Source organism: Cornus florida, unplaced genomic scaffold (assembly GCF_030987335.1).
Source record: "Cornus florida cultivar Cherokee Brave unplaced genomic scaffold, ASM3098733v1 CherokeeBrave_3.0.0_Hap2_Chr02, whole genome shotgun sequence".
NCBI lineage: Eukaryota > Viridiplantae > Streptophyta > Magnoliopsida > Cornales > Cornaceae > Cornus > Cornus florida.
In genome coordinates this window covers 9,552,853-9,697,031 of record NW_026775572.1, presented here as the reverse complement: position 1 = coordinate 9,697,031, position 144,179 = coordinate 9,552,853, and the positions used below count along the sequence as shown (strand labels likewise).

Below are 144,179 nucleotides of genomic sequence, written 5' to 3'. Positions count from 1 at the left end.
AGAGGTACCATCCTGTGGTCCTGCACGCCCCTTCCCTGGAACCATTCCCAGTCAAACTCTGCTCTTTGCCAACCAGCATGCGTGACTTCCATCCTCCAAGCGTCTTAGGAATCACTTCGTGACATTAAGCTGTAGCTTCTTTTTCAAAAAATTTCTTTAAAGAATCTTCAACACAAGAATTTTTCAAATCATCTTTCAAAACTTTGTTCAAATCATTTTCCATTACTTTTTCAACAAAGGGGTTATGCACATGCAATGAAGCAGGAATAGGATGTGAAACGGGACGGGTGTCAACTTTTGGTTGCACCGTTTCACTCTCTTCATTGGACATACTCACTTGGTTGTCCACAATCCTCCCACTTTTCAAGGTTGTCACCGCATTGACATGTTTGATTGTGTGACCTTCCGATGAGGAATGAGTCTCCACAACACATTGTTACTTTAGTGGTGCATCAAAGGCATCTTCCATTTCTCTCTAGCATTCAAAGTACTGGCTATTTGCTCGACTTGGGTTTCTAGCTTAGCAATGGATTGGGAATGAGAATGAAGCAATTGAGTGTTCGCCTCTAGAGTACCTAGAGCGGTCAACACTTTCTCCTCAAAAGTAGGACTCCTAGAATTTCCTTGGGAATACAATGATTGGTTAGGGAAATGAGAATTAAAGAATTGATTTCCATGTGATGGTTAAAAAGAAGATCTAAAACCTTGGGAACCTTGGCCTTGCATTGGAGGTGGAACATACTTGTTTTGAAAACCACCTTGGGGAGGGTTTGAGCCTTCCCCTTGGCTTTTCTAAGAGAAGTTTGGATGGTTCCTCCAACTTGAATTGTAATAAGTGCCATAGGGATTATTCCCTTGGTTGACAAATGCAGCATTGACTTGCTCATGGGTTTCACTTGGCACATGTCCATGGGGACAATTGGAAGTAGAATGTAAAACATTTGAACAAGTCATGCAAGATTCATAAGATGCATAATGAGAATGGTTAGGGGAGGAAGACATTTGGTTCGCCGAAGTTTAGTTAATCAAAAATTGATCAAGCCTTTGAAATAAGGATTTCATCTCGGCGGCTATGTCATTGGAATTGTTAACTTGATATAAGTCAACATTCTTCCTTCCACCTAGATTTCTACCATTTTAGAGGACAAAGATCTATGCATTGAATTCTCACTCATACTTTCATACAATTGCCACACATCATCCTCATGCTTATCAAGGTAAGACCCACTCATAGATGCATCAACCACACCCTTGTGACTATTCGGTAAACTTTCAAAGAAATATTGAACTAGTTGCCACTTAGGTATTTTATGATGTGGGCACTTCCTAAACAAATCATTAAACATTTCCCATGCCTCATGAAATATTTCCCTATCCCCTTGAGAAAATTCATGAATAGAAGTTCTCATGGCATTGGTCTTTGAAACCGGATAGTACTTCTTCAAGAACTCTTGTTGCATTTCTGCCCAAGAAGTTATTGAAAAAGGCCTAAGATTGTTGAACCAATATTTTGCCTTGTCCATAAGGGTAAAAGGAAAAAATTTGAGTCTTAACACTTCTTCGGGCATATCCGTGTATTTCACGATGGAACACACTTCAAGAAACTCATCCAAATGCTTATAAGGTTCTTCACTTGGAAGTTCATGATAGTTGGGAAGCATTTGAATGGTTTGTGGTTTAATTTCATATTGATGTGCTCTAAATGGGGGCAATTGAATGCAAGTAGGTGCATTAGATTCATTAGGCACATAATGGTCTCTTAAAGTAATGGGAGGATTCACAACCAGCGGTGCCACTCGAACACCTTGATTGCCTTGCATAATGAGAGGTTGTGGAGTAAAAATTGGCCGAGGCATTCCCAATGGAATTTGGCCTTGTTATTGTGATGGGATGAATGGTCTAGGCATGCCTAATGGTACTTGAATATTTTTATGATACACATTAGGGTGGAGGATGCCTTGTTGGTTTATGTGACTAAGGTCCTCCATATGGTCGTCATTCAATTCCTCCATTGGTAAAATGGAGTGATGAGAACTATCTCTTCCCCTAGGATTACGAACAACCGATTCAAGATGCAAATTAGGAGGGACGAGAGTAGGATTTAATGACCTACGACCATGCATGCACTAGCAAAACAAATATCAAGCAAATAACAATCATTTCACCCCACAACAAATTAATCAACAAAAATTCTCCACATAATTGATCCCATACTCCCATGTTTGAACAATATGCAAAGTAAAAGTAAATTGCCTCCACGCGGGCTCACGATTTATCTATGAAATGAAAAACTTGCCACCACGCGGTCCGACAATTTAACTAGAGATTGAGTTAGAAAGATCTCACAAAAGATCCTTAGGCAACTTCAATTAAACTTTCAAGTTTCAAGCCTTGCTATGCTTTGCAAATTTTAGATTTTAGCTCCTTTTTATGCTTTTGCTTAGCTTCACTTAGCAGTCTTGCTTCCTTTGCTCTTTAATTCCCTTTGTTTGATTCTCTTAGCTCAATGCACCTAGCCAATCAAGAACAAACACAATAAGTAACAAAAAAGAAAATAAAGTAAAGACATGATCAAAAGAGTACTAATTCCTATTTGTTTCCAAAACACGGCATTACCAACTCAAATCCCCGGCAACGGCGCCAAAAACTTGGTGTTCGTCAAGCACTGAAGCCTAAAAATGTGCACTAAGAGTGTCAGTGTGCAATGTGGCCAAGTTTTAAATTTATAAAAGCCACTACTACCTCTAACTAAAAATATAGGTAGGGTGAGTTGGGATCGTCCCAAGGGATTACAGGCGTACTTGCAATGGAAACAATGTATATGGTTAGTAGGTCGAGTGATCAAAAGATGGTGTGTTTGGTTGATTAGATTACAAACTAAACTAAACAAGTTCAATGTAAAATAAACAATTTAAATGAAATCTAGAGAAAACAAGAGAATGGGGTCTTGGGGTCTAGAGGTCACCACTAAACATCACCATACTAGACATTCAATGTATAATTAATGAGGGGAAACATATGTTGCAATTTGAGAGTGTTTGATTGATTGTTTCAATAAACATAAATGACCAATTAAGCATATATTGTCTAAGCAACCTAGTGAATAGCACAATACATCAAACTAAGCCATTAATCCTTCCTTTAAGCTCACAATCCAAACACAGCACATGATTAGAAAATAATACTACTTGCATTCACAAGCATGGAACATCAAACAACAAGCATGGATTGTCCTCCCATCTAACAACTAAGGCAACTACACTACAACTAAGCTAAGGGCATGAAAATTAAACTAAATAAACTAAGGGGGAGGCACAATCCATCAAGACATGAGTATGAACCATCAAATAAATCATAATAATATTCTATTAAGCACTATGCCTTGACAATCTCTAGATTCATAGCATCAACACACATAGACATGCATCAATAACACAAAAACTACAGATAAACACATGACATCTATTCTAGCATATATAGACATATGGATAAAATGAAATGATCAATTGGAAGTATTAAACCACACAAATCATTGAATAAACAAGATTCATATATAGTCACGACAAGATTACAACACAAATCCCCTCAAAATACAAAGCATTAGAGTCTAGAAGGAATGTTTAGGGCTAACTCTAGCCCCAAGAAGATGTTTAACCACTCATTAAAGTAGTCATCCAACCCTCAAGGGCTATCTCCATGATAGGAATGACCTCCTTCTTAATGGAAACCCTAGAAGAATGGAAGAACTCCCAAGAATGTGTCTCTAGCCTCTCCTCCTCTCTTTTTCTTTCTCTCTAAGAATGTTTCTAAGTATGTCTGTATTGAAGATCTTCCAAAGCTCTCTGCAAAAATGGCTCAAAATCCTTATATAGGAGGCTCAAGTGTTACACCCAATGGTCTAGATTTGTGCACTAGGGTCCTTGCAATGATTGCACCATGAGATAACTTTTAATGAGCTGGAATTTGATTTAATTCGTACTTGAGAGAGTTCGAGCGATCGAACTATGTTGAGATCGATCGAATTGAGGTGAGATCCATCGAAAACTGCAGAGATCGATCCATCCTTGGTGGCGTCTTTTTGAATAAAGACAAATCTCTGAGATATTTTAGGATATTTTGGGAAAGAGACAAGAGTGGTAGGTGGGGTGGTAGGTATGGATAAGATCGAATATTTTCGATCGATCGAAGAATGGTTGGATCAATCGAGCATGCTGATAACTTTTGGATAAGGCCAATTGCTTGGATCCATCTTGAAGTGTCCAAATCGATGTTGCTCTGATCGATCGAAGGAATGTTGAGATCGATCGAACATGCTGACTTTCACACTTTGCTTCATTTTACTTCCACTTTGTTCCTTTCTTCTATTCAGCTTGGGATTGCTTCTTTTAAGCTCCTATTTGGCTAAATTAACTTACTTTTGGGATAAGTACCTAAAAAGGGTAATAACATGAAATTAGTCTAAAACAGGAAAGTAAGATAAATAAAGGTCCTAAAATACCTAAACTTAAGGGATTTAATTACGCATTTTTCAGCACTAATCAACAAACTTAAGGGAACTCGCCAAATCGATCAAAGCTAGAAAAAACTCATTAAATTTGAAACAAAGAGAATATATTAAAAATTAAAATCAATTATGAATTGGTTTATCTTTATCTTTTTGTGCAAAATTATGGATGTCATAGATTTTGGATAAAACCGATTCAGTGAGTATTTTAATTCTTACTCATCAAATAGAGTAGTGTTCAAATTTCTTTTGATTTTGTTATATTGCATTCGTGGAAGGTCTTGGAACATGGACAAATTTAAGGGAACTCACCATCAAAATAAATCGAAACGAGAAGCCACCAGGCGTGCGTACATCAAAATAAATAAATACTACTCTTATTAGAGAAATTTGAAACAAACAAAAAGAATAAAAGCAATTGTGATTAGTTATATTCAAGATTATCGATGTCAAAGATTTAGTTCTATCCATCGCGCAAACTGATGAGGAAAGTTGGGCTATGTTTTCAGTATCTCCTTACCAAATACCTTGGATCTAATAGCCACTTTTCACATGCAATGAGAAAATGAAATATAACTCTAAAAACATAAACAGATTGCAATTATGAAGGAAAAATGCAGAAGAAAAAAAGAGTCTGTAAAGTTGATTAAATTTATATTTTGGTCACTTTATTATTTATTTTTTGAAGTCTTTCAACTTTTTAACCAGAAAAAAAAACACCGGTCATGCAATCAAATAGGACCCTCATTAATATGAATTATTTGTGGGCAAAGGAAAGGAATTAGAAAATAAAAAACTAAAAAGATCAAAAATCAAGATCAAATGCATGTTAGTTTATTTTAATAATCAATTATATATATGTTTTATGTCAGCGACAAAGTAAGGGTACTAAATTAGTACTTGATGGTACATGATAATTCTTTGCCAATCAAGTCGTACTTTGAGTATAAAACAAACAAGATTATAATATTACCCACCTACAAATTAATGCACTGTTCTCTTGTTCATTTTAAGGCTCTTAATTTTTCCGCACTCTTCAAATTTTGGTTTATGTGATGAAAGAGCTTAAATCGATTCCAATTACAAAGATTCCACACAACGTTTCCAAATCCATGAGTTTGAAAACTATCTACCTCAAATATTTTCGTGTTGGCTACAAGTGACTTCTGCTCTTATTTATTTTGAAAAATGATTCTTGTACCAAATAAGTGTATTGAATTGTTAGACCTGCTCTTTTAATTGGTCAATTATGCAACAAATAATAATTGAAACCCTCCACTTAGTTGTATTTGGTATAACTAATTAAAAATTATTCAGTTAAGCAATTCACTACAAGTGTTCGGTGTGAGTATCACAACTCATTTATTTCATTCTTATTCTCAAACCGTGTAAGTTATTTCACTCTCATTCTCAAACCGTGTTAGTTACAAATGACATCTGCACTTTTTTATAGGCACAGTCACTCCTTCTGAATTTTTCATAAATTCGATACTCTTTTAAAATATTCTTTGCAAGAAAATGTCAAAAATTTTAGAATCTATCATAACATCAATGCAAAAAAATAAATAAATACTACTTTTGTGCTCGTTTAATTTGGGTTCATCTCACGTTTAATTTGAAAAGTCACTCAATGATTTTCATTGACACTTGTTTAGTGTATTACATTTTTGGGATTGGTTTGTGCTCACTTTAACTAAAAGTTCACCCTTTATATAAGCATCAGCCTCCTTAATGGACGGATATGAAGCATTACAATCAACGACTATAATTTACGCTCTAGAATATTCTTTTTATTCTCTCCATTGTGTTCTCGAATCTCCATCCCTCTCTTTAAGACTTGACAATAATGAGACCGAAATCACTCCCACCATCTGGAACAATCTAATCTAAATAAGGGGGAAAAAAAGAAGCAGCTAAAACAGAGCAATTATTACCATGTATTGCTGAAATCCATCAATAAAATAATTTGCATTATAACTCCCACATTTTGATTGATTCAAAATGAATTAGATACCAAAAATGTTGAATACCGTGAACCAAGAAGAAATTTAAAATGATACGCGACCATTCGAAAACGTCCAATCCAGGCATCTGATATGTAACCAAGAACAATCACCAGAATTGTCGATAAACCAAAATTTTGTAGCGCTGAGATTGCATTGTCATGCATGGCCATGGCCTTAAAATTTTGGTACACATTTATTGATCACCAAAGATAGAGCACGGAGAGGTGGATTTGTTAGAGAAAAAATGTTAATGGTAAGTGTTGAGGCTGAAATTCGCGCAATCCGATACGATACCGTTTTCCTGCAAAGAAGAGAGGAAAAGATCGATGAACCTTGAAGGCACCGGTGTGGTGCCTGTCAAAAGCTCTCCGACGATCAAATTAGTCACGGAGGTCTAAAAAGAAGGCAGGAATTAATAATAGTTTTTACGTCGTACCTTCTTTAATAGCTTGATACCCTATTTATGGCTATCGATTGAAATCAAAATCGTTCCGCTGATATCGATGGTTGACCTTATCTTCCGCTTGTGCGAAATCATAGGAGATTTATTACCAGATTTGTCGGGATATGATTTAATCCTTTTGACCTCCTCTAGTTATAGTAGGATTGTTCTTACTTGTTAAACCACGTCAGATTTGATTTCATTATCCTTAATAATGAAATCTAATCAATCTTATCGAGGGTAGGGTAGGTTTATATTTTTCCTTATCAGTTGCCCCCCATTCCCAAGCTTGCATGTCTAGCTTTGGGAATGTAATAAATAATAATAATACTTTTTCTTTTTCTTTTTCTTTTTCTCTTTTTTTTTTTTTTTTTCAACCCCGGTGAACAGTTCCTGCGGGTACTATTCACATAAATAGTAACTTAGGGAAATTCTTTTTTTTTTTTTTTTTAAATACCCCTGTGAACAGTACCCGCGGGTACTATTCCCGCTGGCACTATTCATGTGAATAGTAACTCAGGGTTTTTTTTTTTTTTTTTTGCACCCGAGTGAACAGTACCCTCGGGGTACTGTTCCTGAATAGGTTTTTTTTTTTTTTTTTTTTGCACCCGAGGGAACAGTACCCTCGCGTAATGTGCATGAACGGTACCCGCGGTACTGTTCATGAATAGTAATAATAATAATTTTTAAAAAAAAAAAAAACCCCGGTGAACAGTACCCGCAGGTACTATTCCCGCGGGCACTATTCATGTGAATAGTAACTGAGGGTTTTTTTTTTCACCCGAGGGAACAGTACTCTTCCTTTTTTATAAGGGAATAAATTATATGAATTGCGTCCCTTTAGTAAGGGAATTGAACTTTACGAGTTTTACTCAGCTCACCTCTTTAATAAAGAATTTTTATTTACTATCCCTTATTGTAAGGAGATATTAATTATGGGATTCATCCAACCCAGGTCCTTGTAGTACAGGACATTCATTTATTATCCTTATATTACAGGGATATGGATTATGGGATTCATTCAACCCGAGTCCTGATAATACAAGATACTTATCCCATATAGTCCAGGGATATGGATGACGGGATTCATTCAACCCGAGTCCTTATAATACAAGATACTTATCCCCTATAGTCCAGGGATATGGATGACGGGATTCATTCAACCCGGGTCCTTATAATACAGGACACTCATTTACTATTCCCTTATAGTACGAGGATACAGATTACGGAACTCATTCAGCCCGGGTCCTTGTAATACAGGACACTCATTTACTATTTCCTTTTAGTACGGGGATACGGATTACAGGATTCATTCAGTCTGGGTCCTTATAATACAGGACACTCATTTACTATCCCCTTATAGTACGGGGATACGGATTACGGGATTCATTCAGCCCGGGTCCTTGTAATACAGGACACTTATTTACTATCCCTTATAGTACGGGGATACTACACGTATAAACTAAAAGGAATTTTATTAAAAACCATCATTATTAAAAACAAAATAACACGTGATGGAGCTACCCTCCATTTAAAATGATTAACTAAGATGCCCCCAGTCTTTATTGTAAATGACTTGATAAGGCTAATTCTAGCCGCGAGACAATTTCTAGTCGGTATACTCATCTGAGTCATTCTCATGATATGTGCTGTCACTCTGGCTGAAGAATGATTTCTTATATTTGGTATTATTTTCATCCCTAGCGAGAGGGGCTGGCCTCTTCTTGTCCTCTCTTTCCTTCCGTGCACTCATGGTGTCTTCAGCGTTGATGTGTTTTTGCGCTCTGACTAGCAACTCTATCATGCTGGTGGGAGGTTCTTTTGATAAGGAGAACAAGAATCTGGAGGTTTGGAGTCCTCCTATGAAAGCGGTCAAAGCTACCTTGTCGTCCGCCTCTTCTACCTGCAACATCTCTGCGTTGAATCGGGTGATGTATTCCCGAATCGACTCTTCCTTTTGTTGTTCCACGGTAAACAGGTAGGTAGCCGGCCTTCTATGCCTCTGACCTGCAATGAAGTGGCTCACAAACTGCTTACTCAATTCTTCGAAGGTGTTGATGGTTCCTGGCTTCAACTTGTTGAACCAAACTCTCGCTGATCCCTTAAGTGTAGTGGGAAGAGCTCGGCACATGATTTCATCTGGCACAACGTGTAAATGCATAAGAGCTTGAAAAGTTTCTAGGTGATCGAGGGAATCTTTGGTCCCATCGAAGCTTTCGAACAAGGGCATCCTGAACTTGCTAGGTAGTGGACATTTCATAACGGCGGGGCTGAAAGGCAAGTTGGTCCTTTATACCAGGTCATCTACGGCGGCAGGACCTTTCCCTTTCATAGCCTGCATTACACCTTCCATTTTCCCCTTGAGATCCTTAATCTGCAAGTCGAGATGGGTAACTTTCTTTGTCTTTTCCTTAAGACAGAAGGCTATGCTTTCAGGAGGTCGGGAACTCCGTAGGAGAGATAGGTGAACCACCTCTCTATGTCGAGTTCCCACCTGGCTTTGTTCCACTTCAGTCTCATTTTGGGGGGAATGATTATCCCTCTCTTCAAGATTTTCATTACCTCCGTTTGGACTTGAGAGATCTTGTCCTGGAAAGTTTTGTTGAGCCGATGGAACAAGGTGTTGCAAAAGCGTTGCATTTTGCTAGATCAACTGGTTCATACCCTGACTCAGAGTTTGAACCTGTAGTTCCAACGCTGCAAGCTGTGCCTAGTCGTTTGGGACGTCCAGGTTTTCACCCGACTCTACCCTTCGACCAGATCCCTGCGACGGTGTTCCTTCGGTAACCATATCGGACTGCAAACGTATATACCCAACGAATAATTAATTGATTCAAGGGAATCGTGATTCCCACAGACGGTGCCAACTGTTGAGGCTAAAATTCGCGCAGTCCGATACGATACCGTTTTCCTACAAAGAAGAGAGGAGAAGATCGATGAACCTTGACGGCACCGGTGTGGTGCCTACCAAGAGCTCTCCGACGATCAAATTAGTCACGGAGGTCTAAAAAGAAGGCAGGGATTAATAATAGTTTTTACGTCGTACCTTCTTTAATGGCTTCATGCCCTATTTATGGCTGTCGATTGGAATCAAAATCGTTCCGCTGATATCGATGGTTGACCTTATCTTCCGCTTGTGCGAAATCATAGGAGATTTATTACCAGATTTGTCGGGATATGATTTAATCCTTTTGACCTCCTCTAGTTATAGTAGGATTATTCTTACTTGTTAAACCACGTCAGAATTGATTTCATTATCCTTGATAATGAAATCTAATCAATCTTATCGAGGGTAAGGTAGGTTTATATTTTTCCCTATCAGTAAGCGTTTAATCTATCTTTATACTTTAAGTGGAATGGATGTTTATTACTTAAAACATATCTAATCGGATAAAGGCAATTCTATTAATGTTTTAAACTTTACTCATCAAATTTAAATTTCTTTTGATTTTGTTGTATTGCATTAGCGGCAGGTCTTAGAACTTGGACAAACTTAAGGGAACTCACTATCAAAATCGATCGAAGTGAAAAGCAACTCACTAAGTACACCAAAAAGATAAATAAATAAAAATAATGGAAGAATAGGAGGATTGTATTTATTTTGGGAAAAAGAAAAATAATTAAATAAATAAAAACCCAACCCTTAAATTTTGATCAGTTAACTAAACGTGTCGTGTTCGTGTTTGACCCTCTAAACACGATTATGGCGTGATTAACTAAACGTGTCAGATAAATATATCGTGTTTGTGCCAAGAATGACCCATTTAGCTAAACGTATAAAATAAATATGTCGTGTTCGTGTCAACAATGACTTAAATGTGTCTTTTCGTATCGTGTCAAGTCTTGACCAATTTATTAAACAGGTTTATTGAAAGATTGGCAATAAATAAAAAACAATTTAGTTTGCAGGTTTTGTACACACAAATTTTGTAATCTACAATAAAAACAAAATTGGGAGCAAATAGAATATTTTATTAATTTATAAAGATGGAGTACAATCATCTGTAATAATATTCCAAAGAATAAGGTCATCTGATTCGATCTCCTTTTTGGTTGGTTAGATCCAAGGGCTACACAACTTTGATCTTGAATCACCGTGGAATTTGGATGAAGAACGGCACGCCTTTGGCTGTGCTTGTTGTTGATTATTGTGGAATTTGGATGAAGAACAGCACGTCTTTGATTGTGCTTGTTGTTGATCACCGTGGAATTTGGATGAAGAACAGCACGATTTGAGTGCTTATTGTTCTTCGTTTTCAGAGAGGATTTGTTGAATTTGGTGAAGAACAGCATGCCTTTGGATGTACTTGGTATTCTTCGCCTTCAGGTTTGCCCTCTGGATTTCTGATTCCCTCAATTTCTAGACCTTCTGGATTTCTGAATATCTGGATTTCTGGACTCTGAATTTCTGTGTCTTGGGTTTCTAGATTCTGAATTTGTCTACCCTCTTTCTTCCTCAAGGCCTCTACTTATAGGTTTCTTGGGTTGATAGGATGATGACACCTGTCATCTCCAGATAAAGATAAATTTATAACTGGGCCGGGCCGGTTATATTATGATAATTATCCTTAAAAACAATTATTCCAAATATATTTTATTAGGAATAATTATCTGTTTATTTAACCATCTGGCCTGGGCTAATTAAATAATTTAAGTAGACCAAGCTTGGACCAATTAAATAACTTAATTAAACATCAGGCCCATATTGAACGGGTCCATTTGTCAAAACCAAAGCCCACTAAAATTTTAGTGTTTACAAATTGCCTCCACTTCGAGTCCTAAGTTTGACAAGACTTGTTTCTTTTTTCAAATGGGACTTGAAGTATCCAACTTTCCTTTTTTTTTCTTTTTTTCTTTTTTTGGTTCCCTTTCCTATCCAACTTTGGATTGTAAGATTTCCTCTTTTGCTTTTCTAACCAACTTTGGATTAGAATTTTACTTTCCTATTTGAACTGAATTATACAAATCCCAGTACAAACAGGAGATATTTTGTTGTCTATATATACCACTAATGTTATAGGTTTTGCCATCAATTCTAAAGTCTTTGAAGACTTGTTAGATTGCGGTCTCTGCTTGAATAATCGGTTCCTTTTTCTCTTCTTTTTTTCATGCAAATTTTCTCTCTTTTTTTTTCACGCAATTTTTTTTCTTCTCTCTCTCTTTTTTTTTTCCTTTCCTTTTTCTCTTTTTTTCTTCACGCAAAATTTTTCGTCTCTGTTTTTTTCTTCTTTCCTTTTTCTCTCTTTCTTTTCAGGCAATTTTTTCCTCTTTTTTTTTTTCTTTCCTTTTTTCCACGTTTTTTTCCCGACTTTTTTTTCCTCTTTTTTCTCTCTTTTTTTTTTCACCCATTTTTTCCATGTTCCTCTAACCTTTTTTCTTTTTTTTTTTCTTTTTTTTTTTTTTTGAAGAGCTTGATTGGGTATAGCAACTTGATTTTGCCAGCCGTAGCAGAAATTGAAATCGTCCTTCTCAACAACACCAATAGCTTCAAATTTGTTTGTTGTTCCATCGTAGTGGTATTCAAGTGTTTTATGAAGCAAAAGATGACTATTTTAGAAAGCAAAAATAGTCGAAGAAGCCAAGGAACCACATTAAGCGTATCCGACTCACTTCTCGATCGCAATGCCATTCATATGTCTGATCCTAACAATGAACATTATTCTTCTTATTGGATACGCATTCAAATGCCTGATCCCGACAATGAACATTGTTCTTCTCATTGGACACGCATTCAATTACCTAATCCTGACAATGAACATTGTTCTTCTCATTGGACACGCATTCAAATGCCTGATCCTGACAATGAATATTGTTCTTCTCATTGGACACGCAAGGCTATAGGCAACCTCACTAACTTTGGTCTTGATCAGATTAATGAATAATCCATTGGACTTGATATTAAATTATCGACTTCATTGGACATACAAAGCCACTTGCGACTTCACCAACTTTGGTCTTGATCAGATTAATGAAGAATCTATTGTCTTGGAAGCCTTGATACTAAATTCTTCACTTCATGAGAGAGTTATTGAGGAAAACCAGTTTTCACTCTTGGATCTCAATGTTCAGGCGAATAAAGTATCATAGAGTATTCCCTGTATACTTTCTGCTGAATTGCCATACACCGAACTATATTAGGAGTGGTTAGAAGATGTCTTGCTGCGTTACCATGACTTTCTATCAAAACAACAACTATATGGTGCTATATTCGCCTCTCTATTTTCATATGATCACCATGAAGATGTATTCAAAGCATTACTCGAATGTTGGTGCCCAGCCACTAATATTCTTCACGATTTTATTGTTTACAGCTACACTTTAGCAATGGGCCTAATTTTTTTCTTCAACAACACCTCAGTAGAAAGCCAAATTTCTCTTTCAGCAATACCTCGGCGATAAGCAGAAATTTTCTAGGCAGCTACAATCTGGCGACGAACCAATTTATTTCTTCGCAGCTACACTTTGTAGGATCAAAATTTCTTTTATAGCTACAACTATGACGACAGACCAAAATTCTTCTTTGTAGCTACACTTTGGTGGCGGGCTAAATTTCTTCCTTGCAGTTATACTTTGGTGGCATGCCAAGTTGACGGGTGCAAGTACTTTTTGATATCGCATGATGAGTGACTTAGACATTTTACAACTTTGAGAAGGTTTTTTTTTCTTTTTTTGATGGTGGATTGAACTTGGAACAGGCCTCTAAGATGCTTACGTACCCTGAACAGCGATCAAGTCATCACGTAGTTCAATTTTTTTTCTTTTTCCAGACAGTTTATAATCGTATCAAAGAGTTCTTGGTTTTTTTTTTTTTTTCTTCAGGCGGACAATTTATACTCGTGCCAAGGAGTTTTGTTTTTTTTTTTTTCTTCAGGTAGACAGTTTAAACTCGTGTCAATAAGTGTCATTTTTTTTTCTTTTGGGAGATAGTTTAAACTCGTATCAAGGAATTCTTGATTTTTTTGCAAGTAGAGAATTTAAACTCGTGTTAAGAAGTGTCATTTTTTTTATTTTTTTTTAGAGACAGTTTAAACTCGTATCAAGGAGTTCTTGATTTTTTCTTTTAGGTAGGCGGTTTAAACTCGTGTCAAGGAGTGTCATTTTTTGTTTGGGAGACAATTTAAACTCGTATCAAGGAGTTCTTGATTTTTTTTTTTTCTAGGTAAACATTTTAAACTCGTGTCAAGGAGTGTCATCGACAGTTTAGGCTCGTATCTGGGAGCACTTCAACTTTAATTATTCTTCAACTTTGCAAGAATTAGACGGCAATCCAAACTTATGCTAAAGGGCACGGACTATCTTGTCGTCACTTTGAGGATTTTCTTTTTGGTTTCCTTGACTTAATGCCCCCTATGATTTTGCACTTTCGGTTGAAGTCATTGTTGTAACATGGTGCGTTTCTTGATGCAAGGCTTTCAAAATGATGCTTACAATGAAAGATAAAGCTATTTCGTCATCCAAGTTAGGAAGTATATTGTCTTCTTCTTCGGATTCACTTCTCTCATCTTCTTGAAGGTTGTCGGATATATCAGAAATATCTTCTCTAGCACCATGATTTTCCATACTAAGCTTCATGTCGTGGGCTCGAGTAACGAGCTCTTCAAACGTGCGAGGTTTAATCCCTTATAGGATGTAAAAAAGCTCCCAGCGCATGCTTTGCATACATGTTTCAACTGTAGAAATTTCAAACAAACGATCCTTGTAGTCAAGACTTAGAACTCGCCAACAATTGATGTAGTTAACCACGGGTTCACTCTTTATTTATTTTGTATTTGTAAGCTCCAGCATACTAACAGTATGACGAGTGCTATAGAAACTGTTGAGAAATTCTCATTCCATCTTTTCCCAACTGTCAATACCTCCAGCTTTGAGGTCCATGTACCAATCAAATGCATTCCCTTTAAAGGAACGAACGAATTGCTTGATAAGGAGATCTCCATTTGTACCAGCATTGCCGTAAGTTTCTATAAAGTGTGCGACATGTTGCTTGGGATTGCCTTTTCCGTCAAATTATTGCTTTGGAGGTTGCTACCCAACCGACATTTTTAAGATGCCAATTCTTTATGTGTAAGGCTTTGAGTACATGTGAGCACTTTGAGGAACGCCACTGTATTGTTCTCTTATGCAATTCACTATCATGTCTTGAAATTGTTGGACGGAAAGTGAGGTGATGGAAGCAGCATCAATTGTTGGATTGGCGGACACGTCATTTTGATCATCAATTGGAGTGCTCTTTGGCATGGAGTTAGAATAAGGAATTCAGCCTTTGCTTGACTCAGCATTATCGTTACACAATTTTAACTTTTCTGTCAGCGAGGCAATTTTCATATCTTGCTCCTTAAGAGAGTGTTGTAATCTTTCAATTGCACGGGCCATAGTTGCCAATTACTCTTCGTACGAGATAGTACTTGTCATCATGACTGGCATAATGATAGAGTCAAAAAAGGTCTTTGGCCTTGGGTGGACTAGCCTTGAACTTGTGACTGGAGCAACCTTTGAGGTTGTAGAAACCTTCCTCCTTGCCCCCAGCGAGGTGGAACTTGAACTTGTGACTGAAACAACCTTTGAGGTTATAGAAACCTTCTTTCTTACCCCCAGTGAGGTGAAGGCGGTATGAGTTTGAGTTGTTACTTTGATAGATTTGGCAGAATTGACTATCATCGCATCGTGTTGTCTTTTGGCAGGAACAGATGATTTGACCATGCTCCACATCATTGAACTTGCAGAGGTATTTGTGCCACTTGACGAAGTTGCAACCTTTTTATCACCTTTTGTGGTGGTATTGATGTTGTCCATCATGACTGCGATATCTTTGGTGGTATTCTTGTTCTTCGTTTGAATCTTGTTGGAAGTCATAGAATTTGACGATGAATTTGTTGAAGATTTGATGTAGGAAAAGGAGATGAGAGGCAGAGGATGTCCCACCGGGTGTGCCAGAAATTTGTACACACAAATTTTATAATCTACAATAAAAAAAAAAAAATTGGGAGCAAGTAGAATATTTTATTAATTTATAAAGATGGAGTACAATCCTCTGTAATAATATGCCAAAGAATAAGGTCCTCTGATTCGATCTCATTTTTGGTTTGTTGGATCCAAGGGCTGTACAAGTTTGATCTTGAATCACCATGGAATTTGGATGAAGAACGGCTTGTCTTTGGCTATGCTTGTTGTTGATCACCGTGGAATTCGGATAAAGAACGGCACATCTTTGGCTGTGCTTATTATTGATCACCGTGAAACTTAGATGAAGAACGGCACGATTTGATGTGCTTGTTATTCTTTGTCTTCAGAGATGATTTGTTGAATTTGGTGAAGAACAGCACGACTTTAGATATGCTTGGTGTTCTTCACCTTTAGGTTTGCCCTCTGGATTTCTCATTTCCTCAAGTTCTGGACCTTCTGGATTTCTGAGTCTCTGGATTTCTGGACTCTGAATTTTTGCATCCTGGATTTCTGGATTCTGAATTTGTCTTCTCTCTTTCTTCCTCCAGGCCTCTATTTATAGGTTTTTTGGGTTAATAGGATGATGACACGTGTCATCTCTTGATAAGGATAAATTTATAACTAGGCTGGGCCGATTATATTATGATAATTATCCTTAAAAATAATTATTCCAAATATATTTTATTAAGAATAATTATCTGTTTATTTAACCATTTGGGCTGGGCTAACTAAATAATTTAAGTGGACCAAGCTTGGGCCAATTAAATAACTTAATTAAACATCAGGCCCATATTGAATGGGTTCATTTGTCAAAACCAAAGCCCACTAAAATTTTAGTGTCTACAGGTTTCGATCTAAGAAAAAAAATATTTTGGTTAGCATATTCACATCAAAACTTGAGTTTGTACATTTATTTTAAGTTGTAGCTTAGTTTAGAAATTGTTCAAAAGTTAGTTAGTGTTGGTTACCTCCCTAGGTTGAGGATGGAATTTATGTTATAGCCAAAGGAATTTTGGCAATCTTGTATGCAAGGGTAAATAGGTAAATGACACGCTGATGTACTCAACAATTAGGGTTCATGCATTCCATATCTAGGGTTAGTTTAATCTTATTTTGATGCCCTAAACTGCAGCTTAGTCAGTGGAGGTCACCTGGAAATGGTATATCTCCAATTTAGATGCTGAAAATCATTGGCTAAAATTGTTTGCAAATTACAATCTTCAATTTGGGTATGTATGGATGCCACTTAATGGGAATGGCTTGAATAGTTACTGGAAAGTTTTGTAATTCTCCCTCTCTCTCTTGGAGGTTGTTATTGTTAAGATCTTCAGATAGAGTTGGTTAATTTTTGATTAATTAATCTTTTTGGGCATGAACCTCCAACTTTTGAGACACAATTTTCATTCTATATATTACTTGGCTTTATGGCCCATTTTTTAGAGGCACGCATATTTTGGAATTGGGGCCAGATCTTCTGTGAGCCTTGCAATGTCTGATATAGCTCTTTGCATTTGTGTGAACCTTTAAATTTAAGAGCGCTTTTGAATCTGTCCAAAATGGTTTTGGTAACTTGAGGAATACTAAAAGAAAGGAATTTGTACGTATGTCATATTTGTCCTCATTGTTGTGCATATGTATTGCAAAAACATTGTTGGGAGAGATAACAATAAACAAATACTGCGGAATAACTCTTCTCACTATATGCAAGCAAATATAGTGTATCTCTACTTTTATATGTGCTGAAAATAATAAAGAAATAAACAATCACACCAAGTGTCACAGGGCTAAATTACACCACGAATTTTTGCCTCTGCGATGGCACTTGGGGCCACCAAGTCTTAGCCAACACAACAACACAATACACACAGTATAGAAATATAAAGAAGGCACACACAGTTTACAGGGACAAGCCCCAACCTTTGCTCATATTAAACATATTACAAAGGAACATGAGTTCGTACAAGGAACAACCAAGGCTCACACCCTCTTCTCTGTTCCCTCTACAAAGCCCACCTTAGCATTATATAGGCCACTCTCAAAACCACCCATAACTGCCCACTAAGATGATGGATGACACTCCCATCCACCTAGGGTCGTGCTGGCACCCTCTAAATGAGCCAGCACTATAATGCAGTTGACAAGCCCAACTGCTAGACTTGTTGGCATGTTCTGCTCATGCCACATAACCACAAGAAGTTAGATTCTGCATAGTGGAGGAAACCACCCTTAACCGCCTGTGTGTTGGTCCTCTCAGAATTGTGCCACATGTGTGGGAGGTTACTCAGCACTCCCCCACTTCTCATGATGAGTGGGAAGTGCTAGTAACTTCCCCCAACCAATCCAGCCCACTAAGCCACCACCTCTTGTAACTGCAAGCCATGACTTTGTGTTATACATGCTCTAGCCACATCTGAGTCAACCTTGTGAACCTAGCCCAAGTCCACCAATCTGCACCCACATACATATGTCTCTGAGTGCACGGCGTGCCAAGCCCTGCACTCCCGTGCGCACGCTCGGATGTACACCAAAGTGCACGCCGAGCTAAACGCTCGCGCACACTAGGTTGGACGCCTACCTGCGTGCCCACCTGCACGCCCGCACGCTCGCCGCTGCACCCCAGCGCGCGTGTCGGTGCACACTTGTTTGCCCTTCAATATCTTGGATGCTCCCCACTTGTGCAACCATCTTGGAGTGGTGCAACACATGCCCATGCACGTTGGCGAAGCCCTCTAAGCAAGCCATGCCATAGCCCAACCGATGCGCTCAACAGACCCCCCCTAATATAGTCTTAAGGAAATCCAGCACTCTGACAGGAGTAAACATCACCCATGCTTGAGGAGTCATAATGGCCTTTCAGACCTTTCCCGACATCCAAATTGAGTGCCGTCTGCGCCAACCAGCTTCTATGGACTCAAGGTATCTCCCATAAAGATCCTGAGTCAAAACTCCAAGTTTCACTTTTCGCCATATTTACGAAAGTGCCACTGGGCACCCCCAGTGCACGCCGAGCATCCTTTTAAGCATCTTGTGTGCACGCTGAGCATCTTGTGCACGCTGATAACCCACTGAGCACCCTCATGGCTGTCTAATCAAAGCCAAAGTATTCCTAAGACATGGCATGGCCTTGAAATGCCCATGTCTTCCCTTGGACAACCGTCAAGGGGCTAACAAACCACCCCCACCAGAAGAAGTCAACGCCCTCGTCGACTTGTCCAAGTACTCATTTACCTGTTTCTCAAACTGCCATAATGTCACATCTCTTTCCCAACTAGCCTCTGCTTCGCTGCATCCTTTCCATTGCACCAAGTAATCAGTTCTGTGATTTTTCTTACTCTGACCCTGGGTCCGGTGAGACAAAATCTTCTCCACCTCCTTGTTAAACTGCAACCGAATAACAGATGGGGCTCTCTTAGCCTACTGTCTTGATGTATCTGCAGTGTCCTCATGAAAAGGCTTGAGGAAACTCACATGAAAAGTAGGATGGACCTTCAGTCTCTCAGGTAACTGTAATCTGTAAGCAACATTCCCAACTTTCTTCACAACTTCAAATGGACCATCATACTTCTGAATCAGCCCTCTGTGAATAGTCTTACTGCTTATCTTCTTCCAAATCTGTGGAGTCAACTTCAACAGAACCTTGTCTCCCACTTGGAAGTCTAATGGCCTTCTCCCTTTATCTGCATACTTTTTCATCCTTCTCGCAGCCTTGGCAAGGCTGTCCTGTGCCCCCTCCACCATCTCTTGCATGGAACGGGCATATCGGTATGCTGCAGGGCATCTTTCACCTGTCCTCTGCACTGCCACCTCCTGTGGTGTGCGAGGTTGTTGCCCTGTTGCCAACTCAAAGAGACTCATTCCAGTTGCTGAAGACCTGTGCAAATTATAAGAGAATTGTGTAGTGTCTAGCAACTCCAGCCAATTTTTCTGACTTGCAGTGACATAGTGCCTCAGATATTCTTCCAATAACTGGTTCATCCTCTCAGTCTATCCGTCAGTCTGAGGATGGTTTGCTGTGGAGAACTTCAGTTCAGAACCCATCAAGCCAAATAGCACTGTCCAGAACCTTCCCGTAAATCTGGTGTCACGATCACTAACAATATCTTCGGGCAAGCCAAAATATTTCACCACAAACTTATGAAATAAACCAGCAGCAACTTCCGCTGGGCATGCATGTGGTGCAGCAATAAAAATTGCATACTTAGAGAATCTATCTACAACCACAAAAATAGATCTCATACCTTCCACCTTGGGAAAACCAGAAATGAAGTCCATTGAAACTGACTGCCATGGACGCTCTGGTATAGGCAAAGGTTGCAGTAGCCCTGCCTCCTTCTTCCTTTCATGCTTGTCTTTCTGACAGACCAAGCAAGTCTTGACATATAACTCTATGTCATCCTCCATCTTGGGCCAGTAATATGATCTGGATATCAACGCCAGCATTCTATCCACCCCTGGATGTCCAGCCCACTGAGGATCATACATTTCCCGCATTAGTTCCCGTCTCAAACCTCCAACAGGAACATATAATCTACCTCCTCTGGCATAGAGTAGATTATCTTAAATCTAGTACTTTCTGACTTCACCATCAGTAACCTGTTGCTTTAGTTTCTGATAGGCATTGTCGGACTGAGATTGCTCTTTGATTCTGTCAAGGAAATCAGTATACACCGTTGTCAACGACGCCACATACTCCTGCACTTCTTTCCTACTCAAGGCATCAGCAACCTGATTCTGCTTTCCAGGTCTGTGAACCCACACAAAATTGAACTCCCCAAGAAACTCTTGCCAACGAGCTTGCTTTGGAGTAAGCTTTTTTTGTGTCTTGAAGTAGGTATTGGCCACATAATCAGTCACCACTGTAAACTTAGTACCCAACAGATAGTGCTTCCATGCGTCAAGACAATGTATCACTGCAGTCATCTCCTTCTCGTGAGTTGTATACCTCTGTTCAGCATCCTTAAGCTTCCTGCTTTCAAAGGCACATGGGTGTCCTTCTTGGACTAGAACCCCACCAATTGCTCTATCAGAGGCATCAGTATGCACTTCAAATGGCAAACCAAAGTCAGGCAGTCTCAAGACCGGTTCTGTAGACACTGCCTGCTTAAGCATCTCAAAAGCATTCTGGCACTCCTCAGACCAAACCCACTGTTTGTCCTTCTTCAGTAAGTCCGTTAAAGGACTAACCTTCTTGGAATACCCCTTTATAAACTTTCTGTAGTAATTTGCCAACCCTAGAAAAGATCTCAACTCTGTCACTTTGGTAGGTGCAGACCAATCAAGGATGGCTTTCACCTTTCTCTCATCCATTCTGACATGGCCCTTACTGATCCAATGCCCCAAAAACATCACTTCTTGGCGACAAAACTCACACTTCTCCTTTTTGACAAATAACTGAAACTCCTTCAGTTTTGAGAAAACCAATCTCAAGTGTTTTAAGTGATCTTTCAATGACTCACTATAGACTACAATGTCATCCAAATAAACAACAACAAAGCGATCGATGTAGTCATAAAACACATTATTCATTAAGTTGCAAAAGGTTGCCGGGGCATTAGTTAGCCCAAACGACATTACAAGAAATTCATAAGACCCATAACGAGTTACACATGCAGTTTTGGGTTTATCTCCTTCTGCTATACGCACCTGCCAGTAGCCTGCACGTAAATCCAGCTTAGTAAAATAGGATGCCCTTGACAACCTGTCAAATAAGTCTGCGGCATTGGGCACTGGGTACTTGTTCTTCACAGTCACCTTATTCAGAGCCCTATAATCCACACACATCCGCATTGAGCCATCCTGCTTCTTCTGGAACAACACTGGCGCGCCATATGGTGCCTTGGATGGTTGAATATAGCCAGACTCCAGCAACTCATCCAACTGTCTACGCAGTTCATCCAGTTCTGAAGGCGCCATCCGGTATGGGGCCTGAGCAGGAGCCCTTGCACCCGACTCCAACTCTATCTTGTGATCAACAGCACGTCGAGGGGGCAATTGCTTGGGTATTTCTGGTGGCATCACTTCTGCAAATTCCTCTAGAATTTTAGCAACAGAATCTGGAACTTCAACAAGCTGGTCCAGTTTGATCTCTATCATAGCTGCAAGAAAGGTAGAGTCTCCCCTCTTCAAACCTGTTTTCACTTGCAATGCAGAGATTATTTCGATGCAACCATATTTACGATCTTCCTTCTTTTGGTGCCCATAAAGAGCCACTGATGGAATAAAACATGGACAACTCTTGTCCCAAATAAAAACTCCTCCCAAATATGGCACAACTACCACTCTGGCTTTCGTAAGGAACTCAATTCCAAGAATTAGATCAAAATCATCTAAGGGAACAGCCATAAGACTAACTACGCCCTCCCAACAACCAACTTTCATAGAAGTGGTGGCCATGCCTAAAACAGGCTTGGCTTCAGAATTCACAGCTTTCATCTTATTAGCATGTGGAATTAACTTTAAATTAAAGTTACTTACTTCCCTCTGCGCAATGAAGTTATGAGTGGCCCCCGTGTCCACCATTGCCAAAACTTCCTTGCCGTTCAGTGTCACCTGAATGAACATGAGCCCTTTCAACTCCATGGACTGTTCTTCAGTAAGAGCATTCAGCATTTACAGAGGATTAACTCGGGTTGGACCAGATTCCGAGTCTGAGTCTCCTTTTGAATCAGCGACAATAGCACTCAGCTTCTCCCTCTTAGGACAGTCCCTAACACGATGGGGACCATTGCAGATGAAACAACCGTAGTTGGGCTTAGTCCCACTACTACTCCCTTTGTTGTTGTAATCTGCCTTGGCCTTGACAAAGCCACCGCCTTTATCCTTCTTTTGATTCTTGTCCTTCTTTTTGTCCTTGAACCTAAAGGACTGGCCTTTGTCTTTCTTCCCCTCCTTGGACTTCTTCTTGTCTTGTGTAGTAGACCCAGTCATCTTGAAATCTACAAGACAATCTGCCGCTGTCATGGCAGTAGGAAAGTCCCTCACACCTTGCCTACGGAGTTCTGCCTGAGCCCATGGTTGCAATCCGGACATAAAATTGAACAGCTTGTCCTCCTCTGACATATTTCGAATGTCCAGCATCAAGGAACTAAAGTCCTTCACATAGTCACGAATGGTACCTGTGTGCTTCAATTTCTTCAGAGATTCCCTTGCAATCCATACAGTGTTCTGAGGCAAGAACTGGTCCTTCAATTCCTTCTTGAGGGTCTCCCAAACTTCAATCCGAGGCCTACCCGCAGAAGCATTGTCCTCTGTCCGTGTGCGCCACCATAGCTTTGCATCACCAGACAGATACATGCTTGTAATGGTCACCTTCTCGCCATCAGGGATCCGAGCAGCCTTGAAGTACTGCTCCATGTCCCATAGGAAATTCTCCAACTCTTTGGCATTTCGGGTACCACTGAAAGACTTGGGATCCGGCACCTTGATCTTCTGCGAAAGAGGATCACCACCGCCTCTGGAACTCCCATGAATGGCCCTCTTCACCAATGACACTTCATCTTTAAGGTCTTTCAGGTTCTTCTTGAAGACGTCAGTCAGTGACTCAACATCTTCAGAGATACGGGACAATTGCTCTTTGGTGGCTTGCATGAAGTCACCAAACCCATCAGGATCAGTCTTCAAGATCTCCAATTCAGAAGCTAAGTTTTCAATTCGAACAACAAGGCTCTCTGCACCATCTTGTACCTCTGTTTCTGTAGGAAAACCCACGAACTCTTCCAAATGGGAAACTCTTTCACGAGTATTACCTCCAGCCATCGTAGAACGGGGCTCTGATACCAATTGTCATAGGGCTAAATTACACCACGAATTTTTGCCTCTGCGATGGCACTTGGGGCCACCAAGTCTCAGCCAACACAACAACACAATACACATAGTATAGAAATATAAAGAAGGCACACACAGTTTACAGGGACAAGCCCCAACCTTTGCTCATATTAAACATATTACAAAGGAACATGAGTTCGTACAAGGAACAACCAAGGCTCACACCCTCTTCTCTGTTCCCTCTACAAAGCCCACCTTAGCATTATATAGGCCACTCTCAAAACCGCCCATAACTGCCCACTAAGATGATGGATGACACTCCCATCCACCTAGGGTCGTGCTGGCACCCTCGAAATGAGCCAGCACTATAATGCAGTTGACAAGCCCAACTGCTAGACTTGTTGGCATGTTCTGCTCATGCCACATAACCACAAGAAGTTAGATTCTGCATAGTGGAGGAAACCACCCTTAACCGCCTGTGTGTTGGTCCTCTCAGAATTGTGCCACATGTGTGGTAGGTTACTCAGCACTCCCCCACTTCCCATGATGAGTGGGAAGTGCTAGTAACTTCCCCCAACCAATCCAGCCCACTAAGCCACCACCTCTTGTAACCGCAAGCCATGACTTTGTGTTATACATGCTCTAGCCACATCTGAGTCAACCTTGTGAACCTAGCCCAAGTCCACCAATCTGCACCCACATACATATGTCTCTGAGTGCACGGCGTGCCAAGCCATGCACGCCCGTGCGCACGCTCGGATGCACACCAAAGTGCACGCCGAGTTAGACGCTCGCGCACACTAGGTTGGACGCCTACCCGCGCGCCCACCTGCACGCCCGCACGCTCGCCGCTGCACCCCAGCACGCGTGTCGGTGCACACTTGTTTGCCCTTCAATATCTTGGATGCTCCCCACTTGTGCAACCATCTTGGAGTGGTGCAACACGTGCCATGCACGTTGGCTAAGCCCTCTAAGCAAGCCATGCCATAGCCCAACCGATGCGCTCAACAGACCCCCCCTAATATAGTCTTAAGGAAATTCAGCACTCTGACAGGAGTAAACATCACCCATGCTTGAGGAGTCATAATGGCCTTTCAGACCTTTCCCGACATCCAAATTGAGTGCCGTCTACGCCAACCAGCTTCTATGGACTCAAGGTATCTCCCATAAAGATCCCGAGTCAAAACTCCAAGTTTCACTTTTCGCCATATTTACGAAAGTGCCACTGGGCACCCCCAGTGCACGCCGAGCATCCTTTTAAGCATCTTGTGTGCACGCTGAGCATCTTGTGCACGCTGACAACCCACTGAGCACCCTCATGGCTGTCTAATCAAAGCCAAAGTATTCCTAAGACATGGCATGGCCTTGAAATGCCCATGTCTTCCCTTGGACAACCGTCAAGGGGCTAACACCAAGCCACAAGAACATAAGCAATTTTTTACGTAGAAAATTTCCCTAGTGAGGAAGAAAAATCACGGGACCTAGTCCAGTTGAAATCTCTATTATCAACCAAATAATGGGTACACAAAATCTTCTCTAATCGCAATTACAGGCTACAATACATCTCATCAAGATATCACCAATCTTGGCAAAAACAAAGAGAATTGAAAAGAATATACTAAAAACTCGGTTATTGTTCACGGGCGCGAACCCCAACTTCCGAGCTTAAAATCCGATCTCTACCATTCAGATTGTAGCTCATTTAGTTGTGACCCACTCCTTCAAATTTTAGCTTGATCAGACCACGGACGAAGCGGGATCGGAGTTTTGATGAAATCTGGGCAGTATGAGGAAAAACTGCGTTTTTCTCTCTTTCTTGGGAAAACTACGGCTGATCTCACATCCTTTATTTTTCTTGACTTCCTTAAGGTTATTCACCTTGAAGGGCTGGGCTTTGGGCTTTAATAAAACCCACTTGGGCTTTCCTCCATATAGAAGGAAATAAACCCAACAAATCTCCCCCTTTCCGACTATGTGGAGGGAATCGTCATCCCGGCGATCGAACAACAAACTTCAAGCTTCTCTCTTGGTAGGGTCTTTGTCAACATATCAGAACCATTATCATCAGTGTGAGCCTTCTCAAGTTCAAGTAACTTATTGTTCAACGCATCTCTTGTGACGGCCCTGGTTTTTCAAGCCAATGCGTCATGTGATGAACCAAAGATTGACCCGATAATGGATCCGAATGCGAAAGTGAAAATAGAAAACAAGACTCTAAGAAGTCAAAGTGACCTTCCATGAGATCGTGGAACTTAATAAGAACTGATGTGAAAGTAAAAAATCAAAAAATATGACAAATAAGCCCCCCAGGGGCAAAATGGTAATTTTTTATAAAATAAACTCGGGTGCCACTGAGTACACTGCTGGGAAGACAACAAAAAATTAATCAAGATAGACTCAAGAATCGCATGATTCAGAGTCCGGACGAAGGAGAAATGGCATGACGAAGAAAAACAAGCACTTAAGGCAAAATGGGTAAACTGGTAATTATTGAGAAAAATCCAGGAGCAACCAAGTACACTGTTGGAAAGACAGCAAAAAATTAGTCAAGTTTAAAAAAAAGTTCACTCGATTTGGAGTCCAGACGAAGGCGAATGAGCGAAAACAAGAATCAACGTCACGATATCGAGACAAGCACCATGACATGCTAGGAAAGAAAACAATTTAGCCAGAACTGAGAGCCGAAACGAGGTCCGAAATGAATTTTTCTAGAAAAACACAAAGAAGAAACCCCCTCCCCTCCCCCCCCCCCCCCCCCAAAAAAAAAATCAAGTTTTATACCCGACAACATGGAAGAAAACGAAAAAAACTCACTGCAAAATCCCCAAAATGCCCCTAGATCAGAACTGGACAAAAGGGCAAAAAGCTGCTACAGTGACTGTCCACATCTGAGATCAAAAATGAGCTACCAAACGAATTTTTCTGGAAAAACACGACAAATAAACCCCTCCCAAAATCAAATTTTCTACTCGAAACCGTGGGAAAAAAAAAAAAAAAAAAAAACTCGTTGTAAAATGGCCAAAATGCCCCTCCAAGAAATCAGATCAAGAGGGCTAAAAAGCTGCTAAAATGCAAAACTGAAAGCTGAAATTCACGAGGGATTTCTGGTACCAAGATGACATTTTCTTGGAAAACGCGAAGAATAAACCCCCCCTAAAATCACGTTTTCTAAGTGACCATGTGAAGACCGAAATTCATTTCAAGAAGGAAAACCCCAAAATACCCTAAAGTCATATTATGCAATAAAAATGTAAAATGAGTCCATAGGAGGCTCAAATCACCAAGGATAAGGTTTTTCTTGAAAACAATCATGCACGTAAACATAACTTGCCCATTAGGACAAGCTACAATGGCCTACGGCTTAAAAATATCGCCGATGCAAAATTTGACCCCCCCCCCCCGACTAAAAAGGCAAAAATGAATTAGAAATGAGAAATTTAAAAACTAAAATTAACAAATGATTTCAAATTACCATTTGGCCCTTGGCCACACTTCATGCATATTAAATAGGTCTTAATGAATGTGCTCGTGCACACTTTACATCACCCGATTTGGAAATGAACCCTTAATGGCTCAGATTTTACTATTTTAGCTAAAAATGCAAAGTATGAAACTAAAATGTAAAAATGAAAACAAAATGGTGATTGGCCCTTGGCCATACCTCATACATATTAAATGAATGCTAGATAATTAATTTCATACCCGATGCACACTCCGGTGCAAAAATGTCATACTAAAACCCTAATTTCTCATATATTCTCATTAAATGCAAGATTTCAACATTTATGAATATACATGAATTTTAAATATGGTTTGGCCCTTAGCCTCATATCATATACATAAAATGAGAATCAAAAAGTTTGATTAGGAACACATTACAAGTTTAGAATCAAATATACACATTTGACAAATAAGGCTACAAATGGCTTTTCAAGCCAACCTTTACAAGAATGGAACCTTCAAGTTCACAACTCATCCAAGCATAACGAGAATCTCAACCTTGATTCCTGTACCTGAAAAATATCCCCACTACGTGGGTGAGTAACACAAAACTACTCATAGAAAATGAGCATGCATCGACCTAACGTTTTACAAAGTTATTACATGATAAGCACCGAATACTGTATATTCAAGCGCCCTAAATTACATTAACAAAGTCCATTAATTGATTATTTTATGTAGATTATCTCCATTTGCATGTTTTTGTACATTTTCAGGTTAAATTGCAAAAAGGAAGCAAAAATGATGCCTTGTGGAATTTTGAACAAAAAGGGTGCCAATTCTGAAATTCTGGCACCAGTAGAACGTGACTTTTGTTGCCATTTTCGACCTAGAAAACTCAAGAACTGGACTTCCATGATAACATGAAAGATTTAGAGCTCTGAATTCTCTTTTCAAATCTTCAAGCGGTTTGTCATTCGGAATTCGGAGCAGAGAGTTATGATCTTCTTACCAGAGGTACGCAGAACTGCCTGGCAGCACTAAAGTGCTGCCTTTCTCCCCATTTTCGACCAACCAGACTTGAGAATTGGGTCTTCATCAAAACATTAAGTCTTTAAAGCTCTGAATCAGCTCTCCAAATCTTCAAACAGATCATCATTTAGAGTTCGGAGCACAAAGTTATGGTCATTCTTCCACAGTGGGTCAGTGATGGGCAAGAATTGCATGTTACACATTACACTAATTTCGAGTGCTCGAGGCCACCCTTCGAGTGCTCGAAATTTGGCCAGATTGCAGCTCGGAAATGAACCCCTCTTCAGCCCACTTGTGCATTGGTTTCCACATTTCCACCCTCCTTCTTTATGGAGTGGTTGGGAATGTTTTTGGAGGAGAGAGAGGACTTTGTTGAAGGATATTAGGCAACCAAAGGCCACACATATGCTATCTTTCATTCTACAAGATTAGAGGAGAGAGAAGAGAGCAAAAAAGGTGTTCTTGAAGCCTAAAGAAGGGAGCTCAAAAATGGCTTGTCCATCCATGCTTCTTCCTTCTTCTAGCTCACTCATGGGTAACTAAACTTCATCTAGGGAGGTGATGAAGCCTCCCCTTTTGTTCATGTTCTAGATTAGGTTCTATTTTGGGGATTATAATGTATAATCTTTGGCCTTTTTATAGTTTAAGAGCTTATTACTTCTTGTAATGAATATTCATGTTTAAATGATTGATGTGAGTTATTTAGCTTGTCTTGATGATTCTTACATTAGTCTTATTGCTTTTATTTTCATAATGACAATGAAGATATTAACTATGAATGGTTTTCAAGGCATGTTGATTTTGAAACTTGATATTCCATTGCTTAGGTACCTCCTTTGATGGACTATGCTTGATTCTTACCTTCATGTGCTTCATCATTTGATTGAATGCTTGATGGTCTTTTGCTTAAGTTAATGTATTTGATACTACACCCTAGTCTAGGTAGTTCAAATGTGTTGTCTTTTGATAGACCATTCTTGTTTTAATTTCATGAACTTTTTATTGGTTATGAAGCAACTATGTGTTGCTACATAATTCTTGATCATTACTTATATAGTGTTTATCCCCAATTTAGTCTTGATTTAGCATGCATTTAGGGCGTAGGTGGATTCACTTCCCTAGTTTCCCCTTTTATTATCTCTAACTCTCATTTACTAGCATTCTTGTTTTATGCACACTTCAATTACTAGCTTAGTGACAAACCAATCAACAACGCCTTATTACACCTTATCATTCTAAAATGACTCTAGATACTTAGGTTGCCTTAAGACTAGCGCAGTCCCAGTGGTTCGACTTACCCGTCCAATAACCCGATTTTACAATGATTCATGCTATTGCGAAGAGGGTTGATTTATAATTGATTTCGACCGCCGATCAATTTTTGGCGCCGTTGCCGGGGACTGCAAACGGTTTAGCAACCAAAGTTTAGGGTTAAATTTAGTTTGATTGTGCATATTGTGTTTTGTGCATATTTTTCGTGTGGATTAACCATTTTCGTGTTGTAAGATTCTAGGGACTCGAATCTCGCCGTGGGAACGCTAGTAAAGCGTAAGTCTAGAGGACCCCAGGTAAGTTTCTTGACCTTTTAGTTTCACATTGTAAGATATCGTGCATGTGTTAAGCTTAGAAGTAGTTAATTTATTTGCAAGCCCTTGTTGAGGCTATATTATTGTTTTAATTCTGTGTATAAGCATCGGTCCTTGTCATGGCCATTTATTTTCTGTCTTGATAATTGAGGAAAAAGGGAACATCGTATGTGGAGTTGTGGATAATGAATTGCTTTGTTGATTATATGCTGTGCTGTTGATGTTCGGTCGTAGGTCACTCTCTCTACCCACAATCGATTCACCCATTGATATCAATTCTCTTGAAAGAACTCTTAGAAGAAACCTTAGGGAATCTACTCTTACAAGGGATCTTGAAACTGAATTTAATACAATGGGAGATAATATAGGAAATCCGGGGAATGAAAGGGCTGAAATTCCTAATATCGAGCCAATGACTCTTAGAGATCATTTCATCCCTACCACCTATGCTTCTCCTTCTTGCATAGTAATGCCAAACATCGATGCAGCTCAATATGAGATCAAATCAAGCACCATCCAAATGCTTCCATCATTTCATGGCTTTGATAATGAAGATCCATATAAGCATCTTGATGAGTTCCTTGAAATCTGTTCGACCATCCGGTTGAGAGGTTTTCCGAACAATGCACTCCATCTCCATCTTTTCCCATTCTCCCTAAAGGATAGGGCAAAATATTAGTTGAACTCTCTCGCTCCCAATTCCATTACTTCTTGGGCTCAATTGCAACAAGAATTCCTTAAGAAGTATTATCCGGTGAGTAAAACCAACCAAATAAGGCGTTCCATTCTAAGTTTTTCTCAAGTTGATGGAGAACAACTCCATGAGACTTGGGAAAGGCTACAAGATCTTCTTCGGAAATGTCCTCATCATTTAATCCCAAAATGGCAATAAGTGCAAGCTTTCTATGCCGGCTTGACCGAAACCCATAGATTCATGGTTGATTCTTCTTGTGGTGGGATGTTTATGTCCAAGAATGCGGATGAGGCTTAGACCCTACTTGAGAATTTAAGCGAAAATTCACTTCAACATAATTCTCGTAGGGCTCCGACCTCAACCATTGCAAAGAACACCAACCCTTGTCAACCAAAATCAATAAGGGAAGAATCATCTCAAGTGGATGCCATCACTCATAAATTCTACCAATTGATGGCACCACATCTTCCTCCTTCATTGTCTCAAAATTCAGCAAGTTCAGTTTGTGCTTCATGTACTAGTCCATTCCATCTCTCGGAAGATTGCCCCACACCGGAGCAATTTCCCAATCCCAACCAAGAGCAAGCTAATGCCATGTTCTCACGGCCCGGGAATAATCCATATTGCAACACCTACAATCCGGGTTGGCGAGATCATCCGAATTTCTCGTGGCGGCAACAAGCCCCACAAAATTCCCAATTCCAAAACCAAGGGCAGCAAAATCAGCCCTCTTCTCAATATCAAGGTAGACCATTTCAAGCCTCTTCAAGCTACCGTCCTCCTTACAATCCAAATGTTTCCAATCAACCTCCTGTGTGTCCAACTGACGAGATAGTAGCTGCAAACAAGCAAATGATGGAATCATTGAACAAGCAAATCATGGATTCCAATAAGCAACTCTTGACATCTTTGCAGCTTACTCTCCAAATGGTTCACTCTCATACTCAATCCATAGCTAATCTCGAAAATCAAGTGGGCCAAATAGCTAACTCGGTGAATCAATTGCTTCAAAAGGACAAGGGCAAGCTTCCCTCTCAACCTTTTGAAAATCCTAGAGGAATGCATATGATTGATGAAACCCCTCCTCCGAGTGGGCCGACTCATGAACAAGTTCAACCTATCACCACCCTTCGAAGTGGTAGAGTGGTTGACAACAAGGTCAATGGAGATAAAAGTGAGGAAGTTTCTCCTTTGAAAAATCCAAATCCAAGCTCTTCTAATCCAAATCCAAGCTCTTCCAATCCACATTCTTGTCCAAATACCATTCACAGAAATCCCACACATGTCACCCCAAATGCTACTTATGAGCCAAAAGCTCCGTTTCCTCAACGTCTTCAAGAGTCGACACATTTTGGGAACAAGAATTGTAAAATTCAAGACATGTGGGAAGTTTTCAAGCAAATGAAGATTAACTTGCCCCTCTTGGATGCTATCAAGCAAATCCCTCCCTATGCAAAATTTCTCAAAGATTTGTGCACTCAAAAGCGCACTTCTAAAAATCATTTGCCAAAAAAGGTGAGGTTGACTGAAAATGTTAGTGCTATCATTTAGCACAGCACTCCTCCAAAGTATAAGGATCCGGGTGCCCCCACAATCTCTCTCGTCATTGGTGACAGAAAAATCGAGAGGGCCCTCCTTGACTTAGGAGCTAGTGTGAATTTAATTCCATATTCAGTCTACCTACAACTTGGTTTGGGAGATCTTAAGCCGACTTCCGTGGTTTTGCAACTTGCCGATAGATCGGTCAAGCATCCACGAGGCATTCTTGAGGATGTTATCATCAAAGTGGACAAATTCTACTTCCCAGTAGACTTTGTGGTTCTTGATACAGAACCGGTCCATGACCCAAAAAAGCACATTCCCGTGATCCTTGGTAGGCTATTTTTAGCCACGGCTAATGCATCAATTAATTGCCGAACCGGGGTGATGGACATTGCTTTTGGAAACATGCAAGTCAAACTCCACATCTTTTATGCAACTCAACATCCCTCTAATGAGGATGATTGTTTTCTTGTGGATGTCATTGATGAAGTGGTTGAAGAATCTCTCCCCTTCATTCTAAGCAAAGATCCTCTTGAAACTTGCATGTCCCATTTTGACTTCTCAAACTTTGATGTTGATCAAGCCATTCAAGAAGTCAATTCCTTGCTTAATATTAATGCTATCACGGATGTACCTCCTTGGAAAATTCCAAAAGAACCACTTCCCCAACTTTCCACTACTCCTCCGGTCCCATTATTGCTATCTCCGCCACAACTTGAGCTTAAGCCGCTCCCGGCCCATCTCAAGTATGTGTTCCTTGGTCCAAAGCAAACCCTTCCTGTCATTATTGCCTTGGACCTTCAAAAAGACCAAGAGAGCAACCTTTTAGCGGTGCTCCAAGAGCATAAAGAAGCTATTGGTTGGACAGTGGCGGATTTGAAAGAAATTGACCCCTCCATTTGTATGCACCGCATTCATATGGAGGATGACGCAAAGCCTACTAGAGAGGTCCAGCGCCGGTTAAATCCAAATATGAAGGAAGTGGTCATGAAAGAGGTGATCAAATTGCTAGATGCGGGAATCATCTACCATATCTCTGATAGCAAGTGGGTGAGCCCCACACAAGTTGTGCCCAAGAAATCCGGTCTCACCGTTGTTAAAAATTCAGCGGGTGAGCTCATGCCACAACGAACTACCACCGGGTGGCATGTGTGCATTGACTACCGGAAACTCAATTCGTCAACTAGGAAAGATCATTTCCCACTCCCATTTATTGATCAAATCCTAGAAATGCTAGCCGGCCAAAGCTTCTATTGTTTTCTTGATGGTTATTCCGGCTATAACCAAGTGGCAATCGCCCCCCAAGATCAAAAGAAAACAACATTCACATGTCCCTTTGGTACGTTTGCCTATCGACGCATGCCTTTTGGGCTTTGCAATGCACCGGCGATGTTCCAAAGGTGCATAATGTCCATATTCTCGGATATGGTTGAAAAGTTCTTGGAAGTTTTCATGGACAATTTTTTCGTATTTGGCTCTTCCTTTGACTCGTGTCTCAAAAATCTGTCTCTTGTCCTCCAAAGATGCAAAGAGACGAATCTCATTCTAAGTTGGGAGAAAAGCCACTTCATGGTCCAAGAAGGCATTGTTTTAGGACATGTCATTTCTAAGCGGGGAATCGAGGTAGACAAGGCAAAAGTTGAGTTAATCTCTAATCTTCCTCCTCCGAATTCCGTCCGTCAAATTCGTTCTTTTCTTGGCCATGCCGGATTCTATCGTCGCTTCATCAAAGATTTTAGCAAAATCTCCCGGCCCTTGTGTAATCTCTTAGCCAAGGATATTCCGTTCAATTTTGATGACGCTTGCATGGAAGCTTTCATTAAACTTCGCACTCTTCTCTCATCCGCCCCAATCATGAAACCGCCTAATTGGTCTCTTCCCTTTGAGATCATGTGTGATGCATCCGACTATGCATTAGGGGCGGTTTTGGGCCAACGTGTGGATAAACTTCTGCATGTCATTTATTATGCCAGCAAGACTCTCTGCGATGCCCAATTGAACTACACCACCACTGAAAAAGAATTGCTAGCTATGGTGTACGCCTTGGATAAATTTCGTTCCTATCTCCTAGGTTCCAAGGTCATCGTCTTCTCGGATCATTCCGCTCTTAGGCACTTGTTAACGAAAAAAGAGACAAAACCCCGTTTAATTCGATGGATCCTCTTACTTCAAGAGTTTGACATTGAAATCCGGGACAAAAAAGGGACCGACAATGTTGTCGTCGATCATCTCTCTCGCTTGCTTATTGAAAAATCTTCCGAATTCGCAGCCATCCGTGATTCCTTTCCGGATGAGCAACTTCTTTAAGTTTCACATTCCAATCTTCCATGGTTTGTGGATATTGTCAACTATCTTGCGGTTGGCAAAATTCCAACTCATTGGTCCAAACAAGAGAATGACCGGTTTTTCTCCCAAGTCAAGCACTTCTTTTAGGATGATCCGGAATTATTCAAGTATTGCCCAGACCAAATCATCCGGCGATGCATTCCTGAAACCGAGACCACAAGCATTCTAAATTTTTATCATACTCTCGCTTGTGGAGGCCATTTCAGTGCTAGAAAGACCGCTAATAAAATTCTTTAAAGTGGATTCTTTTGGCCTACCTTGTTTCGGGATGCATACAATTTTTGCAAATCGTGTGAACGATGTCAAAAACTTAGATCCATGTCCCGAAGAGACATGATACCCCTTACCAACATTTTAATTGTTGAAATTTTTGATGTGTGGGGGATTGACTTCATGGGACCATTTCCATCTTCTTATGGCTATGAGTACATCCTTGTAGCGGTGGATTATGTGTCTAAATGGGTTGAAGCCGAGGCTACCAAAACCGATGATCATAAAGTCGTGATCCAATTCATTCAGTCTCACATCTTTAATCATTTTGGTACGCCCTGAGCAATCATTAGTGATGGCGGATCTCATTTCCGAAATCGTTATCTCAAATCCGTCCTTGTTAAGTATTCCGTCATTCACAAGGTTGCTACACCATACCATCCTCAAACGAGTGGTCAAGTAGAGATTTCTAACCGGGAAATTAAGCACATTTTGGAAAAAAACGGTTAGACCAGACCGCAAAGATTGGTCATTAAGGCTAAACGATGCGCTTTGGGCTTACCGGACAGCTTATAAGACACCCATTGCCATGTCGCCATATTGACTTGTCTTTGGCAAATCATGTCATCTCCTGGTAAAATTAGAGCACCGTGCTTATTAGGCCATAAAAATGTTCAATTTTGATCTCAAACAAGCCGGCTCTAATCGTGCGTTGCAATTAAATGAACTTGAGGAATGGCGTAATGACACGTATGAAAGTGCAAAAATCTACAAGGCAAAAACTAAAGCTTTTTATGACAAACACATCGTCAAGAAGTCTTTTGCCCCGGGACAAAAGGTTTGGGTTTTCAATTCCCGCTTGAAACTCTTTCCAGGTAAACTCCGGTCAAGATGGGATAGTCTATACATTGTCACTACTGTCTTTCCTCATGGAGCAATCGAACTTCATGATCCTGCAAGTTGATCACTCTTCAAGGTTAATGGCCAACGGCTTAAGCCTTGCATTGATGGCACAATCCCAACCCGAAAAGTTGAGGAAGTCCTCTTGACGGACCCAATTTATGAAGATTAGTGCCAACTCTAACTTCGTCTAGCTATCGACATTAAATTTAGCAAAGCAAGGGAAGCAATTCTTTCAATTTCCAAGCTTCTTTCTCTTTGAAATTGCTCGTGCCTTGCAAAATTTTCTGGGAAACGGTTTAGAAAAGCCAAAAATTTGATTTTTCTTAGACCTTCTTAACTCTACTTTTCATTCCCGGAAGTCTCCATCGCTTTCTAGCAATTTCATTAGATTTTTCAAATGCGACTCATGTGCATATTTTCTCATTTTTAATGAAAAGTTTGAAAATTTTCTCAAAATTCTTCATGCATTTGAGATGATTAAAAAGTTGAAAAGTTGCAAGGTTTCAAAACAAAACTTTCAAAATTTCCCATGCATTGGAATGGAATGAATTTGCAAGTTTAAAATTTTCTCCAGAAATTTCATTCATGCATTGTGTGATGTTGCAAAGGTTTGAAAATTTTCTTACATCCACCCATGCTTTGTGTGATGTTCTGAAAGTTGGCAATTTTTCCATGCATTAGAAATTGCAAAGTTTGAAAAAAAAAAAAAAAAAAAAAAAAAAAAAAAAAAAAAGTTCTTTTCAAATTTTCCATCCATTTGAATGAGAGGATGTTGCAACGTTTAAATTTTTCCCATACATTGTCTTGAATCCATCAACATTGCATGCATAGGAATTTCATGCTCCTCAAAAATTTTATCATAATCCGCAAAGTTCCTTGCTTGCATGCATTTCTATATTTCATGCATGGTTGCATGCATTTCTCTGATACATGCATTCCTTCCTATCCGAGCCCACTGCTCAAATTCTTTATGCTTCCATGTATTAATGATCTCATTCCTTGAACCATCCATGCAAGCTCATGCATGGCCATGCAACAACATTCAAGCTCCATGCCCAGTGCTTTAGTTTTCAAGCTTCACTTTAATTTGGCTACAATTTGGCTGCAATTTTTGAGCAATCCCATTTCCCATTTGAGTGCTCGCAGCTTTCAAAGCATCAATCCTAGCTCACTGCCTCAATTTAGAGGAATCCAATTTCCATGTGGAGTGCTCGAAATTCCTTGCAGCTACAATCAAGGTTCAACACCAAAATCACGAGCCTACTGCCTTCATTTAGAGCACTCTAGCTCCCATTTGGAGTGCTCTAAATTTTCAGCCCAACATCTCGTAGCTACTGCCATGATTTCGAGCACTCGAAGACTGGATTTCGAGTGCTCAAAGCTGAAACCCAAAGCTGCTTAGTGCTCGCAACTACCACTCCTCGGCACACCATGAACCTACTCACCTCCAACCTTTCTCTCTCTCCAGTAACCTAAACCTTACACCTTTCTCTCGACATCTCCTCACCAACAAACCCATCTCACAACCCTCCCTCATCTTCTTCATCCCTCCATCAACCCACTCTCAATGCAACCCACAACCTTGCAACCCATAAACCCATAAACCCATGCACATCCATGCAACCACAACCTCATGCATCTCTCACATCTTGACATCCATCCTAAACCCACTAACACCATCACCACCCCCATTTCCACTCAACTCAACCCCATCAACCAAACTAACCCACAACCAACATCACCACTCTTAACCCCCTCACCATCTCTCTCTCGGCAACATAACTAACACAACTCAGAACCTTCACCTCAATACAATCACCCCTCCCCACCAACTTAACCACAACACCAACCCACTCCCTCTCGGTATCTTGCCTTCACCACCAACAAGCCCCATGTAAACCACACCCCATGCAACCTCCATGCATGCACTCAACCCACCTCACTCTCCCATGCCACCCTTTCGGCACCATCCCAACAACCACCTTACTCCCCTTGCATGATCCCATCCCCATGACCTGCATGCATGCATGAAAGCCCTATGCATGCATGCACCTCCATCTTCCCTCATCTCCCATCATCCACCCTCACCATCTCTCGGTTTCTCACATCCCACATCTCCCCATCTCTCAGTTTCTCACATCCCAACACCCACAATGCATGAACCACCCCATGCATGCCCCTCTCGGTTCTCTCTCTTCAACATCAACCACCTCAACCATTTTCTCAACCCACATCATCAACACCCAAACCAACCCACCCCTTCTCTCTCTCATCCCCACAACCCCATGCACCCCATCCCCATTCAACCACACGATAAACCATGCCAACCATGCCGAGCCCTTGGCACCTTCTCTCCATCCACCAACCTTCCTTCTCTTTCTCTCAACTCCTCCACCACCACCCCACTCTCGGTTTCCCTCCACTTCCAAACCCACCAAGCATCACCCACCATTACACACACATAGCCTCTCGGTATCTATCTCTCTCTTCAATATCACAAACCATGCACCATCCCAACAAACAACTTCCTGCATGCATCAACCTCAAATCACCATCACCCCCTCATCCCTGCCAAATTTTCGAGCACTCGAAGCCGAGCTTCGAGTGCTCGCAATCCGCTCGAGCTCTCACACACCAAACAGCCAAGCACACTGCCTTCACTTTGAGTGCTCGAATTGAAGCTTCGAGCACTCAACCACACCCACTTCCTCCCTCTTTTAAAACACCATCTCACTCAAAGCTCCCTCCCTCTCTTTCTTTTAAACTCATCAACCACCTTCTCTCTCTCTCAACCACACCATCCTCACCCTCTCGGTTCACTATCAACCACAACAAACCACCTCTCCCATTCCCCACCACCTTCTCTCACCATCAACCACATCACCCTCACTCCCTCTCGGTTTCACCATCCATCAACCTCTTCACCTCACCACTTCCCTCTCGGCACAACACCATCCCCACCTTCTCTCTATCCAAACCAAACAAAACCAATCCAACTCTCACTCACATAACCCAACCTTCTTCTCTCATCCACCACCAGCCAACCAACATTGCCACCACCCATGCATGTCTGCATTTCCCCATTTCCCATTCTTTCCCAAGGTATATGAGCTTCCTATTATTCTCATTTCCTTGTCTTTATTTTCATCATAAGGAGGATGGGATTGCATGTTGGCGATTTTGTTGATGCTTGTGTTACTTGTTGTTGATGATAGCTCTATGCTAGAGCTTGTTTTCTTGCCAAAATTTTTGGGTTTGCTCCTCCATCCCACTCACTTTCACCTTCTCCTTTTTGTGGTGCACGCCAGGTGTTCGCTGAAATTCCTCAACCAAGTCCACCTCTCTAAATGTCTCATGCCAGTCCTTCTCGCCCTCCTAGACCCTCTGCGGGTGCCCGTGCTGTCAATCGTGAGCAACCATGTGATCCTTGGGATCGCAAACAACTCAACTACGAGCTTTCTTTTCCGCTCACGGATGCCTTTGACATTCTACCCACTACTTCGTGGGCTATAGCCGAATTGACTAACCGGCGTCTGCAGCACATTTGCGCGCCCCTTGCCAGGGTTGCCTAATCCCGTGTAGTGCGCATCTTCTACCAGAATCTCCAATGCCCTGAAGAGCCACCCATTTCTCTCACTATATCCATTGATGGTATGCTTTCACTATGACTGACATCATTCAGGTTTCTGGTTACCCCATTGAGTGCCCCAATGACATTGTCAATCGTGAGAATCTCCCTTTATATGAGGAGCCGGATACATTAACTGTGGAGCAGGTTGTCGCTGCCATTGGCATTGTTGACGATCCTAATAAGCCCCGGTCTTTTATCCGCAAAACCAATCTTCCGGAACGCCTCTGGTTCATTGACACTGTTTACAAGCATAATGTCTGCCCTTTGGTGCATAGCACTGAGCGTAGGGGCCTCCTTTTGCAAGCCTTATATACCATGGACCAAGGCCAATGGTTCTCCATCCCGAAGCTCATTTGGACAACATTTATGAAGTTTTGGCATGACGCTCATAATGCACGGGTTCCGCGAGTTGAAAATCAGAAATTGCCTTTGCCGTTTTTCATCACTCGACTCCTAAAGCACAAGGGTTTCATTGTTCCTCCCCATGAACCAAAAGGCGAAAAGATTAAAATTTTTACCAAGCGCCGGTGGATCAATGTTCTTAGCCATTCTAGTACCCCTCAGCCTGCTGCCCCCTTGTTCATCCAAGCTCCACCTCCTCCTCCTTCTGAGGATGCTTCCACAGCAACAGCCGCTGCAAGGGTAGATCCTCCGGTCGACTCTCAGCAGGACCAGGCTTTTATCCGGGCTAGCATTGCCGGTATTCATGAGCGGATGGATCGTTTTGAGAATTCTTTGTCCGCGTACACTCGGACTATGTATGAGACTTCTTCACGTGCCGAAGAAGATCATCGTCTTGCTGCTGAAGACCGCCGTGTCGCAGCTGAGGAACGTCGTTTGGCTCAGGCTGACCGGCATAAGCCTCAGTCTCTCCTCCATTCCATCCTCGCCCGTCTTCCCTCTGGACCATAGCTGCTGCGAGTGTTGGACCTTATCTTTTTGTTTCATATGTACATATTTCTCTTGTATCTGTTGTTTTACTTTTGCACTGTAAGAATTTGCTATGTATAGGTTGCACTAGTAGACATGATCTATGTACAGCTCTTTTGTAATTATGTAAACTTCCTTTTGAATGCAAATTCCCTCTTTTCTGTTAACTTTTTGTTCATTATTTTTCTTCTGTATATGTGCTTGTGCTATTAATGCACTTTGTGGTTGTTTCTTTTTGTTCTTCATCATACTATCCAGGTGGTGATCGGTTGGTCAATCATACATCAACCTTCGCAATAGCACGAATCATTGTAAAATAGGGCTATTGGTCGGGTAAGTCGAACCACAGGGACTGCGCTAGTCTAATACAACCTAAATGTCTAGAATCATTCTTAGAATGATGAAGGGTTTATAGAGGTTTTGTTGGATGTCACTTAAGCTAGGAAATTAAAAGTGCATAAAACAATAAATTGCAAGAATTCAAGGGAGTGAAGTACAAGTAAAGAAGGCTAGGGAAATGAATCCACCTCCATCCCTATACACATGCTAGGTTAAGATTAATTTAAGGGGAAAACAACATATATGATAGTCATGATACATAACAATACTAGGTTGCTATAATATCCTTAAGAAGTTCATTTAATTAGAAAAGCAAGAATAAATCATCAAAGGTTCACATGATCAACTACCTAAACTAAAATGTAGCTTAGAACATGCTTACTAAGCCAAGGATTATCAAGCCCTAATTTAAATGGTGAATGCACATAAAGCTAAGAATCAAGTATAGCCCATCAAAGGGAAACCCTAAGCCATGAACTATCTAGGTTCTCCAACTCCATGCCATTAAAACCATTCCATGATCTAACTTCCATTGTCACCATGGAAGTGCAAGCAATATGATTAAGAAAAGCAACCATCCAAGACAAGATGAATAACTCACAATAATCATTTAAAACATTCAACATTCATTACAACAAAAATGAGGCTCTTGACCATGGAAAGACTATCAAAAATACATTGTAATCCCCAAAAATAAACTATACTAACACATGCTTACAAGGGAGGGGTTTCATCACCTCCCTAGATGAGGTTTAGTTACCCATTGGTGAGCTAGAAGAAGGAAGAAGCATCATCCTCATCTCCATTTTCGAGCTCCTACTGTAGCACTCAAGAACACCCTTCTCCTTGCTCTCTTCTCTCTCCTCTAATCTTGTAGAATATGGGATAATGATATATGTGGCCTTCCTTGCCTTATCTACCACCAAAAGGTCACCAACCAACATCTCCAACCACTTCATTAAAGAGGAAAGCAAAGTGAAGAAACCAAGGTGCAAGTGGGCTGAAATGAGCCATTTCCGAAGGGCATTCTGCCCAAAATTCGAGCACTCTAAGCAAGGCCTCGAGCACTCGAATTTAGTGTAAAAATGCCCATGCTTCACTTGCTCCGCCCAGACCTACTTTGGTTAAACAGCCATAACTTTGCACTCCGAACTCTGAATGATGAACCGTTTGAAGATTTAGAAAGCCAATTCAGAGCTCTAAATATTTCATGTTTTGGTGGAGATCCAATTCTCAAGGATGGTTGGTCTAAAATGAAGATCAAGGCAGAATTTCATTGCTGCCAGGCAGTTCTGCGCGCCTCTGGTAACAAGGCCATAACTCTCTGCTCCGAGCTCCGAATGACAAACCGTTTGAAGATTTGGAAAGCTGATTCAGAGCTCTAAATCTTTCATGTTATGAGGGAAGTCCAGTTCTCGAGTTTGGAAGGTCAAAATGGCGAGGAAAGCCCAGGTTCTACTGCTGCCAGAATTCAGCATTGGCACCTTTTGTTGCTCAAGATTCCACAAGGCCTTATTCTTGTTCCATTTTGGCCAATGAACCTGAAAATGCATAAAAACATAGAAATGAAGATAATCTACATAAATTAACATACAACGGACTTTACTAATGCAATTTAGGGCGCTTGAATATATAATATTCGGCGCTTATCAGGTGGCGCAGTTCATTTCAAGTTTGGGGGTTTTGTTTCACCATGCCGTTTCCTCCCCCTAGGTATTTTTGTTCCTTTTTATTCTCTGTCATTTTTGTCATCAATTTTACTCCATATCCCACATTGAGGACACTGTGTATTTCAAGTTTGGGGGTGCAATATTGCAGTTTTGGCATAGTTTTGGTATCACTATTTTGTAAAACAATGATAGTATAGCTTGAAACTTGTCGGAGACAAAGCATATGTTTAATACCTTGTGTATAGAAGCAATTGAGAATTTTTGAAAATAAAGAAATTTGAATTTGAAGTAATCATGCAAAATACAATGTAGTCTGTATAAATGCCTTAATTAGATTCTTACTGGATTTACACTCTTATAAGCTTCACAATGCACAAATGCATATTGGAAACTTAACTGTGAGGCATGCAACTTGATTGACCTTGACCTTGGCCTAGTTAATCTGATTTGATGAACCTGATAGATGAATATCTTTGGCATGATATAAGTAGCTAAAAAAAAAAAAAAATGAAGATGAGAAAGAAAGAAAATAATGACCAGTTGAAGTTCGTAGCCTTTCCAACTCGAGCTATTAAGCCCTATGGAGTGTCTCTACACTTAACACCCTAAAGCCGTCTGGTTTGGGAGTTGTTGGCCTAACGCTTGCTACATGGGTTGGTTAGAAAGCTTAAAGGACTTAAACATTGCACGGTCATTCAAAAAAATATGTGTAATAAATATGGTTTGTTGGAATTCGTAGCCTTTCCAACTTGAGCTATTAAGCCCTAGGAGTGTCTTTACACTTAGCACCCTAAAGCCGTCTGGTTTGGGAGTTGTTGGCCTAACGCTTGCTACATATGTTGGTTAGAAAGCTTAAAGGATTTCAACACTGCACAACCATTTTATGTTTCACTTTTGAGTTATAATAAATTCTTAACAGGCAACAAAAGTTGTCTTAAAAATAAAATCATGCCTTAGGGACTTCATGTAAAGGGGAATTCATTGATTTGAAAACTTGTGCCTTGGAATTGGAAAAGAAAGTAAAAGCTGCATATTGAGAATTCAATTCACTTTCACTGGAGTTTGAGTTATTTCCATTTAAGAGATGACAATTAATTATTTATATGGACTATGATGTTGATGCATGCATGTTGAAATGGTTTTTGCCAATTTTTGTATCAATGCTTCATATATGCAAGGTAGTCTTCCCAATGATCCCGTCTCCAGCTCTTTATCTGTTTCAAGTTGTATTTGAGCTATGTTTATGTTTATTTTTTCCATGGTAGATATTTTTGTAATAGCATTCCCATGTTTTTCATTCCATTGAGCTTTGCATTTTGGGTTTGCTAAGGGACTAGCAAAATGTAAGTTTGGGGGTGTGATAAGCGCCGAATACTGTATATTCAAGCGCCCTAAATTACATTAACAAAGTCCATTAATTGATTATTTTATGTAGATTATCTCCATTTGCATGTTTTTGTACATTTTCAGGTTAAATTGCAAAAAGGAAGCAAAAATGATGCCTTGTGGAATTTTGAACAAAAAGGGTGCCAATTCTGAAATTCTGGCAGCAGTAGAACCTGACTTTTGTCACCATTTTTGACCTAGCAAACTCAATAAATGGACTTCCATCATAACATGAAAGATTTAGAGCTCTAAATCAGCTTTCCAAATCTTTAAGAGGTTCGTCATTCAGAATTCAGAGCAGAGAGTTATGATCTTCTTACCAGAGGTGCGCAGAACTGCCTGGTAGCACTAAAGTGCTGCCTTTCTCCCCATTTTTGACCAACCAGACTTGAGAATTGGGTCTTCATCAAAACATGAAGTCTTTAAATCTCTGAATCAGCTCTCCAAATCTTCAAATAGATCATCATTCAGAGTTCGGAGCACAAAGTTATGGTCATTCTTCCACAGTGGGTCAGTGATGGGCAAGAATTGCATGTTACACATTACACTAATTTTGAGTGCTCGAGGCCACCCTTCGAGTGCTTGAAATTTGGCCAAATTGCAGCTCGGAAATGAACCCCTCTTCAGCCCACTTGTGCATTGGTTTCCACATTTCCACCCTCCTTCTTTATGGAGTGGTTGGGAATGTTTTTGGAGGAGAGAGAGGACTTTGTTGAAGGATATTAGGCAACCAAAGGCCACACATATGCTATCTTTTATTCTACAAGATTAGAGGAGAGAGAAGAGAGCAAGAAAGGTGTTCTTGAAGCCTAAAGAAGGGAGCTCGAAAATGGCTTGTCCATCCATGCTTCTTCCTTCTTCTAGCTCACTCATGGGTAACTAAACTCTATCTAGGGAGGTGATAAAGCCTCCCCTTTTGTTCACGTTCTAGATTAGGTTCTATTTTGGGGATTATAATGTATAAAATTTGGTCTTTTCATAGTTTAAGAGCTTATTACTTCTTGTAATGAATATTCATGTTTAAATGATTGATGTGAGTTATTTAGCTTGTCTTGATGATTCTTACATTAGTCTTATTGCTTTTATTTTCATAGTGACAATGAAGATATTAACTATGAATGGTTTTCAAGGCATGTTGATTTTGAAACTTGATATTCCATTGCTTAGGTACCTCCTTTGGTGGACTATACCTGATTCTTACCTTCATGTGCTTCATCATTTGATTGAATGCTTGATGGTCTTTTGCTTAAGTTAATGTATTTGATACTACACCCTAGTCTAGGTAGTTCAAATGTGTTATCTTTTGATAGACCATTCTTGTTTTAATTTCATGAACTTTTTATTGGTTATGAAGCAACTATGTGTTGCTACATAATTCTTGATCATTACTTATATAGTGTTTATCCCCAATTTAGTCTTGATTTAGCATGTATTTAGGGCGTAGGTGGATTCACTTCCCTAGTTTCCCCTTTTATTATCTCTAACTCTCATTTACTAGCATTCTTGTTTTATGCACACTTCAATTACTAGCTTAGTGACAAACCAATCAACAACTCCTTATTACACCTTATCATTATAAAATGACTCTAGATACTTAGGTTGCCTTAAGACTAGCGCAGTCCCAGTGGTTCGACTTACCCATCCAATAGCCCTATTTTACAATGATTCGTGCTATTGCGAAGAGGGTTGATTTATAATTGATTTCGACCGCCGATCATTACATTAACTTAAAACAATTCAAAAGGGTCATGCCACCTAACGTCTATGTCAAAGGTGAGACTCAGGAGCATCTTAAGCTACCTTAAAACATTTCTAGTATAAATTATATCATTCATGTAATTCAAACAACATAGAAGCATGCTATATAAAGCAACAAGATATAGATTGATGAGCACTGAAAAGTGCGTATTTAAACCCCTTAAGCTTAGGCATTCTAGTACCTTTATCTATCTTACTTTACCGTTTTAGATTGATTTCGTATTATTTTCATTTTCAGGCACTTATCCCAAAAATAAGCTAACTCAGCCAAATAAAAGCTTAATTGAAGCAATTCTGGGATTAATCAAAGAAAGGAGCAAAGTGGAGAAAGAAAGAAGCAAAATGAAGCAAAGCAACAAGTCCAGTCGATCCAAGTCCAAGGTTCGATCGATCGAACATTGATCGATCTCAGCACTTCAAGATAGATCCAAGCCTTGACCCAAAGCACTTAAGTCCAAAAGTTCGATCGATCCAACATCATTCTTCGATCGATCGAACACCTTTGTCCTTATCCAAATGATTGATCTTATCCATAGCTGTCCACCCACTAACCACTTTTGTCCTTTTCCTATAAATATCTCCCATAAATATCTTGGATTTGTCTTTTTCCAAAAAGCTCAGCAAGTTGGATCAATCTAGCCTAAGTTCGATTGATCTCACTTACTTTCGATCGATCAAACTTCCTCCAGTGCGAAAAAGTTAAAATTCTATCTCATTGAAAGTTGTCATTTATCCAATCATTAGGGAATATTGTGTGCACAACCCCAGCTCATTTTGGGTGTCATTTTGACCTACCTATATAAGGATAAGGATGGCTTTTTCAAAAAAGGGGACCAACGTTATTTTTCATATCATCTCTTGGAGAGGAAGTTTAAAGGAGGAGGAAGCTAGAGACACCATTAGAGATCTTCATCAACAAGGAGCAAACCTCTTCCATGGAGTTAGCCTTTTAGGGTGGAGCATCCTTACCATGAGTGGCTAGAAATCCTCTTGGGGCTAGAGTTAGCCCCAAGCATGCTTTCTATATCTTAATCTTGTGTATTATTGAGAGATTAGTGTTGTAATTAATGTTTTGACACTTTAATATATATAGATCTTGTTTATTCAATGATTTATGTGGTTTAATGCTTCCAATTGATCATTTTATTCTATTCATATGTCTATGTATGCTAGAATTGATGTTCATGTGCTTATCTCTAGATTTTGTGTTATTGATGCATGTCTATATGTATTGATGCTATGGATTTAGAGACTGTCAAAACATTGTGCTTAAAAGAATGTTTTTGTGATTCTCTTGATGGTTCATGCTTATCTCTTGATGGATTGTGCCTTTCCCCTAATTTATTTTCATGCTAGTAGTGTAGTTGTTGTGTAGTGTTAAATAGGAGGACAATCTATGCTTGTTGTTTGATGATCCAAGCTTTTGAATGCAATTAGCATATGTCTCTAATCTTGTGTTGTATTTGGATTGTGAGCCTAATGAAAGGATTAATGACTTATTTTGATTTATTGTGCCTTTCACATGTTGTTTAGACAATATATGCTTCATTGCTTAGATATATTGTGTCTTTCACATGATGTTTAGACAACACATGCTTAACTAGTCATCCTTGCTTGTTGAATCAACCAAATACACACACACCAATATTACAACACCCTAATTGCCCTCATTAATCACTTGTCAATAATATAGAAATGCATTGCTTGGTGGTGCCCAAGACTATTCTCTCTCTTACTTACTCTTAATTGCACTCTTTTGCTATTACTTAGTTTAATTTAGTTGCTCTTTAATCAACCAACCAACCAATTATTTGATCACTCGACCTACTAGCCCTAATTGCGATTCCACAATCAACTCCGACATTGCTCAATCCCCACAACCCCTTGGGACGATCCCTACTAACCCTTGCTACGTTAGTAGTAATGTGGCAGTGGTTTTTATAAATTTAAACTTGACCCAAAAAGGCTTTCCTTGAACCGCACATCCACTACATCAATTTTGGCGTTCACGAGCGGCCGTCGTCAAATTTTGGCGCCGTTGCCGGGGATTTGTTAATTAGATTTGGCAACGTCGGATTTGTGGAATAGATTAGGATTAGTACTCTTTTGATCGAGTTTTTACTTTATTTTTTTCTTTTTGGTTACTTATTGTGTTGTTCTTACTTACTAGGTGCATTGTTGGAGAAGAAGCAAGCAAAGGAGCCATTGAGCATTCAATTCAAGTAAGCAAAGAAAGGAAAAATGCTAAAAACTTAAAAATAAAAAATAAAAAATAAAAAATAAAAAATAAAAAAATTAGCTAAGCTAAGCTTTAAAATTTGGAGTTAAAGTGCTAAAGGACCTTTGTGAAATTTTCTTTACCCAATCCCTTAATTAAATCGTCGGCCCGCGTGGAGGCTTATTTTTTATTGTCTTGCATCATTGAGTTAAAGTATAGGAGTATGAATTTAATGTTTGTGAAAGAAGTCTAATTGCATTGTTGTGAAGGCATAGTGTTTTTCATTCTTTGTGTTTGTTGTGTTTTGTATTGTGCATGCATGGGCGTTGTTCATTGAGACTAACTCTTGCCCCTCTTGATTTGCATCTTAAATCTATCGTTAAAAATCCTAAGGGAAGAGGAAGTTCAAATATAGCCAATCTTTCAATGGATGACCATAATGATAATCATGTTGAGGACATTGGTCACATAGACCAACAAGGTATCCTTCATCCCAATGTGCACAATGACAACATATAAGTACCATTAGGCATGCCAAGGCCATTCATCCAACTACCACAACAATAAGGCCAAGTTCCATATGGAATGTCAAGGCCAATGTATATTCCACAACCTCCCGTCATTAATCAAGGAATTCATAACCAAGGTGTTCATGTTGCACCTCAAGTAGCTAATCCACCTCTTGCTTTGAGAGATCACTATGTGCCTAATGAATACAATGCACCTACATACATCCAATTGCCTCCATTTAGAGCACATCATTATGAAATTAAAGCACAAACTATTCAAATGCTTCCTAACTTTTATGGACTTCCTAGTGAAGAACCTTACAAGCATTTGGATGAGTTTCTTGAAGTATGTTCCACCGTAAAATATACGAACATGCTGGAAGAGGTTTTAAGACTCAAACTTTTTCCATTCACCTTAAAAGACAAAGCAAAATATTGGTTTAACAATCTTAGGCCTTTTTCAATCACTTCTTGGGCAGAAATGCAATAAGAGTTATTGAAGAAGTACTATCCAGTTTCTAAGACCAATGCCATGAGGACCTCAATTCGAGAATTTTCACATGGGGATGGAGAAACATTCATGAGGCATGGGAACGCTTCAATGAATTGCTTAGGAAGTGTCCACATCATGACAAGCCCAAATGGCAATTAGTTCAATACTTCTTTGAGAGCTTATCGGACAACTATAAGGGTATGGTTGATGCTTCCATGGGTGGCTCTTACATTGATAGGCATGAGGATGACGTGTGGCGTCTTTATGAAAGCATGAGTGAAAATTCTTTGCATAGAACACTATCATCCAAGAATAGTAAAAATTCACAAGGTAGGAAGAGTGTAGGCTTACATCAAGTCAAACATTTAAATGAAATAGCCACCGAAATGAAGTCTTTGTCTCAAAGGTTTGATCAATTTTTTATTAACCAAAACTCGGCGAACCAAGTATCTTCCTTTCCTAACCATTCTCGTCGTGCATCAAATGAAACATGTATGACTTGTTCTAGTGTTCTTCATTCTACTTCTCATTGTCCTCATGGACAAGTACATAATGAACCTAATGAATAAGTCAATGCGGTTTTTGTAAACCAAGGGAACAATCCTTATGGTACTCATTATAATCCAAGTTGGAGGAATCATCCGAATTTCTCTTGGAAAAACCAAGGAGAAGGCTTAAACCCTTCCCAAGGTGGTTTCCAAGGGAAATACATTCCACCTCCACTTCAAAACCAAAGATCCCAAGGTTATAAACCCTATCAATCACAAGGGAATCAATTTGCTAATTCTCATTTTCCCAACCAATCTTATTCCCAAGGAAACGCTAGAAGTCCCGCCTTTGAAGAAAAAGTTTTAAATGTTTTGCGCATTTTAGAGGCTAACACTCAATTGCTTCATTCTCACTCTCAATCCATTGCTAAGCTAGAAACCCAAGTAGGGCAAATAGCAAGCACTCTTAATGCAAGAGAGAAGAGAAAGATACCCATTAATGCCCCACTTAAACAACAATGTGTTGTGGAAACCCATTCCTCATTGGAAGGGCATACCATTAAACATGTTAATGCGGCGACTACCTTGCGGAGTGGTAGGATTGTGAATAATCAAGTTGGAATGTCTAATGAAGAGAGTGAACCGGTGCAACCTCAAGTTGCCACCCGTCCCGTTTCACATCCCATTCCTCCTTCATTGCATACATATGATCTTGCAAATGACAGTTTTGAAAAATGTGTTTGAAAAAGAAGTTTTGAAAAATGATGTTGAAAAGGTTTTATTGAAAAATGATTTGAAAACTTCTTGTGTTAAAGAGAGTTCCAAAGAAAATTCTGAAAAAGTGTTTGAACCAAAGGTTCCATTTCCGGATGCCTTAAAAGGATCCATTTCAAAAGACAAGTAAAAGGCAAAAACCAATGAAATCATGGAAACGTTTAGGCAAGTGAAAGTTAATCTTCCACTATTGGATGCAATCAAGCAAATTCCGGCTTATGCCAAATTCTTGAAAGACTTGTGCACCCAAAAGCGGAAAAACAAGAGCCAAGCACCAAGAAAAGTGGTTTTGACCGAGCAAGTAAGCTCAATTTTGCAACATAACACTCTTCCAAAGTTTAAGAACCCCGGTTCACCCACTATATCATGCATCATTGGTGATCATATCATTAATCAAGCACTTCTTGACTTAGGAGCAAGTGTTAACCCTCTTCCATATTCGGTCTATGTTAAATTGGGCCTAGGTGAATTGAAACCGACGCCGGTAGTTTTGCAACTTGCCGACCGATCCATTAAGAAACCTAGGGGTGTCATTGAGGATGTTTTGATCAAGATTGATAAATTCTTCTTCCCGGTTGATTTCGTTGTCATTGACACAGAACCGGTTTCCAATCTTAAGAGCCAAATTCCCGTTATCCTTGGCCGTCCTTTCTTGGCAACCGCCAATGCCAACATCAATTGTAGAACAGGGGTAATGAAGATTTCATTTGGCCACATGAAGGTAAAGTTGAATATCTTTAATCCCACACCCAATTCACTTGACAAGTATGAAGGAGAGGTCAATGTTATAGAAAAATGTCATGATCTTCATTGCTAAGGAAATGAGCTTTTGTGTAAAACCAAAACTTCCAAAGGATTATCTTCAACCTTGCATTCTCAAAGTGTTGTTTCAAATTCTTGCTTTAAAAAGGCATGGAAGCCCAAAGGTTTTAATTGCATAGACAAAGGATCAAAAGCTTCTTTTGAGCTTGATCCAACAAGTTCTTCAAAGGACCATTTGTTAGGTGGAGTTCAAAGCATTTATCACCCCAACAAGGAGGGGATGCATCACAAGATCTTTGACCCGGGCTAAAAGATCCCAACGTCTTGCTAGAGACGTTAAAGACTAGCAAAGACATTCGTAGGGTGTCAAAACCCTATTCCTCCCCCATTTCTATCTTTCATTTTATTTCTTGCGAAGTCTAGATACTTATTTTAGGTTCACACGCATTGAAAGGAACTTTGGTGAGGATTGCATAAGCTTTATGTCATAATTGAGCATTTGGCAAAGTTCAATCGATCTCACATTGGAGTTCGATCGATCGAACTGTGGATTGCACTCCAACACTTAGAAAAAATTTTGACCTACAGAAACCAGCATCCAAATCACCTCTCTGTCCCATCGTTCGAACCAACTCCAAGATCGATCAAGAGACCTTCGATCGATCCAACTTCCAAGTTTGATCGATCTTATGACTCAACACTTAGAAAAAATTTTGAGCCTGCATAAACCTGCATATTTCAGCTCTCTGTCTGATTGTTGAAACATTCCAAGATCGATCAGAAAGTTCTTCGATTGATCCAACTTTCCAGTTCGATCGATCTCATGTTCCAACACTTAGCCAAATTTTTGAACCAAAAACTTGCATATTTTTGCTCTCTGTCTGATCGATCAAACTCTTGTTTCGATCGATCACAAATCTTCATTTCATTATTTTAACTTTAGTTTGACTTTTCAACTTTTCAAAAATCCAAAAATATTTTCATTTTTATTTTATTCTATTTTCACTCTCATTTTATTTTGTTTTAATTTTCAACAAGTTTTCAAAAATTCAAAAATATTTTAATTTATTCAATTTTTAATTAATTAAATTTAAAAAAAAAAATACTTTGAAAGGAGTTCATCAAAGGTCGATCGATCACAACTCATCTTCGATCGATCGAACTAGTCGGGAAATGTTTTTAAAAACAGATCCAAGGGTCTTAAGATCGATCATTTGGATCGATCTTACTCACCAAACCATAGCCTCTCGTCCCTCTTCACTGTGAATCATCTCTCCTAGCTCCAGCAACTCCTGCGGCGAGATCCAAGCATCTCGAATCTCAGTTCATCTCCATCTTCTTCATCTCAGATCATCTCAGTTCATTTTCCATCCTCTCGCTCTCTTGAGGTAAGGTCCGAGACATCCTTCCCTAGATTTGAACTCTCATGCATCAATACTTGCTTTAAATGTCATAATCATGTTGCTCTCATGTTGAATCTTCCATTATCAAAGCTTTAGTATCTATATATGTGTGTGTGTGTGTGTGTGTGTATATGTGTGCATAGATTTTGAAGATTTTGTTAGATTTGGGTGTTTGGGCCACGTTTGAAGTGCATTTAGGCTTGATTTGTGTTGTTGGAGGGCCCACGAACTCACTCGTGTGGGCCCCATGCTTCAAAAGTCACAGATCTGTGACTGTTAGGTTTCATCGTTGCACTGTTCGATCGATCAAATATTTGCGATCGGTCCAACTCAACCTTCGATCGATTCAACTTTTGTGATCGATCTCATTTCTTTTTCTGATCGATCGAATTTCACAGATCTCATATACATACTTCATTCATCTTATCTTATGTTCATGCTACCTTATATATGCCCAATGCCTGTGATATTCCACATTGGATGCATTTCATACTTACATTGTTTAGCATGTTTCATATTCTGCCACTTGCATAGAATCATGCGATATTTTGTTTTGTCTATCTTATTTAACATACAAGTTTCTATATTGTGCTTTATATTCTATATATGTTGGCACTAACTCTTGAATTTTTATTTGCAGACTATGGCTCGCGTTAAAACGGTAGCACGTAGACACCGTCACGGCTCCAGCCGCAGACTTAACGACGGCTCCGGTCCATCTCATGTCCGGGATCCTAGCCCCGAGCACACACAGAGGAGAGTCCGACAGCGAACTGGGGAGACTGCGCAGCCCTCTCATACAAAGGAGCCATTACACCCTACTCCACCCCAGTCGCCAGCTCATCCAGCATTCACTCCATCACCATCTCCACCGCATAGAGGCGCTAAGCAGCCAGCTCATCTACAGCGCAATAGGCTCGCACCTAGATATGCACACATAACTATCAAGCACGAGTCAGCATTCGACACCGTATTCTTCTCCAGATCGGTGCTGACTCAATCTGCCTATCAGAACATCATTCAGCGGGGCTTCTCAGCTATTCTTGCCCCAGTCACAGAGCCGATCTACCCACGACTGGTACGGTTGTTCTACCAGAACCTTCGACCGTCGCCGCACACTACAGCCGAGCTCATCACCTCTATCGATGGCCTTGAGATCACCATTACAGTGGATACTCTGGCCCGTTCGACTCGTTGTCCACATCGATGCCCGCCAGAGCTTCAGGAGACCTATCCCAGGCTCCACAGCCCTTCTTACGCCGAGATGGCAATTTTTCTCACAGGTCACCATGCCGGTGGCGAGACCTTTGCCACCCAGACATTCTTGCCGGATGACCTGTGGTTTACAGATTCGGTGCTCTACCGAAACATATACATGGCAGGACACAAGATTTAGAGGCGAGGCGACTATCTAGCAGCCCTGTACGCCTTCTATACCGGCCACTGGGTGTCTATTCCTGCGCTTATCTGGAGCATGATGAGGAAGCTCTAAGATGAGTACGTCAGCAAGGAGGCGCCCAGAAGGGCCAAGTCTCTTCCATTCAGCCACCTCATCACCCAGATTCTCATTTACCAGCATTATCCCATCCACCCGCAGGAGGACCCCGAGAGAGGTTCCTGTCACTTCCTCAAGAAGGACTGGGACAAGAGCTACAGAGCTATTATCACTCGCGTGCATATCCATGCCATACTGGCGGCTGCAGAGCTGGAGTTAGATGAGGAGGCGGCAGCACAGGCAGTCCCAGCACCGGCAAAGCCAGCAATAGCAGCTCCCGCAGCGGACGATGCACCAGCCGATCCAGCTGCCGAGCATTTAGACATCGACTTAGAGCGCCCTACAGACGATGCAGAGCAGGACTCTCCAGCCAGGTCACCTATCCACGAGCAAGAGCAGACCCAGGAGTTGTCTTCTGACTCATCTATACCAGACTTGACCCCCGGCTTTGGAGTACGTCTGCAGATGCTCGAGGATGCTGTTGTTACCATCCGAGCTGACCTCACAGCCCACAGAGTTAAGTTTGCTGCCTTCCGCACGAATGTCGCGACCATGTTTAGAGATTTATCCAGAGACATCCGCGGAGCCAAACCTGCCCGTCCTACCTCATCTTCCTGAGCTCTTAGTCCTTTCTATCTTATGATCCCTTTCTCCTTTTGATACTTTATTATTGTCACTGTATTATTTTTACAGCTGGTCTATCGGCTTTGATATTTTTGTTGTACCTGCACTTTCTCTATTTTATATATCTATTTTTGCTATGGATGTCATATGATTGTATTCTCATATCTGTATGTTTGACTCCATCAGGTGCATCATAGTGATTTCAGTGAGAGAGTGCTACCCAATTTCTAGGATCACCCTTTTACCTATCTCATTTTTCTATTTCTTTATTCCATCTATACTTGCATGTCCACTGTGCACTGATTATCCCATTTTGTTATCTGATAAGTTTATCCAAGTGCCAATTTTCAGGACCACAGTTCATCCCAAGTTTGGGGGGGCAATGCCACCCACTTCGGATACTTCAGTCACGATCATTCTTGCTCAGTTGCACTGGTATACTCTTTCTTTTGTTCTCTCTGCACATTGAGGACATTGTGCAATTTAAGTTTGGGGGGAATGGTGCTCTACAGTGTTAGTTTTAAATTCAAACTTTTAGCATGACTCGTGTATTTGAGGGATATTTCTATGATTGATCCATACCTAGCTATGATTTTGATCTTTTGAGGACTATATTGCTTAAAATTTAAAAATTGCTTGACTTGAGAGCCCAATACTCCTTGTATGCCTTATGAATGCCATTTAGGAGTAAATTTTTCGAAAGATTGATATCTTGTTTGCACTTATGGTCCACATCATCTTAATTTTGTGATTATTTTAAGATTCATTCTAGGATTCTACACTAACACAGGCGCACACTAGCATTCATTTGTGGGGTACATGCTTTATTGATTATTGAATTGATTATATCCCAATTAGGCTAGTGGTGCATTGAAAGCTTTCATTCTTGATAAAGGTGGATAACAACCCCTTTTCACTAAGTAGCCGGGATTCTAGCCTCATCAAGCACTAAACTTCTCGCGCCGAAAGGTGGAGGGCCCAAACTCTAGGTTAATAATTGAACTTGTTTATTCACACAAAAAAAAAAAAAAAAAAAAAAAAAAAAAAAGGCAAAAGCAAAAGTAATAAAAAGTGAGGACTTCTCCCAAAAGGTGAGAAGTGGGAAATGATTAGATGGTTGTTGTCTTGATTTGTAGCCTAGTTAATTTGAGCTTGTAAGTCCGTAGAGGTGTTTGAACACCTAGTGCCCTAAAGCCATCTGGTTTGGGAGTCATTGACCTAACGCTCGTTCTCATGAATTGCTAGAAAGCTTAAGAGATCAACACATTGCACTATGCTTCCATCTTTGATCCTAAAAAAAAAAAAAAAAAAAAAAAAAAAAAAAAAAAAAAAAAAAAAAAAAATCGAGTGAAAAGAATAAGCGCACCTAGAACAATAAAGGTTTAATAAAAGGTCCACTTTTTGTCTTGATGATCGGTACTAGATTTGTATGCTAGTTTGAGAGTAAGGATGTGATTAATTCTTTAGTTGGCTAAGATAGCAACACATTGATGCCGGTCCACTCAAAAGAATTCTAGAGTTGTTTTGATTTGCATGATCATTTTCTTGATGTGTGGAGGACAATACTTGCTTACTTGATGTTGAGATTTTGGGAGATTGCTTAAAAAGGGTTGAAAAATTGCATACTTGAGGTAGTTTTCTCCCAATGCTTGTTTACAATATTGGTACCTCTTTTGAAAGAATGAGCTTAATGTTTGTGGGTACCATTTCTGGCACGAGACTTCACTCGTCTACTAGGGGTAACCTAGAGGTTTAAAAGACTTGTTGCATATGCTAAATGCAATCGTGTTCCCTACGAAAGTGGCGTTATCCATTTATTGTTTTCTAGATTCATACTCGTATAGTTATTTATTTCATTGCTTTTCTTTCTAGTTCATTGCTAGGGACTAGCAATATTTAAGTTTGGGGGTGTGATGAGTACTGAAAAGTGCGTATTTAAACCCCTTAAGCTTAGGCATTCTAGTACCTTTATCTATCTTACTTTACCGTTTTAGATTGATTTCGTATTATTTCCATTTTCAGGCACTTATCCCGAAAATAAGCTAACTCAGCTAAATAAGAGTTTAATTGAAGCAATTCTGGGATTAATCAAAGAAAGAAGCAAGGTGGAGAAAGAAAGAAGCAAAATGAAGCAAAGCAGCAAGTTCGATAGATCCAAGTCCAAGGTTCGATCGATCGAACATTAATCGATCTCAACACTTCAAGATAAATCCAAGCCTTGACCCAAAGCACTTAAGTCCAAAAGTTTGATCGATCCAACATCATTCTTCGATCGATCGAACACCTTTGTCCTTATCCAAATAATTGATCTTATCCATAGCTGTCCACCCACTAACCACTTTTGTCCTTTTCCCATAAATATCTCCCATAAATATCTCGAATTTGTCTTTTTCCAAAAAACTCAGCCAGTTGGATCGATCCAGCCTAAGTTCGATCGATCTCACTTACTTTCGATCGGTCGAACTTCCTCCAGTGCGAAAAGTTAAAATTTCATCTCATAGAAAGTTGTCCTTTATCCAATCATTAGGGAATATTGTGTGCACCACCCCAACTCATTTTGGGTGTCATTTTGACCTACCTATATAAGGATAAGGATGGCTTTTTCAAAAAGGGGGCCAACGTTATTTTTCATATCATCTCTTAGAGAGGAAGTTTAGAGGAGGAGGAGGCTAGAGACACCATTGGAGATCTTCATCAACAAGGAGCAAATCTCTTCCATGGAGTTAGCCCTTGAGGGTTGGAACATCCTTACCATGAGTGGCTAGACATCCTCTTGGGGCTAGAGTTGGCCCCAAGCATACTTTCTATATCTTAATCTTGTGTATTATTGAGAGATTAGTGTTGTAATTAATGTTTTGACACTTTGATATATATAGATCTTGTTTATTCAATTATTTATGTGGTTTAATGCTTCCAATTGATCATTTCATTCTATTCATATGTCTATGTATGCTAGAATTGATGTTCATGTGCTTATCTCTAGATTTTGTGTTATTGATACATGTCTATGTGTATTGATGCTATGGATTTAGAGATTGTCAAAACATTGTGCTTAAAAGAATGCTTTTGTGATTCTCTTGATGGTTCATGCTTATCTCTTGATGGATTGTGCCTCTCCCCTAGTTTATTTTCATGCTAGTAGTGTAGTTATAGTGTAGTGTTAAATGGGAGGACAATCTATGCTTGTTATTTGATGATCCAAGCTTTTGAATGCAATTACCATATGTCTCTAATCTTGGGTTGTATTTGGATTGTGAGCCTAATGAAAGGATTAATGACTTGTTTTGATTTATTGTGCCTCTCACATGTTGTTTAGACAATATATGCTTCATTGCTTAGATATATTGTGCCTTTCACATGATGTTTAGACAATACATGCTTAACTAGTCATCCTTATTTGTTGAACCAACCAAATACACACACACCAATATTACAACACCCTAATTGTTCTCATTAATCACTTGTCAGTAATATAAAAATGCATTGCTTGGTAGTGATCTCTAAACCCCAAGACTCTTCTCTCTTTTACTTACTCTTAATTGCACTATTTTGCTATTACTTAGTTTAATTTAGTTGCTCTTTAATCAACCAACCAACCAATTCTTTGATCATTCGACCTACTAGCCCTAATTGTGATTCCACAATCAACTCCGACATTACTCAATCCCCATAATCCCTTGGGACGATCCTTACTCACCCTTGCTACGTTAGTAGTAATGTTGGTAGTGGTTTTTATAAATTTAAACTTGACCCAAAAAAGCTTTCCTTGAACCACACATCCACTACATCAATTTTGGCGTTCACGAGCGGCCGTCGTTATAAATCTTCAAAGCCATTGACTTGAAATCTAAAATGCGAAAACAACTAAAGTGGGTCGTGCCACCTAACGTCTATGTTCTAAATGAATCTATAGGATCATTCCTAAGTTTCATTTGAACAATATAGTATAGATGTACTTAACATTATCAAAAACCTGCAATGATTCATTAGAAATCATAATGCCTGAATGTACTTAACAACATCAAAACCTGCAATGATTCATTAGAAATCATAATGCCTAAATGTACTTAACAACATTAAATCGCCAATAACCAAAACCACAAGTCACAATTAAACATTGGTTGCTAACTTAGAATTGAATTTGTCAAGTAATGGAAGACTTGGACATCAAATCCTAGATAAAGCTAAGACCTATAGTTATTCCGAGCATTAACCCGCTGGGAATACCACCCTAAGTACGCACTATAAATAGGGAGAACTCATATCTCCCGCACTAGAGCCAAACTCTAGCCATGTCTCTGTAATAATGTCCTAAGTGACTCCAAAATAAATAAGTTAACAACTTATATACGAAATATATATAAAGCACAAAACTACATTCCATGCACAAGTAGGTTGTAACCACACAGCTCATGCTCTAAATCCACAACTACTATAGGATAACAAATGTTGAATCTTCAAAGCACGATTTTGTTACGTGCTATAATAACATCACATGTCGAATCTTCAGTGTGCGATTCGTTACACGGTATAACAATATAATTTAATATTGAAAACATAAACTGAAGAATCTAATAAAAGTCCAAAATCATGATTTAAATATACAATCAATGTCAAACACATGATTAAATCATTAACGCAATAGAAACGGAAATTAATTACATAACCTAATTAATTTCTCTAAGTTTCAAATCTCAATTAAATGACCCATAATTAACACATGTTAAACAACATAGCATGGTCGTTACATATACCACATTAAAAACTAAATTAGGTCATTGAAACAATAAAGTGGAATTTAATTAAATCATGATAATTAAATTCCTAACTTCTAAAGCAACTTCAAATGGTCCCAATTTAATATATGCTAGTATACAAGTCCTAGTCATCACAAATATCAAGTTAAAAACTCAATTAAGCCAATGGAACCTTTAAATAGATTTTAATTAATTCTTTTAATTTAAATCTTTAGATTTTCAAACTTATCCAAATTCTCTCAAATTAAAGTATATTAAAGAATATGCCAAGACTCAATGTAAAAGCATATCATAAGTTAATTTCATGCAAAGTACATCCATGAGAATTAAACTTTTACCAAAGATAATTATTAAATAAAAAATACAATTTTTGTTCAATTAATCCTAATTTAATATATGTTAACAAACATGTTAAGGCCTAATTTATCATCATGTCACAATTCAATTCTAAGCTATATACATCCTTGTAAATTAAATCTTATATAAAGAAATAAATATTACTAATTTTCTAGATTTGATACAAGGCATGCAAACAAGTTGTATAATCATGGAAAACACTCAATACAATACATACATAATCCTAACACATCCCCAACCTCAATTTGAAATGGAAATCTCAAAAGCCACCAAAATGAAACGGCTCCAAATCCGACAATACTTCAGGGTTTTACCGGAGACAACGCCTTGAACATTAAACTCCAAAGAGGACCTACCAAAATCCTAACTTGACCTCAAACCTGAACTCAAAAATTGGCCAAAAAGGGGTTCTAATAAGGGGGAAAGATGCGCGTAGTCAAGACAAACACAAAACGCAAAGGCACTATGACTTTTTAACAAAGAGAAGAAGGTTTAATTGAGAGAAGAAAGGTGGCAGCCCCCTGGGCTGCCACGACAGGTTCTGGTCGAGCATGAAGAGAGAGGAAGATGACTTTTAATTTTATAACCCCCTACTTATAGGAAAACCCTAAAAGTGCCCCAAACGGGCCCCGCTGGGTCCGGAAAAGTGAAATTTGAGCAAACGCTCTCAAACGGCAAAACTCTATGAACAAAAAAAAAAACCAAAATGAGAAAATATAAACAAAAAAATAAACAACATCAAAAATCGAGTCCCGAACAAAAAGATATGCCCCGAACAAATTCGGCGGCAACCGGTGCCAGAAACCCTGAAACTGGAAAAAAAACAACCAGAAGGGAATTCTAAGAGTACGTAACTCGACAAAAAGTGAAAATGAATCCCGTACGAGGATCCAGGCTCAAAATAAGGCATTTAGTAATAACTTTCATTAATTGCACAATGGCTCCTCTAAAAAGTAAAAACAGCACTAATGGCCCAGAATGAATATATCTTCCAAAAAAAATTTCTTAAAAACCCCTGAAAAAAAATATCTTCAAAAGATATTTATGAAAAATGCCCCAAGAAAAGAAAACGATTCTGAAAAACTATGCATCCATGCCCTTGTGGACACCAAGAGCAACCAAAGTACTTTACTGCAAAAGTAAAGATACGTACTTCATGGAAACTACTTAAAATGAAGATACATGAAGTCAAAAACTAACTCCAAACACAAAAAGTGAGGTTATGCCAACAAAGTGACAAATGGGGAAAAGACAAAATAGGGAAAAGGACGAAAAGTGAATAGTGTAGAAAAAAATGAAAAATGTGGAAATGACTTAGTCCTTAAAGGAAGTTGTCAATCCAGGGGAAAGAGTCTCAAAAACCATTTTCGAATACTCGAGACAACACTAAGTGATGAGAAACCAAACACCGAAAGGGAAAGACAACAGAAAAAATTCATCCGTAAAATTTGAGGAAAAAGGAAAGAAAGAAAATGACCGGATCATTACATCTCTGATCCAATTGTATCGTACATCAATGTGCTTAGATCTTGCATGGAAACTAGAATTCTTCGCAAAATAGCACTCTAGCTATCACAAAACAACACATACCTCTGCTGCTTGAAACCAAGTTCTCTCAAGAACTTCTTTGCCCATAGCAACTCTTTAATCACTTCTGTTGCTCCAATAAACTTTGCCTCTGTCGTAGAAAGAGTAATACACTTCTAAAGTCTCAATTGCCAACCTACAGCCCCATCTGCAAAAGTGATCAAATAACCCGAAGTAGACTTACGAGTATCCATATCCCCTGCTATATCTGCATCTGTGTAGCCAACTAAAAATAGTTGTCCGTTTCCCAATCCAAGTCTTAAATTGGAAGTGCCTCGAAAATACCTCATGATCCACTTCACTGCATTCCAATGCTCTCTTCCCAGATTTGATAAGAATCGGTTAACTATACCAACTGCATGGGTTATATTTGGTCTTGTGCAAATCATTGCATACATCAAACTTCCTACTGCTAAGGCATAAGGAACTTTTTCCATGTCTTCCTTTTCCTTATCTGTAGAAGGATATTGCTTTGTACTCAGTTTGAAGTGGGTAGTAAGAGGAGAGCTAACCACTTTAGTGTTGTCTATATTGAACCTCTGAAGCACTTTTACAATGTACTCCTCCTGTGATAAATATAATTTCTTGGCACTCCTGTCACGACTGATTCATATGCTAAGAATTTTCTTTGCTGACCCCAAATCTTTCATAGCAAATGACTTACTCAATTGCTTCTTCAACTAGTCAATCTTTGAAGCATTCCTGCCAATAATCAACATGTCATCCACATAAAGCAGTAAAATAATAAAATCATCATCAGAGAATTTTTGGACAAATACACAGTGCTCAGAAGTTGTCTTCTTATAGCCTTGTTCCCCCATAACAGACTCAAACTTCTTATACCACTGTCTCGGTGTTTGTTTCAAACCATATAGGCTTTTCTTCAGCTTGCACACATAATCAACTTTCCCTTTCACTTTGAAACCCTCTAACTGCTTCATATAAATCTCTTTCTCCAAATCACCATGAAAGAAGGCAGTTTTCACATCCATCTGCTCAACTTCCAAGTCAAGACTAGCTGCTAGACTGAGTACTATATGGATCGATGACATCTTTATGACTGGAGAGAAGATCTCGTCAAAGTCAATACCTTTTTCTCTGACCGAACCCTTTGACAACTAATCTAGCTTTGTACCGTGGCCGTGAAGAGAACTCATTTAGCTTCTTCCTATAAATCCACTTGTTTTCCGAAGCTCTTTTTCCTTTAGGTAGCTTTACTAACTCAAATATGTGGTTATCATACAATGACTGCATCTCATCTTGCATGGCCCCAACCCACTATGTCTTGTGTTCATCTTCTATTACTTCTGCAAAACATTAGGGCTCTCCCCCATCAGTCAATAACACATACTGCTCTGCTGAATACCAAGTGGAAGGATGTCGGTCTCTGGTAAACTTGTGATACCCCTCGATTATAGAGCCACGGGTGATCAAGTCCGAGCACAGATCTGAGGGATACCAACCAATCAATATATAAATAAGCACAGAATACAAAAATGAAATAAGAATAAAATAATAAGCTGAAAAGAATTCTAATTATAAAATCCTCAAAAGTTACTATTGTTAAAATCCAATAATCCAAAACCTCCATTAATTTAACAACTCTGGAATCCATCGAGTGGACCCCTAATAAAATCCTAAACTAGAAAGGAAATAACTGAAACAAAATATAAAGCTAAACATGGAAAGTAGTCCTACATAGTCAGAGAAATGAGTGTTTGTATCTGTTCTATACGACCAAGCTCTAACCCTGGAACTGACGAACACCTAAAAAATAAGAGAGTGGATCAGGCCCACATGTAAGTCCTATCCTACTACGATCCATACAGAAACCCGATACGCAGATACATCCTAGATAGCTCAACAATAACTAGAATAGTCCATGTGTGTATAAATACACACTATAGGACGCTCACTAGTCCAATAGGTCTGTCTCAGCCTGAGTAGAGATACCATGCAAATCGCACATAACGTGGTCATGTGTACCTAGACCTACCAGGGAACAACACCTATGTCCAGTTATCCATCCTAGGCGATATACGCACCCTAACCGTGGTCTTGAGACTCAAGCTATACCATGGCACCATAACATAAATATATAAAGTCCGTATACTTCTAATACAAAATATCATCCATCTGGTATAGTGGCCTGATATATGTATAACAATCCATCCAGAAACCAAAGTAGGTCATTCAATTATTTTATTGACATGACACAAATATGAGTAGGACTTAACCTTTATGGTTAATCTATACCTCAATCCAGATTAGGTAGGACTTACTGTTTGAACTAATCCATCCCTAATATGCCACCGTCCCATACCGGTGCATACAATCCTCCAAATAGCATAATTGATAAAACAATACTAGATATTCATCAACCATTCTCCAGAATATGCATTAATATAAATTAATACATATTTAACGATATTAGGCATTCATTACAGAACCTAAAAATCATGTTCCAACTATTTAAATTGCTAAAATAAATCATAGCATTAAAATCCTCCAAATTATCCATAAACTAATACGGTTAAGAGCAAGTTAAATACCAATTGAATCCCAACCAAGCATAGTTAATTGCAAGTAATTCACTATACTTATAACCCTATTTAAATATAATTAAACAGTATTAAATTATATATAAAATAATCTCCAAGTTCCAGTAAATAAGTTTATTAACAAAACAGTGTGCAACCTACAGGTTTTTCCATAAATTCATCTTGCTCCATTCCTTAGTCCAGTTATGAATTAATGTTTCCCCATAATATTACAGGTCTATAACAATCACATACATCCTTTAAAGTAGTTTAAACGGAGTAACAGTACCCGGTATAGTCCAAACAATGCCCGAAAAATAGTTAATACGTAATTCGGGGCGAGAGCAGGCTCTCACAAATTGAGAGCCTGCTCCATTAACTTGGGAGCCTACTCCGTAACAATGGTAGCCTGCTCTAAGGAGTTGGGAGCCAGCTCCACACTCCTTGGAGCCAGCTCCATTAATGAGGGTGTTGGCTCCCTTCTTTTGGGAGCCTGCTCTCTCACTCCCTGAAGTCGTTCTGTGTTTCTGTTTCGTCTTCCTCACCTCCGGTGATTCCCAGGGGCTCTGTAATATTTTAAACACTTGTTCTAATGTTCATTCAGTATCCCAGATTATTTTAAAGACATCGACATGCATCAACGATCTCAATTAAACAAGGCTTAAAAACATATACAGCAGGATACAATTAAAAACTTTAAGAATTTTCAAATCAGTTTAATTCAACGAAGCTAATTATAGTTTAAACATGCATCACAGATATGTTTTAGCATTAATTAAACCCCTGGAGTCTACCTAGGCATGCACAGAACACAGGTTTAAGGGAAGGGGTTAGAATAGAGACTTGCCTTTAGGTTTCCATTCAAAACTTTAACCCTCCGTCTCTGAGTTTTCCGACCACCTTCGAGACTGCTGTTCCACACCTCCGTTGCTCTTGGTTTAACCCAGAAGCAATCCGTCCTGTCCTCCTTGAACCCCTCTATTTATCTCTCAAGTTGCACTCTTTGTTTCTCTCTACCTCTCATAACTCTCTGTTCGTGGTTTATGTCTTAAACCAAAAACAGACATGATATGATGGTATATATGTCGGTGTCTCTAAAACCCTAATTTTAATACCACACTAATCACAAGGCAGCTAACCCACGATGCCAAAACACAAAACCCTAACAGTAAACCAATTAACGCTTTGAAAAAATTTAAAACAATTACTTAAATGAAAGAAAATAATAATAATACAATTAACTTAATTAAAGAAAATAAAAATACAATTCATCATTTAATTCAAATAAATACAATTAAATAAATAAAAAAATTCATTCAAATAAAAAAATTCATCAATTAATTCAAATAAACAGGTAAATAAACAATTAAACAATTAAAAATACAATTAAATAATTAATTAAATACCAGAACTATCCTTCTAAAATTAGGGGTATTACAAGACTTCCTGGATGGAATCTGTAATACCCCTACTTTTCAAAAGGATAGAATTAGAAATTTAATTTAATAAAGGATAGAATTGGAAATTTAATTTAATTTTTTTTCATTGATTAATTGTGGTTGCTTAATTGGTTTAATTAATATTTGTGTGTATTTAATTTGCATGTTAATTGCGATTGTTTTAATTATATTATTTGAATTTATTTAACTTAATTGCCTTAGTATTATGTAACTTGAATTTATTACCTGATTGATTTTTTTTAGTACTTATTTAATTGCTTTATTTAATTAATGTACTATTTTCTTTATGGTAACTTGGGGGTTTTATTTTACACAGATGTCGCCGACATAGTTAGGGAATGGATATTAGGGTTTTGTTTTCCTGTTGGTAAACGAATTAGAATTAGGTTAAGATTTTGGGTTCTATAAATATATAGTTTAATGTGGGTTTAGGGTTTTATAAAAGTACACAAAGTTCTTCTCACGTACCTAAGAAGCAGAGAGAAAATACAGAGTGCAATAGAGAGGAATTTTAGGAAAAACAGAGAGTAAACCTTGAGAGTTTAATAGAGAGGTTCAAAGAGTAAGGAATGGGGTTGTTTCTGGGTTTAACCAAGAGTAGCAGAGGCGTGGAACGACAGTTTAGAAGGTGGTCGGAAAACCTCAGAGATGATGGTTTAAAGTTTCAAATCTGAAATTCAAGGCAAGTCTCTGTTCTTCTCTTTCCCGTTAATTCGTGTTCTGTACATGCCTAGTTAGACTCCGGGGATTAAATAAAGGCTAAAATGGATTTAAACAAACATAATAACATGTCTTCTACGCATATATGATTTTATTTGATCCGGTTGAATTAACTGTTTTGCATAAACTTATGTTTTTCTATTATTTGCTCCTCTGGTTGTTTACTTTTAACTTTTGTTTAACGGAGGTTGGTAATGCGAATGAAGGCCTTGAAATTGATCTAAGTCTAAGATTAAACTCTAGAACATGTATTTAGAACAGTATTTAAAATTCAGGAATAAATCTGTTATGAGTTGCTTTGAATTGCTAATTGAAATTCTGAAATCGTTGTTCCAGATCTTGGTTTCAACACATGTTATAAGTGGATATTAGTGGTTTAACATTTGTCTAGGACTAAGATTTAACCTTAAACAAGGATTTAAAAACATTACAGAGGCTCAGATAATCACCGGAGTTGGAGAAGACGAGGCAGGAACGGACGAACTACTCTAAAAAGGGAGAGAGCAGGCTCTCAAAATGAGAGAGCCAGCACCCTCACACAAAGAACCGGCTCCAAGGAGCATGGAGCCGGCTCCATGCTAAAAGAGCAGGCTCCCTAAGTTAGGGAGCCGGCTCTAACATAAATGGAGCAGGCTCTAAATTTTTGGAGCCTGCTCTTGCCCAAAAAGTGCATACTGAGTGTGTTTGTGTGCGTAGTTTGAGCTGTACAGTGAGTTCTAAAGTTGTTTAAAGGATACTGAGGGGTGTAATTAAATGTTAGGGACTTATTAAAATAGTGAAAACCATTATTACAATATTGAATTAAGGAAAGGAGTAAAATACAGCTCAGGAAAAATCTATACGTTGCACTATTTTGCTAAGAGATTTAATTACTGGAACTTAGCAAATTGTTGGTATATAAATTAATTATATTTAGTCATATTGTCCACCATGTTACAAACATAGTGGATTAACTGTAATTTCAACTATGATTGGGTTGGAATCAATTGGTACTCAATGGTTGTTAAATGGTATCAGTTTATGGACTATATGTGGAATTTGAATGCTATGACCTATTTTAGCTATTTAAATTATTGGATCATGATATTTAGGTTCTGAAGTGAATACCTAATGTTGCTATATATGTATGAATTCATATTGGTGCATATTGTGGAGGATGGCAGTTAATTATATAGTGTTGTTTTAGTAACTATGCTATGTTGGAGGATTTGCTAGTTTTATATATTGGAGCTTAACAAGGTTGTTAAATATGATTTAAGTATATATAATAAATCATATTTCTGGGGTATTAGAAGTAAAGTGAATTAACTGGAATGACCTGTGCTTAGCCTGGGTGTAATTGATGCTTAAATTTCTGTTAACTGTATCAATTCATGGATTATGATGGTGAATGTGAATGCTTGAACTTAACTTATCTTGGAATGAGTTGGATTAACCATAAAAAGGTTAAGTCCTACTTATATGGATGTATATATATGAACCGGTATGGGACGGTGTCATATTGGGGATGGCTTAGCTCAAAATACTAAGACCTATTTAAATTGGATTAAGGTATGGATTAATCATAGAGGTTAAGTCCATCACCTACATGTGTCATATCAATTGTGAATTGAAAGACTTACTATGGTTTCAGGATGGATTTATTATACAGATATCAGACCACTACACAGATGGATGATATTCTATATTAGGAGGAGTACGGACTTTATATATTTATTATATGTGCCATGGTATGAGCCTGAGTCTCAGGACCATGGTTAGGGGGCGTATATCGCCTAGGATGGATAACTGGACATAAGTGTTGTCCCCTGGTAGGTCTAGGTACTCATGCCCACCTTAGGGTGCGTATTTGCATGTTACCTTTTATTCAGGCTGAGACAGACCTATTGGACTAGCGAGCGTCCTATAGTGTGTACTATATATACATATATGGACTACTCTAGATATTGTTGAGTCTTTCTAGGATGTATCTGCGTATCGGATTACTGTTTGGATCGTAGTAGATCAGGACTTGCATGTGGGCCTGACCCACTCTATTATTTTTTAGGTGTTCGACAGTACCAGTCTTAGAGCTGGATCGTGTTGATGCAGATACAGACACTCACTTTTCCGCTTACATAGGATTTCCTTTCTATTTTAAATTTTGGATTTTAATTCTGTAAATTTAATCAAGGATTTGGGATTAGGGGTCCACTAGGTGGATTCCCGAGTTGTACGGTTTTAAATCATATTAATTTATTTATTTCAAGTTTGAGGATTCTTATGTTAGATTTCTTTCAGCGTATTATTAATTTGTTCTTAATTCAGTTTTATTTCTGCTTGTTTACATATTAATTGTGTGGTATCCCTCGGATCTGTGTTCGGACTTGATCACCCGTGACTCTAGAATCGAGGGGTATCACAGAATCTTTGGTGGAATCTCTGGCGTTGTCAACTGCTCATCAATCTCAACATCTCCCTGAACCTGTAGGGGAACATCCACATCACCTGTACACTGGTGGTCATCCTGAACATTATTCTCAACCTGAGATGGCAAATTCTTCAGAGGAGCTGGATCCACATCAGTTAAGATATCACCTTAATAAGACATAGATTTCCCTACTTTCTCAATATCCTTAATCGTCTGATCTTCTACAAACATGACATCTCTGCTTCTCATAATTTTCTTCTCAACTTAATCAAAAAGCTTGTACCCAAACTCATCTTGGCCATAGCCAAGGAATATACACTATCGCATTTTCACATCAAGTTTGGACCTTTCATCTTTTGGAATATGCACAAATGCTTTGCACCCAAAAACACGCAGATGATTATAGGAGACATCTTTACCTGTCCAAATCGGTCTCGCACATCAAACTATAGAAGAACACAGGGTGCAAGATTCAACACATGAACAACTGTGCTCAATGCCTCCCCCCAAAAGGATTTTGGCAACTGGGTTTGTGAAAGCAAATATCTCACTCTCTTAACCAGTGTCCTGTTTATCCTTTCTGCCACGCCATTCAACTAAGGAGTTTTTGGAGTTGTCTTTTGATGCCGGATACCCTGCTATCTACAATACTCATCAAAAGGACCAGAATACTCTCCGCCGTTATCAGTACAAATGCATCTCAGTTTCTTCCCAATCTGTGTAATACCCCTCGATTCTAGAACCACGGGTGATCAAGTCCGAGCACAGATCCGAAGGATACCAGAGAATCAATATATAAACAAGCAGGAATAAAACTGAATTAAGAATAAAATAATGATATGCTGAAAAGAATTCTAATTGTAAAACCTCCAAAAATAAAAGTTTTAATATAAATTAACTTTCCAATCCGTACAACTCGGGAATCCAACTAGTGGACCCCTAATAATCTCAACTGATAAAACTTTACAGAATAAAATCCAAAACTAAAACCAGAAAGAAAAATCCTATTTAGTCGGAAGAGTGAATGACTGTATCTGCATCACCACGAACAAGCTCTAAACCTGTTATAGACGATCACCTGAAAAATAAGGGTGGGTCAGGCCCACATGCAAGTTCCATGCCACTACAATCCATACATAAACCCGATACGCAGATACATCCTAGATAGCTCAACAATAGCTAAGATAGTCCATATAGATATAAGTACACACTATAGGACGTTCACCAGCCCACATAATCCGTCTCAACCCGAGTAGAACAACCAAGGAAACATCATCAGGCCTGGTTATCAATCCTAGGCGATATACACACCCTAACCATGATCAGGAGACTCAAGCTCGTATCACGGCACTTAAGTATATATTTAAATCTCTTCCTAATACAGAAAAGTAAAGCAACCATCCATTATGTCGTTCAACTGTTTTAGTTAACAGGACATGCATCCATGTAGGAGTTAACTGTTTGAGTTAATCCATTCCATATGTATGAAGGGGTAGGACTTAGCTTTTTGATCTAATCCATCCCTGATATGTCACCGTCCCATACCAGTACATATAATGCAAATGATCCATCAATGATGCACACATGTTTGAACATCAAATCCATCCGGAAACCAATACAATAGAAATCAGATATTGATAAGATCCTATCATGCATCCAGTATATGTTTATAATCATAGATCCTCCTTTTAAAATTGTTAAAATAAGAATAAACAATTTAAACCATCCATTTCCATATAATTGACAGAACCAAAATTAAGACAGTTCAACAATTATCCTCCATAACATAATATAATGAATATCAGAATTTTAAACTGTACATTATAATAGAATTCCAAACCAACACATCCATACTAGTTCGTTTGAAATGTTAAAATGATGACTAGCATTTACATCCTCCCAAATCCTTTACTGCATGCAAAGTTATAATTAAATCTCATGGCATCTATGTAATTCCCCATTATAAATTCTGTGTCGGATATAATGACACTCCAAAGTTTAAGTACATCATATGAAACTTCAAAAGTATTTTATACCAGTTTCATTTAATTTGCTAACACGAAACTAGCAACTAACCTTCCACTACTCCCGACAATATACAACTTATTAGATACGAGTACATGACGTCATAACCAACATTCCTGGAACTAAACTATGCTAAATATATCATTGATATAAATTCTAACAATAATTACAATGTCAGTCCAAATTAAGTTGTCAAAACAACTTAGCAAAACAAGCATTCCTCCTTCCTTGACAGTAGGCCTATTATAAGCTTATGTTTTATGACATGCATTTATGTTTAGCACCTTAGCATAAACCAACTATTTGAAGGCTTTAACAAGTTAATTTTAATCATTTAAAACCCCCCATCACTTTCCAGTAATTACCTTTAAGCCCTTGAACTTCAGAAAAATTGCAGAAAACACCCGTAGGGGTTTTTTCCCATGGGAGCCGGCTCCCCTTTATTGGAGCCGGCTCCTAGGCTTCTAGAGCCGGCTCTCCCTCATGGAGAGCCGGCTCTCTCTTCATGGGAGCCGGCTCCCACCATTTAGGAGCCGGCTCTTACCCCTGAGAGCCCCTCTCTGCTTCACTGCTTCGTTTCTGCTTCGTCCGGTTGTCGTCTGCTCTTCCGGCGAAGCCCAATGTCCTATCCTAAATCTTTTTAACATTCCTAGGGTTCTATTCAAGTTCCTAAAGTCCTAGAAACCCTACATATTCCAATATGAATTTATTAACAAAGCTTCAACCGAAACAATTTTCTTTTCCTCTGTTTATCTTCTTCGCTTCCGGCGAAGACCACTCCTCTGCTCCAAGTTTCCTTAAAGTTCTTAAGGTTCAATACAAGTCCCAAAAATCATAGAAACTTCTTAAATTCTATCATGAACTTGATTGACAGAAGTTTAAATCAAAAACAACACAGTTTGAGAAAAACCCAATTTCAGTTATTTAAACGTAAAACAGGTTACAGTCTAATATAACATGCATCAACTATTAGTTTTAAAGGTTGAATTAATCCCTGGAGACTATATAGAATGCACAGAGCACAAGTTTATAGGAAGGAGATAGAATGAAACTTGCCTTTGAGATTTTTCAATTAAAATCCCTACGCCGTCTTCCTAGATTTTCCGGCGATCCCGCACTGTTCTAACTTATTTGCTTCCTCCTAGGTTCCTCATACAAACAACACTCCTATCCTTCCTTGGTTCAACCCACAGTCCATGGCTGAAATCCCATCTGGTGGTTCTATTAGTTTCAAGCGCCCCACTGTTTTTCCCTCAAACACCCATTACATGTCTCTGTATCTCTCTATCTCACAATACATGAAAAATGGTTTTTGTTTTCCTAACCCTAACAGACATATAAGATTATATATATAGGCACTTATTAAGACCTAATTCCAATTCCTAGCTAACTATAAGTCGGCTTATTTATCTCTATAAAAGAAAACCCTAATCCTATATGACCATACAAAAAAATATATACCAAATAAGTCCTATTAAAACATACGTCATTTAATCCTACGTTTAAGTAAAAAACACAATTAAATTAAAGCAAAATTAAATAGTTAAAGCAACACAGCCAATTAACATTAAACAGATAAATAATTAATTTAACATGCATAAACAATTACAATACAACAATTAAATTAAATACACACAAATAATAATAAATCAACTAATTTAACCAAATAACAAATAAGTCCAATAATTTAAATAAAAATGAAAAACAAACCAAAATATTCCCATTTTATCTTTTTGAAAACTAGGGGTATTACATTCTTCTCCCCTAACAAAAGGAATTCCGTCCTCGGAATTCACGAAACTCTGAATTAATAACTTTGCAAAATTCATTTCCGTTTTCGTGTGGCACAGCCCTTTATATGGAATCTTCCCATTCCCCAAATAGTCAACCATTTCGTAGATAACCACGCATGTATAGGTTCCTTAGTTGGCTAAAGTTATGTATACTTACCAAATCCTACGACCACATACCCAAAATCCTAGGATAATTAACGTTATTTCGCCAAAACAGTAGTTGGTTGATCACATGCTTGTATCCCCAACTAAATCGTAATCCCGATCCTGACTAAATTAACCAAAATGAAACACATACAGCACACACGCTAAAACACAATAAAAAGCAATAGAATCTTACATAAAGCACCGTTCCTCCTAGCAAAGAAATCTCCTTTAAAAATTAACTTTACTTGATTTGTTCATAATCTCTTTTTCAATTCCAGAGGTAATCATCCAACCTCGACACATAAGCTCCAATCATAGCTCATAACATATCCATTTGCTTCAGCAAATTCCAAAGGCTTAACCTTCATCCTCCTTATATACGAAATGCAAACCATCTAATGTAGCTTTAAGAAACAACTTAGACTGTCACAACCTAATTCCCACACTTCCTGGAACGTGATATAAAATCATTGCCTCGTTCTAAGAAGAATTCCATCCGATTCCTGAATCCCTGAAGAGTTCCTTTATCTACCTCCTTTAAAGGTAACCCAAAAGGTTAACTATCCACACCAACCCTATAAGTATCGTTCACTATTTTATTAGCGAACAACATCACCCTCACGCGATCCCTTACTGACAAGATTCAATACCCTCTTTCTGGGGTATGCTACAATTTTCTCCACTAGAATCCTCTTGGGACTCCTATTCCCCGTTTGTCTCCTTTATGAGAACAACTGCAATCGTGTTGGTCCCTTCATGCGGTGACCTCAAACACACTCCTAAATTCTTCCTTGGCCTATACCTCTAAAAGTTATGCCAACCGGAACTAAACCTTTGATCCCGAGTTCTGCTTCTGATAAAGAACTTGTTAACATACTCCTTTACTCCTTTAGGTCTGTATCACTGTTGCTGCGGACCCCATCCTCCTTCTAGTGTCAACCATTCTATACTTATAGAATATAATTGACTTCAGCTGCTCCTCCTAACGAACCGTAAAAGAGTACAATGAATCCTAACATAGCTCTAAGTTTTAAAAGACGCAATGCGGAAGACTTCTAACAAAAGACACTCCTAAGGACACTAGAACCTGGAGTACTCTGATACCAACTGTGATACCCCTCGATTCTAGAACCACGGGTGATCAAGCCTGGGCACAGATTCGAAGGATACCAGACAATCAATATATAAACAAGCAGGAATAAAACTGAATTAAGAATAAAATAATGATATGCTGAAAAGAATTCTAATTGTAAAACCTCCAAAAATAAAAGTTTTAATATAAATTAACTTTCCAATCCGTACAACTCGGGAATCCAACTAGTGGACCCCTAATAATCTCAACTGATAAAATTTTACAGAATAAAATCCAAAACTAAAACCAGAAAGAAAAATCCTATTTAGTCGGAAGAGTGAATGACTGTATCTGCATCACCACGAACAAGCTCTAAACCTGTTATAGACGATCACCTGAAAAATAAGGGTGGGTCAGGCCCACATGCAAGTTCCATGCCACTACAATCCATACATAAACCCGATACGCAGATACATCCTAGATAGCTCAACAATAGCTAAGATAGTCCATATAGATATAAGTACACACTATAGGACGTTCACCAGCCCACATAATCCGTCTCAACCCGAGTAGAACAACCAAGGAAACATCATCAGGCCTGGTTATCAATCCTAGGCGATATACGCACCCTAACCATGATCAGGAGACTCAAGCTCGTATCACGACACTTAAGTATATATTTAAATCTCTTCCTAATACAGAAAAGTAAAGCAACCATCCATTATGTCGTTCAACTATTTTAGTTGACAGGACATGCATCCATGTAGGAGTTAACTGTTTGAGTTAATCCATTCCATATGTATGAAGGGGTAGGACTTAGCTTTTTGATCTAATCCATCCCTGATATGTCACCGTCCCATACCGGTACATATAATGCAAATGATCCATCAATGATGCACACATGTTTGAACATCAAATCCATCCGGAAACCAATACAATAGAAATCAGATATTGATAAGATCCTATCATGCATCCAGTATATTTTTATAATCATAGATCCTCCTTTTAAAATTGTTAAAATAAGAATAAACAATTTAAACCATCCATTTCCATATAATTGACAGAACCAAAATTAAGACAGTTCAGCATTTATCCTCCATAACATAATATAATGAATATCAGAATTTTAAACTGCACATTATACTAGAATTCCAAATCAACACATCCATACTAGTTCGTTTTAAATGTTAAAATGATGACTAGCATTTACATCCTCCCAAATCCTTTACGGCATGCAAATTTATAATTAAATCTCATGGCATCTATGTAATTCCCCATTATAAATTCTGTGTCGGATATAATGACACTCCAAAGTTTAAGTGCATCATATGAAACTTCAAAAGTATTTTATACCAGTTTCATTTAATTTGCTAACACGAAACTAGCAACTAACCTTCCACTACTCCCGACAATATACAACTTATTAGATACGAGTACATGACGTCATAACCAACATTCCTGGAACTAAACTATGCTAAATATATCATTGATATAAATTCTAACAATAATTACAATGTCAGTCCAAATTAAGTTGTCAAAACAACTTAGCAAAACAAGCATTCCTCCTTCCTTGACAGTAGGCCTATTATAAGCTTATGTTTTATAACATGCATTTATGTTTAGCACCTTAGCATAAACCAATTATTTGAAGGCTTTAACAAGTTAATTTTAATCATTTAAAACCCCCATCACTTTCCAGTAATTACCTTTAAGCCCCTGAACTTCAAAAAAATTACAAAAAACACCCGTAGGGGTTTTTTCCCATAGGAGCCGGCTCACCTTTATTAGAGCCGGCTCCTAGGCTTCTAGAGCCGGCTCTCCCTCATGGAGAGCCGACTCTCTCTTCATGGGAGCCGGCTCCCACCATTTAGGAGCCGGCTCTCACTCCTGAGAGCCCCTCTCTGCTTCACTGCTTCGTTTCTGCTTCGTCCGGTTGTCGTCTGCTCTTCCGGCGAAGCCCAATGTCCTATCCTAAATCTTTTTAACATTCCTAAGGTTCTATTCAAGTTCCTAAAGTCCTAGAAACCCTACATATTCCAATATGAATTTATTAACAAAGCTTCAACCGAAACAATTTTCTTTTCCTCTGTTTATCTTCTTCGTTTCCGGCGAAGACCACTCCTCTGCTCTAAGTTTCCTTAAAGTTCTTAAGGTTCAATACAAGTCCCAAAAATCATAGAAACTTCTTAAATTCTATCATGAACTTGATTGACAGAAGTTTAAATCAAAAACAACACAGTTTGAGAAAAACCCAATTTCAGTTATTTAAACGTAAAACAGGTTACAGTCTAATATAACATGCATCAACTATTAGTTTTAAAGGTTGAATTAATCCCTGGAGACTATATAGAATGCACAGAACACAAGTTTATAGGAAGGAGATAGAATGAAACTTGCCTTTGAGATTTTTGAATTAAAATCCCTACGCCGTCTTCCTAGATTTTCCGGCGATCCCGCACTGTTCTAACTTATTTGCTTCCTCCTAGGTTCCTCATACAAACAACACTCCTATCCTTCCTTGGTTCAACCCACAGTCCATGGCTGAAATCCCATCTGGTGGTTCTATTAGTTTCAAGCGCCCCACTGTTTTTCCCTCAAACACCCATTACATGTCTCTGTATCTCTCTATCTCACAATACGTGAAAAAGGGTTTTTGTTTTCCTAACCGTAACAGACATATAAGATTATATATATAGGCACTTACTAAGACCTAATTCCAATTCCTAGCTAACTATAAGTCGGCTTATTTATCTCTATAAAAGAAAACCCTAATCCTATATAACCATACAAAAAAATATATACCAAATAAGTCCTATTAAAACATACGTCATTTAATCCTACGTTTAAGTAAAAAACACAATTAAATTAAAGCAAAATTAAATAGTTAAAGCAACACAGCCAATTAACATTAAACAGATAAATAATTAATTTAACATACATAAACAATTACAATACAATAATTAAATTAAATACACACAAATAATAATAAATCAACTAATTTAACCAAATGACAAATAAGTCCAATAATTTAAATAAAAATGAAAAACAAACCAAAATATTCTCATTTTATCCTTTTGAAAACTAGGGGTATTACAGTCTGTCTCTCAACTAGGGCTTAAAATTACTTAACACTGCCAACACTTGGTCTTTTGAATTCAATGTATATACCCACAACTTCCTTAAATGATCATATATGAAGGTCATAAAGTATCTGGAGCCACCAAATGTTCTCATCTTCATAGGGCCACACACATCTGAATGTACCAAATCCAGTATCTCTGACTTTCTCAAATGAAGGGAATTCTTAAAAGAGACTCTGCACTGCTTTCCTAATAAACAATGAGTACACCTTTTCAGAAGTGTACTTTTCAGTCCACATAGTAGACTTTTCTTCCCTAGTAAAGCTAATCATTTCTCACTCATGTGAGCCAGTCTCTTGTGCCACAACTCTGTTGTATCATTATCCTCCATCGCATTAACAATGTCGTTGGAGATCTTTGCTTGCAGAACGTACAGTGCAGAGTGCTTCATGCCTCGAGCCACAACCATAACACCCCTAGTGAGCTTACACTGGCCATCACTGAAAGTGCTGCAATACCCTTTATCATCAAGGTTACCTGCAGAAATCAAATTCAAACGAATGTCAGGAATATGTTTCACATCTTTGAGAACTAACCTCGTGCCATTATTTGTCTTCAGATACATATCCCCAATTCCAATGACTTTAACCAAGCCATCGTTGCCCATCTTTACTGTTCCAAAATCACCAGATTTAGAAGATGTAAAGAAATCCTTCCAAGATGTAGCATGAATGGAGGCACCACTGTCAATCACCCAACTGGTCTCATAGTATGCAACATTTATCGTCTCATCATTATACACAATGAGGAAGTCTGCAGGAGTGGTGGTAGCAACTCTGTCATCGCCATCTTTGTCATCTCCATTCTTCATTCCCTTCCCTTTCTCATTCTTGTTTTCTTTCTTCAATTGCCTGCAATATTTCTTGATTTGTCCCTTTTTCCCCCAATGATGACATTCAACATTTGCAAACTTGTTGGACTTATTTTTGCTGTTATCTCTGTTCTTCGGACCTCTGCTCTTACTTCTCTCCCTCTTTTCTGTAACCAAGATCTCTGACTATGAAGAGGATCCCTGTGTTTTTCTTCTCATCTCTTCATTTAGTAATCAACTCTTGGCCATATCCATTGTGATTACACCTTCTGGAGTGGAGTTAGACAATGAAGTTCTGAGCGTCTCCCATGAGTCCGATAATGAACCAAGCAACCATAACCCTTGTATCTCATCATCAAACTTAATACCCATTCCAGCCAGCTGATTAAAAATTCCTTGGAATGTATTCAGGTGATCAGATAAAGGAGTCCCGTCTTGGTATCTCAAAGCCATCATTTGCTTAATCAGAAACAATTTATTATTTCCAGTCTTTCTAGCATATAACTATTCAAGCTTACTCTATAGAGAACATGTATTTGTCTCTCCACTAATATGGTTCAAAACATTATTATCTACCCACTGCCTGATATACCCACACACCTGTCGATGTAACAAAGTTCATTCCACATCAGACTTGTTTTTTGGTTTTTCAGCACTAAACACCGGTAGGTAATAATCTTTCACATAAAGAAGACCGTCCATTTTTCCTTTCCATATGTGATAATTTGAACCATTAAGATTAATCATTCTACTCGTATTTGCTTCCATAACTCAAACTGCCAACTTGGCAATCTGTCAACCTGGCGCTCTGATACTACTTTGTTGGGAGAGATAACAATAAACAAATACAGCGGAATAACTCTTCTCCCTATATGCAAGCAAATATAGCGTATCTCTATTTTTATATGTGCTGAAAATAATAGAGAAATAATCAATCACACTAAGCCACAAGAACACAAGCAATTTTTTACGTGGAAAATTTCCCCAGTCTGAGGAAGAAAAACCACGGGACCTAGTCCAGTTGAAATCTCCACTATCAACCAAATAATTGGTACACAAAGTCTTCTCTAATCATAATTAGAGGCTACAATACATCTCATCAAGATATCACCAATCTTGGCAAAAACAAAGAGAATTGAAGAGAATATACCAAAAACCCAGTTACTATTCACAGGCACAAACCCCAACTCCCGAGCTCAAAATCTGATCTCTACCGTTCAGATTGTAGCTCATTGAGTCCTGAACCTCTCCTCCAAATTTTAGCTCGATCAGACCATGGACGAAGCGGAATCGAAGTGTTAATGAAATTTGGGCAGTATGAGAAAAAACTGTATTTTTCTCTCTTTCTTGGGAAAACTACGGCTGATCTCACATCCTTTATTTTTCTTGACTTTCTTAGGGTTATTCACCCTAAAGGGTTGGGCTTTGGGCTTTCCTCCATATATAGGGAAATAAACCCAACAAAAATATATTAAGAAAACCTATTCTATATTTAAATTATGCAAAAGTCTTCGGAACCAAAAAAGTGGTTAAAAGCCTCAGCCCAATGAGTTGAATGTCTTTTACTATAAACTTTTGAAACTTTATTTTGATCTCCTTCATCCTCGGTACTTGCATCTAAGGGTGTAACTTGAGTTTGACTCATTCCAAGTTCAGACAAAATATTTTTACAATTAAGGTTGGATTTGGGTCCAAAATTTTGAATCCAAATTTAATTACAATTGAATTTGAGTTGAAAAGCTAGTAATCCGAGTTAATCTGAACCTGAATTATAATATTTTTTTATATTTTTTATTTAAAAAATTATATATAATATTTAAATTATGATCACCTTTTTTCCTTTTAACTTTATTGATTTACATCTTTATGTTAAAACTTTGGAGAATTATTTTTTTAAGAATTTGTTTGTAATTTAGGCTATAGCATGCTTTGAAGAAATGGATTTATGATCATATTTCTGAAAGTGGAGAAGTTCCATCATTTCTGCCATTTCCAGGTAAGATGCAAGTATGAGTTTGCTGCTATTTACATTCATCATCAAACTTCCCACTAACACCCAATAAAAAGAAGAAAGAAGAAAAATCCGTGGATGGTCGTCCTTAATTCCAACATGAGTGAGTAATCATTTTTATTAATTCACATAATATTCCAAATATCATTAGAAAATTTCATCCTAATAATATTGTTTTTGTGAATGTCCACTTGGGGTAGATCGCTGAACTACCAATTCCGTAATCTGTAATATGTCTGAGTCAATGGTCTGGTTATGTAAAAATGTTTGTTATGGTTCAACTATGTGCCAATATAAGGTTGCGTCATGGGTAATGTAACAAGTCTATGTAATATTGTTTCCACCTTTAATTCTCAAATTCTATCCTGATTGATAAACTATTTTTAGTCACTATTCTATTACTGAATGATGAAATATATATATGTGTGTGTGTGTGTATATATATATATATTTAAAAACCCCTAACCTAGAATTTTGATTCAAAATAATCAATAAATTGAAATCACATGTAGCAATTTCTTTTAACTACATTTTTCTTGTATAACCCGGAAAGCTTATTGTTTGATAGAATTAAAATTTAAATATTGAAAATTTTATGAACTGAATTTTAATTACTAATTATAAATTGAAATTTTTATTTGTAACTGTTTGAAATTTAACTGTTCTAATTCTCAATTAAACCTAATTTTTAAGTAGTTGAAAGCACTTCATTGGCACTTTTTTTTTTTTTAAAATTAAATGTTAAATTGAGTTTTATAAAAATAAATAAATAAATAAACCGCTTCACACTGTATCTCCTCTTATTGTAACTGGTCATTAGTTGTTAGTCAACGTTATAAGCAACCACATCTTAAGGCTTAATCCGCTTCAACAACACCTTGCCCTCAAAGTAGGCTTCATCGAAGTAGGCATCATCCAAGTAGGCGTGCAACAACTCTTGAATTTTTATAAAAGGATATATGGTAGTCAAATTGCACCCTTAAATTAGATTTGTAAATTGATTTGCTTTTCAAATATTTAAGGATTATAAAGAACAAGATTTACTTGAAATTTACAATGGCAAGAACTATAAAATCTTTTCATTTTTAAGACTATCAATTTAAATGAAACTGTTATCATAACATTACGTTTAGAAGAATGGGGAATTGAAATCCATACATTACTATATTTATTTTTCAATGCGTGATGGTATAATAAACGGTCACACTGTGTTGCATCGGTTGTTGCCGGCATTAGTCAGTAGACTTTCAAATAGCAAGTCAAGGTACAAAACTATAAATCAATTCAATTTAAAAGATCTTTAGTCTTCTTCTTCTTCTTCTTCTTCTTCTTCTTCAATTTTTTTTTTTTTTTTTTGCAGCATAAATGATCTTTAGTCCCTCCATCAAATAAAATGGAATTGGTGACAAAAATTTTGTATCGGTGAGATTAAATTGTCATGCATGGACATGTCTATAAAATTTTGGTACATATTTATTGATCACCAAAGATAGGATATGGAGAGAGGTCGATTTGTTAGATATAAAACGTTAATGGTAAACGTTTAATTTATTCTTATGCTTTAAAGGGGAATTGATGTTCTTGTTCAAATTTTTTTTTTTTTTCTTTTCTGATTTTGTTGTATTGACAAATTTGAGGGAACTCGCTACCAAAATCAATAGAAGCAATAAGCCACTCACTGGTTACACCAAAAAATTAAAATAAATAAAAATAAAGGAAGAATAGGAGGATTGTATTTATTTTGGGAAAAAGAAGAAAAAATAAAAATAAAAACCTAAACCTAGAATTTTGATTCAAAATTATCAAGAAATTGAGATCACATGTAGCAATTTATTTAACTACATTTTTCTTGTATAAACCCGGAAAGCTTATTGTTTGATAGAATTGAAATTTAAATACTCAAAATTTTATGAATTGAATTTTAAATACTAATTATAAATTAAATTTTTTATTTGTAACTGTTTGAAATTTAAACGTTCTATTTCTGAATTGAACCTATTTTTTTTTCAGTAGTGTTCACAATCTTGCTACTGAAAGCACTTCATTGTCACATTTTTTATTTTTTAAAATTAAATGTTAAAATGAGCTGCTATAAAAATAACAAATAAATAAATAATCAAAATAGCATCACACTGATCCAAACACCCAAACACCACCTTAATGTTTAGGTTTAGAAGCTCCCCAAAACACCACCTTGGTTTTATATGAAAAAAGACGCAATGGATAAAGTCGGGTATTTAGGTCTAGGTCAATGAAACACAAATCCACTACTTTTGTTATTCAAGTTTGGGCCATTTCAAATTGAACCCAACAACATCTTAAGTCCAAACCAATTCCAATAATGTGTAACTTGGGTTGCAATGGGTTTTGTTCCTTATCTTCAGATAGACTGATTGGACATTGGTCCAATCCATTTGTAACTTCAGACTTGTTTGGTTTAGTTCTCCAAGAACAGATTAATTTCAAAAAAATCACTATTCTTTAAAATTAAGTTATTTTTCTTAAATTGTTTTCACAAAATTAACTGTAACTTAGCTAATTTTTTTTTAATTTCAAATCCAATAATTTGGTGTCCCCAAAAGTACAAGTCCAACACTCAATTATCATTGTTTTAATTAGAATTTTCAATATCGTGTTCAATCCTAATTGTGAAAAAATTTGTTGAAATCCCTAAAATAAATAAAAACAAAAAAAACAAAAAACAGAAGTCATTGCACCCTTAAATTAGATTTGTAGAAGGATATATGGTAGTCAAATTGCACACTTAAATTAGATTTGTAAATTAATTTGCTTTTTTTAATATTTAAGGATTATAAAGAACAAAATTTACTTGAAATTTACAATGGCAAGAACTATAAAATCTTTTCATTTTTAAGACTATCAATTCAAATAAAAGTGTTATCTTAATATTATGCTTACATGAATGGGGAACTAAATCCATACATTACTACATTTATTTTTCAATACATGATGGTATAATAGTCGGTCACACTGTATTACATCAGTTGTTGTCGGCAATGATTAGTAGACTTTCAAATAGCAAGTTAAGATACAAAACTATTAATCAATTCAATTTAAAAGATCTTTAGATTTTTTTTTTTTTTTTTTTTTTTTTTTTTTTTACACGACTTGATAGAACTCGCTACCAAAATTGATGAAAACAATAATAAATAAATAAAAATAAAGAAAGTATAGAGGGATTGTATTTATTTTGGGAAAAAGAAAATAAAAATAAAAACCCAAACCTAGAATTTTAAAATTCAAAAAATAAAAATAAAAACCCAAACCTAGATTTTTGACTCTTCAGTTTTAAAATTTCTAAAAACCTGATTTTTTTTTTTTACCTTTTCTTACTTTTCTCTCTCTTTCCTTCTTTCTTTCTTTCTTCCCTCCCAAACATACAAAAGAAAAACAGCAGATAAGCGAAGCAAATAGTCTTTATATATGCTCGCTATTCCCTACAACCTACCCGAGTGTTACATATCTTCTTTCGCGTGCCTCCATCTCTCCATCTTCTCTCTCTCTCTCTCTGCCAAACCCTAACCTCCTCATCATCTCTCTAACCCTCCATCTCTCCACGCCACCTCATCCCTCCACCGAAGCCACCACTCTACCTCCATTCCATCTCCCCATCTCTCATCCACCACACTTCACCCGAAACCACAAGCCACCAACACCCCTTCTCTCTGGTCAAGCCGCCGCTGCGTCTTCTCCGGCCATTTCTCAGGCCGTCGCTGCATTTTCTTCGGCGATTCTTTGGCCGAAGTTCTATATCTCTCGGATTCTCATCGGCCAATCCTCCGGCCGTCGCTCTCATCTCAGGCCGTATCTCCTGCAATCTTCTCCATCGCGGGCCAATTTTCAGGCCGTCGCTGCGTTTTCTCCGGCCATTCCTCAAGCCGTCGCTGGTCACAATCCCTCTCTCCATCTTTCTCTGCTATTGTCACTCGGGTAACCATCCTTATCCCTTCCTCTTCTCTCTTTTTATCTAAATATATGTGTGTACTTGTGAGTATCCATGTGTAAAAAGTCTGAGAATAAGGGTTTTGATTTTTCAAATTACTGAGATTAGGAGTTTGAATTTTATGATGATTTATATTCATGATATACATTGTGGTATTTTGAGAAAAATTGACGGGGCTGTGAATCTGAGATGATATATATGTGTTTTTAATTTCTGAGAATCTGTGATGTATATGGTTTGATTGTTTCAGTTTTGATGTTGGTATATATTCGGGATATGCATATATGTGGTTTGAAGTTGGGGAATTTTTGTTTTAGGCTGTGGCTGTGATGTCTGTGATCATATATATAGATGATGTGTGTTCTGAAATTGTGGAGAAGTTGTGACTGTGATGGGCTGTGAAGTTTGGGTAGTTTTGATATATATCTATGTGTGATGACATATATGATTTGTGTTCTGAAATTGTGATGGGCTGAGGCATTGGAGAAGTTTATATATATATATATACGTGTATGACTTGAACTTTGGATTCTAAAATTCTGAATTTTGGAATTTGATTCTTGTTGTCGATTTAAACTTAGTTCAAATTTCTAATGAGACTTTATCTTCTAAAAGTGGTTTTGAAAGTGTCGCCGTTTGATTGAGTCGAGAAATAAATTTTTGAGGGAGGACCATGATGATCCTTTGATGTTGAGTGTTAAGAATCTCTGGGAATTGTTTGGGCATTGTAGTTGATATTTATGCTTGAGAGTTTGACATTGAAAAATATTCTGAAGTTGCACTCTTGATTATTCTAATGGAAAGCATGTTCACACAAGTTCATATCCATGTGTTAAGACTTTGAAATTCTGAAATTGCAAAAATGATGTTTTGAGATTGTTCAACACATGAGTTGTGATGTTCGATTTGGATAAGTTGTATTTGAAATTCTGTTGTATTTCAATTGGATAATTGGATGAGTTGGATAATTTTGGAAAGGAACTTGAATGTCATTAAGCATGCAAATAAATTCTGAAATTAGAGGAGACACAATCTTTGATATCTATACGGGTTCTATGCATGTATATGGTTTCTTTTGGAACTTTTTGACATGATTGATCATCAATGCATATATGGTCATGTATGCGGATCATTTGTGATGTTTAATTTCTGAAAATTCTAAGGGCTGAAATGTTTAGAGGTGTTATATAGTTTTCAAAATTGGAAATTGGGATTTGATAGCTGAAATGTGAAATGTGATTTGATTTTGTTTCTTCAAGTTTCAATCATTTTCAGAATTTGTCCAAAGTGTCCCTAATTGAGATGAACATGCTCTAAGTGTATCTTGCTTGATTTTTGCCATGCGAGGGCATTTCATGTTGTTTGTGAGCGAATGTGATGTGAGTTATGAGTTGTATTGAAAATTGAGATAAGACGAATGACAAATCTGTCTAGAGCTAAGTTATTGCGGAGGAAACAGTTTTGGGAATTGGGACTAATTATCAAAAGTAGTATACACTGCACACTATATACATGTTTTGTTAATTAATTTCCATGAGAAAGAAGAGGTTGATATATTGTTGAAGGATGTCCATGACGTTAAGCTTTCATTCATTTATTTCTTGTGTGAATTCAATAATTTTTGTAGGGAACACTTACAGTAATAAATCTCTGTTTTTTTATGAAATCAACAATAATGAATGTATTCATTTATACAAATGTTCAAGTATAGAAGATTTTGGTACATTTATTTATTGATCACCGAAGATAATGAATGTATTCAATAATGAATGTATTCTTGTGTGAATTCAATAATGAATGTATTCAACCAATTTTGGTACATATATTTATTGATCACCGAAGATAGAGCATGGAGAGAGGTCAGGGTCCAAAAGCAAAATGGTTGATGGGCCAGCAGGTAAGAAAGCCTCATTTAGTGTCTCTCATTTCCCTTTAGGCAAGGTTATATGTACCCTTGTTTCGGGGCTACTACAAGTCTTGATTCTCCAAAATTTCTTGAAAAATAACATTTGAGTCCCTTTGTAAGACATAAAACATTAATGGAAAGCTTTTAATCTATCCTTATATTTTAGTTGGAATCGTTATCACTTAAAACATTAAACATGTCTAAGTGGATAAAAGCGATTCTATTTAGTGTTCTAAGTCTTACTCGTCAAATAGAGTGGTGGTGTTCAAATTTCTTTTGGTTTTGTTGTATTGCATTGGCAGGTCTTAGAGCATGGACAAACTTAAGGGAACTCGCCAAATCAATCGAAGCTAGAAAAAACTCATCAAATTATGAATTGGTTTAACTCTTTATCTTTTTGTGCAAAATTATGGATGTCATAGATTTTGGATAAAACCGATTCAGTTAGTATTTTAATTCTTACTCATCAAATAGAGTAGTAGTGTTCAAATTTCTTTTGATTTTGTTATATTGCATTAGTGGTAGGTCTTGGAACATGGACAAATTTGAGGGAACTCACCACAAAAATAAATCGAAACGAGAAGCCACCATGCGTGCGTACATCAAAATAAATAAATACTACTCTTATTAGAGAAATTTGAAACAAAGAAAAAGAATAAAAGCAATTGTGAATTAGTTATATTCAAGATTATGGATGTCAAAGATTTAGTTCTATCCATTGTGCAAACTGATGAAGAAAGTTTGGCTATGTTTTCAGTATCTCCTTACCAAATACCTTGGATCTAATAGCCACTTTTCACATGCAATGAGAAAATGAAATATAACTCTAAATACACAAGCAGATTGCAATTATGAAGGAAAAAAGCAGAAGAAAAAAAGAGTCTGTAAAGTTGATTAAATTTAGATTTTGGTCGCTTTATTATTTATTTTTTGAAGTCTTTCAACTTTTTAACCGGAAAAAAACACCGGTCATGCAATCAAATTGGACCCTCATTAATATGAGTTATTTGTGGGCAAAGGAAAGGAATTAGAATATAAAAAACTAAAAAATCAAAAATCAAGATCAAATACATGTCAGTTTATTTTAATAATCGATTATATATATGTTTTATGTCAGCGACAAAGTAAGGGTACTAAAATAGTACTTGATGGTACATGAGAATTCTTTGCCAATCAAGTCGTACTTTGAGTAGAAAACAAACCAGATTATAATATTACCCACCTACAAATTAATGCACTGTTCTCTTGTTCATTTTAAGGCTCTTAATTTTTCCGCACTCTTCAAATTTTGGTTTATGTGATGAAAGAGCTTAAATGGATTCCGTTTACAAAGATTCCACACAACGTTTCCAAATCCATGAGTTTGAGACCTATCTACCTCAAATATTTTAGTGTTGGTTATAATTGACAGAAGCTCTTATTTATTTTGGAAAATGATTTGTTACATTGAATAGTTGTATTGAATTGTTAAACTTACTTTTTAATTGTTCACTTATGCAATATATAAAAATTGAATTGCTAGGCCTACCCTAGACACTTGTTTAGTGTATTACATTTTTGGGATTGGTTTGTGCTCACTTTAATTAAAAGTTCACCCTTTATATAGGCATTAGTCTCCTTAATGGACGGATATGAAGCATTATAATCAACGACTATGATTTACGCACTAGAATACTCCTTTTATTCTCTCCTTTGTGTTCTAGAATCTCCATCCCTCTCTTTAAGACTTGACAATAATGACACCGAAATCACTCCCACCATCTGGAACAATCTAATCTAAATAAGGGATAAAAAAAGAAGCTAAAACAGAGCAATTATTACTATGTATTGCTGAAATCCATCAATAAAATAATTTGCATTATTACTCCCACATTTTGATTGATTCAAAATGAATCAGATACCAAAAATGTTGAATACCTTAAACGAAGAAGAAACTTACAATGATACTCAACCATTCGAAAACGTCCAATCCAGGTATGTAACCAAGAACAATCACCAGAATTGTTGATAAACCAAAATTTTGTAGCGTTTTAAATCTTAGTCATCAAATTTAAATTTCTTTTGATTTTGTTGTATTGCATTAGCGGCAGGTCTTAGAGCTTGGACAAACTTAAGGGAACATATTATCAAAATCGATCGAAGCGAAAAGCAACTCACTTAGTACACCAAAAGAGAAATAAATAAAAATAATGGAAGATTAGGAGAATTGTATTTATTTTGAGAAAAAGAAAAAAAAAAAAAAATTAAAAGCCCAACCCTTGAATTTTGATCGGTTAACTAAACATGTCGTGTTCGTGTTTGACCTTCTAAACACGATTATGGCACGATTAACTAAACGTGTCAAATAAATATATCGTGTTTGTGCCAAGAATGACCCATTTAGCTAAACGTGTAAAATAAATATGTCTTGTTCTTATTAAAAATGACTTAAATGTGTCTTTTTCGTATCGTGTCAAGTCTTGACCCATTTATTAAACAGGTTTATTGAAAGATTGACAATAAATGAAAATAATTTAGTTTGCAGGTTTCAATCTAGGAAAAAAAATATTTTGGTTAGCATTTTTACATCAAAACTTGAGTTTGTACTTTTGTTTTAAGTTTTAGCTTAGTTTAGAAATTATTCAAAAGTTAGTTAGTGTTGGTTACCTCCCAAGGTTGGAGATGGAATTTATACTATAGCCAAGGGAATTTTGGCACTAACAGGCTTGTGGCCTAGCGGTATAAGGCTCTTACTTTTCAAAGGAAGATAAAAAAAAAAAAGAATTTTGGCAATCTTGTATGCAAGGGTAAATAGGTAAATGACACACTTGAGTTTGTACTTTTGAAAAAATGGTTTTGGTAACTTGAGGAATACTAAAGGACGGGAATTTGTACGTATGTGATATTTGTCCTCATTGCAGTGCATATGTATTGCAAAAAAATAAATTAAGAAAACCTGTTCTATATTTAAATTATGCAAAAGTCTTCGGAACCAAAAAAGTGGTTAAAAGCTTCAGCCCAACGAGTTGAATGTCTTTTACTATAAACTTTTGAAACTTTATTTTGATCTCCTTCATTCTCGGTACTAGCATAATTTGAGTTGGACTCGTTCCAAATTCAGACGAACTATTTTTATAATTAAGGTTGGATTTGGATCCAAAATTTTGAATCCAAACTTAATTATAATTGAATTTCAGTTGAAAAGTTAGTAATCCTAGTTAATATGAACCTGAATTATAATATTTTTTTATATTTTTTATTTAAAAAATTATATATAATATTTAAATTATGATCACCTTTTTCTTTTTAACTTTATTAACTTACATCTTTATGTTAAAACTTTAGAGAAGTATTTTTTAAAAAATTTGTTTGTGATTTAGGCTATAGCGTGCTTTGAAGAAATGGATTTATGATCATATTTCTGAAAATGGAGAAGTTCCATCATTTATGCCATTTGCAGGTAAGATGCAAGTATGAGTTTGTTGCTATTTACATTCATCATCAAACTTCCCACTAACACCCAATAAAAAGAAGAAAGAAAAAAAATCCGTAAATGATCATCCTTAATTCCAACATGAGTGAGAAATCGATCATTTTTATTAATTCACCTAATATTCCAAATATCATTAGAAAATTTCATCCCAATTATATAGTTTTGTGAATGTCCACTTGGGATAAATTGCTAAACTACCAATTCTGTAATCTGTAATATGTCTGAGTCAAGGGTCTGGTCATGTAAAAATGTTTGTTACGGTGTATATATATATATATATATATATAGATATTTCATCATTTAGTAATAGAATAGTGACTAAAAGTAGTCTATCAATCAGGATATAATTTGAGAATTAAAGGTGGAAACAATGTTACATAGACTTGTTACATTACCCATGATGCAACTTTATATTTGCACATATATATATATTTTAAAAACCCAAAACTAGAATTTTGATTCAAAATAATCAATAAATTGAGATCACATGTAGCAATTTCTTTTAACTACATTTTTCTTGTATAACCCGGAAAGCTTATTGTTTGATAGAATTAAATTTTAAATATTCAAAATTTAATGAATTAGACATAAAACGTTAATTTTAAACGTTCAATCTATTCTTATGCTTTAAAGGGGAATCAATGTTCTTGTTAAATTTTTTTTTATTTTGTTGTATTGACAAATTTGAGGGAATTTGCTACCAAAATCAATCGAAGCAATAAACTACTCACTGGGTACACCAAAAAATTTAAATTGATAAAAATAAAGGAAGAATAGGAGGATTGTATTTATTTTGGGAAAAAGAAGAAAAAATAAAAATAAAAACCCAAACCTAGAATTTTGATTCAAAATTATCAAGAAATTGAGATCACGTGTAGCAATTTATTTAACTACATTTTTCTTGTATAAACCCGGAAAGCTTATTGTTTGATAGAATTGAAATTTAAATACTCAAAATTTTATGAATCGAATTTTAAATACTAATTATAAATTAAATTTTTTATTTGTAACTGTTTGAAATTTAAACATTATATTTCTGAATTAAACCTTTTTTTTTTTTTTAGTAGTATTCACAATCTTGCTACTGAAAGCACTTCATTGTCACATTTTTTATTTTTTTAAATTAAATGTTAAAATGAGCTGCCATAAAAATAACAAATAAATAAATTATCAAAATAGCATCACACTGGTCCAAACACCTCCTTAATGTTTAGGTTAAGAAACTCCCCAAAACACCACCTTGGTTTTATATGAAAAAAGATGCAATGGATAAAGTCGGCATTTAGGTGGTCAATGGAACCCAAATCCACTACTTTTGTTATTCAAGTTTGGGCCATATCAAATTGAACCCAACAACATCTTAAGTCCAAACCAATTCCAATAATGTGTAACTTGGGTTGCAATGGGTTTTGTAACTTATCTTCAGATAGACAGATTGGACATTGGTCCAATGCATTTATAACTTCAGACTTGTTTGGTTTAGTTCTCCAAGAACAGATTAATTTCAAAAAATTCACTATTCTTTAAAATTAAGTTATTTTTCTTAGACTGTTTTCACAAAATTAACTGTAACTTAGCTAAATTTCTTTTAATCTCAAATCCAATAATTCAGTGTCCCCAAAAGTACAAGTCCAACGCTCAATTATCATTGTTTTATTAGAATTTTCAAAATCGTGTTCAATCTAATTGTGAAAAAAGTTGTTGAAATTCATAAAATAAATAAACAAATAAAAACAAAAAACAGAAGTCATTGCACCCTTAAATTAGATTTGTAAAATGATATATGGTAGTCAAATTGCACCCTTAAATTAGATTTGTAAATTGATTTGCTTTTTTTAATATTTAAGGATTATAAAGAACAAAATTTACTTGAAATTTACAATGCCAAGAACTATAAAATCTTTTCATTTTTAAGACTATAAATTCAAATAAAAGTGTTATCTTAATATTATGCTTACATGAATGGAGAATTGAAATCCATACATTACTACATTTATTTTTCAATGCATGATGATATAATAGTCGGTCACACTATATTGCATCAGTTGTTGTCAGCAATGATTAGTAGACTTTCAAATAGCAAGTTAAGGTACAAAACTATAAATCAATTCAATTTAAAAGATCTTTAGAATTTTTTTTTTTTTTTTTTTTTGACACGACTTGATAGAACTCGCTACCAAAATCGATGAAAAAACAATAATAAATAAATAAAAATAAAGAAAGTATAGAGGGATTGTATTTATTTTGGGAAAAAGAAAATAAAAATAAAAATAAAAACCTAAACCTAGAATTTTAAAGTTCAAAAAATAAAAATAAATACCCAAACCTAGATTTTTGACTCTTCAGTTTTATAATTTCTAAAAACCTGATTTTTTTTTTTTATATATATCTTCTCTTTACCTTTTCTTACTTTTCTCTCTCTTTCCTTCTTTCTTTCTTTCTTTCTTCCCTCTCTCCCAAACATACAAAAGAAAAACAGCAGGGAAGCGAAGCAAATAGTCTTTATACATGCTCGCTCTTCCCTACGCGTTGCATATCTTCTCTCTCGTGCCTCCGTCTATCCATCTTCTCTCTCTCTCCGCCAAACCCTAACCTCCTCATCATCTCTCTAATCCTCCATCTCTCCACACCACCTCATCCCTCCACCGAAGCCACCACTCTACCTCCATTCCATCTCCCCATCTCTCATCCACCACACTTCACCCGAAACCACAAGCCACCAACACCCCTTCTCTCTGGTCAAGCCGCCGCTGCGTCTTCTCCGGCCATTTCTCAGGCCGTCGCTGCATTTTCTTCGGCGATTCTCTGGCCTAAGTTCTCTATCTCTCGGATTCTCATTGGCCATTCCTCCGGCCGTCGTTCTCATCTCAGGCCGTATCTCCGGCAATCTTCTCCATCGCGGGCCAATTTTCAGGCCGTCGCTGCGTTTTCTCCGGCTATTTCTCAAGCCGTCGCTGGTCACAATCCCTCTCTCCATCTTTCTCTGATATTCTCACTCGGGTAAGCATCCTTATCCCTTCCTCTTCCTCTTTTTATCTAAATATATGTGTGTACTTGTGAGTATCCTTGTGTAAAAAGTCTGAGAATAAGGGTTTTGATTTTTCTAATTACTGAGATTAGTAGTTTGAATTTTATGATGATCTAGATTCATGATATACATTGTGATTTGGTATTTTGAGAAAAATTGACGGGGCTGTGAATCTGAGATGATATATTTGTGTTTTTAATTTCTGAGAATCTGTGATATACATGGTTTGATTGTTTCAGTTTTGATGTTGGTATATATTCCGGATATGCATATATGTGGTTTGAAGTTTGGGAATTTTTGTTTTAAGCTGTGGCTGCGATGTCTGTGAACATATATATAGATGATGTGTGTTCTGAAATAGTGGAGAAGTTGTGACTGTGATGGGCTGTGAAGTTTGGGTAGTTTAGATATATATCGATGACGTATATGATTTGTGATCTGAAATTGTGATGGGCTGAGGCATTGGAGAAGTTTATATATATATATACACGTGTGTGACTTGAACTTTGGATTCTAAAATTCTGAATTTTGGAATTTGATTCTTGTTATTGATTTAAACTGTTTAGTTCAAATTTCTAATGAGACTTTATCTTCTAAAAATGGTTTTGAGAGTGTTGCCGTTTGATTGAGTCGAGAAATAAATTTTTGAGGGAAGACCATGACGATCGTTTGATGTTGAGTGTTAAAAATCTTTGGGAATTGTTTGGGCATTGTAGTTGATATTTATGCTTGAGAGTTTGACATTGAAAAATATTCTGAAGTTGCACTCTTGATTATTCTAATGGAAAGCATGTTCACACAAGTTCATATCCATGTGTTAAGACTTTGAAATTCTGAAATTTCATAATTGATGTTTTGAAATTGTTCAATAGCTGAGTTGTGATGTTCAATTTGGATAAGTTGTATTTGAAATTCTGTTGTATTTCAATTGGATAATTGGGATGAGTTGGATAATTTTGGAAAGGAACTTGAATGTCATTAAGCGTGCAAATAAATTCTGAAATTAGTGGAGACACAATCTTTGATATCTATACGTGTTCTATGCATGTATATGGTTTCTCTTGGAACTTTTTGACATGATTGATCTTCAATGCATATATGCTAATGTATGCGGATCATTTGTGATGCTTAATTTCTGAAAATCCCAAGGGCTGAAATGTTTAGAGGTGTTATATAGTTTTCAAAATTGGAAATTGGGATTTGATAGCTGAAATGTGAAATGTGATTTGATTTTGTTTCTTCAAGTTTCAATCATTTTCAGAATTTGTCCAAATTGTCCCTAATTGAGATGAACATGCTCTAAGTGCATCTTGCTTCATTTTTGCCATGTGAGGGCATTTCGTGTTGTTTGTGAGCGAATGTGATGTGAGTTATGAGTTGTATTGAAAATTGAGATAAGACAAATGACAAATCTCTCTAGAGCTAAGTTATTGCGGAGGAAACAGTTTTGGGAATTGGGACTAATTTTCAAAAGCAGTATACACTGCACACTATATACATGTTTTGTTAATTAATTTCCATGAAAAAGAAAAGGTTGATATATTGTTGAAGGATGTCCATGACTTTAAGCTTTCATTCATTTATTTCTTGTGTGAATTCAATAATTTTTGTAGGGAACACTCACAGTAATAAATCTCTGCTTTTTTTATGAAATCAACCATAATGAATGTATTCATTTATACAAATGTTCAAGTATAGAAGATTCATTGAGAGAGGTCGATTTGTTAGACATAAAACGTTAATGGTAAACGTTTAATCTATTCTTATGCTTTAAAGGGGAATCGATGTTCTTGTTATATTTTTATTTTTATTTTGTTGTATTGACACTATTTGATGGAACTCGCTACCAAAATCGATGGAAGCAATAAGCCACCCACTAGGTTCACCAAAAAAATAAATAAAGGAAGAATAGGAGGATTGTATTTATTCTGGGAAAGAGAAGAAAAAATAAAAATAAAAACCCAAACCTAGAATTTTAAAGTTCAAAAAATATAAATAAAAATCCAAACCTAGATTTTTGATTCTTCAGTTTTAAAATTTCTAGCACCCTGATTTTTTTTTTTTTTTTTTTTTTTATATCTTCTCTTTACCTTTTCTTACTTTTCTCTCTCTTCCTTTCTTTCTTTCTTCCCTCCGAAACATACAAAAGAAAAACAGCAGAGAAGCGAAGGAAATAGTCTTTATACGTGCTCTTCCCTACAACCTACCCGAGTGTTACATATCTTCTCTCTCGTGCCTCCATCTCTCCATCTTTTCTCTCTCTCTCTCTCTCTCTCTCTGCCAAACCCTAACCTCCTCCTCATCTCTCTTACCCTCCATCTCGCCACACCACCTCATCCCTCCACCGAAGCCACCACTCCACCTCCATTCCATCTCCCCATCTCTCATCCACCACACTTCACCAGAAACCACAAGCCACCAACACCCCCTCTCTCTGGTCAAGCCGCCGCTGCGTGTTCTCCGGCCATTTCTCAGGCCGTCGCTGCATTTTCTTCGGCCGATTCTCTGGCCGAAGTTCCCTATCTCTCGGATTCTCATCGGCCAATCCTCCCGCTGTCGTTCTCATCTCAGGCCGTATCTCCGGCAATCTTCTCCATCGCGGGCCAATTTTCAGGCCGTTGCTGCGTTTTCTCCGGCCATTTCTCAAGCCGTCGCTGGTCACAATCCATCTCTCATCTTTCTCTGATATTCTCACTCGGGTAAGCATCCTTATCCCCTCCTCTTCTCTCTTTTTATCTAAATATATGTGTGTACTTGTGAGTATCCATGTGTAAAAAGACTGAGAATAAGGGTTTTGATTTTTCAGATTACTGAGATTAGGAGTTTGAATTTTATGATGATCTATATTCATGATATACATTGTGATTTGGTATTTTGAGAAAAATTGACGGGGCTGTGAATCTGAGATGATATATATGTGTTTTTAATTTCTGAGAATCTGTGATGTATACGGTTTGATTGTTTCAGTTTTGATGTTGGTATATATTCGGGATATGCATATATGTGGTTTGAAGTTTGGGAATTTTTGTTTTAGGCTGTGGCTGTGATGTCTGTGATCATATATATAGATGATGTGTGTTCTGAAATTGTGGAGAAGTTGCGACTGTGATGGGCTGTGAAGTTTGGGTAGTTTTGATATATATCAATGTGTGATGACATATGATTTGTGTTCTGAAATTGTGATGGGCTGAGGCATTGGAGAAGTTTATATATATATATACGTGTATGACTTGAACTTTGGATTCTAAAATTCTGAATTTTGGAATTTGATTCTTGTTGTCGATTTAAACCGTTTAGTTCAAATTTCTAATGAGACTTTATCTTCTAAAAGTGGTTTTGAGAGTGTTGCCGTTTGATTGAGTCGAGAAATAAATTTTTGAGGGAGGACCATGATGATCCTTTGATGTTGAGTGTTAAAAATCTTTGGGAATTGTTTGGGCATTGTAGTTGATATTTATGCTTGAGAGTTTGACATTGAAAAATATTCTAAAGTTGCACTCTTGATTATTCTAATGGAAAGTATGTTCACACAAGTTCATATCCAAGTGTTAAGACTTTGAAATTCTGAAATTGCAAAAATGATGTTTCGAGTTTGTTCAACACATGAGTCGTGATGTTCAATTTGGATAAGTTGTTTTTCAATTGGATGAGTTGGATAATTTTGGAAAGGAACTTGAATGTCATTAAGCATGCAAATAAATTCTGAAATTAGAGGAGACACAATCTTTGATATCTATATGTGTTCTATGCATGTATATGGTTTCTTTTGGAACTTTTTGACATGATTGATCTTCAATGCATATATGGTCATGTATGCGGATCATTTGTGATGCTTAACTTCTGAAAATTCTAATGGCTGAAATGTTTAGAGGTGTTATATAGTTTTCAAAATTGGAAATTGGGATTTGATAGCTGAAATGTGAAATGTGATTTGATTTTGTTTCTTCAAGTTTCAATCATTTTCAGAATTTGTCCAAAGTGTCCCTAATTGAGATGAACATGCTCTAAGTGCATCTTGCTTGATTTTTGCCATGTGAGGGCATTTCATGTTGTTTGTGAGCGAATGTGACGTGAGTTATGAGTTGTATTGAAAATTGAGATAAGACAAATGACAAATCTCTCTAGAGCTAAGTTATTGCGGAGGAAACAGTTTTGGGAATTGGGACTAATTATCAAAAGCAGTATACACTGCACACTATATACATGTTTTGTTAATTAATTTCCATGAGAAAGAAGAGGTTGATATATTGTTGAAGGATGTCCATGACGTTAAGCTTTCATTCATTTATTTCTTGTGTGAATTCAATAATTTTTGTAGGGAACACTTACAGTAATAAATCTCTGTTTTTTTTTATGAAATCAACAATAATGAATGTATTCATTTATACAAATGTTCAAGTATAGAAGATTCATTGTTTTGCTGACAAGTGACTATGTGTTGTCGTGCTGAGATCTTTCATTCATTCATTGAATTGGCTAATTTGGCTGATTATGTTTTTCAATTTATTAGCTTTTGTGGCACCTCATAGTATTTTCGTTCATGGGTTTTGCTTGAATTTCTTTTGTTGCAGTAGCATTTGGCTGATTGGGTTTTGCTTGAAATGGTTTCCTCCGACGATGGAAACGATGGGATGGGTCAGGTATATCGTTTTCTGCCATTCTCTGATTCTGTTTGCTCTCTTTCTTCTTTTTTTCCCCGGGTCTCCATCTCACGTTTAAGATTCCTGCTCCGTTTTCAGGTACGGGCCAAGAGAAAAGCAATGGAATTAAACAAAGAGGGACCGACTGGGAGAGTTTTTGCAGAAATGGCTCCCTCCTCCGACGGAAACGATGGGATGCTTCAGGTATATCGTTTTCTGCCATTCTCGGATTCTGTTCTTCTTCTTGTTTTTTCCTTGGGTCTCCATCTCACGTTTAAGATTCCTGCTGTGTTTTCAGGTACGGGCCAAGAGTAAAGCAATGGAATTAAAGAAAGAGGGACCGACTGTGGGCATTCATTTCGGCACCACGTGCTGTTCCCTAGCTGTTATTGAAGGAAACGTTGCAACAATAGCAGCCTCACTTCCTTGTTACGTTTCTTTTACGGACTCCGGGCCATTAATTGGCGATGCTGCGAAGGAACTTTTTCCTATGAATCGCGAAAATACAATTACTGGTTAGATGCTTAATCTTGATTTAGTACCTTAATATAAATAGCACCTTAATATTTTTTTCTCTTTTTGTAGGTCCCCTAAGATTCGTTGGCTACACAGCGAGTGCCCTCCATTCCAAGTTGCCTGCTCCCATTGGTGTGCACATGATTGAAGATTTACGTGAAGACGACGCGCCTTGGATAAATGTGACCATCAAAGGAGTGGAAAAACATTTGTCTCCCGAAGCTGTATCTTCTTTAATCATTGAAGAGATCAAGAAGATGGCCGAGAAGTCCCTTGGGGTCTGCATCGTGGATGTGGCTTGTGCCTTACCCAACAAGTTAGAGAATCGGAATGCCAGGGTGGATGGTATTCAAAATGCAATTGCATTTGCAGATCTCAGGCTGGCTGGGACCCACACTGAAGTTACCGCTGTAGTCTCTGCGTATGGTTACGAGAAGGAGATTAGGAATCCTGTCATCAAAAACGTTTTGATTGTAGATGTAGGTGGGACGGCGTCAAATGTGACCTTGTTCAGTGTGGGACAAGACAGATTGGAATACGAAGAAACTACTACAGATGATAAAATTTGTGGTGAAAGGATGGACATGAATATGGCGCTTCACATTCGGGATGAGTTCAATAAGAGGCACCGTGGTGTCCATGCTAACATGGCTGTGATCAATCGACTACTCATCCCCTGCGAAAAGGCGAAAATTTCGCTGTCATCAAATGATCTTGTCGAGGTGGAGGTGAAACAGTTGTTAGACGGGGTTGATTACAGCACCTCCTTCACGCGCCCCAAGTTTGAGGAGCTCAATGGGTATCTTTTCGTGTCTCTGGTTAAGATGATAAGGTGTTATTTGAGGAAGTTTGCGAAGGACAAGTATGGCCGCCTGCATGAGATTGTGTTGGTTGGGGGATGTTCAAACATTCCCAAACTTAGAGAAGTGGTACAGGCACAGTTTGAGAGCAAGCTTCAAATAAGGTTGAAGCCTGAGTATGTTGTGGCTTGTGGTGTGGCTATTAGACATGCTCAGGAGAAGGAGAAGGAGAAGGAGAAGGAGAAGGCGAAGGCGAAGGCTGCTGAGCATCAAGAAGTAACAGGAGATGACATATCCTGCGGTATGGCACTGATATCTGCTTATGAGAAGGATGATGCCCCAGTCACACTGGGGAGATTCAAAGCCCTGGAGAGGGATTTGAAAGCCATTCAGGATGATGTTACTTGGATAAAGGAGAGATTACAAAAAGGAGGGTAGAACTTCTTGTGAGAGCTACTTGGTAGTTGAAAAAGTGACTTTGTTATTTTTGTGCATAGTAAACTGTTTTGAGAATTTGTATTTCAGAATGAAATTTTATATGTGGAGACTTGTTTGTTTAGATTTTAGGTATATGGTACTGTTATGCATCATAGTTCACTGTTTTGAAAAGTTGAATGTATTTTATATGTGGATGCATGTCTCTGTGGATGTAATGATTTTAGGTATAATTTGGTGGTCTGGTACCCACAACTGCACGGCCAATATGTAATTCATACGTCGTCTTCCCCAGCAGGTCATGCTCCACAAACTAAAATTCCTTCAGATATGCATCGCAGTTACTATCCTCTTACCTCAAAACCATACCCTTGCACATGCTAAGACCAAAGAAACCAGGTCAGACAGCTGTTTCTTCTTCTTGTTGATGCGGTAGAGAGAGAACCAGGTTAGACAGCAGAGAGAAACAAAGGCCCTTATTTGATTTGTTGTTGTACTCGTTTTTAATCTAAATTGCACCCTTAAATTTAGATTTGTAAAAGCATGTGGTAGATAAATTGGTTCGCAATGTTAATATATAAGGATAAAGAACAAGAAGATGTATAATGGCAAGAACAATAAAATCTTTTTTACTTATCAAAAAAAATAAAAATAAAACAATAAAATCTTTTCATTTGAAGACCATCGATTCCACGGTGTTAGCGTAAGTGATTGAGAGAGATGAGTTTGCTACTATTTACATTCATCATCAAACTTCTCACTAACACCCAATAAAAAGAAGAAAGAAGAAAAATCCGTAGATGGTCATCCTTAATTCCAACATGAGTGAGTAATCATTTTTATTAATTCACATAATATTCCAAATATCATCAACTATGAATCACGGACACTCCTCTCAGGGGTCCCGTACCCGTGTCGGATACTTTTCGGACACCGACACCCGTGTCTGAGGCTCGGACACGTGTCCGACACTTCTGTAAAGTGTCCAAATATTATTTTTTATTGGACACGCGTGTCCGAGGCTCGGACACACGGTCCGACACTTCTGTGAGACAAGATTTATTTTCTCTCACTCCTCTCAGTCTCTCCTCTTCTTCAATTATCTCTCTTCATGAACAAAATATATATATATATATATATATATATATATATATTTAAGTTACATGAACAAAATTTTGTGAAAGACTAAAAGTATATATATTTATTCATATACATATTTAGTTCATTATAGCTATGTCTCTTCTGCACATCTTCGTTTGGAATTTGGATCAACTTTATTTTTCATTTATTTTCTGTTTTGTCTTGTCCATATCTTTCTTATAACAGAGATAAAATTATTGAAATTAATTCTGTTCTTTATTGTTGTTTTATTTATCTGTACAAGATTCTAGTAATTATATTTTGAATATATATATATATATATATAATTTTATAGGCGTATCCTCGCCTTGTCCGTGTCCTATTTTTTTGAAATTTGCCGTGTCGCCGTATCCGTGTCGTGTCGTACCCGTGTCCCGTATCTGTGTCCGTGCTTCATAGATCATCAACAATGTGCAAATATAAGGTTGCATCATGGGTAATGTAACAAGTCTATGTAACATTGTTTCCACCTTTAATTCTCAAATTATATCCTGATTGATAGACTACTTTTAGTCACTATTCTATTACTAAATGATGAAAAATCTATATATATATATATATATATACATATATATATATATATATTTAAAAAACCCAAACCTAGAATTTTGATTCAAAATAATCAATAAATTGAGATCGCATGTAGCAATTTCTTTTAACTACATTTTTCTTGTATAACCCGGAAAGCTTATTTTTTGATAGAATTAAAATTTAAATATTCAAAATTTTATGAACTGAATTTTAAATACTAATTATAAATTGAAATTTTTATTTGTAACTGTTTGAAATTTAAATGTTCTCATTCTCAATTAAACCTAATTTTTAAGTAGTTGAAAGCACTTCGTTGGCACATTTTTTTTAAAAAAAAAATAAAATTAAATGTTAAATTGGGTTTTATAAAAAAAATAAATAAATAAACCGCTTCACACTGTATCTCCTCTTATTGTAACTGGGTTACCACGTTCATCTCCTTGCGAAGAGGAACGCGCTGGTCTATAGATATGCAAAAAATTCTTAGTGGGAGTGACTAGAGTGGTGCTGAAACTCTGGGCCCCTCAGACTTCTTCAAATAGAAAAAGGAAAGAGTTTGGGTTACCAGTTGTTAGTCAACGTTATAAGTAACCACATCTTAAGGCTTAATCCTCTTCAACAGCTCCTTGTCCTCGAAGTAGGCTTCATCGAAGTAGGCGTCATCCAAGTAGGCGTGCAGCAACTCTTGAATTTTTATAAAAGGATACATGGTAGTCAAATTGCACTCTTAAATTAGATTTGTAAATTGATTTGCTTTTCAAATATTTAAGGATTATAAAGAACAAGATTTACTTGAAATTTACAATGGCAAGAATTATAAAATCTTTTCATTTTTAAGACTATTAATTTAAATGAAATTGTTATCATAATATTACGTTTGTATGGGGAATAGAAATCCATACATTACTACATTTATTTTTCAATGCATGATGGTATAATAAACGATCACACTGTGTTGCATCAGTTGTTGCCGGCATTAGTCAGTAGACTTTCAAATAGCAAGTTAAGGTACAAAATTATAAATCAATTCAATTTAAAAGATCTTTAGTCCTCTTCTTCTTCTTTTCTTTTTCATTTTTTTTTTTATTTCCTTTTTGCAATTCAATTGTCATGCATTGACATGTCTTTAAAATTTTGGCACACATTTATTGATCACCGAAGATAGGGCATGGAGAGAGGTCGATTTGTTAGACATAAAACCTTAATTTAAAACGTTCAATCTATTCTTATGCTTTAAAGGGGAATCGATGTTCTTGTTCAATTCTTTTTTATTTATTTTTATTTTGTTGTATTGACAAATTTGAGGGAACTCGCTACCAAAATCAATCGAAGCAATAAGCCACTCACTGGGTACACCAAAAAATTTAAATAAATAAAAATAAAGGAAGAATAGGAGGATTGTATTTATTTTGGGAAAAAGAAGAAAAAATAAAAATAAAAACCCAAACCTAGAATTTTGATTCAAAACTATCAAGAAATTGAGATCACGTGTAGCAATTTATTTAACTACATTTTTCTTGTACAAACCCGGAAAGCTTATTGCTTGATAGAATTAAAATTTAAATACTCAAAATTTTGTGAATTGAATTTTAAAAACTAATTATAAATTAAATTTTTTATTTGCAACTGTTTGAAATTTAAACATTCTATTTCTGAATTAAACCAATTTTTTTTTTTTTTTAGTAGTATTCACAATCTTGCCACTGAAAGCACTTCATTGTCATATTTTTTATTTTTTAAAATTAAATGTTAAAATGAGCTGCCATAAAAATAACAAATAAATAAATGATCAAAATAGCATCACACTGACCCAAACACCCAACACCACCTTAATGTTTAGGTTTAGAAACTCCCCAAAACACCGCCTTGGTTTTCATATGAAAAAAGATGCAATGGATAAAGTCGGCATTTAGGTGGTCAATGGAACCCAAATCCACTACTTTTGTTATTCAAGCTTGGGCCATTTCAAATTGAACCCAACAACATCTTAAGTCCAAACCAATTCCAATAATGTGTAACTTGGGTTTCAATGGGTTTTGTTCCTTATCTTCAGATAGACAGATTGGACATTGGTCCAATGCATTTATAACTTCAGACTTGTTCGGTTTAGTTCTCCAAGAACAGATTAATTTCAAAAAATTCACTATTCTTTAAAATTAAGTTATTTTTCTTAAACTGTTTTCACAAAATTAATTGTAACTTAGCTAAATTTCTTTTAATTTCAAATCCAATAATTCGGTGTCCCCAAAAGTACAAGTCCAACACTCAATTGTCATTGTGAAAAAAGTTGTTGAAATTCATAAAATAAATAAATAAATAAAAACATTAAGGTGGTGTAAAATTAGATTTGTAAATTGATTTGCTTTTCTAATATTTAAGGATTATAAAGAACAAAATTTACTTGAAATTTACGATGGCAAGAACTATAAAATCTTTTCATTTTTAAGACTATCAATTCAAATAAAAGTGTTATCTTAATATTATGTTAAAATTTTGGTACACATTTATTGTTGTTTTTTTTTTTTTTTTTGACATGATTTGATGGAACTCACTACCAAAATCGATGTAAGCAATAATAAATAAATAAAAATAAATGAAGAATAGGAGGATTGTATTTATTTTGGGAAAAAGAAGAAAAAATAAAAATAAAAATAAAAACCTAAACCTAGAATTTTAAAGTTCAAAAAATAAAAATAAATACCCAAACCTAGATTTTTGACTCTTCAGTTTTATAATTTCTAAAAACCTGATTTTTTTTTTTTTTTTTTTTTATATATCTTCTCTTTACCTTTTCTTACTTTTCTCTCTCTTTCCTTCTTTCTTTCTTTCTTCTTCCCTCTCTCCCAAACATACAAAAGAAAAACAGCAGGGAAGCGAAGCAAATAGTCTTTATACATGCTCGCTCTTCCCTACGCGTTGCATATCTTCTCTCTCGTGCCTCCGTCTATCCATCTTCTCTCTCTCTCCGCCAAACCCTAACCTCCTCATCATCTCTCTAATCCTCCATCTCTCCACACCACCTCATCCCTCCACCGAAGCCACCACTCTACCTCCATTCCATCTCCCCATCTCTCCATCTCTCATCCACCACACTTCACCCGAAACCACAAGCCACCAACACCCCTTCTCTCTGGTCAAGCCGCCGCTGCGTCTTCTCCGGCCATTTCTCAGGCCGTCGCTGCATTTTCTTCGGCGATTCTCTGGCCTAAGTTCTCTATCTCTCGGATTCTCATTGGCCATTCCTCCGGCCGTCGTTCTCATCTCAGGCCGTATCTCCGGCAATCTTCTCCATCGCGGGCCAATTTTCAGGCCGTCGCTGCGTTTTCTCCGGCTATTTCTCAAGCCGTCGCTGGTCACAATCCCTCTCTCCATCTTTCTCTGATATTCTCACTCGGGTAAGCATCCTTATCCCTTCCTCTTCCTCTTTTTATCTAAATATATGTGTGTACTTGTGAGTATCCTTGTGTAAAAAGTCTGAGAATAAGGGTTTTGATTTTTCTAATTACTGAGATTAGTAGTTTGAATTTTATGATGATCTAGATTCATGATATACATTGTGATTTGGTATTTTGAGAAAAATTGACGGGGCTGTGAATCTGAGATGATATATTTGTGTTTTTAATTTCTGAGAATCTGTGATATACATGGTTTGATTGTTTCAGTTTTGATGTTGGTATATATTCCGGATATGCATATATGTGGTTTGAAGTTTGGGAATTTTTGTTTTAGGCTGTGGCTGCGATGTCTGTGATCATATATATAGATGATGTGTGTTCTGAAATAGTGGAGAAGTTGTGACTGTGATGGGCTGTGAAGTTTGGGTAGTTTAGATATATATCGATGACGTATATGATTTGTGATCTGAAATTGTGATGGGCTGAGGCATTGGAGAAGTTTATATATATATATACACGTGTGTGACTTGAACTTTGGATTCTAAAATTCTGAATTTTGGAATTTGATTCTTGTTATCGATTTAAACTGTTTAGTTCAAATTTCTAATGAGACTTTATCTTCTAAAAATGGTTTTGAGAGTGTTGCCGTTTGATTGAGTCGAGAAATAAATTTTTGAGGGAAGACCATGACGATCGTTTGATGTTGAGTGTTAAAAATCTTTGGGAATTGTTTGGGCATTGTAGTTGATATTTATGCTTGAGAGTTTGACATTGAAAAATATTCTGAAGTTGCACTCTTGATTATTCTAATGGAAAGCATGTTCACACAAGTTCATATCCATGTGTTAAGACTTTGAAATTCTGAAATTTCATAATTGATGTTTTGAAATTGTTCAATAGCTGAGTTGTGATGTTCAATTTGGATAAGTTGTATTTGAAATTCTGTTGTATTTCAATTGGATAATTGGGATGAGTTGGATAATTTTGGAAAGGAACTTGAATGTCATTAAGCGTGCAAATAAATTCTGAAATTAGTGGAGACACAATCTTTGATATCTATACGTGTTCTATGCATGTATATGGTTTCTCTTGGAACTTTTTGACATGATTGATCTTCAATGCATATATGCTAATGTATGCGGATCATTTGTGATGCTTAATTTCTGAAAATCCCAAGGGCTGAAATGTTTAGAGGTGTTATATAGTTTTCAAAATTGGAAATTGGGATTTGATAGCTGAAATGTGAAATGTGATTTGATTTTGTTTCTTCAAGTTTCAATCATTTTCAGAATTTGTCCAAAGTGTCCCTAATTGAGATGAACATGCTCTAAGTGCATCTTGCTTGATTTTTGCCATGTGAGGGCATTTCGTGTTGTTTGTGAGCGAATGTGATGTGAGTTATGAGTTGTATTGAAAATTGAGATAAGACAAATGACAAATCTCTCTAGAGCTAAGTTATTGCGGAGGAAACAGTTTTGGGAATTGGGACTAATTATCAAAAGCAGTATACACTGCACACTATATACATGTTTTGTTAATTAATTTCCATGAGAAAGAAAAGGTTGATATATTGTTGAAGGATGTCCATGACTTTAAGCTTTCATTCATTTATTTCTTGTGTGAATTCAATAATTTTTGTAGGGAACACTCACAGTAATAAATCTCTGCTTTTTTTTATGAAATCAACCATAATGAATGTATTCATTTATACAAATGTTCAAGTATAGAAGATTCATTGAGAGAGGTCGATTTGTTAGACATAAAACGTTAATGGTAAACGTTTAATCTATTCTTACGCTTTTAAAGGGGAATCGATGTTCTTGTTATATTTTTATTTTTATTTTGTTGTATTGACACTATTTGATGGAACTCGCTACCAAAATCGATGGAAGCAATAAGCCACCCACTAGGTTCACCAAAAAAATAAATAAAGGAAGAATAGGAGGATTGTATTTATTCTGGGAAAGAGAAGAAAAAATAAAAATAAAAACCCAAACCTAGAATTTTAAAGTTCAAAAAATATAAATAAAAATCCAAACCTAGATTTTTGATTCTTCAGTTTTAAAATTTCTAACACCCTGATTTTTTTTTTTTTTTATATATCTTCTCTTTACCTTTTCTTACTTTTCTCTCTCTTCCTTTCTTTCTTTCTTCCCTCCCAAACATACAAAAGAAAAACAGCAGAGAAGCGAAGCAAATAGTCTTTATACATGCTCTTCCCTACAACCTACCCGAGTGTTACATATCTTCTCTCTCGTGCCTCCATCTCTCCATCTTTTCTCTCTCTCTCTCTCTCTCTCTCTCTGCCAAACCCTAACCTCCTCCTCATCTCTCTTACCCTCCATCTCGCCACACCACCTCATCCCTCCACCGAAGCCACCACTCCACCTCCATTCCATCTCCCCATCTCTCATCCACCACACTTCACCAGAAACCACAAGCCACCAACACCCCCTCTCTCTGGTCAAGCCGCCGCTGCGTGTTCTCCGGCCATTTCTCAGGCCGTCGCTGCATTTTCTTCGGCCGATTCTCTGGCCGAAGTTCCCTATATCTCGGATTCTCATCGGCCAATCCTCCCGCTGTCGTTCTCATCTCAGGCCGTATCTCCGGCAATCTTCTCCATCGCGGGCCAATTTTCAGGCCGTCGCTGCGTTTTCTCCGGCCATTTCTCAAGCCGTCGCTGGTCACAATCCCTCTCTCATCTTTCTCTGATATTCTCACTCGGGTAAGCATCCTTATCCCCTCCTCTTCTCTCTTTTTATCTAAATATATGTGTGTACTTGTGAGTATCCATGTGTAAAAAGTCTGAGAATAAGGGTTTTGATTTTTCAGATTACTGAGATTAGGAGTTTGAATTTTATGATGATCTATATTCATGATATACATTGTGATTTGGTATTTTGAGAAAAATTGACGGGGCTGTGAATCTGAGATGATATATATGTGTTTTTAATTTCTGAGAATCTGTGATGTATATGGTTTGATTGTTTCAGTTTTGATGTTGGTATATATTCGGGATATGCATATATGTGGTTTGAAGTTTGGGAATTTTTGTTTTAGGCTGTGGCTGTGATGTCTGTGATCATATATATAGATGATGTGTGTTCTGAAATTGTGGAGAAGTTGCGACTGTGATGGGCTGCGAAGTTTGGGTAGTTTTGATATATATCAATGTGTGATGACATATGATTTGTGTTCTGAAATTGTGATGGGCTGAGGCATTGGAGAAGTTTATATATATATATATACGTGTATGACTTGAACTTTGGATTCTAAAATTCTGAATTTTGGAATTTGATTCTTGTTGTCGATTTAAACCGTTTAGTTCAAATTTCTAATGAGACTTTATCTTCTAAAAGTGGTTTTGAGAGTGTTGCCGTTTGATTGAGTCGAGAAATAAATTTTTGAGGGAGGACCATGATGATCCTTTGATGTTGAGTGTTAAAAATCTTTGGGAATTGTTTGGGCATTGTAGTTGATATTTATGCTTGAGAGTTTGACATTGAAAAATATTCTAAAGTTGCACTCTTGATTATTCTAATGGAAAGTATGTTCACACAAGTTCATATCCAAGTGTTAAGACTTTGAAATTCTGAAATTGCAAAAATGATGTTTCGAGTTTGTTCAACACATGAGTCGTGATGTTCAATTTGGATAAGTTGTTTTTCAATTGGATGAGTTGGATAATTTTGGAAAGGAACTTGAATGTCATTAAGCATGCAAATAAATTCTGAAATTAGAGGAGACACAATCTTTGATATCTATACGTGTTCTATGCATGTATATGGTTTCTTTTGGAACTTTTTGACATGATTGATCTTCAATGCATATATGGTCATGTATGCGGATCATTTGTGATGCTTAACTTCTGAAAATTCTAATGGCTGAAATGTTTAGAGGTGTTATATAGTTTTCAAAATTGGAAATTGGGATTTGATAGCTGAAATGTGAAATGTGATTTGATTTTGTTTCTTCAAGTTTCAATCATTTTCAGAATTTGTCCAAAGTGTCCCTAATTGAGATGAACATGCTCTAAGTGCATCTTGCTTGATTTTTGCCATGTGAGGGCATTTCATGTTGTTTGTGAGCGAATGTGACGTGAGTTATGAGTTGTATTGAAAATTGAGATAAGACAAATGACAAATCTCTCTAGAGCTAAGTTATTGCGGAGGAAACAGTTTTGGGAATTGGGACTAATTATCAAAAGCAGTATACACTGCACACTATATACATGTTTTGTTAATTAATTTCCATGAGAAAGAAGAGGTTGATATATTGTTGAAGGATGTCCATGACGTTAAGCTTTCATTCATTTATTTCTTGTGTGAATTCAATAATTTTTGTAGGGAACACTTACAGTAATAAATCTCTGTTTTTTTTTATGAAATCAACAATAATGAATGTATTCATTTATACAAATGTTCAAGTATAGAAGATTCATTGTTTTGCTGACAAGTGACTATGTGTTGTCGTGCTGAGATCTTTCATTCATTCATTGAATTGGCTAATTTGGCTGATTATGTTTTTCAATTTATTAGTTTTTGTGGCACCTCATAGTATTTTCGTTCATGGGTTTTGCTTGAATTTCTTTTGTTGCAGTAGCATTTGGCTGATTGGGTTTTGCTTGAAATGGTTTCCTCAGACGATGGAAACGATGGGATGGGTCAGGTATATCGTTTTCTGCCATTCTCTGATTCTGTTTGCTCTCTTTCTTCTTTTTTTCCCCGGGTCTCCATCTCACGTTTAAGATTCCTGCTCCGTTTTCAGGTACGGGCCAAGAGAAAAGCAATGGAATTAAACAAAGAGGGACCGACTGGGAGAGTTTTTGCAGAAATGGCTCCCTCCTCCGACGGAAACGATGGGATGCTTCAGGTATATCGTTTTCTGCCATTCTCGGATTCTGTTCTTCTTCTTGTTTTTTCCTTGGGTCTCCATCTCACGTTTAAGATTCCTGCTGTGTTTTCAGGTACGGGCCAAGAGTAAAGCAATGAAATTAAACAAAGAGGGACCGACTGTGGGCATTCATTTCGGCACCACGTCCTGTTCCCTTGCTGTTATTGAAGGAAACGTTGCAACAATAGCAGCCTCACTTCCTTGTTACGTTTCTTTTACGGACTCCGGGCCATTAATTGGCGATGCTGCGAAGGAACTTTTTCCTATGAATCGCGAAAATACAATTACTGGTTAGATGCTTAATCTTGATTTAGTACCTTAATATAAATAACACCTTAATATTTTTTTCTCTTTTTGTAGGTCCCCTGAGATTCGTTGGCTACACAGCGAGTGCCCTCCATTCCAAGTTGCCTGCTCCCATTGGTGTGCACATGATTGAAGATTTACATGAAGACGACGCGCCTTGGATAAATGTGACCATCAAAGGAGTGGAAAAACATTTGTCTCCCGAAGCTGTATCTTCTTTAATCATTGAAGAGATCAAGAAGACGGCCGAGAAGTCCCTTGGGGTCTGCATAGTGGATGTGGCTTGTGCCTTACCCAACAAGTTAGAGAATCGGAATGCCAGGGTGGATGGTATTCAAAATGCAATTGCATTTGCAGATCTCAGGCTGGCTGGGACCCACACTGAAGTTACCGCTGTAGTCTCTGCGTATGGTTACGAGAAGGAGATTAGGAATCCTGTCATCAAAAACGTTTTGATTGTAGATGTAGGTGGGACGGCGTCAAATGTGACCTTGTTCAGTGTGGGACAAGACAGATTGGAATACGAAGAAACTACTACAGATGATAAAATTTGTGGTGAAAGGATGGACATGAATATGGCGCTTCACATTCGGGATGAGTTCAATAAGAGGCACCGTGGTGTCCATGCTAACATGGCTGTGATCAATCGACTACTCATCCCCTGCGAAAAGGCGAAAATTTCGCTGTCATCAAATGATCTTGTCGAGGTGGAGGTGAAACAGTTGTTAGACGGGGTTGATTACAGCACCTCCTTCACGCGCCCCAAGTTTGAGGAGCTCAATGGGTATCTTTTCGTGTCTCTGGTTAAGATGATAAGGTGTTATTTGAGGAAGTTTGCGAAGGACAAGTATGGCCGCCTGCATGAGATTGTGTTGGTTGGGGGATGTTCAAACATTCCCAAACTTAGAGAAGTGGTACAGGCACAGTTTGAGAGCAAGCTTCAAATAAGGTTGAAGCCTGAGTATGTTGTGGCTTGTGGTGTGGCTATTAGACATGCTCAGGAGAAGGAGAAGGAGAAGGAGAAGGAGAAGGAGAAGGCGAAGGCGAAGGCTGCTGAGCATCAAGAAGTAACAGGAGATGACATATCCTGCGGTATGGCACTGATATCTGCTTATGAGAAGGATGATGCCCCAGTCACACTGGGGAGATTCAAAGCCCTGGAGAGGGATTTGAAAGCCATTCAGGATGATGTTACTTGGATAAAGGAGAGATTACAAAAAGGAGGGTAGAACTTCTTGTGAGAGCTACTTGGTAGTTGAAAAAGTGACTTTGTTATTTTTGTGCATAGTAAACTGTTTTGAGAATTTGTATTTCAGAATGAAATTTTATATGTGGAGACTTGTTTGTTTAGATTTTAGGTATATGGTACTGTTATGCATCATAGTTCACTGTTTTGAAAAGTTGAATGTATTTTATATGTGGATGCATGTCTCTGTGGATGTAATGATTTTAGGTATAATTTGGTGGTCTGGTACCCACAACTGCACGGCCAATATGTAATTCATACGTCGTCTTCCCCAGCAGGTCATGCTCCACAAACTAAAATTCCTTCAGATATGCATCGCAGTTACTATCCTCTTACCTCAAAACCATACCCTTGCACATGCTAAGACCAAAGAAACCAGGTCAGACAGCTGTTTCTTCTTCTTGTTGATGCGGTAGAGAGAGAACCAGGTTAGACAGCAGAGAGAAACAAAGGCCCTTATTTGATTTGTTGTTGTACTCGTTTTTAATCTAAATTGCACCCTTAAATTTAGATTTGTAAAAGCATGTGGTAGATAAATTGGTTCGCAATGTTAATATATAAGGATAAAGAACAAGAAGATGTATAATGGCAAGAACAATAAAATCTTTTTTACTTATCAAAAAAAATAAAAATAAAACAATAAAATCTTTTCATTTGAAGACCATCGATTCCACGGTGTTAGCGTAAGTGATTGAGAGAGATGAGTTTGCTACTATTTACATTCATCATCAAACTTCTCACTAACACCCAATAAAAAGAAGAAAGAAGAAAAATCCGTAGATGGTCATCCTTAATTCCAACATGAGTGAGTAATCATTTTTATTAATTCACATAATATTCCAAATATCATCAACTATGAATCACGGACACTCCTCTCAGGGGTCCCGTACCCGTGTCGGATACTTTTCGGACACCGACACCCGTGTCCGAGGCTCGGACACGTGTCCGACACTTCTGTAAAGTGTCCAAATATTATTTTTTATTGGACACGCGTGTCCGAGGCTCGGACACACGGTCCGACACTTCTGTGAGACAAGATTTATTTTCTCTCACTCCTCTCAGTCTCTCCTCTTCTTCAATTATCTCTCTTCATGAACAAAATATATATATATACATATATATTTAAGTTACATGAACAAAACTTTGTGAAAGACTGAAAGTATATATATTTATTCATATACATATTTAGTTCATTATAGCTATGTCTCTTCTGCACATCTTCGTTTGGAATTTGGATCAACTTTATTTTTCATTTATTTTCTGTTTTGTCTTGTCCATATCTTTCTTATAACAGAGATGAAATTATTGAAATTAATTCTGTTCTTTATTGTTGTTTTATTTATCTGTACAAGATTCTAGTAATTATATTTTGAATATATATATATATATATATATATATATATATATATATATATATATATATATATAATTTTATAGGCGTATCCTCGCCCTGTCCGTGTCCTATTGTTTTGAAATTTGCCGTGTCGCCGTATCCGTGTCGTGTCGTACCCGTGTCCCGTATCTGTGTCCGTGCTTCATAGATCATCAACAATGTGCAAATAGAAGGTTGCATCATGGGTAATGTAACAAGTCTATGTAACATTGTTTCCACCTTTAATTCTCAAATTATATCCTGATTGATAGACTACTTTTAGTCACTATTCTATTACTAAATGATGAAAAATCTATATATATATATATATATATACATATATATATATATATATATATATTTAAAAAACCCAAACCTAGAATTTTGATTCAAAATAATCAATAAATTGAGATCGCATGTAGCAATTTCTTTTAACTACATTTTTCTTGTATAACCCGGAAAGCTTATTTTTTGATAGAATTAAAATTTAAATATTCAAAATTTTATGAACTGAATTTTAAATACTAATTATAAATTGAAATTTTTATTTGTAACTGTTTGAAATTTAAATGTTCTCATTCTCAATTAAACCTAATTTTTAAGTAGTTGAAAGCACTTCGTTGGCACATTTTTTTAAAAAAAAAATAAAATTAAATGTTAAATTGGGTTTTATAAAAAAAATAAATAAATAAACCGCTTCACACTGTATCTCCTCTTATTGTAACTGGGTTACCACGTTCATCTCCTTGCGAAGAGGAACGCGCTGGTCTATAGATCTGCAAAAAATTCTTAGTGGGAGTGACTAGAGTGGTGCTGAAACTCTGGGCCCCTCAGACTTCTTCAAATAGAAAAAGGAAAGAGTTTGGGTTACCAGTTGTTAGTCAACGTTATAAGTAACCACATCTTAAGGCTTAATCCTCTTCAACAGCTCCTTGTCCTCGAAGTAGGCTTCATCGAAGTAGGCGTCATCCAAGTAGGCGTGCAGCAACTCTTGAATTTTTATAAAAGGATACATGGTAGTCAAATTGCACTCTTAAATTAGATTTGTAAATTGATTTGCTTTTCAAATATTTAAGGATTATAAAGAACAAGATTTACTTGAAATTTACAATGGCAAGAATTATAAAATCTTTTCATTTTTAAGACTATTAATTTAAATGAAATTGTTATCATAATATTACGTTTGTATGGGGAATAGAAATCCATACATTACTACATTTATTTTTCAATGCATGATGGTATAATAAACGATCACACTGTGTTGCATCAGTTGTTGCCGGCATTAGTCAGTAGACTTTCAAATAGCAAGTTAAGGTACAAAATTATAAATCAATTCAATTTAAAAGATCTTTAGTCCTCTTCTTCTTCTTTTCTTTTTCATTTTTTTTTTTATTTCCTTTTTGCAATTCAATTGTCATGCATTGACATGTCTTTAAAATTTTGGCACACATTTATTGATCACCGAAGATAGGGCATGGAGAGAGGTCGATTTGTTAGACATAAAACCTTAATTTAAAACGTTCAATCTATTCTTATGCTTTAAAGGGGAATCGATGTTCTTGTTCAATTCTTTTTTATTTATTTTTATTTTGTTGTATTGACAAATTTGAGGGAACTCGCTACCAAAATCAATCGAAGCAATAAGCCACTCACTGGGTACACCAAAAAATTTAAATAAATAAAAATAAAGGAAGAATAGGAGGATTGTATTTATTTTGGGAAAAAGAAGAAAAAATAAAAATAAAAACCCAAACCTAGAATTTTGATTCAAAACTATCAAGAAATTGAGATCACGTGTAGCAATTTATTTAACTACATTTTTCTTGTACAAACCCGGAAAGCTTATTGCTTGATAGAATACTCAAAATTTTGTGAATTGAGTTTTAAAAACTAATTATAAATTAAATTTTTTATTTGCAACTGTTTGAAATTTAAACATTCTATTTCTGAATTAAACCAATTTTTTTTTTTTTTTTTTTTTTTTTTAGTAGTATTCACAATCTTGCCACTGAAAGCACTTCATTGTCATATTTTTTATTTTTTAAAATTAAATGTTAAAATGAGCTGCCATAAAAATAACAAATAAATAAATGATCAAAATAGCATCACACTGACCCAAACACCCAACACCACCTTAATGTTTAGGTTTAGAAACTCCCCAAAACACCGCCTTGGTTTTCATATGAAAAAAGATGCAATGGATAAAGTCGGCATTTAGGTGGTCAATGGAACCCAAATCCACTACTTTTGTTATTCAAGCTTGGGCCATTTCAAATTGAACCCAACAACATCTTAAGTCCAAACCAATTCCAATAATGTGTAACTTGGGTTTCAATGGGTTTTGTTCCTTATCTTCAGATAGACAGATTGGACATTGGTCCAATGCATTTATAACTTCAGACTTGTTCGGTTTAGTTCTCCAAGAACAGATTAATTTCAAAAAATTCACTATTCTTTAAAATTAAGTTATTTTTCTTAAACTGTTTTCACAAAATTAATTGTAACTTAGCTAAATTTCTTTTAATTTCAAATCCAATAATTCGGTGTCCCCAAAAGTACAAGTCCAACACTCAATTGTCATTGTGAAAAAAGTTGTTGAAATTCATAAAATAAATAAATAAATAAAAACATTAAGGTGGTGTAAAATTAGATTTGTAAATTGATTTGCTTTTCTAATATTTAAGGATTATAAAGAACAAAATTTACTTGAAATTTACGATGGCAAGAACTATAAAATCTTTTCATTTTTAAGACTATCAATTCAAATAAAAGTGTTATCTTAATATTATGTTAAAATTTTGGTACACATTTATCGATCACTGAAGATAGGCTTTGGAGAGAGATCGATTTGTCAGACATAAAACGTTAATGTTGTTGTTGTTGTTTTTTTTTTTTTTTTTGACACGATTTGATGGAACTCACTACCAAAATCGATGTAAGCAATAATAAATAAATAAAAATAAATGAAGAATAGGAGGATTGTATTTATTTTGGGAAAAAGAAGAAAAAATAAAAATAAAAATAAAAACCTAAACCTAGAATTTTAAAGTTCAAAAAATAAAAATAAATACCCAAACCTAGATTTTTGACTCTTCAGTTTTATAATTTCTAAAAACCTGATTTTTTTTTTTTTTTTTTTTTTTTATATATCTTCTCTTTACCTTTTCTTACTTTTCTCTCTCTTTCCTTCTTTCTTTCTTTCTTCTTCCCTCTCTCCCAAACATACAAAAGAAAAACAGCAGGGAAGCGAAGCAAATAGTCTTTATACATGCTCGCTCTTCCCTACGCGTTGCATATCTTCTCTCTCGTGCCTCCGTCTATCCATCTTCTCTCTCTCTCCGCCAAACCCTAACCTCCTCATCATCTCTCTAATCCTCCATCTCTCCACACCACCTCATCCCTCCACCGAAGCCACCACTCTACCTCCATTCCATCTCCCCATCTCTCATCCACCACACTTCACCCGAAACCACAAGCCACCAACACCCCTTCTCTCTGGTCAAGCCGCCGCTGCGTCTTCTCCGGCCATTTCTCAGGCCGTCGCTGCATTTTCTTCGGCGATTCTCTGGCCTAAGTTCTCTATCTCTCGGATTCTCATTGGCCATTCCTCCGGCCGTCGTTCTCATCTCAGGCCGTATCTCCGGCAATCTTCTCCATCGCGGGCCAATTTTCAGGCCGTCGCTGCGTTTTCTCCGGCTATTTCTCAAGCCGTCGCTGGTCACAATCCCTCTCTCCATCTTTCTCTGATATTCTCACTCGGGTAAGCATCCTTATCCCTTCCTCTTCCTCTTTTTATCTAAATATATGTGTGTACTTGTGAGTATCCTTGTGTAAAAAGTCTGAGAATAAGGGTTTTGATTTTTCTAATTACTGAGATTAGTAGTTTGAATTTTATGATGATCTAGATTCATGATATACATTGTGATTTGGTATTTTGAGAAAAATTGACGGGGCTGTGAATCTGAGATGATATATTTGTGTTTTTAATTTCTGAGAATCTGTGATATACATGGTTTGATTGTTTCAGTTTTGATGTTGGTATATATTCCGGATATGCATATATGTGGTTTGAAGTTTGGGAATTTTTGTTTTAGGCTGTGGCTGCGATGTCTGTGATCATATATATAGATGATGTGTGTTCTGAAATAGTGGAGAAGTTGTGACTGTGATGGGCTGTGAAGTTTGGGTAGTTTAGATATATATCGATGACGTATATGATTTGTGATCTGAAATTGTGATGGGCTGAGGCATTGGAGAAGTTTATATATATATATACACGTGTGTGACTTGAACTTTGGATTCTAAAATTCTGAATTTTGGAATTTGATTCTTGTTATCGATTTAAACTGTTTAGTTCAAATTTCTAATGAGACTTTATCTTCTAAAAATGGTTTTGAGAGTGTTGCCGTTTGATTGAGTCGAGAAATAAATTTTTGAGGGAAGACCATGACGATCGTTTGATGTTGAGTGTTAAAAATCTTTGGGAATTGTTTGGGCATTGTAGTTGATATTTATGCTTGAGAGTTTGACATTGAAAAATATTCTGAAGTTGCACTCTTGATTATTCTAATGGAAAGCATGTTCACACAAGTTCATATCCATGTGTTAAGACTTTGAAATTCTGAAATTTCATAATTGATGTTTTGAAATTGTTCAATAGCTGAGTTGTGATGTTCAATTTGGATAAGTTGTATTTGAAATTCTGTTGTATTTCAATTGGATAATTGGGATGAGTTGGATAATTTTGGAAAGGAACTTGAATGTCATTAAGCGTGCAAATAAATTCTGAAATTAGTGGAGACACAATCTTTGATATCTATACGTGTTCTATGCATGTATATGGTTTCTCTTGGAACTTTTTGACATGATTGATCTTCAATGCATATATGCTAATGTATGCGGATCATTTGTGATGCTTAATTTCTGAAAATCCCAAGGGCTGAAATGTTTAGAGGTGTTATATAGTTTTCAAAATTGGAAATTGGGATTTGATAGCTGAAATGTGAAATGTGATTTGATTTTGTTTCTTCAAGTTTCAATCATTTTCAGAATTTGTCCAAAGTGTCCCTAATTGAGATGAACATGCTCTAAGTGCATCTTGCTTGATTTTTGCCATGTGAGGGCATTTCGTGTTGTTTGTGAGCGAATGTGATGTGAGTTATGAGTTGTATTGAAAATTGAGATAAGACAAATGACAAATCTCTCTAGAGCTAAGTTATTGCGGAGGAAACAGTTTTGGGAATTGGGACTAATTATCAAAAGCAGTATACACTGCACACTATATACATGTTTTGTTAATTAATTTCCATGAGAAAGAAAAGGTTGATATATTGTTGAAGGATGTCCATGACTTTAAGCTTTCATTCATTTATTTCTTGTGTGAATTCAATAATTTTTGTAGGGAACACTCACAGTAATAAATCTCTGCTTTTTTTTATGAAATCAACCATAATGAATGTATTCATTTATACAAATGTTCAAGTATAGAAGATTCATTGAGAGAGGTCGATTTGTTAGACATAAAACGTTAATGGTAAACGTTTAATCTATTCTTACGCTTTTAAAGGGGAATCGATGTTCTTGTTATATTTTTATTTTTATTTTGTTGTATTGACACTATTTGATGGAACTCGCTACCAAAATCGATGGAAGCAATAAGCCACCCACTAGGTTCACCAAAAAAATAAATAAAGGAAGAATAGGAGGATTGTATTTATTCTGGGAAAGAGAAGAAAAAATAAAAATAAAAACCCAAACCTAGAATTTTAAAGTTCAAAAAATATAAATAAAAATCCAAACCTAGATTTTTGATTCTTCAGTTTTAAAATTTCTAACACCCTGATTTTTTTTTTTTTTTTTATATATCTTCTCTTTACCTTTTCTTACTTTTCTCTCTCTTCCTTTCTTTCTTTCTTCCCTCCCAAACATACAAAAGAAAAACAGCAGAGAAGCGAAGCAAATAGTCTTTATACATGCTCTTCCCTACAACCTACCCGAGTGTTACATATCTTCTCTCTCGTGCCTCCATCTCTCCATCTTTTCTCTCTCTCTCTCTCTCTCTCTCTCTCTGCCAAACCCTAACCTCCTCCTCATCTCTCTTACCCTCCATCTCGCCACACCACCTCATCCCTCCACCGAAGCCACCACTCCACCTCCATTCCATCTCCCCATCTCTCATCCACCACACTTCACCAGAAACCACAAGCCACCAACACCCCCTCTCTCTGGTCAAGCCGCCGCTGCGTGTTCTCCGGCCATTTCTCAGGCCGTCGCTGCATTTTCTTCGGCCGATTCTCTGGCCGAAGTTCCCTATATCTCGGATTCTCATCGGCCAATCCTCCCGCTGTCGTTCTCATCTCAGGCCGTATCTCCGGCAATCTTCTCCATCGCGGGCCAATTTTCAGGCCGTCGCTGCGTTTTCTCCGGCCATTTCTCAAGCCGTCGCTGGTCACAATCCCTCTCTCATCTTTCTCTGATATTCTCACTCGGGTAAGCATCCTTATCCCCTCCTCTTCTCTCTTTTTATCTAAATATATGTGTGTACTTGTGAGTATCCATGTGTAAAAAGTCTGAGAATAAGGGTTTTGATTTTTCAGATTACTGAGATTAGGAGTTTGAATTTTATGATGATCTATATTCATGATATACATTGTGATTTGGTATTTTGAGAAAAATTGACGGGGCTGTGAATCTGAGATGATATATATGTGTTTTTAATTTCTGAGAATCTGTGATGTATATGGTTTGATTGTTTCAGTTTTGATGTTGGTATATATTCGGGATATGCATATATGTGGTTTGAAGTTTGGGAATTTTTGTTTTAGGCTGTGGCTGTGATGTCTGTGATCATATATATAGATGATGTGTGTTCTGAAATTGTGGAGAAGTTGCGACTGTGATGGGCTGCGAAGTTTGGGTAGTTTTGATATATATCAATGTGTGATGACATATGATTTGTGTTCTGAAATTGTGATGGGCTGAGGCATTGGAGAAGTTTATATATATATATATACGTGTATGACTTGAACTTTGGATTCTAAAATTCTGAATTTTGGAATTTGATTCTTGTTGTCGATTTAAACCGTTTAGTTCAAATTTCTAATGAGACTTTATCTTCTAAAAGTGGTTTTGAGAGTGTTGCCGTTTGATTGAGTCGAGAAATAAATTTTTGAGGGAGGACCATGATGATCCTTTGATGTTGAGTGTTAAAAATCTTTGGGAATTGTTTGGGCATTGTAGTTGATATTTATGCTTGAGAGTTTGACATTGAAAAATATTCTAAAGTTGCACTCTTGATTATTCTAATGGAAAGTATGTTCACACAAGTTCATATCCAAGTGTTAAGACTTTGAAATTCTGAAATTGCAAAAATGATGTTTCGAGTTTGTTCAACACATGAGTCGTGATGTTCAATTTGGATAAGTTGTTTTTCAATTGGATGAGTTGGATAATTTTGGAAAGGAACTTGAATGTCATTAAGCATGCAAATAAATTCTGAAATTAGAGGAGACACAATCTTTGATATCTATACGTGTTCTATGCATGTATATGGTTTCTTTTGGAACTTTTTGACATGATTGATCTTCAATGCATATATGGTCATGTATGCGGATCATTTGTGATGCTTAACTTCTGAAAATTCTAATGGCTGAAATGTTTAGAGGTGTTATATAGTTTTCAAAATTGGAAATTGGGATTTGATAGCTGAAATGTGAAATGTGATTTGATTTTGTTTCTTCAAGTTTCAATCATTTTCAGAATTTGTCCAAAGTGTCCCTAATTGAGATGAACATGCTCTAAGTGCATCTTGCTTGATTTTTGCCATGTGAGGGCATTTCATGTTGTTTGTGAGCGAATGTGACGTGAGTTATGAGTTGTATTGAAAATTGAGATAAGACAAATGACAAATCTCTCTAGAGCTAAGTTATTGCGGAGGAAACAGTTTTGGGAATTGGGACTAATTATCAAAAGCAGTATACACTGCACACTATATACATGTTTTGTTAATTAATTTCCATGAGAAAGAAGAGGTTGATATATTGTTGAAGGATGTCCATGACGTTAAGCTTTCATTCATTTATTTCTTGTGTGAATTCAATAATTTTTGTAGGGAACACTTACAGTAATAAATCTCTGTTTTTTTTTATGAAATCAACAATAATGAATGTATTCATTTATACAAATGTTCAAGTATAGAAGATTCATTGTTTTGCTGACAAGTGACTATGTGTTGTCGTGCTGAGATCTTTCATTCATTCATTGAATTGGCTAATTTGGCTGATTATGTTTTTCAATTTATTAGTTTTTGTGGCACCTCATAGTATTTTCGTTCATGGGTTTTGCTTGAATTTCTTTTGTTGCAGTAGCATTTGGCTGATTGGGTTTTGCTTGAAATGGTTTCCTCAGACGATGGAAACGATGGGATGGGTCAGGTATATCGTTTTCTGCCATTCTCTGATTCTGTTTGCTCTCTTTCTTCTTTTTTTCCCCGGGTCTCCATCTCACGTTTAAGATTCCTGCTCCGTTTTCAGGTACGGGCCAAGAGAAAAGCAATGGAATTAAACAAAGAGGGACCGACTGGGAGAGTTTTTGCAGAAATGGCTCCCTCCTCCGACGGAAACGATGGGATGCTTCAGGTATATCGTTTTCTGCCATTCTCGGATTCTGTTCTTCTTCTTGTTTTTTCCTTGGGTCTCCATCTCACGTTTAAGATTCCTGCTGTGTTTTCAGGTACGGGCCAAGAGTAAAGCAATGGAATTAAACAAAGAGGGACCGACTGTGGGCATTCATTTCGGCACCACGTCCTGTTCCCTTGCTGTTATTGAAGGAAACGTTGCAACAATAGCAGCCTCACTTCCTTGTTACGTTTCTTTTACGGACTCCGGGCCATTAATTGGCGATGCTGCGAAGGAACTTTTTCCTATGAATCGCGAAAATACAATTACTGGTTAGATGCTTAATCTTGATTTAGTACCTTAATATAAATAGCACCTTAATATTTTTTTCTCTTTTTGTAGGTCCCCTAAGATTCGTTGGCTACACAGCGAGTGCCCTCCATTCCAAGTTGCCTGCTCCCATTGGTGTGCACATGATTGAAGATTTACATGAAGACGACGCGCCTTGGATAAATGTGACCATCAAAGGAGTGGAAAAACATTTGTCTCCCGAAGCTGTATCTTCTTTAATCATTGAAGAGATCAAGAAGACGGCCGAGAAGTCCCTTGGGGTCTGCATCGTGGATGTGGCTTGTGCCTTACCCAACAAGTTAGAGAATCGGAATGCCAGGGTGGATGGTATTCAAAATGCAATTGCATTTGCAGATCTCAGGCTGGCTGGGACCCACACTGAAGTTACCGCTGTAGTCTCTGCGTATGGTTACGAGAAGGAGATTAGGAATCCTGTCATCAAAAACGTTTTGATTGTAGATGTAGGTGGGACGGCGTCAAATGTGACCTTGTTCAGTGTGGGACAAGACAGATTGGAATACGAAGAAACTACTACAGATGATAAAATTTGTGGTGAAAGGATGGACATGAATATGGCGCTTCACATTCGGGATGAGTTCAATAAGAGGCACCGTGGTGTCCATGCTAACATGGCTGTGATCAATCGACTACTCATCCCCTGCGAAAAGGCGAAAATTTCGCTGTCATCAAATGATCTTGTCGAGGTGGAGGTGAAACAGTTGTTAGACGGGGTTGATTACAGCACCTCCTTCACGCGCCCCAAGTTTGAGGAGCTCAATGGGTATCTTTTCGTGTCTCTGGTTAAGATGATAAGGTGTTATTTGAGGAAGTTTGCGAAGGACAAGTATGGCCGCCTGCATGAGATTGTGTTGGTTGGGGGATGTTCAAACATTCCCAAACTTAGAGAAGTGGTACAGGCACAGTTTGAGAGCAAGCTTCAAATAAGGTTGAAGCCTGAGTATGTTGTGGCTTGTGGTGTGGCTATTAGACATGCTCAGGAGAAGGAGAAGGAGAAGGAGAAGGAGAAGGCGAAGGCGAAGGCTGCTGAGCATCAAGAAGTAACAGGAGATGACATATCCTGCGGTATGGCACTGATATCTGCTTATGAGAAGGATGATGCCCCAGTCACACTGGGGAGATTCAAAGCCCTGGAGAGGGATTTGAAAGCCATTCAGGATGATGTTACTTGGATAAAGGAGAGATTACAAAAAGGAGGGTAGAACTTCTTGTGAGAGCTACTTGGTAGTTGAAAAAGTGACTTTGTTATTTTTGTGCATAGTAAACTGTTTTGAGAATTTGTATTTCAGAATGAAATTTTATATGTGGAGACTTGTTTGTTTAGATTTTAGGTATATGGTACTGTTATGCATCATAGTTCACTGTTTTGAAAAGTTGAATGTATTTTATATGTGGATGCATGTCTCTGTGGATGTAATGATTTTAGGTATAATTTGGTGGTCTGGTACCCACAACTGCACGGCCAATATGTAATTCATACGTCGTCTTCCCCAGCAGGTCATGCTCCACAAACTAAAATTCCTTCAGATATGCATCGCAGTTACTATCCTCTTACCTCAAAACCATACCCTTGCACATGCTAAGACCAAAGAAACCAGGTCAGACAGCTGTTTCTTCTTCTTGTTGATGCGGTAGAGAGAGAACCAGGTTAGACAGCAGAGAGAAACAAAGGCCCTTATTTGATTTGTTGTTGTACTCGTTTTTAATCTAAATTGCACCCTTAAATTTAGATTTGTAAAAGCATGTGGTAGATAAATTGGTTCGCAATGTTAATATATAAGGATAAAGAACAAGAAGATGTATAATGGCAAGAACAATAAAATCTTTTTTACTTATCAAAAAAAATAAAAATAAAACAATAAAATCTTTTCATTTGAAGACCATCGATTCCACGGTGTTAGCGTAAGTGATTGAGAGAGATGAGTTTGCTACTATTTACATTCATCATCAAACTTCTCACTAACACCCAATAAAAAGAAGAAAGAAGAAAAATCCGTAGATGGTCATCCTTAATTCCAACATGAGTGAGTAATCATTTTTATTAATTCACATAATATTCCAAATATCATCAACTATGAATCACGGACACTCCTCTCAGGGGTCCCGTACCCGTGTCGGATACTTTTCGGACACCGACACCCGTGTCCGAGGCTCGGACACGTGTCCGACACTTCTGTAAAGTGTCCAAATATTATTTTTTATTGGACACGCGTGTCCGAGGCTCGGACACACGGTCCGACACTTCTGTGAGACAAGATTTATTTTCTCTCACTCCTCTCAGTCTCTCCTCTTCTTCAATTATCTCTCTTCATGAACAAAATATATATATATACATATATATTTAAGTTACATGAACAAAACTTTGTGAAAGACTGAAAGTATATATATTTATTCATATACATATTTAGTTCATTATAGCTATGTCTCTTCTGCACATCTTCGTTTGGAATTTGGATCAACTTTATTTTTCATTTATTTTCTGTTTTGTCTTGTCCATATCTTTCTTATAACAGAGATGAAATTATTGAAATTAATTCTGTTCTTTATTGTTGTTTTATTTATCTGTACAAGATTCTAGTAATTATATTTTGAATATATATATACATATATATATATATATATATATATATATATATATATATATATATATAATTTTATAGGCGTATCCTCGCCCTGTCCGTGTCCTATTTTTTTGAAATTTGCCGTGTCGCCGTATCCGTGTCGTGTCGTACCCGTGTCCCGTATCTGTGTCCGTGCTTCATAGATCATCAACAATGTGCAAATAGAAGGTTGCATCATGGGTAATGTAACAAGTCTATGTAACATTGTTTCCACCTTTAATTCTCAAATTATATCCTGATTGATAGACTACTTTTAGTCACTATTCTATTACTAAAAGATGAAAAATCTATATATATATATATACATATATATATATATATATATATATATTTAAAAAACCCAAACCTAGAATTTTGATTCAAAATAATCAATAAATTGAGATCGCATGTAGCAATTTCTTTTAACTACATTTTTCTTGTATAACCCGGAAAGCTTATTTTTTGATAGAATTAAAATTTAAATATTCAAAATTTTATGAACTGAATTTTAAATACTAATTATAAATTGAAATTTTTATTTGTAACTGTTTGAAATTTAAATGTTCTCATTCTCAATTAAACCTAATTTTTAAGTAGTTGAAAGCACTTCGTTGGCACATTTTTTTTAAAAAAAAATAAAATTAAATGTTAAATTGGGTTTTATAAAAAAAATAAATAAATAAACCGCTTCACACTGTATCTCCTCTTATTGTAACTGGGTTACCACGTTCATCTCCTTGCGAAGAGGAACGCGCTGGTCTATAGATCTGCAAAAAATTCTTAGTGGGAGTGACTAGAGTGGTGCTGAAACTCTGGGCCCCTCAGACTTCTTCAAATAGAAAAAGGAAAGAGTTTGGGTTACCAATTGTTAGTCAACGTTATAAGTAACCACATCTTAAGGCTTAATCCTCTTCAACAGCTCCTTGTCCTCGAAGTAGGCTTCATCGAAGTAGGCGTCATCCAAGTAGGCGTGCAGCAACTCTTGAATTTTTATAAAAGGATACATGGTAGTCAAATTGCACTCTTAAATTAGATTTGTAAATTGATTTGCTTTTCAAATATTTAAGGATTATAAAGAACAAGATTTACTTGAAATTTACAATGGCAAGAATTATAAAATCTTTTCATTTTTAAGACTATTAATTTAAATGAAATTGTTATCATAATATTACGTTTGTATGGGGAATAGAAATCCATACATTACTACATTTATTTTTCAATGCATGATGGTATAATAAACGATCACACTGTGTTGCATCAGTTGTTGCCGGCATTAGTCAGTAGACTTTCAAATAGCAAGTTAAGGTACAAAATTATAAATCAATTCAATTTAAAAGATCTTTAGTCCTCTTCTTCTTCTTTTCTTTTTCATTTTTTTTTTTATTTCCTTTTTGCAATTCAATTGTCATGCATTGACATGTCTTTAAAATTTTGGCACACATTTATTGATCACCGAAGATAGGGCATGGAGAGAGGTCGATTTGTTAGACATAAAACCTTAATTTAAAACGTTCAATCTATTCTTATGCTTTAAAGGGGAATCGATGTTCTTGTTCAATTCTTTTTTATTTATTTTTATTTTGTTGTATTGACAAATTTGAGGGAACTCGCTACCAAAATCAATCGAAGCAATAAGCCACTCACTGGGTACACCAAAAAATTTAAATAAATAAAAATAAAGGAAGAATAGGAGGATTGTATTTATTTTGGGAAAAAGAAGAAAAAATAAAAATAAAAACCCAAACCTAGAATTTTGATTCAAAACTATCAAGAAATTGAGATCACGTGTAGCAATTTATTTAACTACATTTTTCTTGTACAAACCCGGAAAGCTTATTGCTTGATAGAATTAAAATTTAAATACTCAAAATTTTGTGAATTGAATTTTAAAAACTAATTATAAATTAAATTTTTTATTTGCAACTGTTTGAAATTTAAACATTCTATTTCTGAATTAAACCAATTTTTTTTTTTTTTTAGTAGTATTCACAATCTTGCCACTGAAAGCACTTCATTGTCATATTTTTTATTTTTTAAAATTAAATGTTAAAATGAGCTGCCATAAAAATAACAAATAAATAAATGATCAAAATAGCATCACACTGACCCAAACACCCAACACCACCTTAATGTTTAGGTTTAGAAACTCCCCAAAACACCGCCTTGGTTTTCATATGAAAAAAGATGCAATGGATAAAGTCGGCATTTAGGTGGTCAATGGAACCCAAATCCACTACTTTTGTTATTCAAGCTTGGGCCATTTCAAATTGAACCCAACAACATCTTAAGTCCAAACCAATTCCAATAATGTGTAACTTGGGTTTCAATGGGTTTTGTTCCTTATCTTCAGATAGACAGATTGGACATTGGTCCAATGCATTTATAACTTCAGACTTGTTCGGTTTAGTTCTCCAAGAACAGATTAATTTCAAAAAATTCACTATTCTTTAAAATTAAGTTATTTTTCTTAAACTGTTTTCACAAAATTAATTGTAACTTAGCTAAATTTCTTTTAATTTCAAATCCAATAATTCGGTGTCCCCAAAAGTACAAGTCCAACACTCAATTGTCATTGTGAAAAAAGTTGTTGAAATTCATAAAATAAATAAATAAATAAAAACATTAAGGTGGTGTAAAATTAGATTTGTAAATTGATTTGCTTTTCTAATATTTAAGGATTATAAAGAACAAAATTTACTTGAAATTTACGATGGCAAGAACTATAAAATCTTTTCATTTTTAAGACTATCAATTCAAATAAAAGTGTTATCTTAATATTATGTTAAAATTTTGGTACACATTTATTGTTGTTTTTTTTTTTTTTTTTGACATGATTTGATGGAACTCACTACCAAAATCGATGTAAGCAATAATAAATAAATAAAAATAAATGAAGAATAGGAGGATTGTATTTATTTTGGGAAAAAGAAGAAAAAATAAAAATAAAAATAAAAACCTAAACCTAGAATTTTAAAGTTCAAAAAATAAAAATAAATACCCAAACCTAGATTTTTGACTCTTCAGTTTTATAATTTCTAAAAACCTGATTTTTTTTTTTTTTTTTTTTTTATATATCTTCTCTTTACCTTTTCTTACTTTTCTCTCTCTTTCCTTCTTTCTTTCTTTCTTCTTCCCTCTCTCCCAAACATACAAAAGAAAAACAGCAGGGAAGCGAAGCAAATAGTCTTTATACATGCTCGCTCTTCCCTACGCGTTGCATATCTTCTCTCTCGTGCCTCCGTCTATCCATCTTCTCTCTCTCTCCGCCAAACCCTAACCTCCTCATCATCTCTCTAATCCTCCATCTCTCCACACCACCTCATCCCTCCACCGAAGCCACCACTCTACCTCCATTCCATCTCCCCATCTCTCATCCACCACACTTCACCCGAAACCACAAGCCACCAACACCCCTTCTCTCTGGTCAAGCCGCCGCTGCGTCTTCTCCGGCCATTTCTCAGGCCGTCGCTGCATTTTCTTCGGCGATTCTCTGGCCTAAGTTCTCTATCTCTCGGATTCTCATTGGCCATTCCTCCGGCCGTCGTTCTCATCTCAGGCCGTATCTCCGGCAATCTTCTCCATCGCGGGCCAATTTTCAGGCCGTCGCTGCGTTTTCTCCGGCTATTTCTCAAGCCGTCGCTGGTCACAATCCCTCTCTCCATCTTTCTCTGATATTCTCACTCGGGTAAGCATCCTTATCCCTTCCTCTTCCTCTTTTTATCTAAATATATGTGTGTACTTGTGAGTATCCTTGTGTAAAAAGTCTGAGAATAAGGGTTTTGATTTTTCTAATTACTGAGATTAGTAGTTTGAATTTTATGATGATCTAGATTCATGATATACATTGTGATTTGGTATTTTGAGAAAAATTGACGGGGCTGTGAATCTGAGATGATATATTTGTGTTTTTAATTTCTGAGAATCTGTGATATACATGGTTTGATTGTTTCAGTTTTGATGTTGGTATATATTCCGGATATGCATATATGTGGTTTGAAGTTTGGGAATTTTTGTTTTAGGCTGTGGCTGCGATGTCTGTGATCATATATATAGATGATGTGTGTTCTGAAATAGTGGAGAAGTTGTGACTGTGATGGGCTGTGAAGTTTGGGTAGTTTAGATATATATCGATGACGTATATGATTTGTGATCTGAAATTGTGATGGGCTGAGGCATTGGAGAAGTTTATATATATATATACACGTGTGTGACTTGAACTTTGGATTCTAAAATTCTGAATTTTGGAATTTGATTCTTGTTATCGATTTAAACTGTTTAGTTCAAATTTCTAATGAGACTTTATCTTCTAAAAATGGTTTTGAGAGTGTTGCCGTTTGATTGAGTCGAGAAATAAATTTTTGAGGGAAGACCATGACGATCGTTTGATGTTGAGTGTTAAAAATCTTTGGGAATTGTTTGGGCATTGTAGTTGATATTTATGCTTGAGAGTTTGACATTGAAAAATATTCTGAAGTTGCACTCTTGATTATTCTAATGGAAAGCATGTTCACACAAGTTCATATCCATGTGTTAAGACTTTGAAATTCTGAAATTTCATAATTGATGTTTTGAAATTGTTCAATAGCTGAGTTGTGATGTTCAATTTGGATAAGTTGTATTTGAAATTCTGTTGTATTTCAATTGGATAATTGGGATGAGTTGGATAATTTTGGAAAGGAACTTGAATGTCATTAAGCGTGCAAATAAATTCTGAAATTAGTGGAGACACAATCTTTGATATCTATACGTGTTCTATGCATGTATATGGTTTCTCTTGGAACTTTTTGACATGATTGATCTTCAATGCATATATGCTAATGTATGCGGATCATTTGTGATGCTTAATTTCTGAAAATCCCAAGGGCTGAAATGTTTAGAGGTGTTATATAGTTTTCAAAATTGGAAATTGGGATTTGATAGCTGAAATGTGAAATGTGATTTGATTTTGTTTCTTCGAGTTTCAATCATTTTCAGAATTTGTCCAAAGTGTCCCTAATTGAGATGAACATGCTCTAAGTGCATCTTGCTTGATTTTTGCCATGTGAGGGCATTTCGTGTTGTTTGTGAGCGAATGTGATGTGAGTTATGAGTTGTATTGAAAATTGAGATAAGACAAATGACAAATCTCTCTAGAGCTAAGTTATTGCGGAGGAAACAGTTTTGGGAATTGGGACTAATTATCAAAAGCAGTATACACTGCACACTATATACATGTTTTGTTAATTAATTTCCATGAGAAAGAAAAGGTTGATATATTGTTGAAGGATGTCCATGACTTTAAGCTTTCATTCATTTATTTCTTGTGTGAATTCAATAATTTTTGTAGGGAACACTCACAGTAATAAATCTCTGCTTTTTTTTATGAAATCAACCATAATGAATGTATTCATTTATACAAATGTTCAAGTATAGAAGATTCATTGAGAGAGGTCGATTTGTTAGACATAAAACGTTAATGGTAAACGTTTAATCTATTCTTACGCTTTTAAAGGGGAATCGATGTTCTTGTTATATTTTTATTTTTATTTTGTTGTATTGACACTATTTGATGGAACTCGCTACCAAAATCGATGGAAGCAATAAGCCACCCACTAGGTTCACCAAAAAAATAAATAAAGGAAGAATAGGAGGATTGTATTTATTCTGGGAAAGAGAAGAAAAAATAAAAATAAAAACCCAAACCTAGAATTTTAAAGTTCAAAAAATATAAATAAAAATCCAAACCTAGATTTTTGATTCTTCAGTTTTAAAATTTCTAACACCCTGATTTTTTTTTTTTTTTTTATATATCTTCTCTTTACCTTTTCTTACTTTTCTCTCTCTTCCTTTCTTTCTTTCTTCCCTCCCAAACATACAAAAGAAAAACAGCAGAGAAGCGAAGCAAATAGTCTTTATACATGCTCTTCCCTACAACCTACCCGAGTGTTACATATCTTCTCTCTCGTGCCTCCATCTCTCCATCTTTTCTCTCTCTCTCTCTCTCTCTCTCTCTCTGCCAAACCCTAACCTCCTCCTCATCTCTCTTACCCTCCATCTCGCCACACCACCTCATCCCTCCACCGAAGCCACCACTCCACCTCCATTCCATCTCCCCATCTCTCATCCACCACACTTCACCAGAAACCACAAGCCACCAACACCCCCTCTCTCTGGTCAAGCCGCCGCTGCGTGTTCTCCGGCCATTTCTCAGGCCGTCGCTGCATTTTCTTCGGCCGATTCTCTGGCCGAAGTTCCCTATATCTCGGATTCTCATCGGCCAATCCTCCCGCTGTCGTTCTCATCTCAGGCCGTATCTCCGGCAATCTTCTCCATCGCGGGCCAATTTTCAGGCCGTCGCTGCGTTTTCTCCGGCCATTTCTCAAGCCGTCGCTGGTCACAATCCCTCTCTCATCTTTCTCTGATATTCTCACTCGGGTAAGCATCCTTATCCCCTCCTCTTCTCTCTTTTTATCTAAATATATGTGTGTACTTGTGAGTATCCATGTGTAAAAAGTCTGAGAATAAGGGTTTTGATTTTTCAGATTACTGAGATTAGGAGTTTGAATTTTATGATGATCTATATTCATGATATACATTGTGATTTGGTATTTTGAGAAAAATTGACGGGGCTGTGAATCTGAGATGATATATATGTGTTTTTAATTTCTGAGAATCTGTGATGTATATGGTTTGATTGTTTCAGTTTTGATGTTGGTATATATTCGGGATATGCATATATGTGGTTTGAAGTTTGGGAATTTTTGTTTTAGGCTGTGGCTGTGATGTCTGTGATCATATATATAGATGATGTGTGTTCTGAAATTGTGGAGAAGTTGCGACTGTGATGGGCTGCGAAGTTTGGGTAGTTTTGATATATATCAATGTGTGATGACATATGATTTGTGTTCTGAAATTGTGATGGGCTGAGGCATTGGAGAAGTTTATATATATATATATACGTGTATGACTTGAACTTTGGATTCTAAAATTCTGAATTTTGGAATTTGATTCTTGTTGTCGATTTAAACCGTTTAGTTCAAATTTCTAATGAGACTTTATCTTCTAAAAGTGGTTTTGAGAGTGTTGCCGTTTGATTGAGTCGAGAAATAAATTTTTGAGGGAGGACCATGATGATCCTTTGATGTTGAGTGTTAAAAATCTTTGGGAATTGTTTGGGCATTGTAGTTGATATTTATGCTTGAGAGTTTGACATTGAAAAATATTCTAAAGTTGCACTCTTGATTATTCTAATGGAAAGTATGTTCACACAAGTTCATATCCAAGTGTTAAGACTTTGAAATTCTGAAATTGCAAAAATGATGTTTCGAGTTTGTTCAACACATGAGTCGTGATGTTCAATTTGGATAAGTTGTTTTTCAATTGGATGAGTTGGATAATTTTGGAAAGGAACTTGAATGTCATTAAGCATGCAAATAAATTCTGAAATTAGAGGAGACACAATCTTTGATATCTATACGTGTTCTATGCATGTATATGGTTTCTTTTGGAACTTTTTGACATGATTGGTCTTCAATGCATATATGGTCATGTATGCGGATCATTTGTGATGCTTAACTTCTGAAAATTCTAATGGCTGAAATGTTTAGAGGTGTTATATAGTTTTCAAAATTGGAAATTGGGATTTGATAGCTGAAATGTGAAATGTGATTTGATTTTGTTTCTTCAAGTTTCAATCATTTTCAGAATTTGTCCAAAGTGTCCCTAATTGAGATGAACATGCTCTAAGTGCATCTTGCTTGATTTTTGCCATGTGAGGGCATTTCATGTTGTTTGTGAGCGAATGTGACGTGAGTTATGAGTTGTATTGAAAATTGAGATAAGACAAATGACAAATCTCTCTAGAGCTAAGTTATTGCGGAGGAAACAGTTTTGGGAATTGGGACTAATTATCAAAAGCAGTATACACTGCACACTATATACATGTTTTGTTAATTAATTTCCATGAGAAAGAAGAGGTTGATATATTGTTGAAGGATGTCCATGACGTTAAGCTTTCATTCATTTATTTCTTGTGTGAATTCAATAATTTTTGTAGGGAACACTTACAGTAATAAATCTCTGTTTTTTTTTATGAAATCAACAATAATGAATGTATTCATTTATACAAATGTTCAAGTATAGAAGATTCATTGTTTTGCTGACAAGTGACTATGTGTTGTCGTGCTGAGATCTTTCATTCATTCATTGAATTGGCTAATTTGGCTGATTATGTTTTTCAATTTATTAGCTTTTGTGGCACCTCATAGTATTTTCGTTCATGGGTTTTGCTTGAATTTCTTTTGTTGCAGTAGCATTTGGCTGATTGGGTTTTGCTTGAAATGGTTTCCTCAGACGATGGAAACGATGGGATGGGTCAGGTATATCGTTTTCTGCCATTCTCTGATTCTGTTTGCTCTCTTTCTTCTTTTTTTCCCCGGGTCTCCATCTCACGTTTAAGATTCCTGCTCCGTTTTCAGGTACGGGCCAAGAGAAAAGCAATGGAATTAAACAAAGAGGGACCGACTGGGAGAGTTTTTGCAGAAATGGCTCCCTCCTCCGACGGAAACGATGGGATGCTTCAGGTATATCGTTTTCTGCCATTCTCGGATTCTGTTCTTCTTCTTGTTTTTTCCTTGGGTCTCCATCTCACGTTTAAGATTCCTGCTGTGTTTTCAGGTACGGGCCAAGAGTAAAGCAATGAAATTAAACAAAGAGGGACCGACTGTGGGCATTCATTTCGGCACCACGTCCTGTTCCCTTGCTGTTATTGAAGGAAACGTTGCAACAATAGCAGCCTCACTTCCTTGTTACGTTTCTTTTACGGACTCCGGGCCATTAATTGGCGATGCTGCGAAGGAACTTTTTCCTATGAATCGCGAAAATACAATTACTGGTTAGATGCTTAATCTTGATTTAGTACCTTAATATAAATAGCACCTTAATATTTTTTTCTCTTTTTGTAGGTCCCCTGAGATTCGTTGGCTACACAGCGAGTGCCCTCCATTCCAAGTTGCCTGCTCCCATTGGTGTGCACATGATTGAAGATTTACATGAAGACGACGCGCCTTGGATAAATGTGACCATCAAAGGAGTGGAAAAACATTTGTCTCCCGAAGCTGTATCTTCTTTAATCATTGAAGAGATCAAGAAGACGGCCGAGAAGTCCCTTGGGGTCTGCATAGTGGATGTGGCTTGTGCCTTACCCAACAAGTTAGAGAATCGGAATGCCAGGGTGGATGGTATTCAAAATGCAATTGCATTTGCAGATCTCAGGCTGGCTGGGACCCACACTGAAGTTACCGCTGTAGTCTCTGCGTATGGTTACGAGAAGGAGATTAGGAATCCTGTCATCAAAAACGTTTTGATTGTAGATGTAGGTGGGACGGCGTCAAATGTGACCTTGTTCAGTGTGGGACAAGACAGATTGGAATACGAAGAAACTACTACAGATGATAAAATTTGTGGTGAAAGGATGGACATGAATATGGCGCTTCACATTCGGGATGAGTTCAATAAGAGGCACCGTGGTGTCCATGCTAACATGGCTGTGATCAATCGACTACTCATCCCCTGCGAAAAGGCGAAAATTTCGCTGTCATCAAATGATCTTGTCGAGGTGGAGGTGAAACAGTTGTTAGACGGGGTTGATTACAGCACCTCCTTCACGCGCCCCAAGTTTGAGGAGCTCAATGGGTATCTTTTCGTGTCTCTGGTTAAGATGATAAGGTGTTATTTGAGGAAGTTTGCGAAGGACAAGTATGGCCGCCTGCATGAGATTGTGTTGGTTGGGGGATGTTCAAACATTCCCAAACTTAGAGAAGTGGTACAGGCACAGTTTGAGAGCAAGCTTCAAATAAGGTTGAAGCCTGAGTATGTTGTGGCTTGTGGTGTGGCTATTAGACATGCCCAGGAGAAGGAGAAGGAGAAGGAGAAGGCGAAGGCTGCTGAGCATCAAGAAGTAACAGGAGATGACATATCCTGCGGTATGGCACTGATATCTGCTTATGAGAAGGATGATGCCCCAGTCACACTGGGGAGATTCAAAGCCCTGGAGAGGGATTTGAAAGCCATTCAGGATGATGTTACTTGGATAAAGGAGAGATTACAAAAAGGAGGGTAGAACTTCTTGTGAGAGCTACTTGGTAGTTGAAAAAGTGACTTTGTTATTTTTGTGCATAGTAAACTGTTTTGAGAATTTGTATTTCAGAATGAAATTTTATATGTGGAGACTTGTTTGTTTAGATTTTAGGTATATGGTACTGTTATGCATCATAGTTCACTGTTTTGAAAAGTTGAATGTATTTTATATGTGGATGCATGTCTCTGTGGATGTAATGATTTTAGGTATAATTTGGTGGTCTGGTACCCACAACTGCACGGCCAATATGTAATTCATACGTCGTCTTCCCCGGCAGGTCATGCTCCACAAACTAAAATTCCTTCAGATATGCATCGCAGTTACTATCCTCTTACCTCAAAACCATACCCTTGCACATGCTAAGACCAAAGAAACCAGGTCAGACAGCTGTTTCTTCTTCTTGTTGATGCGGTAGAGAGAGAACCAGGTTAGACAGCAGAGAGAAACAAAGGCCCTTATTTGATTTGTTGTTGTACTCGTTTTTAATCTAAATTGCACCCTTAAATTTAGATTTGTAAAAGCATGTGGTAGATAAATTGGTTCGCAATGTTAATATATAAGGATAAAGAACAAGAAGATGTACAATGGCAAGAACAATAAAATCTTTTTTACTTATAAAAAAAAATAAAAATAAAAATAAAACAATAAAATCTTTTCATTTGAAGACCATCAATTCCACGGTGTTATCGTAAGTGATTGAGAGAGATGAGTTTGCTACTATTTACATTCATTATCAAACTTCTCACTAACACCCAATAAAAAGAAGAAAGAAGAAAAATCCGTAGATGGTCATCCTTAATTCCAACATGAGTGAGTAATCATTTTTATTAATTCACATAATATTCCAAATATCATCAACTATGAATCACGGACACTCCTCTCAGGGGTCCCGTACCCGTGTCGGATACTTTTCGGACACCGACACCCGTGTCCGAAGCTCAGACACGTGTCCGACACTTCTGTAAAGTGTCCAAATATTATTTTTTATTGGACACGCGTGTCCGAGGCTCGGACACACGGTCCGACACTTCTGTGAGACAAGATTTATTTTCTCTCACTCCTCTCAGTCTCTCCTCTTCTTCAATTATCTCTCTTCATGAACAAAATATATATATATATATATATATATATATATATATATATAAGTTACATGAACAAAACTTTGTGAAAGACTGAAAGTATATATATTTATTCATATACATATTTAGTTCATTATAGCTATGTCTCTTCTGCACATCTTCGTTTGGAATTTGGATCAACTTTATTTTTCATTTATTTTCTGTTTTGTCTTGTCCATATCTTTCTTATAACAGAGATGAAATTATTGAAATTAATTCTGTTCTTTATTGTTGTTTTATTTATCTGTACAAGATTCTAGTAATTATATTTTGAATATATATATATATATATATATATATATATATATATATATATATATATATAATTTTATAGGCGTATCCTCGCCCTGTCCGTGTCCTATTTTTTTGAAATTTGCCGTGTCGCCGTATCCGTGTCGGGTCGTACCCGTGTCCCGTATCTGTGTCCGTGCTTCATAGATCATCAACAATGTGCAAATATAAGGTTGCATCATGGGTAATGTAACAAGTCTGTGTAACATTGTTTCCACCTTTAATTCTCAAATTATATCCTGATTGATAGACTACTTTTAGTCACTATTCTATTACTAAATGATGAAAAATCTATATATATATATATATATATACATATATATATATATATATATATATATTTAAAAAACCCAAACCTAGAATTTTGATTCAAAATAATCAATAAATTGAGATCGGATGTAGCAATTTCTTTTAACTACATTTTTCTTGTATAACCCGGAAAGCTTATTTTTTGATAGAATTAAAATTTAAATATTCAAAATTTTATGAACTGAATTTTAAATACTAATTATAAATTGAAATTTTTATTTGTAACTGTTTGAAATTTAAATGTTCTCATTCTCAATTAAACCTAATTTTTAAGTAGTTGAAAGCACTTCGTTGGCACATTTTTTTAAAAAAAAAATAAAATTAAATGTTAAATTGGGTTTTATAAAAAAAAAAAATAAATAAACCGCTTCACACTGTATCTCCTCTTATTGTAACTGGGTTACCACGTTCATCTCCTTGCGAAGAGGAACGCGCTGGTCTATAGATATGCAAAAAATTCTTAGTGGGAGTGACTAGAGTGGTGCTGAAACTCTGGGCCCCTCAGACTTCTTCAAATAGAAAAAGGAAAGAGTTTGGGTTACCAGTTGTTAGTCAACGTTATAAGTAACCACATCTTAAGGCTTAATCCTCTTCAACAGCTCCTTGTCCTCGAAGTAGGCTTCATCGAAGTAGGCGTCATCCAAGTAGGCGTGCAGCAACTCTTGAATTTTTATAAAAGGATACATGGTAGTCAAATTGCACTCTTAAATTAGATTTGTAAATTGATTTGCTTTTCAAATATTTAAGGATTATAAAGAACAAGATTTACTTGGAATTTACAATGGCAAGAATTATAAAATCTTTTCATTTTTAAGACTATTAATTTAAATGAAATTGTTATCATAATATTACGTTTGTATGGGGAATAGAAATCCATACATTACTACATTTATTTTTCAATGCATGATGGTATAATAAACGATCACACTGTGTTGCATCAGTTGTTGCCGGCATTAGTCAGTAGACTTTCAAATAGCAAGTTAAGGTACAAAATTATAAATCAATTCAATTTAAAAGATCTTTAGTCCTCTTCTTCTTCTTTTCTTTTTCATTTTTTTTTTTTATTTCCTTTTTGCAATTCAATTGTCATGCATTGACATGTCTTTAAAATTTTGGCACACATTTATTGATCACCGAAGATAGGGCATGGAGAGAGGTCGATTTGTTAGACATAAAACCTTAATTTAAAACGTTCAATCTATTCTTATGCTTTAAAGGGGAATCGATGTTCTTGTTCAATTCTTTTTTATTTATTTTTATTTTGTTGTATTGACAAATTTGAGGGAACTCGCTACCAAAATCAATCGAAGCAATAAGCCACTCACTGGGTACACCAAAAAATTTAAATAAATAAAAATAAAGGAAGAATAGGAGGATTGTATTTATTTTGGGAAAAAGAAGAAAAAATAAAAATAAAAACCCAAACCTAGAATTTTGATTCAAAACTATCAAGAAATTGAGATCACGTGTAGCAATTTATTTAACTACATTTTTCTTGTACAAACCCGGAAAGCTTATTGCTTGATAGAATTAAAATTTAAATACTCAAAATTTTGTGAATTGAATTTTAAAAACTAATTATAAATTAAATTTTTTATTTGCAACTGTTTGAAATTTAAACATTCTATTTCTGAATTAAACCATTTTTTTTTTTTTTTTTTTTTTAGTAGTATTCACAATCTTGCCACTGAAAGCACTTCATTGTCATATTTTTTATTTTTTAAAATTAAATGTTAAAATGAGCTGCCATAAAAATAACAAATAAATAAATGATCAAAATAGCATCACACTGACCCAAACACCCAACACCACCTTAATGTTTAGGTTTAGAAACTCCCCAAAACACCGCCTTGGTTTTCATATGAAAAAAGATGCAATGGATAAAGTCGGCATTTAGGTGGTCAATGGAACCCAAATCCACTACTTTTGTTATTCAAGCTTGGGCCATTTCAAATTGAACCCAACAACATCTTAAGTCCAAACCAATTCCAATAATGTGTAACTTGGGTTTCAATGGGTTTTGTTCCTTATCTTCAGATAGACAGATTGGACATTGGTCCAATGCATTTATAACTTCAGACTTGTTCGGTTTAGTTCTCCAAGAACAGATTAATTTCAAAAAATTCACTATTCTTTAAAATTAAGTTATTTTTCTTAAACTGTTTTCACAAAATTAATTGTAACTTAGCTAAATTTCTTTTAATTTCAAATCCAATAATTCGGTGTCCCCAAAAGTACAAGTCCAACACTCAATTGTCATTGTGAAAAAAGTTGTTGAAATTCATAAAATAAATAAATAAATAAAAACATTAAGGTGGTGTAAAATTAGATTTGTAAATTGATTTGCTTTTCTAATATTTAAGGATTATAAAGAACAAAATTTACTTGAAATTTACGATGGCAAGAACTATAAAATCTTTTCATTTTTAAGACTATCAATTCAAATAAAAGTGTTATCTTAATATTATGTTAAAATTTTGGTACACATTTATTGTTGTTTTTTTTTTTTTTTTTGACATGATTTGATGGAACTCACTACCAAAATCGATGTAAGCAATAATAAATAAATAAAAATAAATGAAGAATAGGAGGATTGTATTTATTTTGGGAAAAAGAAGAAAAAATAAAAATAAAAATAAAAACCTAAACCTAGAATTTTAAAGTTCAAAAAATAAAAATAAATACCCAAACCTAGATTTTTGACTCTTCAGTTTTATAATTTCTAAAAACCTGATTTTTTTTTTTTTTTTTTTTTTATATATCTTCTCTTTACCTTTTCTTACTTTTCTCTCTCTTTCCTTCTTTCTTTCTTTCTTCTTCCCTCTCTCCCAAACATACAAAAGAAAAACAGCAGGGAAGCGAAGCAAATAGTCTTTATACATGCTCGCTCTTCCCTACGCGTTGCATATCTTCTCTCTCGTGCCTCCGTCTATCCATCTTCTCTCTCTCTCCGCCAAACCCTAACCTCCTCATCATCTCTCTAATCCTCCATCTCTCCACACCACCTCATCCCTCCACCGAAGCCACCACTCTACCTCCATTCCATCTCCCCATCTCTCATCCACCACACTTCACCCGAAACCACAAGCCACCAACACCCCTTCTCTCTGGTCAAGCCGCCGCTGCGTCTTCTCCGGCCATTTCTCAGGCCGTCGCTGCATTTTCTTCGGCGATTCTCTGGCCTAAGTTCTCTATCTCTCGGATTCTCATTGGCCATTCCTCCGGCCGTCGTTCTCATCTCAGGCCGTATCTCCGGCAATCTTCTCCATCGCGGGCCAATTTTCAGGCCGTCGCTGCGTTTTCTCCGGCTATTTCTCAAGCCGTCGCTGGTCACAATCCCTCTCTCCATCTTTCTCTGATATTCTCACTCGGGTAAGCATCCTTATCCCTTCCTCTTCCTCTTTTTATCTAAATATATGTGTGTACTTGTGAGTATCCTTGTGTAAAAAGTCTGAGAATAAGGGTTTTGATTTTTCTAATTACTGAGATTAGTAGTTTGAATTTTATGATGATCTAGATTCATGATATACATTGTGATTTGGTATTTTGAGAAAAATTGACGGGGCTGTGAATCTGAGATGATATATTTGTGTTTTTAATTTCTGAGAATCTGTGATATACATGGTTTGATTGTTTCAGTTTTGATGTTGGTATATATTCCGGATATGCATATATGTGGTTTGAAGTTTGGGAATTTTTGTTTTAGGCTGTGGCTGCGATGTCTGTGATCATATATATAGATGATGTGTGTTCTGAAATAGTGGAGAAGTTGTGACTGTGATGGGCTGTGAAGTTTGGGTAGTTTAGATATATATCGATGACGTATATGATTTGTGATCTGAAATTGTGATGGGCTGAGGCATTGGAGAAGTTTATATATATATATACACGTGTGTGACTTGAACTTTGGATTCTAAAATTCTGAATTTTGGAATTTGATTCTTGTTATCGATTTAAACTGTTTAGTTCAAATTTCTAATGAGACTTTATCTTCTAAAAATGGTTTTGAGAGTGTTGCCGTTTGATTGAGTCGAGAAATAAATTTTTGAGGGAAGACCATGACGATCGTTTGATGTTGAGTGTTAAAAATCTTTGGGAATTGTTTGGGCATTGTAGTTGATATTTATGCTTGAGAGTTTGACATTGAAAAATATTCTGAAGTTGCACTCTTGATTATTCTAATGGAAAGCATGTTCACACAAGTTCATATCCATGTGTTAAGACTTTGAAATTCTGAAATTTCATAATTGATGTTTTGAAATTGTTCAATAGCTGAGTTGTGATGTTCAATTTGGATAAGTTGTATTTGAAATTCTGTTGTATTTCAATTGGATAATTGGGATGAGTTGGATAATTTTGGAAAGGAACTTGAATGTCATTAAGCGTGCAAATAAATTCTGAAATTAGTGGAGACACAATCTTTGATATCTATACGTGTTCTATGCATGTATATGGTTTCTCTTGGAACTTTTTGACATGATTGATCTTCAATGCATATATGCTAATGTATGCGGATCATTTGTGATGCTTAATTTCTGAAAATCCCAAGGGCTGAAATGTTTAGAGGTGTTATATAGTTTTCAAAATTGGAAATTGGGATTTGATAGCTGAAATGTGAAATGTGATTTGATTTTGTTTCTTCAAGTTTCAATCATTTTCAGAATTTGTCCAAAGTGTCCCTAATTGAGATGAACATGCTCTAAGTGCATCTTGCTTGATTTTTGCCATGTGAGGGCATTTCGTGTTGTTTGTGAGCGAATGTGATGTGAGTTATGAGTTGTATTGAAAATTGAGATAAGACAAATGACAAATCTCTCTAGAGCTAAGTTATTGCGGAGGAAACAGTTTTGGGAATTGGGACTAATTATCAAAAGCAGTATACACTGCACACTATATACATGTTTTGTTAATTAATTTCCATGAGAAAGAAAAGGTTGATATATTGTTGAAGGATGTCCATGACTTTAAGCTTTCATTCATTTATTTCTTGTGTGAATTCAATAATTTTTGTAGGGAACACTCACAGTAATAAATCTCTGCTTTTTTTTATGAAATCAACCATAATGAATGTATTCATTTATACAAATGTTCAAGTATAGAAGATTCATTGAGAGAGGTCGATTTGTTAGACATAAAACGTTAATGGTAAACGTTTAATCTATTCTTACGCTTTTAAAGGGGAATCGATGTTCTTGTTATATTTTTATTTTTATTTTGTTGTATTGACACTATTTGATGGAACTCGCTACCAAAATCGATGGAAGCAATAAGCCACCCACTAGGTTCACCAAAAAAATAAATAAAGGAAGAATAGGAGGATTGTATTTATTCTGGGAAAGAGAAGAAAAAATAAAAATAAAAACCCAAACCTAGAATTTTAAAGTTCAAAAAATATAAATAAAAATCCAAACCTAGATTTTTGATTCTTCAGTTTTAAAATTTCTAACACCCTGATTTTTTTTTTTTTTTATATATCTTCTCTTTACCTTTTCTTACTTTTCTCTCTCTTCCTTTCTTTCTTTCTTCCCTCCCAAACATACAAAAGAAAAACAGCAGAGAAGCGAAGCAAATAGTCTTTATACATGCTCTTCCCTACAACCTACCCGAGTGTTACATATCTTCTCTCTCGTGCCTCCATCTCTCCATCTTTTCTCTCTCTCTCTCTCTCTCTCTCTCTGCCAAACCCTAACCTCCTCCTCATCTCTCTTACCCTCCATCTCGCCACACCACCTCATCCCTCCACCGAAGCCACCACTCCACCTCCATTCCATCTCCCCATCTCTCATCCACCACACTTCACCAGAAACCACAAGCCACCAACACCCCCTCTCTCTGGTCAAGCCGCCGCTGCGTGTTCTCCGGCCATTTCTCAGGCCGTCGCTGCATTTTCTTCGGCCGATTCTCTGGCCGAAGTTCCCTATATCTCGGATTCTCATCGGCCAATCCTCCCGCTGTCGTTCTCATCTCAGGCCGTATCTCCGGCAATCTTCTCCATCGCGGGCCAATTTTCAGGCCGTCGCTGCGTTTTCTCCGGCCATTTCTCAAGCCGTCGCTGGTCACAATCCCTCTCTCATCTTTCTCTGATATTCTCACTCGGGTAAGCATCCTTATCCCCTCCTCTTCTCTCTTTTTATCTAAATATATGTGTGTACTTGTGAGTATCCATGTGTAAAAAGTCTGAGAATAAGGGTTTTGATTTTTCAGATTACTGAGATTAGGAGTTTGAATTTTATGATGATCTATATTCATGATATACATTGTGATTTGGTATTTTGAGAAAAATTGACGGGGCTGTGAATCTGAGATGATATATATGTGTTTTTAATTTCTGAGAATCTGTGATGTATATGGTTTGATTGTTTCAGTTTTGATGTTGGTATATATTCGGGATATGCATATATGTGGTTTGAAGTTTGGGAATTTTTGTTTTAGGCTGTGGCTGTGATGTCTGTGATCATATATATAGATGATGTGTGTTCTGAAATTGTGGAGACGTTGCGACTGTGATGGGCTGCGAAGTTTGGGTAGTTTTGATATATATCAATGTGTGATGACATATGATTTGTGTTCTGAAATTGTGATGGGCTGAGGCATTGGAGAAGTTTATATATATATATATACGTGTATGACTTGAACTTTGGATTCTAAAATTCTGAATTTTGGAATTTGATTCTTGTTGTCGATTTAAACCGTTTAGTTCAAATTTCTAATGAGACTTTATCTTCTAAAAGTGGTTTTGAGAGTGTTGCCGTTTGATTGAGTCGAGAAATAAATTTTTGAGGGAGGACCATGATGATCCTTTGATGTTGAGTGTTAAAAATCTTTGGGAATTGTTTGGGCATTGTAGTTGATATTTATGCTTGAGAGTTTGACATTGAAAAATATTCTAAAGTTGCACTCTTGATTATTCTAATGGAAAGTATGTTCACACAAGTTCATATCCAAGTGTTAAGACTTTGAAATTCTGAAATTGCAAAAATGATGTTTCGAGTTTGTTCAACACATGAGTCGTGATGTTCAATTTGGATAAGTTGTTTTTCAATTGGATGAGTTGGATAATTTTGGAAAGGAACTTGAATGTCATTAAGCATGCAAATAAATTCTGAAATTAGAGGAGACACAATCTTTGATATCTATACGTGTTCTATGCATGTATATGGTTTCTTTTGGAACTTTTTGACATGATTGATCTTCAATGCATATATGGTCATGTATGCGGATCATTTGTGATGCTTAACTTCTGAAAATTCTAATGGCTGAAATGTTTAGAGGTGTTATATAGTTTTCAAAATTGGAAATTGGGATTTGATAGCTGAAATGTGAAATGTGATTTGATTTTGTTTCTTCAAGTTTCAATCATTTTCAGAATTTGTCCAAAGTGTCCCTAATTGAGATGAACATGCTCTAAGTGCATCTTGCTTGATTTTTGCCATGTGAGGGCATTTCATGTTGTTTGTGAGCGAATGTGACGTGAGTTATGAGTTGTATTGAAAATTGAGATAAGACAAATGACAAATCTCTCTAGAGCTAAGTTATTGCGGAGGAAACAGTTTTGGGAATTGGGACTAATTATCAAAAGCAGTATACACTGCACACTATATACATGTTTTGTTAATTAATTTCCATGAGAAAGAAGAGGTTGATATATTGTTGAAGGATGTCCATGACGTTAAGCTTTCATTCATTTATTTCTTGTGTGAATTCAATAATTTTTGTAGGGAACACTTACAGTAATAAATCTCTGTTTTTTTTTATGAAATCAACAATAATGAATGTATTCATTTATACAAATGTTCAAGTATAGAAGATTCATTGTTTTGCTGACAAGTGACTATGTGTTGTCGTGCTGAGATCTTTCATTCATTCATTGAATTGGCTAATTTGGCTGATTATGTTTTTCAATTTATTAGTTTTTGTGGCACCTCATAGTATTTTCGTTCATGGGTTTTGCTTGAATTTCTTTTGTTGCAGTAGCATTTGGCTGATTGGGTTTTGCTTGAAATGGTTTCCTCAGACGATGGAAACGATGGGATGGGTCAGGTATATCGTTTTCTGCCATTCTCTGATTCTGTTTGCTCTCTTTCTTCTTTTTTTCCCCGGGTCTCCATCTCACGTTTAAGATTCCTGCTCCGTTTTCAGGTACGGGCCAAGAGAAAAGCAATGGAATTAAACAAAGAGGGACCGACTGGGAGAGTTTTTGCAGAAATGGCTCCCTCCTCCGACGGAAACGATGGGATGCTTCAGGTATATCGTTTTTTGCCATTCTCGGATTCTGTTCTTCTTCTTGTTTTTTCCTTGGGTCTCCATCTCACGTTTAAGATTCCTGCTGTGTTTTCAGGTACGGGCCAAGAGTAAAGCAATGAAATTAAACAAAGAGGGACCGACTGTGGGCATTCATTTCGGCACCACGTCCTGTTCCCTTGCTGTTATTGAAGGAAACGTTGCAACAATAGCAGCCTCACTTCCTTGTTACGTTTCTTTTACGGACTCCGGGCCATTAATTGGCGATGCTGCGAAGGAACTTTTTCCTATGAATCGCGAAAATACAATTACTGGTTAGATGCTTAATCTTGATTTAGTACCTTAATATAAATAGCACCTTAATATTTTTTTCTCTTTTTGTAGGTCCCCTGAGATTCGTTGGCTACACAGCGAGTGCCCTCCATTCCAAGTTGCCTGCTCCCATTGGTGTGCACATGATTGAAGATTTACATGAAGACGACGCGCCTTGGATAAATGTGACCATCAAAGGAGTGGAAAAACATTTGTCTCCCGAAGCTGTATCTTCTTTAATCATTGAAGAGATCAAGAAGACGGCCGAGAAGTCCCTTGGGGTCTGCATAGTGGATGTGGCTTGTGCCTTACCCAACAAGTTAGAGAATCGGAATGCCAGGGTGGATGGTATTCAAAATGCAATTGCATTTGCAGATCTCAGGCTGGCTGGGACCCACACTGAAGTTACCGCTGTAGTCTCTGCGTATGGTTACGAGAAGGAGATTAGGAATCCTGTCATCAAAAACGTTTTGATTGTAGATGTAGGTGGGACGGCGTCAAATGTGACCTTGTTCAGTGTGGGACAAGACAGATTGGAATACGAAGAAACTACTACAGATGATAAAATTTGTGGTGAAAGGATGGACATGAATATGGCGCTTCACATTCGGGATGAGTTCAATAAGAGGCACCGTGGTGTCCATGCTAACATGGCTGTGATCAATCGACTACTCATCCCCTGCGAAAAGGCGAAAATTTCGCTGTCATCAAATGATCTTGTCGAGGTGGAGGTGAAACAGTTGTTAGACGGGGTTGATTACAGCACCTCCTTCACGCGCCCCAAGTTTGAGGAGCTCAATGGGTATCTTTTCGTGTCTCTGGTTAAGATGATAAGGTGTTATTTGAGGAAGTTTGCGAAGGACAAGTATGGCCGCCTGCATGAGATTGTGTTGGTTGGGGGATGTTCAAACATTCCCAAACTTAGAGAAGTGGTACAGGCACAGTTTGAGAGCAAGCTTCAAATAAGGTTGAAGCCTGAGTATGTTGTGGCTTGTGGTGTGGCTATTAGACATGCTCAGGAGAAGGAGAAGGAGAAGGAGAAGGAGAAGGCGAAGGCGAAGGCTGCTGAGCATCAAGAAGTAACAGGAGATGACATATCCTGCGGTATGGCACTGATATCTGCTTATGAGAAGGATGATGCCCCAGTCACACTGGGGAGATTCAAAGCCCTGGAGAGGGATTTGAAAGCCATTCAGGATGATGTTACTTGGATAAAGGAGAGATTACAAAAAGGAGGGTAGAACTTCTTGTGAGAGCTACTTGGTAGTTGAAAAAGTGACTTTGTTATTTTTGTGCATAGTAAACTGTTTTGAGAATTTGTATTTCAGAATGAAATTTTATATGTGGAGACTTGTTTGTTTAGATTTTAGGTATATGGTACTGTTATGCATCATAGTTCACTGTTTTGAAAAGTTGAATGTATTTTATATGTGGATGCATGTCTCTTTGGATGTAATGATTTTAGGTATAATTTGGTGGTCTGGTACCCACAACTGCACGGCCAATATGTAATTCATACGTCGTCTTCCCCAGCAGGTCATGCTCCACAAACTAAAATTCCTTCAGATATGCATCGCAGTTACTATCCTCTTACCTCAAAACCATACCCTTGCACATGCTAAGACCAAAGAAACCAGGTCAGACAGCTGTTTCTTCTTCTTGTTGATGCGGTAGAGAGAGAACCAGGTTAGACAGCAGAGAGAAACAAAGGCCCTTATTTGATTTGTTGTTGTACTCGTTTTTAATCTAAATTGCACCCTTAAATTTAGATTTGTAAAAGCATGTGGTAGATAAATTGGTTCGCAATGTTAATATATAAGGATAAAGAACAAGAAGATGT

At 36.8% G+C, this 144,179-nt stretch overlaps 5 protein-coding genes across 9 annotated transcripts; all 5 read left to right on the top strand.

The window, feature by feature from the left end:
* The first annotated feature begins 90,494 nt into the window (after positions 1 to 90,494).
* LOC132293545 (uncharacterized) lies at positions 90,495 to 97,658 on the top strand. Its single transcript, XM_059791078.1, has 5 exons — positions 90,495 to 91,065; positions 95,665 to 95,733; positions 95,833 to 95,937; positions 96,032 to 96,248; positions 96,319 to 97,658. Exons 2-5 carry the CDS (start codon positions 95,695 to 95,697, stop codon positions 97,485 to 97,487), a joined length of 1,530 nt encoding a protein of 509 aa, XP_059647061.1. The 5' UTR covers positions 90,495 to 91,065; positions 95,665 to 95,694; the 3' UTR covers positions 97,488 to 97,658.
* A 4,310-nt stretch (positions 97,659 to 101,968) lies between these two features.
* Positions 101,969 to 109,149, top strand: LOC132293544 (uncharacterized). Of its 2 annotated transcripts, none has more exons than XM_059791076.1 (5): positions 101,969 to 102,550; positions 107,150 to 107,218; positions 107,318 to 107,422; positions 107,517 to 107,733; positions 107,804 to 109,149. In XM_059791076.1, the coding sequence occupies exons 2-5, from the start codon at positions 107,180 to 107,182 to the stop codon at positions 108,976 to 108,978; spliced, it is 1,536 nt and encodes a 511-aa protein (XP_059647059.1). In that variant the 5' UTR covers positions 101,969 to 102,550; positions 107,150 to 107,179; the 3' UTR covers positions 108,979 to 109,149. The 2 variants fall into 2 exon arrangements, with proteins under 2 accessions (XP_059647059.1, XP_059647060.1); XM_059791077.1 differs by lacking the exon at positions 101,969 to 102,550 and adding an exon at positions 104,896 to 105,275.
* Positions 109,150 to 113,549: 4,400 nt separating this feature from the next.
* On the top strand, positions 113,550 to 120,724 carry LOC132293543 (uncharacterized). Of its 2 annotated transcripts, none has more exons than XM_059791074.1 (5): positions 113,550 to 114,127; positions 118,731 to 118,799; positions 118,899 to 119,003; positions 119,098 to 119,314; positions 119,385 to 120,724. In XM_059791074.1, exons 2-5 carry the CDS (start codon positions 118,761 to 118,763, stop codon positions 120,551 to 120,553), a joined length of 1,530 nt encoding a protein of 509 aa, XP_059647057.1. In that variant the 5' UTR covers positions 113,550 to 114,127; positions 118,731 to 118,760; the 3' UTR covers positions 120,554 to 120,724. The 2 variants fall into 2 exon arrangements, with proteins under 2 accessions (XP_059647057.1, XP_059647058.1); XM_059791075.1 differs by lacking the exon at positions 113,550 to 114,127 and adding an exon at positions 116,487 to 116,856.
* Positions 120,725 to 125,057: 4,333 nt separating this feature from the next.
* Positions 125,058 to 132,221, top strand: LOC132293542 (uncharacterized). 2 transcript variants are annotated; one of them, XM_059791072.1, is made up of 5 exons: positions 125,058 to 125,636; positions 130,240 to 130,308; positions 130,408 to 130,512; positions 130,607 to 130,823; positions 130,894 to 132,221. In XM_059791072.1, exons 2-5 carry the CDS (start codon positions 130,270 to 130,272, stop codon positions 132,048 to 132,050), a joined length of 1,518 nt encoding a protein of 505 aa, XP_059647055.1. In that variant the 5' UTR covers positions 125,058 to 125,636; positions 130,240 to 130,269; the 3' UTR covers positions 132,051 to 132,221. The 2 variants fall into 2 exon arrangements, with proteins under 2 accessions (XP_059647055.1, XP_059647056.1); XM_059791073.1 differs by lacking the exon at positions 125,058 to 125,636 and adding an exon at positions 127,995 to 128,365.
* Positions 132,222 to 136,580: 4,359 nt separating this feature from the next.
* Positions 136,581 to 143,751, top strand: LOC132293541 (uncharacterized). Of its 2 annotated transcripts, none has more exons than XM_059791069.1 (5): positions 136,581 to 137,158; positions 141,758 to 141,826; positions 141,926 to 142,030; positions 142,125 to 142,341; positions 142,412 to 143,751. In XM_059791069.1, exons 2-5 carry the CDS (start codon positions 141,788 to 141,790, stop codon positions 143,578 to 143,580), a joined length of 1,530 nt encoding a protein of 509 aa, XP_059647052.1. In that variant the 5' UTR covers positions 136,581 to 137,158; positions 141,758 to 141,787; the 3' UTR covers positions 143,581 to 143,751. The 2 variants fall into 2 exon arrangements, with proteins under 2 accessions (XP_059647052.1, XP_059647053.1); XM_059791070.1 differs by lacking the exon at positions 136,581 to 137,158 and adding an exon at positions 139,513 to 139,883.
* Positions 143,752 to 144,179: the final 428 nt, after the last annotated feature.

Coding starts and splice junctions, on each gene's coding strand:
- LOC132293545 (XM_059791078.1), top strand. CDS start 95,695: ATGGTTTCCTCCGACGATGGAAACGATGGGATGGGTCAG. Junction 95,734..95,832: donor GAAACGATGGGATGGGTCAG/GTATATCGTTTT, acceptor CTCCGTTTTCAG/GTACGGGCCAAGAGAAAAGC. Junction 96,249..96,318: donor TCGCGAAAATACAATTACTG/GTTAGATGCTTA, acceptor CTCTTTTTGTAG/GTCCCCTAAGATTCGTTGGC.
- LOC132293544 (XM_059791076.1), top strand. CDS start 107,180: ATGGTTTCCTCAGACGATGGAAACGATGGGATGGGTCAG. Junction 107,219..107,317: donor GAAACGATGGGATGGGTCAG/GTATATCGTTTT, acceptor CTCCGTTTTCAG/GTACGGGCCAAGAGAAAAGC. Junction 107,734..107,803: donor TCGCGAAAATACAATTACTG/GTTAGATGCTTA, acceptor CTCTTTTTGTAG/GTCCCCTGAGATTCGTTGGC.
- LOC132293543 (XM_059791074.1), top strand. CDS start 118,761: ATGGTTTCCTCAGACGATGGAAACGATGGGATGGGTCAG. Junction 118,800..118,898: donor GAAACGATGGGATGGGTCAG/GTATATCGTTTT, acceptor CTCCGTTTTCAG/GTACGGGCCAAGAGAAAAGC. Junction 119,004..119,097: donor GAAACGATGGGATGCTTCAG/GTATATCGTTTT, acceptor CTGTGTTTTCAG/GTACGGGCCAAGAGTAAAGC.
- LOC132293542 (XM_059791072.1), top strand. CDS start 130,270: ATGGTTTCCTCAGACGATGGAAACGATGGGATGGGTCAG. Junction 130,513..130,606: donor GAAACGATGGGATGCTTCAG/GTATATCGTTTT, acceptor CTGTGTTTTCAG/GTACGGGCCAAGAGTAAAGC. Junction 130,824..130,893: donor TCGCGAAAATACAATTACTG/GTTAGATGCTTA, acceptor CTCTTTTTGTAG/GTCCCCTGAGATTCGTTGGC.
- LOC132293541 (XM_059791069.1), top strand. CDS start 141,788: ATGGTTTCCTCAGACGATGGAAACGATGGGATGGGTCAG. Junction 141,827..141,925: donor GAAACGATGGGATGGGTCAG/GTATATCGTTTT, acceptor CTCCGTTTTCAG/GTACGGGCCAAGAGAAAAGC. Junction 142,342..142,411: donor TCGCGAAAATACAATTACTG/GTTAGATGCTTA, acceptor CTCTTTTTGTAG/GTCCCCTGAGATTCGTTGGC.